We start from the raw sequence: 141,409 nt of genomic DNA, 5'->3' as shown, positions 1-141,409 counted from the left end.
TATGAGGGTGGACCCAAGGTCAGAAAAAAAGAAACATTGTATCTCAAGCTATGCAGATCACAGGTGATGGAGCATGTATGTATCCATATCACCCAAAAGACAGAGGGGTCCCAGCTCCTTGTGCTGTCTATGGACCAGCCTCCTTGTCCCTCTGGGGTAAGGCTACAGGGAAGATCTTTGCAGAAGAGGAACAAAGCCCACCCCGACCCCAAACTTCCCTTCTCTCCAGGATCTAAGGTACCCCAGGTTGGCCTTGAACTGGTTTTGTAGCCAAGGCTGACCTTTAACTTCTGATCCTCCTGCCTCTACCTCCTGAATGCTAGGATTATAAGCGTGTCCTACCATGCCCAGTTTTATGCAGTGCTGGGGACCAAGATTTCATGCAGAGCAAGTGCTCTTCTGCTAACTCAGGCACAGCCCAAAGAGCCTGCTTGATGAAGGCTAGGAGCCCCCTGGTGTGGTTTTGTGGATCATAAAGCTTCCAGCTCCCCTACTTCTCCATTTTGACCATAGTTTTCTCATCTATGAAGAGGGGAAGAAGGAAAGATCAGTGACTCCAGAGGCCCATCCAGCTCAGCCTTTAGCACTGACGGCCCATTTCATGTGTCATGGCTGCAGTCTCCTCCTCCTCTTCTAGACAATGTCTTATGTAGCCCAGGCTCACTTTGAACTTGATATTCAGCTAAACTTAACCATGAACTTCTGTCCTTCCTGCCTCCACCTCCCATGTGGTGGAGGTTCAGGCATGCACCACCATGCCCAATTTTATGTGGTGCTGGGTAGGTATCTAATCCAGAGTTTCTTACATGCTAGGCAAGCACTCTACCAACTGACCTACACCCTCAGCCCTCCTGCCAGGCTTATTACGGCTGCTGGTTACATTTTGTTGGTGATCTTGTTACTGTCCTTTCCTGGAAATTGAATCCCCAAGAGCTGTAATACCACCAGCTCTTCTCCTCCTGAACATAAATGGTACAGAGATAGGCAGAGAAGAGCAGAGCACTCTAGAGGGACAAGAACCGGCTTTATAAACTTGTCACAGATGTCCAATAACATTGGGCTTGAAGGTAAACATTCAGGCTCAACCCAGTGAACTACATAGGCTATTCTAATCTTACCTGTATTAATGTCTTTGTCAATGCCCAGCCTGGGTTTGTCTACTGAATTATTAGTGCTGTGGTGAATAAGAAATTAATGAATATCAGGAAGGATGGATGGATAGAAGGACTGATGGACAGATAGTCTTCCCTTTTGTCTAGGATGGAAGTGACTTCGTGAGCATTCACCCTCATGAGGATCCTGTGCTGAGAAAAGCCCACACTTAGCGTAATACCCTCAAAACAACATTTTGAAGCTCCAACCGACTTTTAAAAATTATCCCTCCTTCTCACTTCACACCTGCCCTGCAAATTATACAGCTGCATCTGCTGGGGACTTTGGTCTGGGTTTGACATGGCCTCATTCTGGAAACTAGAACCTCTGACTGTCCTTATGCCAACTCACAACCTCCATGTCACTCTCCTGTGTGCCACATCCCCACCCATGCTTACCATGATGGCATTATCAGTAGCTAGCCATTCACCATCACTGTTAAACCCCTGGAAGTCCATATGTTGATATATGCAGGGCAAAGCCCAAATCCGCACCCAGTACCCCAGGCCTTTCCAGTGGCTTGCCCTCTTTCCCTGCCTGTCACCTACCACTTTGCTGACAAACCTCAGCTCTAGTCTAACAGATCTGTCACTGCCCTGTCCCCCAGATGCCTTTCCACTTGCCAAAGGTAGCTCATAAAAGAGCTCTGTGGAGTGACCTGCCCTGGCATCATCTGTCTCAGAGCCTCACTGAATCATAGTTGCTGCAGTTTACTGACTGGGAGAGCATGCCACAGGCTCTTCATCATCCGAACATAGCATCATCTTCACCATAGCAACAGCAGAGGCTCTCATGCCACTCTTCCGGACACACACTCAGACAAGCTAAATGCACAGTGGCCACACAGCTGCCAGATGTGAGGGCTGGGGTTTGGGTGCGGGTTAAATGGTTTTGAGATGGAAAAGCTCTCCCAGCCCACCTGAGCTCGCATGCCATTTCCCTGTTCTGGGTGGCAAAGGGGACATTAGGATACCATAAGTCTATCTGTTCTGCCCCCACCAGCTGCCTGTTCTATCACCTCTGTCAAGAGGCAAAGAGTCACCCTTGTCTGCCCAACCCAGACCCCAACTTAGAGAACAGTGTCACGAGGGGACAGCTGAGGACAAAGCCTTAGGGATGGAAGGGCTCTCTCCACATAGCCATTCTATCCTGTGCTGTGTAAGCCTCAATGGAGCACCTACTATAGACTCTGCCCTGTATTGGGGAATTGGAGAGATCCCACATAATCATTTGGCATGTCCTCTGAGCTCTGGCAAATCAAATTGGAGGGACAGAGAAGACTTAGCTGATAGCCATGGACTGGGAGACATCATCAGATTAAGCTTATTCCTAGGCTGGCCACTTGGTAGCCAAATGAACTCCTCACTGAACCTGGGGGTAGCACAGGGGAGAGGTGCTGCTTGCTGCCAGTTTCATACTATGCCCTGGCAGCGCCCACTTCCCAGGGAGCCCTTCTCTGGATCTTCCTGTGGCATCTGTTATAGCAGCTGCATCCTCTCCCTGACCAAGCTAGTCTGCCAGGTGTCAGTTATGCATCGGAGGCTGACCGAACAAGTGACTTCTCCCGTGGGTGGACAGGGACGGAGGAGGTGGTCTCTGACTTCCTATGGGGGTACCAGGCCCTCCTCCAAGCATCTGCTTGTATGAACTTCATCCAAAGCTCCAATGACTCAGTGCAAAGGCCTTCTATAGCCTGGAGAATGAACGTGAAGACAGGAGCTAGGGGGTGAGCCTGCAGGAAGGCATAGGGAAGAGATGCTGAGAAAGTTCAGGGGTGAAGGAGACGTGCACATTTTTCTTCCCAATTCACTGTCCAGGAGGGCTCTGAGGGGAATCTCAATGTTCTATAATTGGCACGGATCAGTGGCGGGCTTTCTCCGTAACCAGCGGCCTCTGCCTGATCTGCAGGCTATGGGCTGGTAGAAGAAGGCCATGGGCTGGTGGGTTAGTAGGAGTGGGATTTGAGGCCTGCCTGCCCCCTGCCCACTTGGCTCTGAGAACACATTCTCCCTGAGGCGCCCCCCACCCCCCATCCAGCCCACGCCTGGTCCCGATGGTAGCAGCCAGGGAAACAGAAGGTTTGCTTGTTTGTGCCTGCTGTACCCTTCCCAGCCCCAGCCTGGGACCCCTCTCAGGGGCTCCTTTAGCTGCCAGGGCCTGGTGCTCTCAGTTGCCATGACATCAGCCCGAGATGAGGCTCTAGAGAGTGGGGCAGGGAGGGCAGCCTGGAGAGGTGGAGGCTGGAACTCTAGCTTCCCAGGCTCTGGTAACTATACTAGGGGTGCTGGGCCGCTAGAGGCAGGGCCATAGGCCTGAGGCAGAGCTAGAAACACACTGAGCCAGACTGCCTGGATGTTCTGTCTCAGAGGCCTTAGTGACAAGACCAAACTGGGGTTTTTCTCTGCAAGAATCTCTCTCTGATTTTTAGACAGTCTTACTATATAGTCTTTGCCAGCCTAGAACTTGTAATGTCATAGAGATCTTCCTGCCTCTGCGTCCCTAGTGCTGCTGGGCTTAAAGGCATGTGCTAGCCACCATGCTGGGGCTAGGGTTCCCTCTCCTGGGTTCTACAGTGAAGTCTCAAAAGGCTCTGACTTCTGTCTCTACTATGTCTTTTTATGAGCATGCTGGGTGAACATGAGGGTGCAGGTTCCCCATACATTGCCCTCAGTGAGGATGGGGCAGGGCCCTGACCTTGGAGGATCCTCCTGTCCCCAAGAGCTCCAGGTAGGACCAGTTTCCTATGGACAGAGTTGCTCTTAGTTGGGAGATCAACTATCTTTCTCAGTGGTTAAGAAAACAGGCTTTGGACCCAAACCAGACCAGGTTTGCATACTGTCCTAGATCCTCTGATGATTGGCCATGTGACCTTGGACAAGTCACCAAACCTCCATGAGACTGAGTGTTCTCCTCTGTGAAATGGGTATAATGAGCACATTTCCCCTCAAACAACTGTTCTGTGGATATATCAAAATTCCTAGGTCACTTCATTGAGCAGAATGTCTGGCTCCCAATTAGTTAGGGCTTTTATTTGTTTTCACATCGGAACAGTGAGTGAGAAGAAAGGTGGATGCCGGCAAGCTGGTAGACAGAAGCAGGACCAACCAAGAGGCAGGGGACACAGTGAGACAGGCTGTGTTGGTGTAATAAAACCACTGTGGTAGTCTGGCCTCTGAGGGTCCTGGGCTGCTGGGCATAAAGGGCCCCAGGGGACGTGGTGAGATTCCTGTCACAGACTGTGCCATGTGCAATTGCAGAGAAGGTGAGGGATATGGCATGTGTGGCTCTTACTGTCCCTAAGACTGTAGAACCCATGACTGTCAACTTCGGTTTGCCCTAGCCCAAAAGACAGTGTGGAGAAGTCCAAAAACAGGAATGAACAGGCAGCAGACTTGTGAGCAGTGTGTGGCTGGTGCTGCCCAGGCTCCCACTGTCCTTTCTGTAGGCTTGTAGCTGTTAGTCCTGCAAGAAGGTGAGTGAGTGGGTGAGTTGAGTGAGTGGGTGGGTAACTGAGTGAGTGGGTGAGTGAGTGAGTGGGAGTTGGGTCTATGTGCTGGTAGGGGCAGGGGCAGTATGCCAAGGATTTTGCACCGTAGCCACAGCCAGGCAGATAACCTGTGTCCTTTCTACACCTCAGTTTCCTTGTCAGTGAGACAGGAACGCAGCTGGACATAATGGACTTGGCTGGGAACCTGACAGGACCACTCTTAGGAGCACCTTGGCCCTGGTGGCAGGTGAGGCCTTAAACAGGCTCCCTGTGACCATGCAAAGGGTGCTGGGCCCATAGAGGATGGTCTGAGTTAGAGCTGCTGCTGTCCTAGAACTCTCCAAGGCCATTTCTTCCCCATTTCTTCTGCAATAACTGACAAAGGAGGCCGGGGACCAGGGTGGGGTGGGGTGGGATCCTGAAAGCCAGGGGTCCCAGGGCATCTGCAGAACCAGGCTATATGGCCTGGAATGAAGCAGTGGGGGTTGAGCCTGAGGCCAGCGAGGCGCCTGAGGCAGGGGGCAGGAAGTGCTTGCTCTGCAGGCGGCTGGGCTGTGGGCAGAGGCATGACTGAGCCTCCCATCCTCCTCTCTGACCTTCTTCCCAGGCTGGTCCCTCCCTGGGGCCCCTAACACACACTGAGCACTTTCCCACAGGCTGTTCCATCACCACCCAACCCCCAGCACACACACTCTGGGGGTGGGGGGTGCTGTTGCGGGGGTGGGGGGACTGGTTCATTCTTTATCTGCCTGGCTCCCTTCCAGACAGATGTTTCATTTTATTTTGGACTTCCAGAAAATAGGCCATTTCTTTTCCGTTGTGTCCCAGGGGAGGCCTCCTGGGGAGAAGATGAGCGTGGGGCCCTGGGGAGCCAAGTGGACAGTGACCTTCCTTCCTCAGCAGTGAGGAGCAATGGTGGAGCCTGAATGTGAAGGATGGTTCCTACAGCCATGGCTCAGAAGCCACCTCTACCTGAGTGCCACGGAGAGCCATAGGCAGGTCAGGAATGTCAGGGTAGGATGAATACTGCAGAGAGAGGGGATGAGGACAGGTGAGAGGGAAAGGGAAACTGAGGGGACAAGGACACAGAGACAGCCAGAGACTGTCCAGATGGCTGGTCTGCCATCCTTAGTCCTAAGTGATACTCCGAAACTCCTGGAGAGTCACTGTTGAGTGGTGGTAGCACAGTAAGACTTCTCCAATAAAGCGTGTCAAAGGATGGAGGGGATGGGCTCTATTCCTTCCCAGGTTTCTCTTCTCACTTCCAGGCCCTTCTCTAGCTCCCAGGATGGGGCTTTCTGACTGGTACTATAAGACCACACCCACACCAGCTGGCTCTGGGAAGGCTAGAAGTGCCAAACTCTGTCAGGTCCAGACTAGGCTGTTGTCACTTGCTCACTGTCCAGCTGCTAGCCAAGAGTCTGTCCTTGGCTGCAGATTCCTCTTGCCCCCACTCACTCCCAGCCTAGAGCTGGCTGCCTCTTCTGAGCTGAGTCATGGCATCCCAGTCAGGGTTAGGGAGACTTACTCCACCCTCACCCCTATCCCAGCATTCCAAGTCCACAGGGCAAGGGTCCGGAGAGCCACAGGGTCAGCCTGGAAAGTTCTTCTATTCTCTTGTACTGAAGCTCAGAGAGAAAATAATAACCAGGTTCCTTTCCTCCCATCTTGCTGTCTATCCAGGACCTGTGAAGGGCCCCTGATTTGGAAGACAGAACAAGGCCAGGAAACAAGTTTGCTGGCAATTTAGCAGGTCACACCTCTGAATCTGTCACGGGTCTCCCCACGTCTGGCACAGGTTAAGGAAAGTGACTGTTCCATGGAGAAGCAGAGCTGTGTGTAGCTAGATTCTAGATGGTGAGCAGGTGCTGGGCATGGGACCCTGGCAGGTGAGCATGTAACCTATTGGAGTCCATCCTGCTGAGACTCAGTGGAATTCGAATTTCTCTGGCCTCACGCCTTAGTTTCCCCACCTGTACAGTGAGCCTCAGGAAGGGATCAGTTAGATGTTTCCTGGCTGTAGGGCATCGACATTCCAAGATTCTGACCTTGTGACCCCAGGACTGGGCCTCCTACTTGGGTATCTTGTTTATTCGGAACTTGGTGGGACTGGAGCTGGTAATACCAAGTGCACCAAGTGCCCCTTTGAACCGCAGCTGGCTTTCTCCCCTTCCATATCGTTGCATTTCTGCCTGGCCTGCCCTCTGCCTCCACTCCATGCTATCAGAACCTTCCACATTTGAAACCAGCTCGGTGGCAGCCCTTAAGCCTGCACATGGTCTCATTCTCATTCTTACAACGTGGTTTTATCTTCCTGCCATTTGTACTCCTGCCCTCCGAAGTTTGTCTCTGAAACTTGCCCCTTCGGCCCCTCCAACATGCAGTCACCAAGTCCCATTGACTTTCAGCTACATTAATCTCAAAGCCATCTGTTTCATCAGCCCCTACCAACTGCCCTCTGTCCAGCCTGCAGGGGTGGCAGGCAGTGGAGAGGCCATGCTGCCTCATTTCAGTCTCTATTTCCTTTTGTTTGGTCTGCATTTCATGACAATATACCAAAGCAGACTCCTCCTCAGTTTCCTTAGCTATAAAATGGGGATAATCATTCTCTACTCACAAGCTGTCAGAGGATGAAGGGAGACAATGAATGCCAAATGCCACACAACAAATGAGGCTTTTAGCTCGACTTTTGGTGACTGTGGTCCTGTGTACACACGTTCTCTATAAGTCCTATGTGGAGGGGGGGTGGGTACATGGGTGACTGTTATACATGAGTGCATTTCTGGTGGACACATGGTAAAGAACCCAGCCATCCGTCTGTGCAGTGTGCACGTGTCCTGGGCACTGAGGGAGCTGTGTGCACGTGTGTCTTCTGTGGGCATGCATATGGTTCGTGCTTGCCTGAGGGCTGGGCACACACCCGAATAGCTACACATGTGTATGTTGTAGAAGAGCGTGTGAGAGAGAGCGTAGGCAGCATCTGGGCTGTGTGCATGTGTTCACCGTGTGCAGGCCTCCCTCTGGCAGCAATGCAGCCCCCCCCCCCACTTCCCAGACTGCTTGTGTCGTGGGAGCCACGGGACCCCGAGGGAGGAAAGCTGATGCTGGCGGATGTGGCCAAGATGGGCTGGATTTATTTAGATTAAGTTGGTGGGAAAGGAGTGGGGACTTGTATGTGCTTGTGAGCGGGAAGGCTGGGGCTCTGAGGATGACTCCCAGGCATGCTTGCTCCCTTGGGCATAGGGCCTCACTGTGATTCCCTAAGGAGTGCTTCAGACTGTTGTGAGAAGCTGAGCCACCCCCCTCTCTGAACCTGGCCTGAACAGGGGCAATGCCGTCAGGACAAGTCATCTGGCTGCCTGGTCCTTCCTGGGGTTGCTCAGAATATAGAAGCTCCTGGAAGCACAAAATGTTCCATAAGGCACTGAATGGAAAGCTAGGTCCAGAGCCATTGAGATAGCCAGGAGGTAATGCTGGGTACCTGATCCCCACTCTGATGAGTCCTTGGCCTGTAGCTTGCTTTCCATGCTACCCCAGAAACACCCCAGGTTCATTTGGTGGGAAGTCACCTGAAAAACCATCTAACTCCCGGTGGTACAGTGGAGGAAAATGAGGCCATTTAGACAATGTGTCCGAATCTATACACTAGGTCAGTGGGATGAGATGTGTCATGGATTCCCAGGTACTATGGCCTCAAACATGCCATCTGCATTCCTGATCAGTCATTACATCTGCAGGTCACACCATTGAGAATGATGGTGGCCAGAACCTTCTCTTTGAGGAGTCAAAAAGGTAGAATTTTTGAATAGTGGCAACTCTTTGAGATGACCATCACAGAGCCAGGTGGAGGTGGTGGTGGTGGTGGTGCATACCTTTAATCACAGCATTGGAGAAACAGAGGCAGGTAGACATCTGAGTTCAAGGCCAGCCTGGTCTACAGAGCTAGTTCCAGAACAGCCAGGGCTATACAGAGAGACTCTGTAAAAAACAAACACACACACACACACACACACACACACACACACACACACAAAAAAAAAAAAAAAAAAAACACAAACAAACAAAAAAAACCCACCATCACAACCTCTCTGTGAATGGCTATGCAAATGAGTCCCGGAGCAGACAGGAGATCCAGTTATTGTCACAGTGGCTTCAAAGATCTGAAGAGGGATGGTTTCAGAGAATCAAGCCAGTCTGATGCAGGCATTGCCTTGCATTCTCCCTCTGGAAGCTCATTTGCTTAGTCTGTCCTGCCCGCAGCTGGAACCCACTTTTTGTCTATGTGGCCTGGTGGTGATGCTGGGCTTCACTGGGTCTCTTCTTCCCAGGGAAGAAGGCTTCTTCGCAGCTTAGAGTCTTTCTTTTAGCTCCCCCGAGGCATTTCCCTGCAGGAGAGGGCCTGAGAAGAGAAGACTGAGTGTTACAAAGTATCAGGGTTGAGGACTGCATGCCATGAGTTTCCAGCCTACATGGTCAGCACAGCTTACCAGAGCCAGACCAGCCTCCTTTCAGTGACCTCCCATCTCCTGGCCAGCAGGCCAAATTCCTCCTTTAGAATAATAAACAGTGTGGCCAGCCAGGGAGGCTGGGAGAGGAGGGGAAGAAGGCTAGGATGAACCCTCCCCAAGCCTGGGCTGCTAATGATTTTCTTTGGCCCACATCTCTGGCAGGAAGTGGGGAACCAGAGGGGCACCCATGGAGGGGAAGATGGGCTTCTGTAGGGCCTGTTGGCTCCGCCTAGGTGCCCGATGCTGTCTGTGCTGCCCAAGGCCTGGTGTCCAGCTGGAGGGGCCGGCACTGGAGGGATGTGAGGGGAAGGACTGAGAAGGAGACATCAGACCAGTAATAATTCAGAGAGGGGGGACTCGGGACCAGAGGCGGGGGTGGGGGTGGGGGGGTCAGGTAGGGTAAAGGAGGAAAAGCAGTCTGCAGAGTGAGTTTGTACAGATTGCTTATTAAGGCGTTGAACAGAGCTGGGGTGGGCCTTGTCTGTGTCTCATGCACCTTGTGTGACTATAGCCCTCACGGGTGATACACTCATCAGCGCTTTGCTGGCTGGAGGCTCTGTCCACAGACATGGCCCTGGCACAGGAGATGGCAATGGAGTTCATGAGACCTGACTCCTCAGCCTTGGGTAGGACACTAGAAAGGGCAACATGGTGGAGTGGAGACAAAGCCGGCAGCCCCACAGTCTCAGGACGCTCCTTGTTGCCTGTCACATGATTACCTCCTATGTTTCTCCATCCTTGACTCTGACTACACGTCGTCGCTATTGGTGATTGTTTGCTGGTGAAGGGAAGGACCAATCAAGGACTCACCCGTTACAGTGTGTCTGTCTGCACCCTGTTTCTCAAACCTCCTCTCTGTCTTCCTCCGCTCCCACCATTCAGCTCTCTGTTTCCCTCTCAAACAGCCTCTGTTAGGAACCTTGGGTAAATCTTCGATCCTCAGAGCCTCAGTTTCCCCATATGGACGTTGAAGGGTTGGCTTCAGTGCTCTCCAAGGACCTTCAAAACCTGATAAATTGAATGGGGCTGAGAACCTGGTTCCTCTCTCCTGGGTCTTCTGTGTAGCTCTGTGCTGAGTAGGGGGGCCAGCCCACTCACTCCCACATTCCATAGTCCTGACCCCCTCCCCCTCCCCACTTCCCCTCCCACAGACTCCCATTTCCTGTTGTGCTTGTGGAGGGAGCTGTGGGAGTTCTCCAGGCTCTGGCTCACCCCCTCCCACTCTTCCAGGCCTTTCATCACACTTTCCCAAATATTTGTACTGGCAGATAAGTGCCTGGTATTGGAACTGTCACCCAGAGGACAGGCTGTCAGAGCTGGCAGTCTCCTAGCTAGCCCAATTTCTCCACCCCCAGGGAAACTAAGGTCCATAGGCATAGGACTCAGCCAAGGCCACATGACAGTTGGAAACAGGAGAGGCTTGGGGACCTGGATGTCTTCTCAGCCTTGAGACGTGACGTTGGATACCCAAGCAGAACTAACTCAGCAGGAACCAGGTCTATCTATGGTGGGCCTGGCACTGCCTTTGCCACACTGGGCTCTGATCTCTGTTTAATTTTGCAGGACACAATGGGGCTTCCAGGTATGATGTCAGCTTCAGTCCTCAAAGGTAAGTAGGCTGGCCATAAGGATGAGGGCCCCAGGGATGGCCTAGGGAGTTGGTGGTGGTAATGCTTGGTAGCACTAAGGCTACCAAGAATCTGGAAGCTCCACAGTACGTTTGAGCCTCAGTTTCCCTGTATTTGGAGGTGGTCTGTGGAGGACTCCTGCAACTACCCACCTACTAGCTCTTTGTAGATCCACTCAGTAGATCCCCCCCTGCCCCTTCTTGTCCAGAACCACCAGTTCCTTATTTATCCCTCTGCACCCACAGCCCCCTCTGAGACACCCCAGGCTCCCATCCTTCTTCAGCCCAGTTGGATAGCTGCTGTAAGCTCTACAAGGTCTGGGCAAATACCCAGGCAATCAGTGATGGCCCTCCTGACTGGCTGCACCTGTCCTTATTTTCATCACCAGGGAATGTGAGGGTATGGTTTTAAAAACCCTCCCCGTGAACACTGATGTATAGTGCTACATAGCTGCTTCTCCCAGGCTTCCCTCAGGGGATGTCATGGGGGAAGTCACCAATCATCTGACATACGTATCTTAACCCCCCACCCCACACCATCCTTCAAGCTCCAGGGGCCTCAACATCTCATTGAACAGCTACCGAGCAGAGACCTAGGGAGTGACCTGGACGGCAATGCAGGAACTGGAGGCCTGGGGATTGCTTCCACAGGATTTCCTGCCCCCTTTTCCTGCTTGCTGCCTACATATAGCATTGCTCAAGAGCTTAGAGTCCGGAGTCAAATGAGGCAGGGACCTAGGACAGGAGCCTTTGGAGGCTTGACAGTGGTCTAACAGCCTGTGTTGAACGGGAAGATGTGCTCTTTAAGGACTTAGGAGCTACGCAGACAGGCCTCCAGGACAGCTCTGGGGAAGGGGCCATATTCTCTTTGCCCTGACATGTGACCCTTCCTGCCCCAAAGGCCAATTATTGTTGTTCCTGCTGTTGCTGCTGGGACCACAGACCTGCCAAGGCCTAGTCATCATGCCTCCTGGGCCAGAGTTCATCCTCAACATCTCCAGCACCTTTGTTCTGACCTGCTCGGGTTCAGCTCCAGTGATATGGGAACAGATGTCCCAGATGTCCTGGCAAGAAGCATCCATGAATCAGGATGGCACCTTCTCCAGTGTGCTGACACTGACTAATGTCACAGGGGGAGACACTGGAGAATACTTTTGTGCCTACAACAACTCCCTAGGGCCAGAGCTCAGTGAGCGGAAACGCATCTATATCTTCGTGCCAGGTAAGGACACTAGCTGTGTGCCTACTCCCTCACCCTCGTCTCCACAGCACATAGTACAAAGGGAAGCTTGAAGCCGGCCTCATGGACACCACAAGATGCAGCTATGTGACACAGGCAAAGAGCAGCATCCAGCCTGGCTCAGTCCAAGAGCCCGATCATTCCACCCGTGGTCTGCTCTCTCCTGGTCGCCTTTCACTTTTACCTCCCAAGAATTCTGCATTCTCAGCCGGTCCCAGTTTGTTCCTTTTGGCCCCCATATCCCACTGCCCTGTTCTCTGAGCTCCAGGTGCAGCTACTCTTTAGTTTCTGACTTTTCACCCCCTCACAACAACTCCAGTACTGTCAACATTAAATGAAGAGCAGAAAACCACCCTTGAGACCGTTGTCCTTAGTCCCCTTGTGCTACTGTAACCAAAGACCTGAGACTATAATGAACAAAATGGAGGCAGGGACTGAAGCAGAAACCATGGAGGAGTGCTGCTTACTAGCTTGTTCCTCATGGCTTGCTCAGCCTGCTTTCTTATACACCCAGGAGGGGCACCACCCACAGAGGGGCACCTTCCCATATCAATCGTTAATCAAGAGAAAGGCCCACAGATAATGTGATGGAGACATTCTCTCAACTGAGGTTCCTTCTTTCCAGGTGACTCTAGCTTATGTCAAGTTGGCAAATCACTAACCAGGACATTCATTCCTTGACTCTGCTCCTGACAGACCCCACCATGGGCTTCCTCCCCATGGACTCTGAGGATCTATTCATCTTTGTTACGGATGTGACTGAGACGACAATTCCATGCCGAGTGACAGACCCCCAGCTGGAGGTGACGCTGCATGAGAAGAAAGTGGATATCCCTCTACACGTACCCTATGACCACCAGCGTGGTTTCATTGGCACTTTTGAGGACAAGACTTACATCTGCAAAACCATCATTGGGGACAGGGAAGTGGACTCTGATACCTTCTATATCTACAGCCTCCAGGGTGAGCCCCCTTTCTGGCCCTTTACGGAGGAAACAGCCCCCCCCCCAGTTTACTAAGTACACAGCCTCATATCTCACTCAATTCTCCTATAGTTTTGGGAGGGAGCTAGTTAATGTTCTCTCCCTTTTTAACCCAAGGAAACTGAGGCTCAGAGAAACGATGGAGTTGGTCCACAGTCATAGTTCACTAAGGGCTGGTCTGGGCTTTGTAAGGTGGGGACAAAGGCACAGGCTTGGAACCAGCTGGGTTTGGATCCCAGCTTGGCCACTTCCCATTTAGACCACTCTGCACAAAATACCTGGTACCTGAGAACCGGATGCCCTCACCTCCCATAAGATGAAGGTGGCGATGACTGCCTTCCTCACAGATTTTGGGGAAGGTAAAATAAAAGAGATGCCCAGCATGTAGTAAGTGCTTGGTAAATGTCTCTGCACTTAGATTCCCAGAGAATTGTGGCTTCCAAGATGGCTATCCCATGGTCAGCTCCATGAAGAAAGACATTCTGTCTGTGATGTTCACTCCTCTAGCCACAGTGTCTAGAACAATGCTTGTATAGTATCTAATTATTATTCATAGACCCAGTGAATGACTCTTTCACAATAGCCAACCTGCTCCCATTCCCCAAGCCTAGTGCTGGTGGCTGGTGATGACCTCCTTGGTCCTAATCCAATCTTCTCGCCCCACTCCAGTGTCATCCATCAATGTCTCTGTGAATGCAGTACAGACAGTGGTCCGCCAGGGTGAGAGCATCACCATCCAGTGTATTGTAATGGGAAATGATGTGGTCAACTTCCAGTGGACATACCCCCGCATGAAGGTACTGCTGGGCAAGGCTTGGAAGGCAGGATAGACATCTCATCTCGCACTAGCTTCTGATTTGGGGACTTGTCCTTGCAGAGTGGGCGGCTGGTGGAGCCGGTGACAGACTACCTATTTGGGGTGTCCTCCCGAATTGGCTCCATCCTGTACATCCCCACTGCTGAGCTGAGTGACTCGGGGACCTATACTTGCAATGTGTCGGTGAGCGTGAATGACCATGGAGATGAAAAGGCCATCAACATCACTGTGATTGGTGGGTGCCTGGGATTCAACCCTCTACCCCACCCTGTGGCACAGACTCTGGGGTCTGTGTCAGTATTAGGCTCAAAGTGTAGCATCAGCCCCAGACTTAACTCTAAGTCCAACCTAGACTTCCTACCTAGCCAGACACCTAGTTCATTGTCAACCCCTCAGTGCAGGCCTTGGCAGCCCCATTGTCAAAGTCAACCTCTGTACTACTGAAGTTCCAGTGTACCCTGTGTGTAATATAGAGCCAGAACAAAAAGCTTCAATTCCACTCCCAACCTCAGCACCGACCCCAATACCACCAGCACCAAATTCTACCCCTGCTTCAGTTCCAGTCCAAGCTTGAACTCCTGCTCTGCTGCCTGAATAAGCCCTGCTCCTAGAAGGTGCTTCTCTGGCCTTTAGTTGGTACGGGCCTCCAGGAACACTCCACAACACGACCCACACCCTCATTGGTGTCTGGCATAGCCCCGCCCACAGGGCCCTCCCTTGACTGTTGTCTACCTTTACAGAGAATGGCTATGTGAGACTGCTAGGAACACTTGGTGATGTACAAATCGCTGAGTTGCACCGGAGCCGGACGTTGCAGGTGGTGTTCGAGGCTTATCCGCCACCAACTGTCCTGTGGCTCAAGGACAACCATACCTTGGGTGACTCCAGTGCCGGCGAGATGGTTCTGTCTACTCGAAATGTGTCTGAGACCCGGTGAGCACCAGATAGTCCACCTGTTTTGGAAACTTCAAAATTGCCAGGCATCTCAGGGCTTTCAGACTCCAACAAACCTAGGTCCTCTTTGTCTGAGAGTGCTGTGTGCTAGGCACACGCCAGCTGCCAGGGATGCTGCAGGACCAGAGCAAGCCACTCTGCCCCTCCTGGAGGGGGAAGCAGACACTGATGGGTTGGCCACTTAAAGGTTTTCAGTTATCTTTGTGATAAGTAGAGCTGTCAGGTGACAGCCAAAAGCAAAAAGACTGGATGGAAAGCGGGCATCCCTGAGGCTAGAGATCAGCAGAGTGACAAGACTGTGCCCCTCAGAAGGTGATGAGCTGTGGAGAGGGATACACTGGTCCTTCCCAAGCCTTCCTCTTAGCTTAGTGGAACAGCCTGTGGGTGGGGATTCAGGACACTGGGTGTGAATCATGGCTCTGCTGTAATCACCTACATGACCTTGGCAAGTGTATCCCTTTCCTCAGCATACCATAGGAAGGTGAGGATGCTTTAGGGGTTGCTGCAGTTCTGACTGAAGTCCCTGGCCTGACCTACTCCATAGGTACGTGTCAGAACTGACCTTGGTGCGTGTGAAGGTGGCAGAAGCTGGCTACTACACCATGCGGGCCTTCCATGAGGATGCAGAGGCCCAGCTCTCCTTCAGGCTGCAGGTCAATGGTAAAGCTTCACCTTCCTTTCCTGCTCTCTCCTCCTCCTTTCCCTCCCTCGCTCCCCATTCAGTCACCAAGGAGGCTGCATTCCAGACAGCTGATCTGGTGTGTACCCTCTCTGGGCCTCAGTCTCCCCAGCTGCAAAGGGTGACCATCAGATTGTATCAGTGTTCCCCCAAATCTGAGCCATTTATTCACCAACAACACAATTGTAATTCTCCTGTACAATCCATACTTTGCTGGGTAATTTCAATGTGGCAGCCTGTTCAGAGTTCTACCTTTTATAGTTTGCATCCTAGTGGGGGAAGACAAATAGCAAAGGAGGAATTCCCAGAAAAACCAAAAAAGGTTAGAAGACAACAAGTAACTGTAGGGGATGGGGAAGGAGGGAGAGACAGAACACACACACACACACACACACACACACACACACACACAGGAAAGAGCCTGGCATAGCAGGTGGTAAGGGTTGTAGTTTTCAGTATGGTGATAAGGGTTGGCCTCATTCTGGAGGTGACAATTGTGAGAAGACTCGAAGAAGCAGAGGACATTAGACAAGTAGATATTTGGAGAAGGGCACTCCAGATCATGCGTCTCCCCTTGTCACATTGCCAGAGAAATAGCAGGAAGGCGGGTGTGACCAGAACAGAGGGTGCTGGCATATATGGAGGGTGGGTCATGAGGTCAGGGCAGAAATGGAGGAAGGATGGAGGGGATAGTTGGGTGAGTGCTTTGTGGGCTTAGTACAGCTTTGGCTTCCATTGTGACTGAAATGAAGAGCCATGACAGGGACTTGAGCATAGAAATGACATGATAAAGACTTAATGCTTTGTCAATTAGCTTTCTAAAAATAAGTCTGTTTTGAAAGACAAAATTTAGCATCTCGTTGTAGATGGAAACTCAGTGTCATATGCCATAAATATAAAACAACCACTAAAATAAATTCAGAGAAAACAAAACAACGCTGTCAAAGTCTAGCCTTATGAACCTGGCTGCCCAGGACCCTGGGCTCCAGGCCTCTTCTCTCTTTGTTAAGGGAAAAGACAGTCTCAGAGTGATGTTAAAGACAGGCTCTGAGCCCTGCCCTTCGAAGTACTGAGAGGAACCTGTCATTTTTCACACTGTGACTCCTGGTGTCTGATGCTCCCCTGTAGTCCCTTGCCTAGGGGTTGGGGAGTGGGGGGACTCTGGAACATGTTCCCCTGAGGTCTTTTCCTACCACCCCACTTCCTTGCCCTGTACTCTGTTCAGTCCCTGTCCGTGTGCTGGAGCTGAGTGAGAGCCACCCTGCCAATGGGGAGCAGACAATCCGCTGTCGTGGTCGGGGCATGCCTCAGCCAAATGTCACGTGGTCTACTTGCCGAGACCTCAAAAGGTGAGCACACCTGAGCTCCAGCCTCCCAGAGTACCCACAGCTGCCTAGAATGACCCAGTGTAGGCTAACCTAGATCAACCTCTCCCCGCTGAGAGGCCCAGGCCACATCTTAGATCAGTCCTCTGCCTTCCTGAAGATACCATGCATAACCTAAATTGCTCCTTTTCTTACCCTGACCCTGAGCCATCCTCAACCCAGGAAGGTGCAGGGTTTGGCCCCCAGAGGGGTCTAATTCATCCAGTAGTTGTTCTATATCTCTGACCAGAGTTGAGTGTAGTAGATAGAGTTCAGGGTTTGCCTGACACACTGAGGGTCAAATGAGTGAATTTTGCCATTGAGGAGTCTCAGTTCTGGAGTAGGAGCTCCCCCTGCTGGTCCTTCTAGACAACACAGTAGGAACCTACTTAAGGACCAAGCAGTCATAGAAATTAAGACTTAGTTTCCCCAAATGCAGAGGGAGAACTAAGCGAGACTGTACGCCAATCTCCTTGTGTCTCCTGGCAGGTGTCCACGAAAGCTGTCACCCACACCCTTGGGGAACAGTTCCAAGGAGGAGAACCAGCTAGAGACTAATGTGACTTTCTGGGAAGAAGAACAGGAATATGAGGTGGTGAGCACACTGCGCCTGCGTCATGTGGATCAGCCATTGTCAGTACGCTGTATGCTGCAGAACTCAATGGGCAGAGATTCGCAGGAGGTCACCGTGGTACCACATTGTGAGTGCCCCAGCCTTGGGTGGCTCTGATGACCTCTCACTCCTTCCTTGATCCTGCTTTACCGTGCCTGCATGCCCAAAATGGATCAAGTGAGCATGCTCACAAGCCTATAGTAACATTACAAAACCCACCAGAGTATGTCCTTATGCACATACACAATATATGATGTGGACACCAGTGCACAAACATGAAAAGCATTGACTCAAGTGTGGAAAATGAACTGTTATGCATGATGCATGCTGTAAACTCTGAACATGAGTAGGCTGATCTTGGGACTCGGGTGTACACTCTTCATGTGCACATGCAATCTGTGCTGAGGATGCCTAATCCCCTGAGTACACTCGTGTTAGCATGTGCTCAAGCATGCACAACGCTGTCCATGTATATAAAACTGCAGGATATATTTTTGTGAGCTGTGTGTATAAGCCTGCCCAAACCCAAGACTTGCATGTAAATCTACAAAATGAATGTCTGTATGCATGTACAGGTGGGGAGCACAAACCCCCTACATGTGCATAAATCATGCATGCACAGTTCCTGTGCAAATGTGAACATTGGCATGGTTCATATTTGTACTCACACAATTGCAACATATAAAAACAAAAAAGCACTGAGCACAACTCTGTACACATACGCCTCCAGACAATGTACAAACATTAGCAGCTGCACATATATGTACAGTTATTGTGCAACATATGAACAGTGCTTGCCAGAGTCCAGATGTGTGTACATATCTCCCACTTACCCATGCCTTCACATGTATGCATGCTTCATCATCCACCTATTTCCTATTCAGTAAGTTATGGGGACCCAAACTCACTAGGGTACAGAGGCCAGTGGGTCAGTCCAGAGGGAGGAGGCAGACGAGGAGTGAGCCAGCCTACACTGGAACACTACTTCCAGGGAGCAGCCCTGAGACAGAAGGAGCCCTGTGCTAACCTTGGGATTGAGGAAATATCCCAGGAAAAAGAAGTTTTACATCAAATACCGAAAGATGACCAGGTGTTAGCCTGTGAAGGCATGGTGTCGCAGCCAAGGAGGCCTGTGCCAAAGCCTAGAGGTGGAGTGGGTTCTGAGAAGTTCAAGGAAACCAAACTGTCTGGAAGCAAACTATGTGGATTTGGGGCGGGGTGGGGGAGTAATAGGGAAGGAAGTGGTAAGGAGTGGGGCTATAGGATACAGAAGTCAGAGAAATCAGAGCTTCAAAAGACATTTTGTACATACACAGACACACACACACACACACACACACACACACACACACTCATACACACAGGCTGCCCCACACAGCCTTGTACATGTTTGTCTATGTACATACCTGTCACCTGCCCTTAGAAGATGAGTGAGCTTTTTAAATATCCTTACTGGGGCTGGAGAGACGCCTCAGAGCTTAAGTGAGCTTGCTTCTCTTCCAAAGGACCTGCGTTCCATTCCCAGCACCCATGTCAGGGGGCTCACGATCACCTGTAGCTCCAAATCCCATGGATTTAATGCTTTCTTCTGTCTTCCATCAGCATCCACACATGGCATTCAGGAATACAGTTGCACACATAAACACATACATAAAAATAAAATAAATATCTAAAATAAAATGCCCTCATTTCTCCCACACTCTCTTATAGGCACACATATCCCTGAGCAAGTGGGCACAACAAAATGTGCACAGCCTGCCATATAGAGACCCATTCTGGGCCTGAGTAAAGGCAGAATGAAAGTCATTGTGTGACATCTGGTCAGGACACCATGTACTATTACACAGAGACCTGGGATGACTCTGATGGGTCCCTGGAGGGTGCAGGCTCCCTTTGCAAGACCAGGATGTGGGGGCTGTTGTGAAGAGAGGACAAAGATGTCAGTCAGTGACCCTAAGAAGGAAAGAATGTGGAGTAAGCCAGAGGAAGACTCCCTGGGGAACAGAGGAGGGCAGGAAGAGGACATAGGAGGAAGACGAAAGTTCCCAGAAGACAGCAGCTATTGCTAATCGGGGAAGGACAGGGGCTGGGGCTTCATCCAGACTGACTGGGTAGCAGGGAGGCTGGAGCCTTGGGCCAGAGAAGACTCAGGGCTCAGGGAGCCCAGGGAGACCTGCATGTTCACCTCAGTGCCCTGGGCAGTGCCCTCTATGACTGCCCCACCAGACACACCAGCTGGTCCTCAAGGTCAGGCTGGAGGAACAGAAGCCTTTCTGATGTGGATTCATTAGGCCACTGAAGATCAGAGTCAGCTCCTTTGGGCAGCCACCCAGTGAGTGCCTCGGCCATTTTGTTAGACATGGCACTTAAATCTATGACCCAGGCATAACAGCCCAACAGGGCTTGGAAGAGAGGAGGGCATGGCCTGGTCCTCAGGGTGCTGAATGCTGTGAGAGGCACGGGCAATGCTCAGGAACAAGAAGAGGGTTTTCATAGCCTGGCAGGATGATGCAGAGGCCAGCCTGAGCCCAGCTGAGATCTGAGCAGGGAGTCATTGAGAGGCTCTGGGGCTTGCCGGTAAGGCCAGAGTGTGGGCCCTGAGGCCAGCTATCTAGGCAATAAGGGCTTATGTGTAGGCGGAACAAGTCCAATGGATCTGTGATGCCCACAATGAGATGGGGAGAGCAGCTGCCAGTCACTGTTTGCTTATGGCTGTTCTTTGCTCTGTGTTCAGCCCTGCCCTTCAAAGTGGTGGTGATCTCAGCCATCCTGGCCTTGGTGGTCCTCACCGTCATCTCTCTCATCATCCTTATCATGCTGTGGCAGAAGGTAAGCACCTGTAGCCTATAGGTGCAAAGTAGCACCCATATTTCCTCGTGGTCTCCACTGAAGAGCACACAATCTGGCATATCTGAAGGGCCCGACGTGGAGCTCACTTGGGAGCTGACTTAGAGCAACACTGGGTCCCCATCTCCCTCCATCCACAGCAGGCTTGGCTGACCTGGGCCTGGTGCCAGTAGTCCAGGACTCCTGGCCCCTGTTCTTTCCTCTGCCTAGGTCCTTCCTGTTCAACCCAGTCGTGAGACAAATGGTACTTTGTGGGTGGACTATCCTGGCCCCATGATTCTTCCAGCTCTTATCCACAGACTCCCATGAGTCACTGGAACGCAATCTGACCCCACAAATCTAAAGTTTCAATGTTCTATTCTGACATTTTCCCACTCTGTAGCTTCAAATGCTTACAATTTCTGAATTGGGACTTTAGTGCCCACCCCTTCATCCTGTCATTATAAGATTCCAGTCCTGTGACTCCTGCATCCTAAGATTTCCACATCCAAAGGCCACCTCCCTTTGAGACCCCACAGAGTCAGACTCGACATGGGGAGGGGCCACCACATTTGACATCTTTCCTACCGTACGTTGTCATTTCCTGGGTAACCTGCCCTTCCCATCTGAGGAGTAACTGGGGCCAGAGAGAAGCTGATGAAGCAGTTCCAGTGAGTGAGGACCACCCTGACAGCTGTTCTCCCGAGGCTTTGTCCTCAGAGTTTCTCAGCCACACCTTCCACCTGCTGAGGCCCCTTAGTGCCAGCTGCCTCTGAGGTCATGGTCTTGTCCTGCAGAAACCACGCTATGAGATCCGATGGAAGGTGATTGAGTCTGTGAGTTCTGATGGTCATGAGTACATCTACGTGGACCCTGTGCAGTTGCCTTATGACTCAACCTGGGAGCTGCCACGGGACCAGCTTGTGCTCGGTCAGTCCTAAGAGGTCTTCGGTGCCAGTGAGGACCCTGAGATCTGTTCCCAGCATGGTTGCTACTAGCTGAGTCCCAGCCAGAGCTGATATCTTGCCTTCACTGGCTTTCAGCATCCTTTCTATATGGTGAAGACAAGATGATCCCTGATAGCATGGAAGCCGTAGGAACCCAAGACTGATCTATGGGATCCCTCCAGGCCAAAGAGGAAGTACTGGAGATAGTCTGGGGAGTCTGAGGCAGGTGTGGAGGAGTTGTGATTCCCTGAGGAGACAAGAGGTCTTCCAGGGACTCCAGGAAGGCAGACAGCAGGCAGGAGCTAGATGAGACTCAAAGGATGGGAGCTTCCTGAGGGGGAGCACAGTGGGGTGGTAGGGGGGATGTGGACTATGACCTGAGAGAATAGTCCTCCATTCTGAGTGGGAAGATGAGGCGAGGCTTCTAGTTCCCGGGAGCTAAGGGTTTCTGTTCATCCTAGGACGCACTCTAGGCTCCGGGGCCTTCGGACAGGTGGTGGAGGCCACGGCTCATGGCCTGAGCCACTCACAGGCCACCATGAAAGTAGCCGTCAAGATGCTGAAATGTGAGTCTTGAAATGTGAGCCAGCCCACCCCTTCCTCACACCCAGGGCCCCACTCTGCCTCACCCTTCCCTGTACATCTGCTTTCTTCTGAAGGGCCTGGTCCTGAATTTGTGGGACAGAAAGGCCCCTTCCTCACTGTGACCTCTTCAGATTCCTCCTCCTTCTCTCCCCTCCTCCCACCTTCTCCCCGCTCCAATGAGGTCTTCACCACTCTAGGACACTAGTCCCACAAGAGGGAGGGACAGAGGAGCCAGAGTAGGCCCTGGTAGGGCCTCTATACTGCCTCAGTGGCCCACTCAGGCTGAGACCCTCTCCCTCCTCAGCGACAGCCCGAAGCAGTGAGAAGCAAGCCCTCATGTCAGAGTTGAAGATCATGAGTCACCTGGGACCCCACCTGAACGTTGTCAACCTGCTGGGAGCCTGTACCAAAGGAGGTACACAAACTATGCCCCAGGGGACTCTAGAGCTCTTCTTTTCTGTTCTCACTCAGTCCACCAACAAAGGACACCCTTTCTGGAGTGTCCACACATCTGCTGCCCAGCACTTTTACTTCGCCATCCCAGACGGGCTCAGTTTTAGAAGCTCAGAATCATGATACCTTCGTGGCAGAGAGATTCCTCGGGCCACTAGTTCCAGCAGCTTCCAAACCCAATTCTCTCTAGACATATTTTTTTTCTTTAGGTTCTTAAATTTTATGTGAGTGGGTATTTGCCTGTGTGTGTGTGTGTGTGTGTGTGTATGTGTGTGTGTGTGTGTGTGTGTATGTGTATGTGTGTGCGTGCGTGCCTGGTGCCCGAGGAGGTCAGAAGAGGGCATCAGATCCTCTGGAACTGGAGTTACAAATGGTTGTGAGCCATCGTGAAGGTGCTAGGTATGGAACCAGCATCTTCCGTGAGAGCAACAAGTACTCTTAACCGGTGGCTGCCTCTCCAACCTCCATTTTTGTATTTTCACAATACTCTTTGAAAACCGTGAGAAAGTAACAGCTTCTACAACTCAGAGACAGCTGAGCCCATCAGCGAGCTAACCAGGAGCCAGGTTTTGTTCACATGGGTATTGGAAGCCGCACTGCCCAACTGTGTTTATTTGAGGTTTTGGTTACCCATTGGGCTGCCGACGTAGTAATAATAGTGAAGTTATTGCCATTTGCAGCTGTCTGTTGTGAGATCTGGGATTTTCCTCGGTATTGTGTAATTGGTCTAAATACAGAAGTACATTGCACACAGACTGTTGTCCGTGTCTGCAATGAGCATATTTCAAAAGTGTTGTTTTCATCTGTTGGATGGCTTTAAGTGCGTTGAACTCAAATGTAACTGGCAAATTGTGCTGACAGTCACGTTTACCTGCTTTATGTAGACCAGAATCCAAGAGTCTGAAAACAGCCGCAGCAACTGATGTCCTAGGCTTGACACATGCTGAGCCCTCAAAGGCATCACCTCAGGGGTCTTCATGTCAACCCCAAGGGTGGGTGTTGTTTGCCCCTGGCTAGATGGGCAAAGAAAGGCCCTGTGAGCCTAGCAGCTTGGGGGCACAGAGGACAGGGAGAGGACCTGGGTTTGTAAGGCACCCAGCCTCTTTGCTGTCTTGCCATCTATGTCTCCCAAGACTCTTTAGTGGCCTTGTGGCCATACTGGGAAGAATGAGGCTTCCCCCAGAGTCTGTCCCTAAGCCTGTCTTTCTGCAGGGCCCATCTACCTTATCACCGAATACTGCCGCTATGGTGACCTGGTGGACTACCTGCACCGCAACAAGCACACCTTCTTGCAGCGCCACTCCAACAAGCCCTGCCCACCCAGTGCTGAGCTCTACAGTAATGCCCTGCCAGTAGGGCTCCCCGTGCCCAGGTATGAGGGAGGCAGCACCCAACTAGTACCTGCCGAGCATATGGGCACTCCTTGTCCAGAAACCCAAAGATGTGGGTATGTGCACTGGGGCAGAGTCGCTTTTCTGGAGCCAAGGCCATAGCCAGACAGTCAATAGTGATGCTAGAGACAGAGGACAGCTGTCACTTCCGTGTGATCTCAGTGACACAGGCTCCATCCTAAGCCTTTTGTAGATGTGACTCCTTGAACCCACATGTCATCCTTGTGTCATGAGTGTCATGCCTTAGGAACATAATGGCAGAGACAGCGATGACCTGAGAGCTAGGCTTTAAGATGCTAAGAACTATGCTCCCAGCCTTAGCTCCCTGACCTCCACAAGCCAGCCTCCCGAGGCCCCAACAGGTGACTCAACTCCTGTTTCTGATTATTTCAAAAAGAACATTTCTTATTTTCTGTCTGTCTGTTTGTTGTTTCTAATTTTTTTATTTTTATTTTATTGGTGTTTTGCACGCATGTGTGTCTGTGTGAGGGTGTTGGGTTCTGGAGTTATAGACAACTGTGAGCTGCCATGTGGGTGCTAGGAATTGAACCCGGGTCCTCTGGAAGAGCAGTCAGTGCTCTTAACTGCTGAGCCATCTCTCTGGCCCCTCTTATTTTGATTTTCGTTGTTGTTATTTGTTGATTGAAAAAGCAAAAAGAAGAGTAACTTTTTTTTGGAAAGTATACACAAGGATGTGAAAATCCTCTCTAACACTCTGACCCATTTCCTTGCATATGTGTGCTTGGTTCCACTACTCCCTGGGGAGCTGGGGCTGCACCTGAGGGGTCCAGTGGAGGCCTTGTTACCACCACAGACTATGCATCTCCCAGCTCTGCAGGCAGGGAAGGTGCTGGAAAGGCCCAGAAAGGGGCTTCTCTAGACCCCGGTACGACCCTGGTCCTGGCTGCTGTAATCACTCCCAGGAGTGAACTCTGAGAACACATGTTGGGCCTTATATGATCTGGCAACCCCAGGGCCCAGGTCAGAGCCACACAGGCTAGTTGAAAGGGTTTGAGTCAGTCATTTGTATTGTGGCAGACTGTAGGGCAGTGGGTATAGTGGCTGAGGAAATCCACAGATGACAAAGCCCCATGGACTCAAGCTGAGCAAGGGTCAGGAGGAGGAGGGAAGAAAAATCCATGGCTTTGCCTGACTTCATCCTCTCGCCTACAGCCACTTGTCCCTGACTGGGGAGAGCGATGGTGGCTACATGGACATGAGCAAGGATGAATCTGTGGACTACGTGCCTATGCTGGCCATGAAAGGAGATGTCAAGTATGCAGACATTGAGTCCTCCAACTACATGGCCCCTTACGACAACTATGTCCCATCTGGTAAGTGGATGCAGTCACACATGTGTAGGCTCACCCCATATGCACAGTGATGCTTTCCTTTCAAAGTTCTTAATGACCTCAGTCTTGTAGCAATCCTGGGAGGAAGATAGCTCATTTCATACATGTGGAAGCTGAGGCTAGCTGCCTGCCCAGTGCTGCCGTGCAATGGAGCCCTGACCCGAATCCTGTTGGTTCCAGAAGCACGTGCACTGCTGGTAAGAAGGGGAGAGCCAGATGAAGGTGGCCTCCTAGGGCCTGAGGGAGAGAGATGTGCTCTGAGTTGGCCCCATGATCATCTAATGTCCTGAGAAACAGGCAGGCAAGCCTTAGCTAGTGGCCTCGGAGCTAAGGCTTTTCTTGCCAGTGAAAGCAGAAAAGGTTTAGGTTGGACACTTAAGAACTCATTCTCCTAAGGGAACACTTGGAATATCTATAGCCACTTGTACTGAAGACCCTAAAGGCAGGGTCTTTTAGGCCTATGGTATACACAAAGTAACCCATAACCCTCTGTGCTCTCTAGCCCCTGAAAGGACATATAGGGTCACCTTGATCAATGAGTCACCAGTGCTTAGCTACACAGACCTCGTGGGCTTCAGCTACCAGGTGGCCAATGGCATGGAGTTCTTGGCCTCTAAGAACGTAAGTGTGGTCTTAATGGGGGAAGGCAGAATTGTGGCTTGAGGGGTCATCTAGCCCTGTGAGATTTATGGCCCTGTGAGACAGCTCCCTACCCTCTGGTGGGCAAGACACTGAGAAACCTCACACCTGGACAGGCACATGTTTTTCCTAAAGCCCCGGCCCAGAGGGTCTTCCCCCACAGTTGCCCCTTAGCCTCAGCTCCCCTCTTCTCTGACCCAGTGTGTTCATCGAGACTTGGCAGCCAGGAATGTGCTTATCTGTGAAGGCAAGCTGGTCAAGATCTGTGACTTTGGCCTGGCTCGAGATATCATGCGGGACTCCAACTACATCTCCAAAGGCAGTGTGAGTACCTTCACCCTCCATGGGGTTGCCCCCGGGTGCCTCTGACCCTGGGTACAGATTTCCCCTGATCCATGTGGTTACAGCTCAGTATTGGGCCACTGGTGGCTTATCCTATCAGCAGAGATGTCAATGCTGCCTAGCTATGAGCAGGGACAGGACAAGGAAGCTAGCTTTGTGCACAGTGATGAGAGACGGGGAGAGGGTCAGGACCACTGTCACAGCAGGGGCAGATGAACCAGCTACAGTGGGTTTGGGGTAAATGGGAAGGGAGTATAAACAGCCCTGTTTTAAGAGATGTGAGGTAGAGGAGCAGAGGAAGGAACCCAGAAGATGTGGTAAGATAGGTAAGATAGGGATAGAAGGGCTGCGGACACCAGCGATCAAAGAGAGCTCCTGGACATGTCCATGGCTGCTCACTTCTATGGACAGCACACCCTAGGGGCTTCCCCCAGGAACACGGCTGCCGTGTCTCTAGCTCGTGAGTTAGGAAACACCTTCCCAGCACTCTGGCCAGGAATGTGCTTAGAGCCTTGGAGCGGAGTGAGATGGAATTGGTATGGGAGCTGCTGGGTCTCCTGATTCCCAGGTGTGGTGGGGCTGAGAGATTGGCCAGTAAGGCCCTCTCCATGCACTCAGTGCCTGTCTTGCCTCTGCAGACCTTCCTGCCTCTGAAGTGGATGGCCCCAGAGAGCATCTTCAACAGCCTCTACACCACCTTGAGCGATGTGTGGTCTTTCGGGATCCTGCTCTGGGAGATCTTCACACTGGGTGAGCCGCTTCTTCCCTCAGCCCCAAACTATACACCAGACCATCTACCCTCTTGCTTCTACCTCCCTCCTGATTGCTCCTGGGGCTCGAAGCAGGGACTGTGGGACAGACACTGAAACATGAGCAGGGACTCAGGAGCAAGTCCAGGCTCTGCCACTCTTTCCACTGTATGGCTTTGGCAAGTCCTTTGCTGACTCTGGGTCTCTGTCTTCCCATCCAAGCATCAAAGAGGTTAGACATATCGAAAATCATGCTTAAAGCCAGCTATAATAATGAAAATCTGTAATCCCAGTACTTGGAAGTCAGGAAGATGGAAAGTTCGAGGCCAGCTTGGACCACACAAAGACTCCATCTTTGGCAAACAAAACAACATAGACACAAACCCTGCTTGTGTATCTATTGTTTCTCTATTCCCATCTCTACTTCCAATGCCAAGGGCATTGCATTCTCATACACTCCAGGTCAGTTGCCTGAGAAGACACCCTGCCACTTCCCACACCCTGAGACAATAATGTCCCTGTCTCTGTTCCATGACAGGTGGTACCCCTTACCCAGAGCTGCCCATGAATGACCAGTTCTACAATGCCATCAAGAGAGGCTACCGCATGGCCCAGCCTGCTCATGCCTCTGATGAGATGTGAGTGGAACCTTGTATACATGGGAGGAATTTGAGGGTTCAGAGGGCATGCAGCTCTAGCTCAGAGGTTAGACAAGTCCTGCTAGAACTGGATCAAGGTGTTTAAGACGGTGCCATCCGGAAGTTCTGTCCCAGTCAAGGTTTTCACTTTCTCAATGCTGGTTTCAAATCCAAGCCTGTCCTGCTCATGTGGCTGCTGTTAGCACCACCCTGACATCTTAGTGCTTGCATTACTCCAGCCAAAGACCCAGAGCTGACCTTTTAAAAATTTTAAGTGTATGAGTGTTTTGCCTGCATGACTGTGTGTGCATCACATTCATGTCTGATGCCCTCAGAGATCAGAAAAGGGTGTCAGATCCTTTGGAACTAGAGGTACAGACAGCTGTGAGCCAGCATGTGCATGCTGGGAATTGAATCCAACTATTCTGCAAAAGCAACAAGTGCTCTTAATCATTGAACCATCTCTCCAGCCCCACCCAGAACTAAACTTTAAGGGCTCAGTTTGTCACATGCCATCAAAACCAGGCCTGCTCTGGGAGGATGGAAGTCCCTATTGACCAAATTCAGGTCACATGCTCACCGTGGTGTTTTGGGCCACACAGAATCATGTGGGTGAGGGAAGCTGGAAAGACTTCCCAAGGGATCGGTGAGAAACAATGATGGTGTTAACAAGGCCCCAGGGCGCTCCTCCCCAGCATCTCCCCCTTCACTTTACTCTGAGCCCTACTATATGTCTCTAAGGTAGAGACTCTGACCCTCTCTCTGCCTCCCTCAGCTATGAGATCATGCAGAAATGCTGGGAAGAGAAGTTTGAGACTCGACCCCCTTTCTCCCAGCTGGTGCTGCTCTTGGAGAGGCTGCTGGGTGAGGGTTATAAAAAGGTATGTGGAGACAGACAAGGCGGGGTGGGAGACAGTTCTGGTCCAAACGCTGTGCACTGGACTTGCAGTGATGTGCTGGTATTTGGGAGGAAATACTCTTCCCACGTGCTGGGCCTCAGTTTCCTTGCTGGTACTAGAAAGAGTCAGGCCAGAGCTATGAATTTATTTTAATAGAACCAAGATGTGGAAGCTGATGAATTTGACCAAGGGAGGTACAGTCAGTCGGTCGATAACCCTATTGTCAATCCTGTGCACCATGACAACACTGGGGCTGCTCAGAAGTGTGAGCAACCCCAGGCTCTCCTCAACCCTGGCAGCAACTACACTTAAACCTTGTCCCAGGTTCACGCGAGGCCAATGGATCAAGTCTGTCCTGAGCTCAGCTTCTTGCTTCTTCCTATCTGGGGGTGGTGCTAGGGAGATCAATGCAGAATGAAGTCACCACTATTTCACAGCAAGGGACACTGACCCAGTCTCCCAGCAGAAGGCTGTGGGAGACTACAATGGGATAAAGGCCCATATCTGTCTACTCTGAAGTGGGGTAGGAGTTAGGGTCATGGTGCTGGCTGGCTACCTGCCCTTCCCTAGGCGACTCTGAGCATTTATTTGCCTTGTCTTGGGATACCAGGTAGGAAGGCAACTCACTGGTGCAGCTTCAAATAGAACCCCTGTCTCTGTGTACTAGCTGGGGTAGAGGGTCTCTAAGATGTTGCCCATCTCACACCCATGTTTTTCCTTTACTCCCTGCCCTATGGAGCAGAAGTACCAGCAGGTAGATGAGGAGTTTCTGAGAAGTGACCACCCAGCCATCCTGAGGTCTCAAGCTCGCTTGCCAGGGTTCCATAGCCTCCGAGCTCCCCTGGACACTAGCTCTGTCCTCTACACTGCTGTGCAACCCAATGAGGGTGACAATGACTACATCATCCCCTTGCCTGACCCCAAGCCTGACGCTGCCGATGAGGGCCTCCTAGAGGGTTCCCCCAGCCTTGCCAGGTAATCACCCTAACCCTTTGGTCCCAGGCACTCATGTGTATAGTGCATGTGTTTGTGAGTGTGTTTGTGGGTATGTGCTGGACTTGCTACAGAAAGAGTGACATCTAGCTAGAGTGAGGACAAACTCTTTCCAGTGGCCAGCAGAGGCTGGAGTTTATTCAGCTCTTGAAGCTGCAGGCAGGAAGGGCAGATTGGAATGAAACAAGATGATTGGGAACCCATTTGCAAGATAGCTCTTCCTTTTAAGGGTGTAGCCACAAGACCCTTTGCAGGTACTGTGTTAGTCCCTAGGACAGAGAGGAAACATTTAACATTCCCCAGCTGTTAGTGTGGGTCATGGCTGCCATGCCCAGAGCGCTCCAGGGAGCACTGCTTGTAGGAGGTGGAGGTGCTGCAAATTCAGTTTAGAACTCAGACAGGGGAAGAGGCACATGGTCTGCCTTGGGTTGTGGCAAGTCCATTGTGGGGTGGGCTCTAGGGGAGCCTTATTGCTTCCTAGTTGTCAGGCTGGAGTGGGGGCTCCCCCAAATCAAGATTCAACCCACGGAGGAGTGGCAGGAGACATGCTGGTTTCCATTTCTAGCCTGTCATTGTGAAACATGGACAGGGCTTGCCTCTGTGAGCCTCAGTTTCTCCATAGGAACTAGCAGTACATGCAGGCCTTCACAGGCCCTGAAGGCAAGTGGAGATGAGAAAGAAACTCAAGAGCCTGATGGCCCTGCTCTCAAGTTCTAGCTTCCATGCTCCCTTGCTGTGTGTTATGGAGCAATGACATAACTCTCTAAGCTGTGCTCGCCTGTGGTGCAGGCCTCTCAGTATGGAAAGTTGATACACAGAAAACCTTAGACAAGGCTGTTATTATCTTCCTGGGGTCTCCCCAGTTCCTTTCTGACTGTGTCCTTCCTCTAGCTCCACCTTGAATGAAGTCAACACCTCCTCAACCATCTCCTGCGACAGCCCCCTGGATCTCCAAGAAGAACCACAGGCAGAGCCTGAGGCAGAGCCTGAGGCAGAGCTGGAGCAGCCACAGTGCTCAGGTTGCCAGGGACCTCTGGCTGAAGCAGAGGACAGCTTCCTGTAGGGTCTGCCCCCACCCCACCCAACCTGAAACTCTCATTTGCCTCCTAGCACCCAACCCTCCTGGCCTAGCCTGGCCTGGCCTGGCCTGGCCTGGCCTTCCAGCTGCTGCACTGCCACCAGCTGTCCCCTTGAAGAAGGCCCCTGGTGTGTGGCACTCAAGGTCCAGGGACCAATTTAGCTTAGGAGGCAAGAGAACTGTGGGAACTGAGCCTCTGCTTCTGGAAAGCCATGAGACTCTGAGCCAGGGCTCCTCCAGGGGACTCCGTTTCCCCAGATGTAAGAGGAAGAGTTGGGCTTGGCCTGGACAGGTATGGAACCTAGATTCCTGGAGAGAGTCCTGGGTGTAAAGTGGTGTGTTCACGTCCTCCTGTGTAGCCAGTTGCCCCTCAGCTGGATCACTCCACTTTGATCTTCCCAAGAACTTGGCAAGAACCTGGTGCCTGACTCCTGGCCAAACAGAGGCCAGCCTTGGACAAGGCCATTTCATTAGAACCCTCCTCCCCTGGTGCCAGTCTTAGCTTTCCCAGGCCCGAGCTGGTCTGGGGCCAGCCATGCTTCATGAACACTCTTAGGGGAGAAGGCAGAGCTGAGTACAGGATGCTCTGGCCTGCAGCCCACAGGACACACCTGGCCACAAGAGGTACCCACGCCTTTCATCTTCATCACTCTCCGTTGACCTGCCCACCAGAGTCTGCAGGCCCATAGTCCATGCCTTCATATGCTAAACGCCTTCCTGAAGGCACCAGTAGGAGCCCTGACTCTGCACTGGACCTGCTATGAGACCTTGGAAGACTCCCTTGTTCTCTCTGGGTACCAGTTTTCTTTCCCCTTTGAAAAGTAAGCAAGCTGGACTCATTGACACTGTGTACCCTGTCAATACTACGAGTCTAGAGTGTTCCAGGAGCTTGGACTTATCCTGGCAGACTGGGGTCAAGTCCCTAAGCCACATTTCTGGCTGAACTCTGGGAAGATTCCAGATACCACATCTGGGGATTCAGGAACTGAGCCTCTCCTTCAGGTCCCCAAGTGCAATTGCACAGACCTTGACTTGGCATAACAGTCAGTGTCCCAGGAAAACCCCCTACAGCTGTCTTGAGGACACAGAAGGACCACGAGACCCTTTTCATACCATGATAAAATCTGGAGCCAGCAAGAGTGGCAGAGAAAGGCAAGCTAGGTCACCCCAGGCCACTGTCATCAGGAGTGTGGACATGATGAACCAGAGTGAAGGCAGATGTGTCCTGTGTAGGACAAGAAGCTTGAGGTGGGCATGAGACGCAGACGCCATGGGGATTGCCATCTCAATTGGCTGCTGTCCCTTGTCCTCAGGCAGCACTGTACAGGGATGTTTTTGTCACTGCCCAAATCCAGCAGTGGCTCTTTACCAACCCTGAACCAATGGGCATTGGAGGATCCTGGGGAGTGAGGAGTGGGCTGGAATAGGGAAGGAGAAGCCAGCCCCTCTGGGAGCTCTCCCATGCTGGCTTGCTGGCCGGCAGTTCCCTTGCCTGGGGCAGCAGAGGTTGCTGGAGGATGGGGAGAGCTGCTCACAACGGTACCAAAGATGTAATCACCTAGGTTTACAAGTACTCATAGGACTCACGATAACCCACTTAGACACCAGAAGTGCTATTTTATATGCTGTTAAGCTTCCTATCTGTACTTTTTTTAAAGGGAAAAATTTTAATATTAAACTTGGTGCTTCTCACTAAAAGACCATCTCTTAGGTTTGGGTCTGTGTGTCCAAGAATGTGGAGACAGTTTGTTCCAGACAGGTCCTTGCCTTCTGCTCCAACTCTCACATACCAAAAAAAAAAAAAAAAAAAAAAAAAAAAAGCCAGTTTCATTTCCTCCCATCCTGGGAAGTGGTGGGGTGACCACCTAGGCCTTGTGCTTGGGTTTCCAGATGTGAAGCGAGGCTTTTCTTGCTGTGGTATTTGGAAGGAGAGCATGGGCTTACAGAGATGGTCCATACCCCCATCCCCACCCCTGCCTGCCTTGCCATGTGCTCTGGCTTTAGCCGCTAAGCTGAGTCACCCTCCTTGCCCCACTTCTTGCTGCCTACAGCCAGACTTGAGCTGGGTTGGCTTGTGGAGAGGAGCCCACCAGAGTCCGAATCTTAGATCCTTGAGAGTCGTCACTGGGGATCCAGGTAGGAGCAGGGCAGACTGAATACCCAAGAGGGCCAGAGAGCAAGAGAAAGTAAGGAAGGAGAAAGGGTGGAGCAGAGAGGAAGAACAGAGGATGCAGTGTGATGGAGAGGAGCAACCTGAGGGGAGGAACCATGCTATGGCTGAGGACAGAGGGGTGCAGACCCAGGTAGCTTCAGAATCCCAGAGACTGTGGGGCCAGCATGAGATAAGTATGCTGGCTCCTGCTGGGTCCGGGCTATGGGCTCCTCTGCTGATCCCAGTGTACAGCACATTGGTCTGTGGGGCACTGACAGCAACTTAGAACCGGGGGCATTAGAACTTTTGATACAGGTCATGGGGAAAGGTTTCTATCTCAGGCAGGGGTTTCCAGACCCTCCCACCTCAGCTGTTTGGCGGGGTCACTTGAGATGAAAGCAGGTTTTGGCCTGAGACCTCTCATGTCAGCCCTTGCTGTATGTCTTTGGGCCTTCCCTTGCTCTGTGTGAGCTGAGGGGAGCGCATCTCTGGAGGTATGTGAAGGACATCTCATTTTGGAGCTTCAGGCTGTCTCCCAGTGTGAGTAAGAGTGGGGTTATGGGATAGCCCTGACTCACGGGGCAAGCTGCTGACTCAGAGGCATCTGAGACAGCAGGGAAAGCCACCTGACTAGAGAACCTAGCTACACGCTACTACCTCTCAGGAGTCCTGGCTTTAGAGGACACCCCAAACTGGTGACACCCTTCTCTCCTGGCTGTGGCAGGCATGGAATGAAAAAAATATCCTAATCTTCCCAAGAGAACAAAATTCACATTCCAGACAAGACTTTCTGTGTCCGAGATTGCCTTTACCCTGGTCTTGGAGGACAGGAGCCCCAACTCCCCATTTCAGCATGCTTCTTAAGGACTTTGGGTGTATGACACCCCCTCAGACCTCAGTTTCTCCATGGTGAATGGGACTGTCAAGGCCACCAAGAGTAAAGCCACCTGGTAGAGCCGTGGCTGCCATTTACCCAACAGTTGGTATGCCAAGGCTGACTGTAGCATGAACATTTTCTTCTCGTCCCATCTCAGTCCAGGTGAGACAAGAATTCCAAGCGACTTTCCCAGTGTGGTCACTGTGCTAGACTGACAAGGAAGTATGATCTGGTTGCTTTCCATATCAGCTTCCGCGGTAGCTGGAAACCCAATTCTTATCTCCTGAATCCAGGCCTTTCAGGATCTGTGTCCCCTAAAGAATGAGTTAAAAGTGCTGGGTAGAAGGGGGAGCTAAATGACCCATAGTGTCACTAGCATCAAAGGGGGTACACAGCTAAGCACAGCCCGAGGAGTGCCCATCAGAGCCCCAGGACCTCTATGCAGAAGGGATTCTTGACTTCCATAGAACAACAAGTTTCAGGACAAGTCAAAGTGCAACAAAGTCAGGGAGTTCACTGACAAGGCCAAAGAACTTGAAGAGAGTCGTGTGAGCACCAAAAGAACACACATGAAGGGTTCAGCAGCAGCTATGGAGTTACACTGTTTAAGGTAGGCAATTCATAACTGAGGCTGAGGGAGAAGAAAAATGTGTTGGCCTATTCACATCTGAAAGCATTTTTATATTAGTGAATCGAGTCACAGGATGATTCATGAGGCTACTTCCTCGGACATACACTCAAGGAAAAACTTCAGCTCAGACAAAAATCTTAGATAATTTCCCCCCAACAGAGACAGGTTTCTTTGTTTAACAGTCCCGGCTGTCCTGGAACTCACTTTGTAGATCATGCTGGCCTTGAACTCACAGAGATCCACCTGCTTCTGCCTCTGCTGGGATTAAAAAAAACTTTTTAAAGATTTATGTGTACAGCATGTGCGTGCGTGCGTGCGTGCGTGCGTGCGTGCGTGCGTGCGTGTGTGTGTGTGTGTGTGTGTGTGTGTGTGTATTATTTGCATGCAATACCCACAGAGGCCAGAAGATGGCATCAGGCTCCCCTCCCCATAACTGGAGTAATGGGCCATCTTGAGCTGTTCTATGGATGCTGGGAACGAGCAGAAATTCTCTCTCTCTCTCTCTCTCTCTCTCTCTCTCTCTCTCTCTCTCTCTCTCTCTCTCTTTCTCTCTCTTTCTCTCTCTCTCATCTACCTTTGCTCCCAGGAGTGACCTAACTGGGGCAGCAAGGGAATGAAGAAAAGGCAGACACACAAAACTAGCTGGGATTGGTGGTCTAAGCTGATTTCAGTGGGAGCAGTCTCTGTAGGGAACTGTCTTTAGGTGGTAAACATCCATGGAAGAATAATGGACGTTTTCTGCACATGTGGTCAACATCCACACTAGAACTGGAGGAACTAGAGGAAGGCCTCACCAGGTCTAAAGCTGTTGGGCCTTTGACATGGCCGTGCGCATGTCAACAACACACATTCACTCAGGCTTTCATACACCCAGGGCTTCCTCTGCTCTCACAAATGATGTTTTCATTTTATGTGTTATGGGTGTTTTGTGCATGCAGTGCCTGCAGAGGGCAGAAGAGGGTGTTAGATCCCCTGGAACAGATGGTTGTGGGTTGCCATGTGGGTGCTGGGAATTGAACTTGGGTCTTCTGCAAGAGCAGCTAATGCTCCTAACCACTCCCTCCAGCCCCGCAGATCGAATCTTAGAAATTAAAGTAGTTTTGCTTTACACAGGCTCCACCAAGAGATTAAAACATGTGTTTTTATCCCAAACATGTCTTTCCAGCTGTGTTTATAACCTTGTTTGTGGTATTCTTAGGAAGGGCCTATAGTTCTGCATACGGTTTCTGTGTAGGGAAGTTTCCAGTCTGTATGCAGAAACTCCTGACTCAGGCTGCAAGAGGTCAAGTGGGGGTGGGGGTGACTCTTCCTTGTATGTGCCTAGCCTTTTTCCATATTTCTATCCAGTCTCATTGGGGTTGGGTAAGAATAATGAAAAATATTTGGAGACCGGCTTGAATCTCCAAGGACTATTTGGGCCCCTGCTTCTCAGCCTCACCACACAGGAAAAATAAGTGAGCTGGAATTTTCCTCCCAGACACATGAGCCACTTGGACCATTCAGTTCTTCCACAGTTCACTCTCAGCCAGGGGTCCCTTTTCCTGGAAAAAGAAGGAAATACTGAAGAACACTGTTTCTGTGGGGCCCCTTCATGCCCTGATAAAGTGTTCCCAGCCCCTATCAACACCCTTTCTCTGGATTAGGGCCCTTGTTTTTCTGAGTATATTGTTCAGGTTTGCATCAACTAATTCCTTTTGTGAAAGTGTTTTAAGTTTATAATTATTAGAGACTTTACACCACCACAATCGATCCCTCATATGTTTTTATGGTTTAAATTTGCTAACAGTTTAAACACTTACTCTCTCTGCTTAGTTACTCTGTGGATAGGAAATTATCTTATGGAAATTCTTTTTCCTCATTGCAAAGTTTAGTTACATTTATCTAGGATTTTTCCTTCTTTGTATTTACATTAACAATTTTGCTTTGCACATAATTAAGCTATAATCATTGTTGAAGCTACCACTAGCATTTTGCACCTTTTTTGTTTTTCTTTACAGTGTTGTAATTCAGGGGAACATACAGACATAAATCATCCATCCTGAGAGCCACATGTGGTTTAAAGCATCCCCAGGCTCTCAGGTAGTGACTGATGAACACATACATGTTTCCAACTTCCCAGTTATAAATCATGCTTGAACAATGACTTGAAACATGCTTATGTTTACACATTTGTGTGTTTGTTTCCTTAGGATATATCTCCATCCATAATTACTAATAGAGAGGATAACTATTTAAAAATATAAGAGAGGAGGCACACACCAATAATCCCAGAACTCACGAAGTGGAGGTAGGAGGGGCCATTGTAGCAAGACCATGTCTCTGTCTCTCTCTGTCTCTCTCTGTCTCTCTGGTAACTGGCATTGGATATGGTAGCCTTACACCTGTAATCCCAGCACTCAAGAAGTGAAAGCAGGAGGGTAGCAAATTCTGTACTAGTTGGAGCTTCATAGAGAGACTCTGTCTTCTAGCAAACAATAACATCAAAAAGTTACTGGAACTTGAAATCTGTGCTCTTAGCACCTGGGCTTTTGAGATAAGGTCTCGTGCAGCTCTTGCTGGCCTACAACTTTCAATGTAGCTGAGAATGACCTTGAACTTCTGATCCTTCTGCCACACGAAGTGCCACACTCCACTGAACGTTCCCTTTAAAGTACACGAGGTTAGAGCTAAAGGAATGGCTCTGTAGTTAAGAGACCTTGTTGCTCTTACAGAGGATCCAGGTTTGGCTCCCAGGTTTGGCCCACATGGTGGCTCACAGCCATGCATCATAACTCCGGGTCCAGGGGACTCAATGGCTCCCATGGAGCACTGCCATGCACATGGTGCACAGACACACACGCAGACAAAACACCCATATATGTAAAATGAAAAACAAATACACCTTTTTAAAAGAAAAAGAATTACAATGCACAAAGTCATAGTGCTACTAGGAAACTGAAGGTAAAAATCTGATGGGCATGGTGGCATACACCTTTAATCCCAGCATTTGGTAAGTAGAGGCAGGTGGATTTCTGTGAGTCTGAGGCCAGCCTAGTCTATAAAGCTAATTCCAGGACAGCCAGGGCTGTTACATAGAGAAACCCTATCTCGAAAAACCAATAAATAAATAAATAAAAATTCCGACATGGGAATGAGAAGAACAATACTGGGTTCTGGCAAGGTGCCCTGGCCTTACCTTCAAGTCTGGTACCTGTCAGGTTTATTGTAAACAGCCATATGCCAGCAGGGGAAAGTGATCAAAATCTCGCTGACCAAAGCCCCAGGACCCCTGACCAGGCCAATGGGCCTATGCTGCATCTGATGCTCCTCAGGTTGGGCCTCCTTGTCAGCTTCAGGGGGCACCCCACTTCACACTTTAAAGTTCTAGAGACTACACAGTCCCCACCATGAGCTGAGGAGGGAAGCCAAGGAAAGGTGCTCAGATGAAGCGGACCCTCAGAGCCTGGGTGGGTTGCCCAGGGTCTTTGTCATTGCCTTCCTGGCACAGGCCAGACCCTGGATGCCTCAAAGACAGAGGGTGGAGCCTAGGGTTTCGGCACTGACTGACTGCTGAGATGAAGCTGGGGTGGGGGGCTCCTCTGTGAGATGAGGTTCTCAGCCCACTTTGGGCTGTGTGTGTGTGTGTGTGTGTGTGTGTGTGTGTGTGTGTGTGTGTGTGTGTGTATTAACCGCTGGTTGATTCAGATCCTGATAAGGAGTCCCCTACTCTGAGCAGGGCCTTAGGGGGATGCCAATTAGAAGCCATGCAATCTTCCAGTGTCATTTCCCTGTCTTGTGTCTGATGGCATGCAGGTCTGTACCCTCCAGCTCCCCTGTGCCCACCTGAGGGCCTGTGGTTTTCCCGGCAGTCCTGGAGCAGGCTGCCCCTTGCTAACTTCTCTGGCCCTGTCTTAATATCGCCACAGATTCTGGGGTTGGGTTTTGTGAGCAGTCATTGCAAGACATCAGAAAAGTCACACATAGGGGAGTAGCAAAGCTTGTGGAAGATCCCTAGCTTGTCAAAGTGCCGTCCCCTACTCAGAGAAGCCAGAGGGAGTCCTTGGGGCTGTGTTTCTCTGCTTCCTTGTTATTTACCTGTGAGACAGTGGTAACACCTGCTCTCCTTCCTCAGATACCTTCAGTGGCTCCTCACAGCCCAACCCAGTTGGCATGTGGTGTCCAAGGCCCACCCTGGCCATGAACCTAACCCCTACTGTTTCCTCTCCCACCTCTATTCTTCAAAGTCTGTCTTCACTGTGTGGTGTGAGACACATGCTTGCTGACCTCTGCATGTGGCCTACCGCCTAGCATTCCTAGCCCTCTGTGGTAAAGGGTCATCTTGCTAAGTCCTAAGGCATCGTGGGCCACCTCTTCCACGAACTTTCCTGTCTCCTGCTTGGGACTATCTTGGTGTTCAGTGCAGATCTCTTGAGGACTGTTTTTGTCATTGGTGGTTTGGTTTGGTTTTTGTTTTGTTTTTCAGTAACTTTGACCTCTCGTGTCCTCTGCACTCTTACTACCAAACCTCTGTCACGCTTTTTCTCTTTGCTAGAACATTCCATGCTCCTGCTCACTCCCAACACCCACCCAGTCTTGATTAACCCTTCCTCCACTCACTTTCAGGTATTCTCAGGACCTCCTGCAACACACCCACGCCTCCATTCCAGTTCCACAATAGGCTGTGAGTTCTAGAAGGCAGAGACCAAATGAGCTCAGCTGAGACTGGCACCAAGAGTGTTTGTAGTCTCAGAGCTCCCCCTCTTCCTGCATCTGCGCAATGTTGGGGTCACCATTTTGGTCCCCACGATCTTCATTTAGCTAAGATGCCTCTGTCTCTAGCTGTGTCTACACATAGAGAGAGTCCAGCCATCTGCTCCCCATTTGGTTCTTGGAACCTCCAGACTCCATGGCAGGGACTCGTAGTCTTACTTGTCTATTTTTAGATGCTTAGTGGTACCAGCTTATTGTCATAACTGCCCCACTTAGCCACTTGCTCTTCCATCTCCCAAGCTGGTGAAGCAGCTGGTGCAGGGACCAGTGCTGGGCCCTGGGCTCCTCATTTTCAGTAACCAATTCACTTGATGAATATATGTTAGGCCTTGTTCTACCTGGCTTGTTCACCCTTGATGCATTTACTTGTGCCTTGGTGGGTGACTGAGTTCTCCTCTGACAGGCATGGCCAAATTGAAAAGCTGTAAGGGTCACAGGTCCGACCAGGGAGCTCCTGCTGGGCAGGTGTGTGCATCAGTAACCACCCTCCCAACTGTGCTCATGCTGGGCAAGAATTCTGTAAAGCCAAAGGGCCGTGGGGGAGTCAAAGATGGATACAGAGCTAGCAGAGGGAGAGAGAGGGGTATCTGCAGTCAAGGCAGAGGCAGAAGGAAGGCACAGCGGCACATGAAGGAAGGAGCTGAAAGTACAGTGTGCAGTGCTGTGTGGAGGAGGGATGGAGAGGAGGAGCCCATTCAGCAGTGGGTAGAGAGTAAAGGTGCATGCATACACAGTCCTTTCTGATGGACTTGGAAGATGGAAGAGTTACTCCCTTACCCTCAGTGGAACCCACTTAACTCTCACCCCCCAGAGGCAGCTGTACTCGGCCCTCTCTGGGCTGGAGCTGATATAGAACCAGCTGCCAAGGCCAAGCCACCATGATGCTGGTTGTCTGGTTCCTGGTCCAGAGGGTTCCAGAGCATAGAGCTGGGTGACATCTAGAGGTTCCAGGAGCCAAACAGAGAGATGAAAGCTGGTCTCTTATGTGTGCAGAAGCACAATGTGGCCCATTCACTCACGGCAGGATTTTCCTAATCCTTGAACTCAGATTCGAACTCTACTCCAAGTTTCTCTGCTGTGTGTGCCTGTGACTTTTGGATACGTGTTCCCACATTGCTCTTGGAGCACACACCTCTAGAAACCTCTGGGCCACTGAGAGCCATCACCTACATGATTAACCCTGAAAGCCTAGCTGGGTCAGAAGGCTTTGAACATGAACCTCATCTTCCTCTTACTCCCACATCCTCCAGCTCCTCCTACTCTGCCTAGCCTCTGCCTAGCGCTGTTCCTTCTCTGAGATAGTCTTATCTCTGGAACACAAGGCTCCATTCCTCCTTAAGGCTAGCTCCAGCACTGCTGCTCTGGGAACCTTCATAGAATCTCCTGTGTCTGTCACAGCCACACTAGCTGATCCCCAAGCATGCCAGGCCCAATAAGTGATTGTGGCATTGATGAGCCAGCATATTGCTGGAGATTTGATGAGGGGTGAGGAGATCCTGTACCAGGAAGGTGGCCAGAGGGTCTGAAGACACAGCCGGGGTAGCCACAGGGTCTGTCTCTCCAACACTGCAGGGCTGTCCCAGGGCAGGAAGCAGGATTTCTGGGGATCCACAGGATAACAGCAGGACAGGTGGGTGCCCTGGGGAGGTAGTGTATCCTCAGTAAGGAACTGCAGACAAACAGCTCTCCAGCAGCAGATGTCATGTAGGAGAAATGTACCAGCTAACTTACCTAGATAGCCAGGACAACAACTCCTTACCTGGGCCTGAGACCCAATTCTGTCCCCCAAGTCTTTCCAAAGCAGCTGGGAGGCCCCAGATAAGCCACTTGCCCTCCAGTCTTTCCTCCCCTTATCTATACAGTGGAGATAATATGCAGCACACTGATTCCTGGTGACCCCAGCCTGCATGGGAAAATGAAAGTGTTTTTGTCAACTATGCAAGCTCAGCACAGATGAAAAGATGGGAGGATTGGCCACAGACAGAGTGGCTCTGTGTGCGTGATAAACATCAAAAGAACACGAAAAGAAACATGGCAGACTGCTAAGAGAACATTTGTGGCAGTAGGGTTAACAGTACAGCTTGCAAATTGTCCCAACAAATTAATAAAAGACAAAAAGAAAAGTGAACAAAAGCTATGTATAGAAGGATGGATGGATGATAAACACATGAAAACAAGTGTTTATTTCATCACAAATTCAGGAAGAAAATATTGAAACATTAGTAAATTAATGTTTGTTTCTAGGAGATTGGCGTGTGTGTGTGTGTGTGTGTGTGTGTGTGTGTGTGTGTGTGTGTGTGTGTGTGTGTACCTGAGTGTGTATAGTGTTGGGGATGGAACCTAGAATCTCACATGTACTAGGAAAACTCTCTAACACAGATTAGCACCCCCAGCCCTGGGAAAAAAATGTAAAGAGCAGTAATATTCAGTGTCAGCAGGAACACAGTGATGCTGGTTTTCCCACACGGCTGTGGAAGTGTACAAGCATACTGCCTCTTTCAGAGAACAGAATTTCCACATTTCAAGTATCGACACTGACCAGACATCACTTTTCTAGAAATGGGTCCAGCTCAGATGATTGCATTTGTGTGGTTGGTTGTTTTGACTCTTTGGCTCTTTTTATTCTTTGGACTCTTTTCTTTCCTCTTTTGGAGGGCCTGCCACCCAGCTTCCAAATTAATCATACAGGGAGGCTTATTATTTCTTATGAATGCCTGGTCTTAGCTTAGCTTGTTTCTAGACAGCTTTTCTTAACTTAAATTATCCTTTATATCTTTTGCCTCTGGACTTTTATCTTTTTATATTTCTCTATACCTTTCTTTACTTCTTATTCCATGGCTGGCTGAGTAGCTGGGTGGCTGGCCCCTTCTTTTCACACTCCTCGGTCCTCTCTTCCCAGAATCCCCCTCCTATTTATTCTCTCTGCTTGCCAGCCCCACCTATCCTTTCTCCTGCCTTGCTATTGGCCATTCAGCTCTTTATTAGACCAATCAAGTGTTTTAGACACACAAAGGAACACAGCTTCACAGAGTTAAGCAAATGCAACATAAAAGAATGCAACACATCTTTGCATTATTAAAACAAATGTTCCACAGCATAAATAAATGCCACAAATCTTAAAATAATATTCCACAACACATTTGTGCTGAAAGGTTCATGTGTTCAGTGTGGTATTGTTTACAATAGAGAAAAACCAGAAGGAATGAACGTGCCCTTTGGCTAGAAGACTGGGGAGAGATCTCAAATGCAGCAATGTGAAGACACTAGAGTAACCTGGGAGTGTGGTGATGTGTTTCCATAATTCCAGCATGCTGGAGGCTGAGGCAGAATAATCATGGGTTTCACCAACCTGACTATCTAGCAAAACCTCAAGGAATAAAACACAAACCAAGGCAATAAGAACAGCAAGGTAAAGCTTTGTACTTTTAAGAAATAGGTCTGGAGTCTCACGAGAATGACCGCAACATCTAGAGTATTTTGGCAAAGCAAAAACGTTTTACTTCTGCAGGAGGTTGTCCATCTGTGCCAAATCAAGTAGGCAAGAGGGTCCCTCTGAGTTTTTATTCCTAATGCAAAGGGGACCTGTGCATGATTCACTGATTCAAAGTGTGACCATTGGCAAACAGAATACAATTCCGAGCACTGAGTGTAACCTTAAGTCCATACTTTGATTTCAAGTACTGCTAGTTGACATTTGCTAGACTCGACACAAGCTAGAGGGAACCTCAGTGGAGAAAACCTCCCTGCCAGATTGCCCTGTGGTGCGTTTTCTTGATTAAGAATCAATGTGAGAAAGCCCCGCTCACTGTGGGTGGTGCCACCCTGGGCTGGTGGTCCTGAGTGCTGAGCAAGCCATGAGGAACAAGTCAGTAAGAAGCACCCTCCATGGCCTCTGCATCTCCAGGTTCCTGACTTGAGTTCCTTCCCTGACTGGCAATGTAAGCAAGATTAAAAAAAACAAAGAACGAATCAAAACAAAAACTCGTCCCCCTCAAGTTGCCTTTGGTCATGGTGTCTTGCCACAGCAACAGAAGCCCAAGACACTGACCCTGGAAGAATTTGAATTTCTGCCTCACATATTTTTTACAATCACTTTTTAAATGAAGCTTTGTCTTGGTTTAACCCTTTGATAGAAAAGACAGTACATTTCCTCCACGTTTCCCACATAATGACATGGAAAGATTTCTAAGATGTGTTGTTGGTTGTTGTGTGTGTGTCTGGTTCTGAATTCCGTCATGCTGAGTTGCCACACGTGTCTGTCTCTTCCTTCGGCAGTGCTACAGGACAGCTTTCTGGCAGTCTATAAACAGGATGATATTGAGGCAAGATAGAAAGATAGGAAAGGTGAGGAGGCATGGAGAATAAAAGAGCCCCTCCCACCCTCACCCCCCATATGGACCTGGCTTACTTCTCCATGCTAGAGTCAGGAGTTTCTACATGCTGATTGGCTGGAAACTGCCCTAGACAGAACCCATACGCATATACTTACTCCCTAAGACTACCACAAGCAAGGTTGTCAAGGTGACCAGAGTAGACAAAACAGTTACATGTTACCTCTCTAAACAATGTAACTCCTGAATAACTTACACAGCTGCAGGTGAAGCACTTAGGTGTGCTCTGACATTCACACTCGACTCTCTGCAAGTGTCTCTGTCCTTTCTCCTAATCAATAAACCCATTGTTCGTGCTCCATTTTGCCTTGTCCCAAAATTCTTTTCTGCTTCAGTGTAAATCATGCACCACAGCAAATCAAGTTGATTTCCACTGCTGGTGACAGTACGACAGTACTGTTCCAACTTGTTTGGTTTCTTCTTGGCTTATCTGTTCTTGTTCCTTCATTTTCTTTTCTCTTCTCTTCTCCCATTTTTTTTTCACCTTGAGACAGGTTTGTGTGTGATGGGAGGCCTTGGTTGTCTTGGAACTAGTTCTGTAGACCAGACTGGCCTCAAACTCACAGAGATCTGCCTGCTTCTGCCTCCTGAGTGCTGGGATTAAAGGAGTGCACCACCACTGCCCAGTTATCTTTCTTTCTTTTTTTTTAAATGTGTCTGTGTGTGTGGTGTGAGTATGCACATGTTTGTGTGTTCACATGTGTATGGGTGTAGGTGTGTGTGTGAGAGAGAGGAGAGGACAGGAGAGGACAGGAGAGGAAAAAGAGAGAAATTAAGTTAACATCAGGGCTTTTCTAGATCACTCTGTACCTTATACACTGAGGAAGGGTCTCTTCACATGACCCCAGATTGCTGATATACGGATATCTAAATCTATCTAGCAGGGATATCTCATCTCCACCTTGCATGTACTGAATTTACAGATGAGCTACCATGCCTAGCCAGCATCTATGTGAGCACTAGAAAACTGAACTCTGATGCTCACACCTACACAGCTAGCCCTTCACCTGCTGAGTCATTTCCCCAGCCCTCTTCCATGTCTATATAAATTTTAGGAGCAACTTGACAGTTTCTGCAAATGTTTCTGTAGAAAAATTTAGATTTTTCTGCTGCAATCTTTATTGGATTTTCTTTTTTGAATCTCTGGCTACAGGTAGGATTGAACTGACATGCTTAACAAAACTAAACTTGCTAGCCCATGGACATGGAGTCTATCTCAGTGTTTAGTTACATCTTCTTCAGTGTTCTGTATTCTGTACACAGATTTTACACGTAGTTAAGTTTGAATCTGCTTCGTGTTTTTTCCAGCACTGTTAGAAATGGTGGCTTTGGACGAGTGGTGATGGCGCACGCCTTTAATACCAGCACTCGGGCAGCAGTGTCAGGTGGATCTATGTGAGTTCAAGGACCAGCCTGGTCTACAAGAGCTAGTTCCAGGACGGCCTCCAAAGCCACAGAGAAACCCTGTCTCGAAAAACCAAGAAAAAAAAAGAAAGAAAGAAATGATGGCTTTGGCTGGAGGTAGGTGCTCTTGTCACTTTCCCTTGCCGTGCACTCAGCAAACTTATTTAGTTTCTAAAAATAAATGAATATATTCATATGTAAGTAAAAACAGTATTTTTTAAAAATAGATGCCAGGGGTTTTATTTTTTTTTCTGTCTATATATCCCCTGTTGGCCTTGTTCTTGCTATACCAGGGTGTTTTAATATAACTGATTTTTGTATATTGGTTTTGTTTTTGTGCCCTTAATTTTATTAACCTTTCTTATTAGTTTGAGTAGGTTTTTTTTTTTTTAGGTTACATTTTTTTTTGTATATAGACACTCATTTTATCTCCTCATAGAGATATTTCATTTCTTCTTTTTTAAATGTGTGTGCCTTTTATTTATTTTTCTGCCTCACTGCAGTGTCTGAGTTCTTTATACAGTGTTTAAAAGGAAAATAGACATTCTTACCTTGTTTCTTATTTTAGGAGGAAAGTATTCATTCTGTTACTATTTGGTTTGATTTTTTTTTTCAGATTTTGTGTGTGTGTGTGTGTGTGTGTGTGTGTGTGTGTGTGTGTGTGTGTAGCAGTTTGTAGCTGGCCTTGAATTCATTATACTCTTCCTGCCTTAGCCTCTCAAGTGCTGGGATTAGAGGTGTGAGCCACCATGTCTAGCTTGCAGGAGTTTTTAAAGATCAGAAATGGGGGCTGGAGAGATGGCTCAGAGGTTAAGAGTGCCAACTGCTCTTCCAGAGGTCCTGAGTTCAATTCCCAGCAACCACATGGTGGCTCACAACCATCCATTATGAGATCTGGTGCCTTCTTCTGGTGTGCAGATATACATGGAAGCAGAATTTTGCATACATAATAAATAAATAAAATCTTTAAAAATACTTTAAAAAATCAGAAATGAATATTGGCTGTTGTCTTTTTGTGTTTGAACTAATGAGTGTAATTAGGGTTGTTTACAGGAGCATGAGCAACAGCCCTGAAGAAAAGTATCTCTAAAATGGATTTCCTGTAGACAAAAAACAGTTTGATTTTTATTTTCTTACCCAAAGAGCATCTTTGCCTTTGGATTAATATGTTTAAACTACTTACATTTGCAGTGATAAGTAGTATAATGGATTTAAATCTGCCACCTTGTCAGATCTTTCTGTTGGCTCCCTCTGATCCTCTTTTTCTCCCTGTCTTCTTTTGTATTAGCTGTGTTTTAGTTTAGCCTCACTATTGGCTTACAACATTGACGGTTTTCAGTGGTTATCTTAGGTTTAACAAGTATATGGCTTTAGTTCAGAAACATCTACCTAAATAATATTATGCTGAATTAAACACAGCACCAGTGGTACTCAGCAGCATGCTCCTTACACCCTTTGTGAGGCTGTTGTTACTTGTTTCCCTTTTGCCTGTGCGTAATGCACAAAACCATGATTGCTGTTTTTGCTCTAACCAGACATCGGCACACAGTGGCCTTTGGACCAAATGGAGACTGCTTCCTGTTTTTTTGTTTTTGTTTTGTTTTGTTTTGTTTTGTTTTCAAAACAGTTGGCAGTTACTCTCAATGGTTTACATATCATCTGTACCACACAAGGGCCACAGTGGCCACCTTGTAGCTGCTACAAGGTTCAGATGGCCAGGAGACCTAAAATGCTCCAAAGTTTGCTTAGAAAATTATGTTTTCAGTAGTTAAATGATAGTTGTGCTTTTAGCTGCTTTTATTCCATTCTTAGCATTCTCTTGTTTCATTTATATTTTTAGGTAGATAACCAAGTTGCTGGTTTGTATCCTGTTCTTTTACTTACCTCCCTCCCCCCCACCGCCCCCTCCCCCACCAATTGAAGATGCCACCAACCACGTGCTTGTTTCCTTGGCAATAATCACAGTCAGTTTTGTTCACTTTGTTTCTAAGTGGTCACTTTAGGTCTGGTGTTTCCACATGGTTCCAAAGTCTTTTTGTCCCTTACAGCAACTCAGTGACCGATGCCCATAGAGCAATCCCATCCTGTTACTCCCTTCAGCCCCTGGCAACCACTAGTTGGCTGCCTGTTTCTATGGACTTACTTATTCTGACTGTTTCAGATAAATGGGGTTTTGTAATATGCTGAATTTTGTGCCTGGCTTCTTTTACTCAGCTCTGTATTTCAGTATTTACTCATCAATTTTAAAGGTATTTATTGAGAGAGGATGTGACAGACAGGACATTTGAGTGTGTAGGGATCAAAGGAGTCTGTTCTCTCCTTCCACCATGTGGGTCCTGGGGAGCCAACTCACATATTCAGACTTTGTGGAAAGTGCCTTTACCAGGTGAGCTATCTTGCCAGCCTGGGAGTCATTCATCTTGAACTATTGGTACTTCATTCCTTCTATAACTGAGCAATATTCCATGCATGGCTGTACCACATTCTGTGATGTATTTGTTAGCTGATTTCACCTTTTGGCTATTGGATATAGTGCTGAGTTGAACATCCATGTGCAAGCATTGCTTTGAGTTCCTATTTTCAGTTCTGTTGATTATACCTAGGGGTACAATTGCTGAGTGTATTAGTCAGGGTTCTCTAGAGGAACAAAGCAACATAAATATATATGTTCATTTATATGTGATTTATTAATATATATGGTTTATTAAATAAGCTTATGTTAAAATAGTAACAACAATTGAATCACACCTGAGAGCTGAGAGCCCTCATTGCTCAGGCCCTGAGGCTGGGATCCTCAGCAGTCACAATAGTCCCACAGTAACTGTCTCTCACTACAGAGGTGGACAACCTGGTAGTTGCTCAGTCCACAAGGCTGGTTCCTCAGCATCCCCTATCAGGTGCCTAGAAGGTTCCTGGAGAGCTTCTGGTCCTTAGTCCACAATGAAAGCCTGGACACACTGGTTCTGACAACATTGAAGAACTTGAGAGCAGCAGCAACACAATAAGCAACTTGACAGTGAGGAGAAGGACAAGGGAGCAAAAGGCAAGCGATCTTCCTTCAGTCATGCTCCTTTATCTGAACTGCTACCAGAAAGTGCCACCCATAGTCAGGGCACATCAGTTAAGGCAACTGGGACAGTTCTTCTGGTGAGGCTGTCTACTTTGGTGATTCTTATTTGGGGCAAGTTGACATTAAAACCAATCATAATACTTGATCATATGGTGTTATGCCCAGTTCCCTGGACCCCAGAAAGTCCAACACCAGGGAGGCAACTCACCAAATGTAAAAACAAAGGTTTCTTTGTTTTGTTTTGGTTTTTTTTTTTTTGCAGATTTTTTGTTTGAATTAGAAACAAGATTGTTTTACATGACAATCCCAGTTCCCTCTCCCTCCCGTCCTCCCCTACCACCCCCCCCCCAACTAAAACCCTAACCTATCACATATCCTTTCTGCTCCCCTGGATGGTGAGGCCTTCCATAGGGTGTCACCAGAGTCCATCGAATCCTTTGGGATAGGGCCTAGGCCCACCCCCCGTGTGTCTTGGCTCAGGTAGTATTCCTCTGTGTGGAATGGGCTCCCAAAGTCCACACCTATACTAGGGATAAGTACTGAACTACTACAAGAGGCCCCGTAGATTTCCAAGGTTTCCTCACTGAAACCCATGTTCCTGGGGTCTGGATCAGTCCCATGCTGGTATCCAGCTATCAGTCTGGGGAGCAAGAGTTCCCCGATGTTCAGGTCAGCTGTTTCTGTGGGTTTCACCAGCCTGGTCTGTACCCTTTTTATAGAATCTTTTTTTGTTGTTGTTTTTGTTTTTGTTTTTCGAGACAGAGTTTCTCTGTGGCTTTGGAGTCTGGCCTGGAATTATCTCTTGTAGACCAGGCTGGTCTTGAACTCACAGAGATCTGCCTGCCTCTGCCTCCCGAGTGCTGCTGGGACTAAAGGCGTACACTGCCACTGCCCCAAAGGTTTCTTTATTTGCTGCAATGAGGATTCTACCTGCTCAGGAGCAAGTGGAATACCGCTTACAGCTAAGGGGGATTTTTAAAGGGGAAGACCATGAGGTTGAAAGTCTCAAGATTACAAGTTTTCGTGGTAAAGGAATAACCATATGTTTAAGTGAGATACAGTTGAGCAGAATATGACAGGGGATATAAGTTTGTTCATTATCTCCTGGACCAGGAATTTCGACAACCACGAGTTGATGGCTATCTGGTTTCCTTTAGGACAAAGGAATGTTGACACAGTTGGGTGTGTATTAACTGGACTTTGAGCCTCTGGTCACATCTTCAGTTCTTTGCTTAGCCTCTCCTTTGTGCTGTCTTAGGGAGTTTAGAAATTTTCTCTTTCCAGTATGGGATTTGTGGTCTAAGTTTTTAGACTTTTATTAAAATTTCCTATTTCAATGTTGTTACTACTTCTTCCTCTTTTGGGGGGGCTATTTATTTATTTTGGTTTTTGAGACAAGGTTTCTCTGTATAGCTCTGGCTGTCCTGGCACTTGCTTTGTAGACCAGGCTGGCCTCAAACTCACAGAGATCCACCTGCTCCTGCCTCCCAACTGCTGGTATTAAAGGCATGTACCACCATGCCTGTCTTTGTGTTGCTAACTTTTTGAGGAACTAGCAAATTAATTTCCACATTACGTTTCCACTAGTAATGTGGGGGAGTTCTGATTTTTCTGTATCTGCATCAATACTTGTTAGCTTCTGGGGGGTTTTGTTTTGTTTTCTGAGACAAGGTTTTACCATGTAGCCCTGGCTGACCTGAAGCTCATAGAGACCTGTCTGCCTCTGCCTCCCTAGGGTTGTAAACACGTGTGCCAATGCTTTCTGAATTTTTTAAAATGATGACCAATGTAGTAAGTATGACACATCATCTCATTGTGGTTTTGGCCTATACTTCCTTAGTGACTTATGTGACTGAGTATCTTTCCATGTGAAGTGTTGGCCATTTGTGTATATTCTTGAAGAAATGTCTTAGTTTTTTTTTTTTCCCATTTAAAGATTGAGTTGTTTGTCCTTTTGTTACTGAGCTGGAGATTACAGTTTTCATTCATATACGTGTGTGTGTGTGTGTGTGTGTGTGTGTGTGTGTGAGAGAGAGAGAGAGAGAGAGAGAGAGAGAGAGAGAGAGAGAGAGACAGAGAGAGAGAGAGAGAGAGACAGAGAGAGAGAGAGACAGAGAGTTCCCATTCTGCACATAGCCTTGTTTGGCATATGATTGGCAAGCATTTTCTACTGTTCCCACATCACCTTTTCATTCTCTTGACCTTGTCCTTTGGTGCCTTAAAATATCCAGTTTTGACAAAGTCCAGTTTATCTAATTTTTCTTAGTTTGCCTGTGTTTTGAGTGCTAGGGCTAAAAAGTCATCTTTTAGTTAGGCAATAAACATTGTCCTGAACTTTATTCTTTTCTTTATACTTTATGTATGAGTGCTCTGCATGTATGCCTGTAGGCCAGAAGAGGGCATCAGATCTCACTATAGATGGTTGTGAGCCACCATGTGGTTGCAGGGAATTGAACTCAGGTCCTCTGGAAGAGCAGCCAGTGCTCTTAATCTCAGCCATCTCTCCAGCCCCCCGAACTTTATCCTAAGAGTTTTATCATTTCCCTTTGATTTGTTTCATCTTTGGTTAATTTTTGCGTATGGGTGAAGCAAGGGTCCACATTTGTTCTTTGAGCCACAGATACCCAGTTTGCTTTGTAGATTTGTTGAAAGAAATACTCTTTTCCCCCATTGAATGGTCTTGCCCCTCTTGTAAGGGTTTTCATCTCAATTCCTGGTTTTGTTCTATTGATCTGTGCCTACGCTTAGGCCAGCGCCATACTGCTTTGATTCCATTAGGTTTGTAATAAGTTTTAAAAGTGAGACATGTGACTCCTCCAACTTAGTTTTTTTCAAAACACTTTAATTATTTCATGTCCCTTAAAGTTCTTTGTGAATTTCAGTCAGCCTTTCTATTTCAGTAGAAACATGACTGTTAGGCTTTGGGTGGGATGCACAGTTTGCCATCTTGACAATATGATTGTCTTCCAATGAAATCTTCTCATTACATTTATTCCCAACAATTAGTTACATTTATTTATTTACGTATGTACGTGTGTGTGTGTGTGTGTGTGTGTGTGTGTGTGTGTGTGTGTGTATGTATGTGTGTGTAAGTTAAAGGACAGCTTCCAAGAGTCAGTTCTCTCTGTCCATTGTATAGGACATAGGAATCAAACACAGGTCATCAAGCTTGGTGGCAAGCAGATTTATCCAACGGACCATTTTACCAGACCCACTTGAAGTTAGTTTTTGATGCTATTATAAACCAGATAAAACTGTGTGCTAGAGAGATAGATGGCTCCATGGTTAAGAGAGCATTGCAATGGACTGGAACTCAGTTCCTAGCAGCCATGTCAGGTGGATCACAACCACCTGTGAGATCCGATGCCTCTGGCCTCTGTGGGCACCTGACTCATGTACACAGGTCTATACATGTGTACATAACTAAAAATAAAATAAATAAATTGTTCTGTTTTTCTTTTTTGATCATTGCTAGTATATAGACATATAACTTAGTTTTGAATGCTGATCTTGTATTCTGTGACTGTTGAATTCATTAATTCATTGTATCTAATAGTTTATTTTGTGGCTTCTTTGGAATATATATATATATATATATATATATATTATATTTATATTTCATGTTATCTACAAATAGAGATGATTTTACTTCCTCCTTTTTCTGCCTAGATACTCTGGCTAAGATTTCCCACACAGTTGAATACAAGGAGGAAGAGGAGGCAGCCATGATCTAATAAGGGGAGGAATTTCTATCTGGCCACAGAACAAGCTATGCCTTTCCATAAAAGCCCCAACTCACACTGAAGCTGTTCTCTTTTGCTCATCTTTGCTAAAATTTTTAAAAATCTTGAATGCACCACATTGGATTTTGTCAAGGATTCTTTTTCTGCACCCCTGGAGATGCGCATGTGGGATTGTATGTTCGCTCCATCAACGTGGTACACTACACTGAGTATCCACATTCTGAGTGAGCTCTGTATTTTGGTACAAATTCCACTTAGCCATGGCATGGTTTGTGTGGTATATACTTGGCATTGAACTACAAGTATTTGTTATAGGATTTGATTTGTTAGTATTTTCTTGATGATTTTTGCATCTATATTCTGCATACACACTGCATATATAAATTTGCATTCCCCCCTTTCCCTCTTCCTCTTGGCTCTTTTTTTCTTTTTCTTTTTTGAGATAGGGTCTCATTATGTAGCCCAGGCTGGCACTGCAATTGTGACAATCCTGCTGCTTTGGCATCATAGGCATAAGCCTCAACACTCAAGTTGTATTTTTATTTTCTTGCAAATTTTTTGGCTAATATTTTCCTGGAAAAAGTATACAGCTTATAAATACACATCTAATTATAAAGGAACAATGATCATTTTCTTGGGTCAATGTTATATTGAGATTATTTTCAGTTTCAAGATACAAGTTTATAACCATATTACTCAGAGATAAGATGGAAACTGTAAAAGAATAAACTAAAAACACACAAACTGATGGTCTTTAAAAAGTGAGGAGTGTCCACAGAGCCTGGACAGTGAAGTGAAGCAGCCAGATACTCAATGATGTGGCTAGCACCCCAGCTTTCTCAGGTCCCCCAAAGATGAATGATGCCCTGTAGGTCAGCAGGAAGTAGTCTTGAGAACATGGCATTCTCATCCCTGCCTCACCTGCTACCCCTTTCTAACTCCTCATCTTTTTATAATAAATAAAAAGGGAGGAATGTTAGTGTTCCGGCATCTGTACTGGCCTGTCTTTGGCGTTCTGACAAGATATGCCCTCATCTGCTGCCCCTAAGAGCACCACCTGTGTCTATTCAATATGTTCCCTTTTAAAAGGGTCCTGCCCACCTCTCATCCCTCTCTTTCTCTCCCTCTGTCTATCCCCCTCTCCTATCCCCCTCCTCTCTTTCCTCTTTCCCACTGCTCCTGTCCCCAGAGGCCAGTCTCCCCTCTCCCTTTCCCCCTTTTTATGATCCCTTTCCCTTAACAAAAGCCCCCTCTGCTTGAACTCTGTTGCATGGCGTCTTTTTCTCTTGAGCTGCTTTGTTTTGTTTTGTTTTGTTTTGTTTGTTTACAACACTAGGTAACCAGGACAAATTTCAACAAACCAGGGCCTGACCACTTGCCCTAGAAATCAAATAGGACCAGTGATGGCTAAAGGTAGTAAAGGAATTTGAGCATTTGTGGGCCTGTCCTCTGGGGAAGAGTCCAGGTTTAAACACAAGAAGACCTGGTGCAGGGGGCAAGAGGTCCTGCTAGTGGCATAGTGCTGTCAGATCCATGATGTCTCTGTTTTTGTTCTACCAGGTCGGCTCCCAAGGAGTCATTCCTGGCTTCCACAGCTTGAGAGGGCAATTTGGTTCCTACTTAGGAGTAACCTCATTTCTTCTCATGGGGTTAGCACTCGCACTAAGTGGTGGGACACAATCTCATCATGGGGTGATCTGGCTGCAAGGCTTGCTATTTCTAGAACCCAGGATGACTTTGGTTTAGGACAATTAATGGAAGCTTCCAGTTGCTTCTGCAGAGATGGATACCATCAAACCCCAATTCCTTAGTTACCCTTATCTTGATGCCTTCAACCTGGAAGGCAGATGAGAAAGGTCAGAAGAATTTAGGGCCAATCAACCTAATGTGTCTCAGGCAGTCTCACTGGTCATCTGAGAGATTTCTACTTGTGCTACTGATTTCTACTTGTGCTACTGGCTGCTGCTCTTGAGCATTAGAGGTGGTTTCTTAAATCCCTCAAACTTTTAACATTCCCTGTAGGATCTGTCCAGCCCAGCTGCAGATTCTGTCTCATTCTGCCTCTGCAGATGATGCTTTGTTTTCTTCTAGAGACCTAATATTTCCAAACTCTGTAGTTCCCTTTCAGCCCAGCTTCTTAAAAAAAGGGGAAGAGGAGCAGGCCAACGAGGAGGAGGAAGAGGAAAACAAGAGTGACGACAGCCAGTGCAGCAGACAAGAGTGTGTTCAGCTAGCTGTCCTTGTCCTCATAGAACTAGCAGCTGGGAGGCCTGTGCTCAGCCGACCCTCCAACCTGCATCAGCCCACGCTGCCCCGGGGAGACTATGGAGTTGGGGGCTCCGTTGATCCTGCTGCTGGCCACAGCTTGGCATGGTAAGGGCAGAAAGGGGGATGTTCATGGGGTTGTTACAGAGAGGTTCCATGAAAGGACTCTGAGTGTCACTGCCCCATGCTAGATGCTCCCACTTTCTGCTTCTTGTTCTCTAGCACAAGATTTCGGATTTGTTTATCTGGAGAGAAGAGGTCAGAGTGGAGTAGAACTAGTCTGGCCGGTGCTGTAACATAGCTAAGCTTTAACGTAGTCAAAGGCTAAGGCCTTTGACCCACAGTGTGTTCTGAGTGTGTCCCTGACGCTTTGGGGGCCACCATCCACACTACTCATTGGCAGGGGGGAGAGTGGGGATGGAGGAAACTCGAGGGCAGTGCTTGCAGATGTTTCCTGTGTCTACAGGAAATTACCTGGGAATCTCCTTCAAAGCAGATTCTGAGGTCTTGGGAAGGACTGATATTTGCATATCTGAGAAAATCTTAGGAGTCCAGGATGCTCAAGCTGCCTTTGCAGCTCTTCTTGAGTGATCCTGCAGGCTGGACTGCCCAGGTGGCCATGGTTAGGCAGGAGCTGACTCAGAAAGACCCTTTCTTAGAAGGGGTGTGTAAAGGGTCAGGGTTCAAGGGTGGGGAGTTTGGAAGGGGTTGGAAGAGAACACCCCTGAGTGAGAAAGCATGTGAATAAACAAGCAAAAATGCTAAAGAGGGACCCAGGGAAGACCAGCCATTGTCTTCCTAGACACCCCCCACACCTGCCAACTTCTGGGGCAGCAGAAGCTGCTTCAAAATTACCATCTTGAAGGGTGTCAGGCTAAGGGTGAGGACTGGCATAAATGGCCCAGAGTGACCCAACCATCTAGGCTCCACCTGGCCTAGCATACATGTTTTATATCATGCCACATGCTTATTTGGAAGGAGAATGGAACTTGGTGGGGAAGGACGGTCTCACTCCTTGGGGAATTGATACTACTGGCCCCTGGCGATATGACAATCCACTGAAGGCTCTTTGCTGGCTCAGGCAGTCTCGCTGGCTTGTGTACTAGCACTTTCCTATTAGAATGTGATTGTATACGTTAGGAAGCACACATTCTTATTCATAAGACTCTTTCTGTCACCCCAGAAAGTCCTGTGGATTTGAGTCACTGCTCTTTCAGTCCTTATCTAGAGGACTGCTTGTGGGGCTGTGTGTGTGTGTGTGTGTGTGTGTGTGTGTGTGTGTGTGTGTGTGTGTGTTCCATGTCCAGCTCCAGAAGGAAGAGGAGGTGAGAGACATCTGTGGGAAGCCTAAGGTTTTAACCTAACAGGTTACTGGTGGGACCATGGGGGCTCCTGAAGTGGATAGGAATTGTGTTGAAGCATTAGAGGCAGAGAGAGACTGGTCTCTTCTCTTTGGTGGTCATGAGTGTAAGAGGTTGGCGGGGGGTGGGGGGGGTGGGGGGGTGGGGGGGTGTTATGCCTCCTGGAGCTGATGGTGTGAGTCTAGTATGTAGGTACAAAAAGGAGGTTTGGGTCATGGGGAGGATTTGAGAGGGGACATGTGAGATGAAGAATGGACAGGCACAGAGGGGTCAGTGGTCAACAAGTGCTCGTCCAAGGGAAGGTAGAGATGATGAGTGGGCTTCTTTCCTGCCAACCATGCCATCAGGAAGTGAGAGAGTGGTGCGGTAAATCTGGAGTGCGTCAAACCTCTTCTGCGTAAGCATCCAGGGCAACAGGCGGGGAAGACATAGGGCAGAAGCCTCTCCCTAAACACATCTGGAGGTCAAGACAGCAGACCAAGATAAGCAGAGCAGAGTAGCTTTGGGAGGGGGAGGGGGAGGAGAAGGGGAGGGAAAATGTCTGGAAGATAAGGCGCAAGCCGGGTCATAGAACCCAAGGTCTTATCCTGTGACCTTAAGGGGTATACTCCTTAGTTACCACCTGGAAAGTTCAAGAGGAACATTTGCACAGGAGCAGGAGGCCAGGGCAGGAGACCTTATATGATCTACTGCCATAGGTGGACATTGGAATTGTTCCCACCAGACAGAAGAGAGTGTGAAACCCCAAGGGTCAACAACTTCTTCATCTAGCAATGACTGACAAGGTCCCTAGCCCTAGTCAATGTGAGCCCAGGCCAGGATGAAATATTTTGTCCCTCTTCCTGCTAGTCACACTGCACAAGAAAGCCACAACCCTATACCAGCTGTGGCAGTATTCACTCTATTCTACATCTGGCTGATTGGAAGCTGGAGCAGATAGGATTTGAAATCAGAGCAGACATTAAACCAGGCTGAAATCGTTTGAGAGATGAGACTTTCCATTTCTGGCTGGAGTTTCTGTGTGTGTGTGTGTGTGTGTGTGTGTGTGTGTGTGTGTGTGTGTGTGATACCTCCTGAGGAGTGGTGGTGGGAAATACTGGAGTACTCTGAGGGCCTGATGCCCTTGGGGCTGTCTTGTCACTGTGTCTATATCATCAGCTGGGGTAGGAAGGGTTGACTTGTGGAAGTCAGCAAACAGGACAGTGACACAGGCAGGCATCTTTGCATGGAGTGTTCTGAGACCCAGCATACTGTCCCCCTCTCCAAGAGTCCCTTACTGTGTGGAGAAGGGCAATGGCCAGGAGGGCAGGGAAGCAGAAGTGAGAATGGCAGTCTAGAAGGGCCACAGGCTGGGCGGAAACCAGGGCCAGCCGGGTGCCAGCAATGTGTTTCCGCCCACACAGGCGGATGGTGCCTGCCGGCCTCTCACAGCCGTGAATCAGTTTTCACTTCCCCCCTTCACCCCTATTTCAGGCCTGGGAAAATTGCTGACACTACAGAGGCAACTAGCCTCCTTCCTTAAGACCTGACAAGTGTTTTAAGTTCTCCTTTCTCCTTCAAGCAAATTTTCCTTAAAAGAGATTGGCTACTGAGAAACCCGGCAGGTGCAGAGAAGTGAGAGCAGAGTGGGTAGCTCAGCAGTTTTGTTCATAAACGCGAGTCCTGGGTCTTTACTTGGCAGCAGGTGATGCTGCTAAGACTTCCTGGTATCTGGACAGTCTAAGTGCTGGGAAGGTGTAATCACTATCTGCATTTGCAGGGGAGGAGGAGACAAAGTGAGAAGGATGGATGACTTCTGGCCATGCCACAGGGCATGGACCTGATGTCCAGTGGTAGGAGCAGGCACAGCAGGAGAGACATTTGGAGCCTCTCTCTCTACTCTGCTAAGAACTCACATCTTGTCTTTTTTCCCAAGTGAGGGAAGTCAGGACTTGGCCATCTGTTTTTCCACTTGCTTGTTTGAAACTTGTCTTGCTTGGATGGGGCCCTCTGCAGTCACAGCCTGCTTTGTACATGGGATTAATGAGGTCCTCTCCTGGGGTGAGAAATAAGCAGAAAGATGGGCCCCTGTGGCTCTGTGGGGAAACATACACATGAGGCTAAGGAGGGCCTCTCCTCTGAGACTGGCAGATGTCAACAGATTTGGGAGTGAAGGGGCAGGTGATACAGACGCACCAAGTACTAGAGCTCTCCCTGCCAGAGCATGGTCCAACTTAGCTGGGGGACAGCAGGGCTACACGCCAGGCCTCACCTCTGTCTGCCACCTCCTTCAGGTCAGGGGGCCCCCATCATTGAGCCCAGTGGCCCAGAGCTGGTTGTAGAGCCGGGTACAACAGTGACACTGCGATGTGTGGGCAATGGAAGCGTGGTGTGGGACAGCCCTCTCTCTCCCCACTGGACCCTGGACTCTCAGTCTCGTGGGAGCATCCTGACCACAAGAAATGCCACTTTCAAAGACACTGGGACCTATCGTTGCACTGAGCATGAAGACTCCCTGCGGAGCAGTGCCACCATCCACTTGTATGTCAAAGGTGAGGACTCCAAATTCCCTGTATTGGGCAGGAGGGCTAGCTTCTGGCATTAGCATGCATAGTAAGCCAGATCCAAAATTGTGAGTTTGAGCATTGGCCATGAACAAGCACCTATACAGTGTAACCCTGTGAGGTAGATGCTATGATTACCCCCATTTTCTAGAGGTTCACAGGGGTTGAATCTTTTTCTGAGGTCACATGCAACAAGTGCCCTGGGTACAGAAGCCAACCTGGAATGCTCTCTGAATGGCCCCTGTACAGTGTGACTTTGGGCACATATTCAGCCTTCTGAGCCTCCCTGTCACTAATGTTCAGTTGTCACCTTGAACCCTCCTCTGTCCAGATCCAGTCCGGCCCTGGAATTTGCTAGCAGAGAAGGTGACAGTGTTTGAGGGCCAGGAAGCTGTGCTGCCCTGCCTGATCACCGACCCCGCACTGCAGTCCAGTGTCTCACTAGTGCGAGTCAGGGGCAAGATGTTACCACGCAGAATAACCTACTCCTTCTCACCACAGCAAGGCTTCATTATCCATAATGTTAAGTTCATTGACAGCAATGACTACCAGTGCAAAGCTATGGTGAACGGTGAGGAATTCCTTTCCCTTGGCATCCGGCTTAAAGTGGAGAAAGGTATGTATAATGGGTAAAGCCTGGCCAGGCATGGAGGTGGGAAGGAGAGCTTGTAATTTAAGAAGAGATGCTATGCAACAGAGCTCACATGGAGGTTTTTTATTAGGAGAAATGGATTGTGAAAAGGGGGAAGAGGAGGGGGAGACTGGCAGGAGCAGCAGAAAAGAGAAACGTAGAAGGGAGGACATGGAGACAGAGACAGGCAGGGAAGCAGAGAGAAGGGGGGAGGTGGGCAAGGCCCACCCTTTAAAAGGGAACGTAGTGAATGCACAGGTGGTGCTCTTACTACCTGCAGCTGAGAAAGTATCCCATCAGGACCTCGAGGGCAGGCCAGCACAGATGAGTGAATACTAACAAAGCTGGCAGCTGGGGGTATGAGAAAGACAGAAACAATCCTCTTTGTTCAACTACTCATTTCTCTCTAGGGCAAGTGGGGTGAGGTGTGCTGGGTGGGACTCTGGCCATGAGACCAACTTTGATAAACTAACCAGGGTAATTGACCCCATGGTGTTGGGCACAGTGCCAATAAGCCTAGGCGTTTATAGGTTGCATTTCTGGCCTCAGTTCTCCCAGGGCCCCCAAATGTGCTATTGGAGCCTACCGAGCTGGTGCGGATTCAAGGGGAGGCTGCCAAGATCGTGTGCTCTGCCACTAATGTGGACCCCAAATTCAATGTTTTCCTCAAACGTGGAGACACCAAGGTCAGTCCCCAGGGGAAAGAGATGACATGGTGAAGTTTGCCCGCCTTCTCAGCACAGAGGCATCCTCACCTCAGACTAGCTTTCTGGGCTGGAGACATGGCTGTGGCCCAGAGGACAGAGTGGAGGGCCTGAGACCCTCTGCCAGCAGCTAGGTCTTGGGGATGGGGATGGGGGTGACAATCTAATCCCTTTCAGGGATCACCCTGTACCTTTGCTACAGCTCGGAGAGCACTCACTTCTGGCAGAATAAAGATTCCTAGTCTCCCTTAGAAGGGGCAGGTTGGCTATGTCAGAAAAACTTCAGCAGGAGGGAAATTGAGGGTCACTAGAAAGGAATGGAAAGGCTGCCTCTTAGGTTCCTCACCCCATGTGCACCATGTGTGAGGTGCAACCAAATCTGTCCACTCTCATTTTAACCCAGGATCAGGGGACCAGTTTTCATCCCATTTTATAGATGAAGCAATTGAGACTCAGCATTTAGTCCCTTGCCAAGCATGTGCAGATCATCATTTTAAATGTGGAGGATTTGAATTCAGAGCCTAAACAAGTTTGTATGTCATCTCTATTCCTTCTATCTACAGCTTGAAATCCCCCTATACAGTGACTTCCAAAATGACCATTATAAAAAAGTCCGGACCCTCAGCCTCAATTCCGTGGACTTCCGAGATGCTGGCAACTATTCCTGTGTGGGCAGCAATGATGCTGGCACACACACGACCTCCATGAACTTCCAGGTGGTAGGTGAGCATCAGATGGCAGGGGAGGCCTGTGGCTGTTAGATAGGATGGCTTGGTCCTGGGACCCCATCTTAGTAGACTTCCTAGATCCTCGACTTCCCTCCAAGCCCTTGCAGAGCATGGGGAGTGGTTCACTGTAACATGTTGGGACTGTGTTGGGACTGGAGCCCAGCAGCTCCCTACTGCAATTCATGATGGCTCATTCATTCCCAAGAGCATGGGGTATCAGTGTCATGTGGACACACAAACCGTGCTTCTCTGATGTGATTGTGAGGGAAGCATTGTGTCTCTAAACGCCAATGGTCCATCTAACTGGGGCCTTCCAGCTGGGGCAGGAGGAGTATGAGTGGAGTTTTTGGGCCTCAGTGAAAGTGCACATGCTGCTCGGAGCAGCATGTGCAAGCTTGGGAAAAGAGCCCAAGCATCTCGGAGACACCAAAAGTAGATGAGAACATCAGATGTGGAAAGGTGTGAGTGAGGACTGTGGGGGAAGAGAGATGAGACAGGAGCCCGGTGGCAAGGGAGCCTTAACAGAGTGGGTGGAGAATTTGCATCCCACCCTTTTGAGAGGTCATGAAGATTATAAGGGGGCGGGTGAACTGAGGTCTCCACATGGCTCAGCTTGCACAGAGGGGACTGGGAATCAGAAGCACCTGCTTCCAGGAGTCATCAAACCTTGCTCTGTCAAATATTATGTTGACCAACCTGTTTGTGCCTCAATTCTTTTACCTGAAAGAAATTGAGGATATTGATAGTAGATGCCTGTCTTTAAAAAGCCTAGAAGATACCCTATGAGATCCATACTGCTGGAGCGTGCGAGCAAATACCACAATAGAAGACTCACCCTGGTGGTGGGTGGAGGGAAGCTAAGTGCGGCCACAGGAGAGGATGTAGGGCAAGCTGGAGAAAGGTGGTGAGGGCGCCAACCATGGGGATGAAGAATGATAGATGTAAGATGCCCTCCCATTGGCTGGCGATTGAGGGAAGCAGTGGCACTCCACAGACTGAGAACCCCACAACCAAACAGTTCTACCGTGTGGGAAGAGGCTCTGAGTGTGGTCTATCAGTGAGGCCTGTTAATGGTCCAAGTGTTGAGAGTCTGAGGAGGGAAGCATGAATCACTGGCCTCAGAGCACACACAAGGAACCCCTCAGAACTCTGCAAGGTAAAGGAAAGAGAGGTGGACACACGCAATGCCATCCCTCTGTTAGAGCTCTAGCCAATTTGCTTCCTTGCTTGGGTATGCCATAGTTACTCAATAAATACACAAGATGCATGCTCTTTCAACTTTTGGCCAGAAGTGTGCTTAAGTTAGCTTGAAGTTGGCAGAGGGCAAGCTCCGACACTTTGGAGCAAGAGAGCTCCAATTTGTAGGGCAGCTGTTGTGCCATTAAGATAGGTCTGTTTATCAGATTCAAGGAATGAGTTTGCCAGTGGGGCTGGGGCAGCATGAACAAGAGGTACCATATGAGGTCATAGAGGTAAGTTGGGCAGGTAGTTGGTCCAATAGCTCTGAGATCCCGTGTAAGGACCTAGGTCTTTTTTCTTGGAGGAGGTGAGAAACAGGTTTGAGCAAAGCAGCATCATGGTCAGACTTGGGTATGGCAGATTAGCGGGGCTTTCTGGTGCTCCGTAGAGGTCTGCCTACAGAGAGAGAAAGGGGAGGAAGTCAATTAGGAGGCTATCCCAGTGGTCAAAGCTCAAGTGGTTCAAGGCTTTAACTCTAGACTTGATTGGTAATGGAGGTTTGAACAGATGAATGGATGAATGGATGATGGCGGAAAGATAGGTGACAGAGGTAAGTCCTGGCTGGGACTGGAGACTGTGAGCCTGGAGCATAGATGTGCTCAGATCCTGGGTTAAGGGGTAGATGGTCCAGTGAACAGAAAAAGGAGGCCATCTCCCCACTAACACCAGATCTCCTGTGTTGATTTCCAGCGAGTGCCTACTTAAACTTGACCTCTGAGCAGAGCCTCTTGCAGGAGATGATTGTGGGTGAGAGCCTCTCCCTCACTGTCAATGTAGATGCCTACCCTGACCTACAGAGTTATAACTGGACCTACCTAGGGCCATTCTTTGAAGACCAGAACAATCCTGACTTTACCATCCAAAGGACTACCAAATACAGGTACTTCCTATCAGTTCATGGACTCTGTGTGTGCTTGTGTGTGTGTGTGTGTGTGTGTGTGTGTGTGTGTGTGTGTGTGGTGTGGTGTGGTGTGGTGTGTGGAGGGTATTCAGCCAGAAATTAGGATGCTTGTGTCCTGTCCCATCTGTGCTGCTCCACTTTGAGTGGATTCCCCCACTTCCTTTTTTATCTCACTTTCCCTGATTATGCAAATATTAGTCCTCTGTGTCAATCCCCCTGCTCCATGTCTCTGGGGAGCCCAGCACACTCCTCTATTGTTTCATCTGAGCCCAGTGGTTGCCCAAAATAACACACAGAGATTAATATTAGGTACAATGCTGCTGACCAATGACTAGGATTTCTTATCTGCAAGATCAGTCTTAATTATCAACCACAACTATTAATCTATATATTTATAAGACTTATAGAGGACGCTGGCCTTGCATCCTGTCTTCCTGGTGGTCACATGGTGGCTCCGTCTCTCCTACATTTGCCAGAATCCTCCTTGACTCCTAGTCCTGCCTAACTTGCTTCCCTATTGGCCAACAGTACTTTATTTGTCAACCAATAAGACAAACATATACACAGAAGGACCTCCCCATAATCTCCTCTTTTCTGTCTAAATAAAAAGAAGGGTTTTACTATTAACATAGTAAAACATATAACAAAATAGTTATCAAGTAAGAACTATAGTTACAATATATAGTCCATTAACATTTAGCAAGATTTAAAGAAAATATTCTATCATCTATCCAATCTTTGTGAGTCTAAGGTCTTATATGTAACTTATCTTTTATAATAACTAAAGAAAACTATAACCATAACTATCTGTCTTCAACTCCATCAAAAACTACAGAGGGATAATATATAAACTCTAGAATTGACAGAGAAATCTCACTACCTGGACAATCACCCAAAGTTCCTCTGTAACTTAGAGGCATCCATCTTCAGCCTATAGGCCACAGTGTGTCTGGAAGACTTCTCCATGAAGCAGGCACCCTTCAGGACTGTCCATCCTGCTTTGCAAGTTCAGCAGTCACTTTCCTGTGGGTCTTGCATGTCCAGTTTATCAAACAGTCCAGGCAAGAGCGGTTTCTTGCCCAAATGGCTAATCTTGCCATGTTGAAACCAAACTCCATAACGAGTTTCTTCGATGCCCATCTTCCTCTCAGACATAATTGGTGTGCCAGGAGCAGTTGTGTCTCACTGCCAAGAAAAACCCTAAACCATTTAAATGCCATATATTATGAAGGTCTTTGAAAGGTTTGAAGAATATCCTTGTCAAATACATTTCTGTATATCTAGAAAACCTAGATAACATAATTATAAGTTCTGACTAATATAGGTGACTATATAATCTGTATTTAATTATGCATTACATTTAAAAGATCAGTATAAACATAATACCTAAACAAAAGGCGACATATTCATATCACAAAGTTGTATCAATAAGTGAAAATCCATACCAATGCAAAGTATTAATTTCTATATCCTATTTCCCTATTTTCCTTTAAAAAGAGATTTACTGTGGTCATTACCATTTATAAGCAATCCCATTTAAATGAAAACAAACATTTACAAACAATATTTGGGAATTTGGGCATTGTTCATTCCAAACTGCTTTATGCTGGTTAGGGGCGATGTCCATACCATGGGGATGATAATAATAAAACACAGAAATTCTGGCTGTAGTCATCTATGACTGCATCATCTCAGCTGTTTGGGATGTAGGATCAGTTGGGCCACTTCTTCAGGGGGTCTTGCTTGATCAAACCATATTAGTCTGGAAGGAATCCACAGCTTTTCATTTTCTGTGTAAACAAAAGCAGAAATTCTTTTTCCAAGTAGCCTGTCCTTAGACTTAAATTTTGAAGTCAAAGCATTTTTAAAATATTAAGTTGGACTAATTTAGCAGCACTTATAATCAAATGTCTTTTAGCAGCTTTTCTGGGCAATCAAACAATTTAAAGACAACACTATATCATATAGTATCCAGACTTTCTGTGTATTTTCCATCTTTACATGGCTTATTTATTATTCTATTTCTTTTACTTCCTTCTTTTTTCTTTTTCCTGAGACAGGGTTTCTCTGAGGAAATCCTCCTACCTCTGCTTCCTTCAGCAAATCCTACTGGCATGCACCACCACCACTGGCTTCTCCTTCTTTCTTTCTTTCTTTCTTTCTTTCTTTCTTTCTTTCTTTCTTTCTTCCTTTCTTTCTTTCTTTCTATTAGTTTATCCTGTTTCTTTTCTATCACAAGCCTACATATATTTTAAACACAGTGATGGGGAGGTCCTTCTGTGTATATGTTTGTCTTATTGGTTGACAAAGTACTGTTAGCCAATAGGGAAGCAAGTTAGGCAGGACTAGGAGTCAAGGAGGATTCTGGGAAATGTTGGAGAGATGGAGTCGCCATGTGACCGCCCGGAAGACAGGACGCAAGGCTGGCGTCCTCTATAAGATAAGTCTTATAAATATATAGATTAATAGTTGTGGTTGATAATTAAGACTGATCTTGCAGATAAGAAATCCTAGTCATTGGTCAGCAGCATTGTACCTAATATTAATCTCTGTGTGTTATTTTGGGCAACCACGTGGTGACAGGGCTCGGGTTGCTTGGCGGAAAGATTTATCGTTACAGATTCCCAGTAGCTGCTCTACAGTTTCTGGGAGTGCATGTTCTCAAGGTCATCTCCTTTCCTTTTTATGGGCAATGCCAATGTAGGAAATGACTGTGATTTCCACCCCAAGATGTATTTGAGATAACTACCACACAAGTCACCTGCCACATTCACATGGGGACAGAGCAGGGGGATATAAACATTCATTTGCTAAAGGATTAACCATCCTGAAAACCTCCCTAGGCTCTGAGATGATTTCGGGGCACATGTTCCCTCCATACCCATTGTGCTGGCACCATTCTACTCTCAAAGCTTGGGCTGGCCATGTGTCTACCACAGTAGAGATACTCTGCCTATCTCTGAATGGAGCATGTCCATGAGGTTCTTATTCTCCTGACCCAGAGCCTGAAGCTTATTAACTGAGTGCTCTACCACAGAGTCAAACCCCAACCTGAGGCAAGTTTTCAATAAGTGAATCATTGGCTGTAGACCTTGTTCAAGCAAGAATTGGTACATTGCTATCATTAGTGCTGGACAGATGCCTCAGTGGTTAAAAAGCACTTGCTGTTCTTGAAGAGGACCCAGGTTCCATTTCTAGCATCTATAAGCCTTAACTATCTGTAATGCAAGTTCCAACAGATCTGTTGCCCTCTTCTGGCCTCCATGGGCAGCAGACACACATGTGGTACACATACATACAAGTGGGCAAAAAACATTTATACACATAAAATAAAATACAAAATTTAATCTTGAAAATGTATTTTAAACATTCATTTTATTTGATGTGTATATTGTGTGTGTGTGTGTGTGTGTGTGTGTGTGTGTGTGTGTGTGCGTGCGTGTGTCTTATGCCTGAAGAAGAGGGTGCCAAATCTTCTAGAACTGGAGAGTTATAGATTGTTGTGAGTTGCCATGTTAGTGCTGGGAACCAAACCTGGGTCCTCTGCAAGAACACAGTGTTCTAAACCAGTGAACCATTTCTCTAGCCCCATTTAAAAATGTGTTTGTCGGGGCTGGAGTGATGGCTCAGAGGTTAAGAGCACCAAATGCTCTTCCAGAGATCCTTGAGTTCAATTCCCAGCAACCACATGGTGGCTCACAACCATCCGTTAAGAGATCTGGTGCCCTCTTCTGATGAGCAGATAGATATGGAAGCAAAATGTTGTATAAATAATAAATAAAATCTTAAAAAATGTGTTTGTCACCTAAATATTACATTCATTAGCTGGGCATAGGGGCAGATGGCTACTATCTCAGTGCTTGGGCAACAAAGGTAGAGGGACCAGGGGTTCAAGGCCAGCTCTAGAGGCTACACAGCAATTTTGAGGCCAGCCTGGTCTATATCGGACCTTGTCTCAAACAACAGCAACAAACACACTCATAATGGACAAATTATCCATTAGAGACTAAGAAAATTACCTGGAATCAGCCAAAGGTGACTTTTTGCCTCAGCATTTGTTTTTAGACTTTTCTATAATAAAGAACACCATTAAATTAAATGCCTATAATGAGTCAGATACTTGGCTAGCATTCTAAATGCACATCCCTTCAACTCTCAAACCAATCCTGTGAATTAAAAAAACAAAAAACAAAAAACAAAAACAAAAACAAACCATCAGAATCACCCTGAGCCAAAGAAGACCGTATCAGTTGAATGTCTGTCTAAAGCCACACAGTCAATCATTATAGCATTGGGATTTGGACTCTGGTTTCTGTAGCTACATAGCTCAGAATCAGCCCTGTCTCTTGTCCCTGTCACCATTCCCTGGGACCAGGTAGCACATGAGGGATTTTTTAGTAGGGGTTGTGGTGCTTGTGAATGCTTAGTACAGTGGTAAGAAGGAAGGAACTTGTGATATAGCTCCCAGGACCTTGCGGACATCATCTCTAATAACCCTTTGGGGAAACAAAGAATACTCTTAAAATGAGAGGACTGTCAAGGACCTGGGGTAGGTAGTTTCTCCTGTCTCAACGGCACACTCCTGAGAATCTGAATCAGACAAGGCCTCTGTGCCCTGAAACTTTAACAGAAGATGAGCCCTTCTCCTTCATAGGATGCCGGCTCATAACAGTACTATCTCTTCTTGACTGTCTTGCAGGTATACATCCAAGCTCACCCTAAACCGCGTAAAGCCCATGGAGGCTGGCCAGTACTCCTTAATGTTCCAAAACAAGGCAGGCTGGAAAAATCTAACCTTTGGGATCACCCTGCAATGTGAGTGACAAGGACGGGCTGCCCAGAGTTGGGTGTACTAGGAGGAGTGAAGGTAGCAGGCTCAGGGGAGATGGTCAAGAGACAGAGACCTCATCCCCAAGGCTGATCCTACCCTCCTCCAACCTCCTCTCCTCCTCAGATCTCCCAGAGGTCAGTGTTATATGGATGTCTGTGAATGGCTCTGATGCCCTGTTCTGTTATGTCTCCGGGTACCCTCAGCCCAATGTGACATGGATGCAGTGTAGGGGCCACACCGACAGGTCAGTGGGCTTGGCTTCCCTCCCTAGGCTGAGCATCTGGGTGGGGCACCCGTGAGTGAGAGGGGCATGCTGATGTGGAAGGCCTCAATCAAAAATCTGTTCTTTCCAGGTGTGATGAGGCCCAGGCCTTGCAGGTTTGGAGAGATGCCCCTTTTGAAGTCCTGAGTCAGGAGCCCTTCCACAGAGTGACCATTCAGAGCCAGCTGCTCATTGGGACCTTGAAGCACAACATGACTTATGTTTGCAGGGCCCACAATAATGTGGGGAACAGCTCCCAGCCCTTCAGGGCCACCTCTGTAGGTAATCCATCCTTCTCAGACAGAATGGGCATCAGATATCTGGAGACTGTCCCTGAAATAGGAAAAATTAATAAAAGTCTAAAAACTTAGACTATAGAGCCCATACTAGAAAAAGTTTCTAAGCTCTTTTGAGCTCCCTAAGGCAGCACAAAAGATTAATGCTAAATAAAGGACTGAGGATGTGACCAGAGGCCTAAGACCAGATAACACACCACCAGCTGTGTCAACATTTCTTTGTCCTAAATAAAACCAGATTCGCAGTTGTAAAAATCCCTGGCCCAGGAGATAATTAACTCAATGCCCCTTACAATATCCTATTCAGTTGTATCCTGCTTAAACATACAGTTATTGTTTTATCCTATGTAACCACGGAAGCTTTCAGCCTTATGGTCTATCCCCTTAAACCCTCCCCCACCCCTTAGCTATAAGCCACATTCCACTTGCTCCTGAGTGAGTGGGATCCAGGCCATGGCTTGAATAAAGGAAACCTTTGCTTTTGCATTGGGTGAGTTGCCTCCATGGTAGTAGTCTTTTTGGGGTTCCATGAACTGGACATAACAGTCCCCTCACCTCCAACCCAGGAATTTCTACTTGGAGGATGTCTCAGTCATGCCGAGTGCCACTTCTGGGTCACCCTGGCTAGTCCTGAGCCACAGAACTCCAGGGATAGCTATATGGAGAGGTTCAGAGTCCCTCACTGGGGACTGAAGTGGAAAGGGCAAGATCAGGGAGTGGGAAAAAAGAATGAGACAGAGACACCCAGACAGAGACTGAGAGGACCAAGAGAGACTGAGTGATACAGAGAGAGAGACCAGTAAGGTAGTCCACTAGTCTTTGGCCCCTGCTTCTCTCTGCATTCAAACTTATATGAGGGAGAAAGGAGTTGAATGAAGAAATACAGCTTATCCCAAGTCCACAGCTAGAAGGGATGCTTCCTCTATCCCTCTCCAAATCCCCCTTGTTTCCTGCCCCTGCCTGATCCTGAGACACAGTCCTCAAGGGGTTTCCAAGTGCTGATATGGAGCCTGCATATGGGCCTAGTCTCATGCAAAAGCCCACAGTCTCCCCAGGCCATTAAACTGCTAGGATTTGGTACCTACTGTGTCAGGGTCTGGGTGAAGCTCTCAATTCAGACTGATCAGGGCAAGCTCTTGGCTTCTGCTTGGCTCAGGGATCATGTCACTTATGTCCTCCAGTCACTAACATGGAGCAGGTGTTGGCAGACCTGTTGCCCCTGTTGTCTGTGAATGCTGTGTCACTGATGGTGGTGGCAGTTTTAAGTAGTGAAGCCCCACTGTGATGAATGCTAGCATTGTACCAGGCATCGTCTCCATGACCCCTCACCCATTAGCAGTAAAATCCCTCCTTCATGGTTGTAAAAATCCCTGGCCCAGGTATGGAAGGATGACACACCTGAAATGTTTAGAGAAGGCCTACTTTGATATCACTCATCTACTAAGGGGCTCTTGGCTGAACATGGAAATGAACTGTGTCCTTCATACCACATTAACATAACTAGGATTAGAGGTCAGGAAGGGGAGACTAGCTAGTACTCAGACTCAGTAAGTTGCTGAGCTCCTAAGGCCACACAAGAAAGCTGCAGGAAAGCTGAGGAAGGTGTGGGTAAACCCTCCACCCCCCCGGGCCTCTCTGCCCACAGGTGCAAATGATAAAGCCCCACCACTGGGGTTTTGTACAAGCAGTGGCTGGGCACTGAGCCAATCTGCTAGAGAATTTTCATGCCCTGGCAGAGGGATGGGACTGAGTACACATCACCCCACCTGCTCATTCCTCTGTCTCCCTCTTCCAGGAAGAGTCGAGCAGCTCCCTGATGAGTCCCTGTTCACTCCAGTGGTGGTGGCCTGTATGTCTATCATGTTTCTACTGCTGTTACTGCTGCTGCTGCTCCTGTACAAGTACAAACAGGTGAGCTGGGCATTGGAGCTGGGTCAGGGACCCCCCCACACACAAGGGAGCCAGATGTTGGTGACTGCTGCTCATACTAGCTCATTCTGATAGACTGACTTGTAACTAGAGCTCTTCATTAGGTGTCTACTGTGTGTCAACATGGCCTAGCACCAAGGAGCTCCTGGTGCAGTAATTTTGGGCTTTACTGTTGGGGGCAGGAGAAGGTATACAAATAAGGATGTGCCTAAAAGGTACCTAGCTCTGCCTGGCTCTGCAGAAGAGACGGCAGGAAAGTGGGTATGTTGAAGCTCCTTTCTCTGTCTATAAATTGGGGTTCGTGATGCCACTTTCCTTTGCAGTTGAAGCTTGAGAGGGTTGGTGGGATGTCTGGCAACTCCCCAGGTGTCCCCCTTGTAGTACTTGGGGGTGGTAAAGGGATCTGCCAGTCTGGCATGGGGGGTAGTGGACCCAGGTGACAATGCCATTCACCTTTAGGGCAGTTGGTGTTGCCATCAGGCCTACATAAGGCCTTTCCCATCTCAGTTCCAGGGTCTGGTGGTGTTGGTTTCTACCTACAAGGACCCAGTTTCCTGGGTGGAACCTGTGGAGTTCAGGGGAAGCAGCAGCTTCATAGATAGCCCCAAGCTAGAGCCATACTTGTTTGTGAGTCAGCTGTAAGGTGTGGATAGACTGGAAGAAGTCTCGGCAGTCCAGTTCGGCCGAGAGTTCAGATTGGAGGTTGGAGATAATAGAAGGAGGTACCCCAAACATGATCTCAAAGGGAGTGAGGTCTATCTGGTAGGGAAAGTTCTGTACCCTATAGAGGGCAAAGGGAAGGAGAGCCACCCAGTCTGTGCCAGTCTCTAAGGTCAATTTAGTTAAGTTCTCTCTCTCTCTCTCTCTCTCTCTCTCTCTCTCTCTCTCTCTCTCTCTCTCTCTCTTTGGCTTTTCGAGACAGGGTTTCTCTGTGAAGCTTTGGAGCCTATTATCCTGGCACTCGCTCTGGAGACCAGGCTAGCCTCGAGCTCCTACACTTGCCTCTGCCTCCCGAGTGCTGGGATTAAATGCGTGTGCCACCAACGCCCGGCCAGTTAAGGTCTCTTTTAAAGTTCTGTTCATTCTTTCTACCTGTCCTGAACTCTGGGGTATATATGGGCAATATAATTTCCAATCTGACCCCAGTGCAGTGGCTATTCCCTGACTTACCTGAGAGGTGGAAGCTAGTTCATTGTCTGGCCCCAACAATGCAGGAAAACCATACCTGGATAGGATGTCATTAAGAAGCTTCTTTGTGAGCCACTTCATGCCTGACCAGAAAAGCTTCTCTACCCCTCCTGAGTGAAGATGCTGTCGTTGGTGAACCAAGTCTCTTTGGCACTGGGTAGAGGGGTGTCTCTTAGGTCCAGTTGGATGACCATGAGGCTGAAAGCCCGAGATTACACATTTCTGTGGTAAAGCAAATACCATATGTTTAAGTTAAGATACAAATGAGCAGCCGGGTGCTGGTGGCGCACGCCTTTAATCCCAGCACTTGGGAGGCAGAGGCAGGCAGATCTCTATGAGTTCTAGACTAGCCTGGTCTATAAGAGCTAGTTCCAGGACAGCCTCCAAAGCCACAGAGAAACCCTGTTTCGAAAAAACAAAAACAAAACAAAATGAAACAAGATACAAATGAGCAGGATATGGCAGGGAATATAAGTTTGTTAACCTGGGCCAGGGATTTTTACAACTGCAAGTTGATGGCTATCTGGTTTCCTTTAGGACAAAGGAATGTTGACACAGCTGGGTATGTGCTAACTGGACTTTGGCCTCTAGCACATCTTCAGTTCTTTGTTTAGTCTCTCCTTTGTGCTGTCTTAGGGAGCTTAGAAATTTTCTTTTTCCTATATGGGCTTTGTAGTCTACGGTTTTTAGAATTTATTAATTTTTCCTATTTCAGTAGCACTCAGTGGTGGAGCCTGTGACTCCATGCAAGAAGGAAGTTGGCTGCAGACCCAGTTAGCTTATGCATGTTGGGATGGGAGCATGGCTGAAGTTGGTATCTTCTTGACCACACACCAAAGTGGTTGGTTGCTGGGTGCTACTTGCCACCCAGACAGGCTTAGTCACTGTCTTGGCTACCTGGTTCTCGGAGATACACAAAATCCTTATTTGAATATACAAACTTTCTCTGGTACCCCATGAGCATCGGGATCCTACAGGCCTTTCTGCCTTGGTTGACTGGTCTAGAGCACTTCAACTCTCTCTATAGAGCCATTTTTTGAATAGTTTGCTTTCATTTCCCATCCAGAAAATGTAACTGCCTCTTAAGCAATCCAAGGCCAGGAGACCTGCAGCCTCAGGCTGCCCTGTTCCCCATGCCCTTTGAAGTTCCCTGGCTGAGGTACCCCTGAGGGAAAGACCTGAAAGAGTCAGGGCAGGGCAGGCAGGAAGAGGCAGGACAGCCTCTTCCCAGATGACCTCGACCCCACCTGTCTATTCCCCACCTGTCTATTGGCCAGATATGGGTGAGAAGGGGCCTGTGGAAGGGTTCTTTCTGCTCAGGGCTGAGTCATCACAAGAAACCACAACAGTAGGGGAAGGCACAGGGGAAGAGGAAAGGGTAGGAGTCAGCTGGCCCTGGGGACAGGGACAAGGGAAGGGAGAACGATGGGTGCAGAGAAGGGAAGGGCAGAATCAGAAAGAAGCTATTGGAGAGATTCTGGGCCCAGGCCTAAACTGTAGCAGGAGGGTCTGTAGAGCTTGTAGTGAGAGGTGTCCAGGTCTCCACCTTCCCCAGGCTCAATACCTGTCCCACAGAGCCAGAGGCCTGATGAGGAGGGGGGGGCAAGATCTGATGTTTCCATGCTCTCTTCAATCCATGTCAGGAAATCAAGGGGGGACCTGGACTTAGGGATACCGTGAGCAACTGGTGAACTGATACATAGTGAGGATTTAGCCAGGCCTGGCTTCCAGGAAAGGCTCAGGGAGTCCCTGCAGCTGGTATTCCAGTCACCACCCCTGATAAGAAGAAACCTTGCAGGCCATCCACTTTGACAAGGATAGCCCCCAAAGACCCTGGGGATAGCGAGAATTCCTCAGGTTGGCAGGGGTCCAGCCATACCTCCCTCCCCCGCCTTCCCCCTTCTCCCTTCATCTCTTCCCGCATTGCCGTGGGAGGGCTGAGTCAGCCCAGCTGCAGAAAAACAGGGAAGCAGAAGTGGGGAAAAACAATCCTAGCCACAGAGACTCCTAGAGATGCAAGACAGGAGTGACAGGAGGGGTCACCCAGCCTGAGGGAGTTCCTTCCCAAATCTCATTTCAGCCACTTTCCTCAGCCATAACATGCAAACACTTTGTTACTGCTGCTGCGACTACTGGTGGTGTCTGTGTGTGTGTTTAGGTTTTTTGTTTGAGGACTGGGTCTTTATAGCTTTGAGGATGGCCTCAAACTCTTGTAGCTTAGGCTGGCCTCGAACACCCCACCCTCCTGCTTCCATCTCCCAAGTGTTAAGACTACAGTATGTGCTGTCATGACCAACTGGGTGTTCTTTATGTCTAACTATGGTCTTTTCTCTCAAATGTCCAACTGGAAGTTCTTCCTTGTAGTTATGGAAAAATCTCTTCAGCTTGTAAGGCTTAGTGACAGGCTACCTCTCCCCAACACTCATTCACATGTTCTTTAGCACCTCTCACTGAAGCACCCAATCGGTCTGTTGACCCAGTGTCCTCCACCATCCCAGCCCAGCCCAGCTTCCACTTTCCCCTAAATGGGACCTTCCCTCAGCACTTCTCGGGGCAGATCATGGTGTGACACCCTCATCTGCTGCCCCAGGGGCAGGGAAAGGTGAAGCAATCACTGCTTCTATCAAGACCCCAAGCTTAGCTGTGTCGGAAGGGCACAGAGAACCCGAGAGGGAACCGGAGGCAGCATAAAGTGCAGCCACCCCCTTTTGCCACAGGGCTCTGCCTCAGCACCTCTTTCCTCTTCCTAGAGTTAGGAGATAGCCCACTTTGTTGGGGGGGAGTTAAAGTTAGGAGATAGCCCACTTTGTGGGGGGGGAGTTAAAGTTAAGAGATAGCTCACTTTGTGGGGGATGGTTCAAGACAGTTTTCTCTGTGTAGCTCTGGCTGTCCTGGAACTCGCTCTGGAGACCAGGCTGGGCTGGAACTCACAGAGATCCCCCTGCCTCTGCTGCCCGAGTGCTGGCATTAAAGGCGTGTGCCACCACCGCCTGGTGACAGTCCACTTCTTACAGCCCTCCTGACCCTCCTGCATGGAAGCTCCCCTCTCATTCCCTAAGCCACACTGGTCACTTGCCTGAGTTTGTAAGGATCTTACCCTGTTCAAGCTGTTCGGCATTTGCGTGCTCTGTCCCTGGACAACTCTGACTGGTTGGCTCCTCATAGGCTCTCCTTGCTCATCTCATATCACTCTCTGTCCCATCACCCTGCGTTGCTGACTTCATGGTGGTATTTTTAAAATGTTTCAAAACATTTGTTAGGCCAGGTAGTGGTGACGCACACTTTTAATCCCAGCACTCGGGAGGTAAAGGCAGGCAGATCTCTGTGAGGTTGAGGAAAGTTGGTCTACAGAGTGAGTTCCAGGACAGCCTGGTCTACAGGTTTCACAGAGAAACCTTGTCTAGAAAAACAAAAACAAAAAAATTGTTATTATCTATTCCTTATATAATAATGGGTTTCAGTATGACATTTTCAAGCATGTACATAATGTATCTTTTTTTGTACATAATATATCTTGATGAAGTTAATCACATTCACCCTTCATTACCTACTCTTGTTACCCCTTCCCTTTCTTTCTCCAAACTCTTTCAACTTAATTTTTTTTTTTTTTTTTTTGTGTGTGTGTGTGTGTGTGTGTGTGTGTGTGTGTACATGTGTACGGATGTGTATGTGTATTTGTGTGTGCATATTTGTGTATGTGTGTACACAAGTACAGATGTATATGTATATTTGTGTGTATATGTTCCAATATGTTTCGTTAGGGTTGCTTACAGAAGTATAGGTGAGAAGTTACTTATACAACTGAGGAAAACCTCTCTCCCACCCCAGGAATCATTAACTGCTTAAAGTTCTTCAGGGAGGGCACTTGTGAGCCTCTCCGTCCTCCGTGACAGGCTGTTGATAGGCCCTGTCTGTCCAGGTCTTACACAGGTACTCACAGCTGGTATGAAGTCGAGAATACAATACCTGTGTCATGCCTGAAAGACCGTATTCATACACTCCACCCCACCCCAGCTCTTACGTTCTTTCCTATGGAGCCCCACCCCAAGACTTGGAGGAATACAGATGTCTCATTTGTGGCTGAGCATTCAACAGACTGAGCATCTTGACTAGTCACAAGTCTCTGCAGTTACTGCTGAAGGTTGCAAACAGCTTCTCTGATCTTTGGTCAGCTTCTCTGACCAAAGCTAAGAACAGCATTGATCTACGGGGATAAACAGAATTGTTTAGAAGGTTAATTGACAGTCATACCCTATCCATTTAGCAAAATAGCAGCTGTAGGTTCCCCACTAGGGTTAATAACCTCCCTAACCAGGAACTTTTGACCAAGATGACAGTACCAGATGTGGATTCCTTCCTGTAGCCTCAGTTCTGATCAGAACGTGGCTGGCTACCCCATAACAAACTTGACACTATTTACACCAATGGGTGCATCTGTCACGGCATTATTTGAAGGTTTCCTATCTACATGTTTAAATTGAATGCCTCTCTTAGCCATGCAAATGCTAGTCTGGGAACCTCCTTAGCACCCAGAGCAGTAAAATTATTAGAGACAGAGTAGAGTCATGTCTTCCAGTGGCTAGAAAGGAGGTGAGGGGGTGGGGAGTTGCTATTTATTCCCTGGGTACCGAGCTTGTTTTATAAGATCAAAGGAGTTCTGGAAATTCAGTGTGAATGTACTTAATACTATTGAGGTGTACACTTGAAAATGTGTGGGATGGCACATTTTCTGTTCTGTATATTTGCCTACAATTGAAAATAAAAGTAGGGCTGGGGGATAGCTTAGTTGTCCAGTATGTACTTATGCATATATAAGGCCCTCATCCAGTCCCTAGCACCCCAAACAAAATCATCAACACAAACTACTTGGATGAGAGAATGGACAGGTTTGTGAATGGATGGATAATTCTCAACTTTTACCTTCTACCTTGGCCTGGAATTATCAAACTCAGAGGCATCAAGGCCTCCAGAAATGATCTTATCCAAGTCTTTGGATGAACAGCTAAGGAAACTGAGGGTTGGAGAAGGGAAGGTCACACAGTAAGAGCAGGATCAAGCACGGATTAACTTTAGATGCTCTGCCCACAAGATGCCATGCTGCCTCTCAGCTCATAGCAGGCTGGGAGCTTCTGCATTGTCCTCTCCTGCTCTTGGGAGGTGAGATGCAAGGCCTGCCCATCAGCCCCATGCCTCCCTTTCCTTCTGCAGAAGCCCAAGTATCAGGTGCGCTGGAAGATCATTGAGAGCTATGAGGGGAACAGCTACACCTTCATCGACCCCACCCAGCTGCCCTACAATGAGAAGTGGGAGTTCCCCCGGAACAACCTGCAGTTTGGTGAGAGGGGGTCTCAGTGCTCTGTGATCTCCCATCATAGGGCTGATGGGGGCTACAGGGACCCCGGTGGGCCTCAGGACCCTAAGGAACCCATGTGTGTGTGACAGGTAAGACTCTTGGAGCTGGTGCCTTTGGGAAGGTGGTGGAGGCCACGGCCTTTGGTCTGGGCAAAGAAGATGCGGTGCTGAAGGTGGCTGTGAAGATGCTCAAGTGTGAGTTGGCGGAGGTGCAGCACGGGGGACGCTGGGACCTGGGGATGGTGTCTACTGGGAGTAGGCTGGCTCTGCTGCCACAGGAAGTACCTGCCACACTCTAAACCTTTTGGGACCTGGGAGATTTTAAGTTGGGACTTGACTTCCCAGCTGAGCTCCAGGCTCCTTGTGACCCCTGGTTCTGAGGGTCTTTGTCCCCCTTTGAGGAGGAATTGGCCTTCTGACTGAGCCCAAGGGAGGTTAGGGTGAACAGAAGCCACCCAGGGGAATGACCCTGTCACACCTTGGCTTCCTTCACCCCAGGTTAGCTCAATAGCAGGCATATCCTTCCTCTCCTTCCCCATCTGTCTTCCTGTCTTTCTCTCTCCCTCCCCTCTGTCTGTCTGCATTTCTCCTCCCTCTTTTGGATTCTGATCCCTCTGGGTGTCTGGGTGCTCCATTTCCCAGCCACGGCGCATGCTGATGAGAAGGAGGCCCTAATGTCAGAACTGAAGATCATGAGTCACCTGGGACAGCATGAGAATATAGTCAACCTCTTGGGAGCCTGCACTCATGGAGGTGAGAACTGGGAAGGAATGGGGGACTCATGGTCTTAGGTATCAAAGGGACCCTGGATATCTGGCTGCAAGTTTCCCTTCTCATCTGCTCTAAGTGTCTATAGCATCCCTGCCTCCAAATCTCTGATATTCATGGACTCACAGACAGCAGGAGCTGCTCACGGGTGGGTGATGCAGGTAGCTGAGTTCACTTATGGGGCATTTAACATGAAGCCCCAAATCTACCTTTCTCCCTGCCCCTGCCTCCCCCCCTCCCCTGTGTGTGCTTAAGACAGGGTTTTTCTGTGTAGCCCTGGCTGTCCTGGAACTCACTTTGTAGACTAGACTGGCCTCAAACTCACAGAGATCCACCTAGGTGCTAGGATTAAAGGTGTGCCATGCCTGACTTAGATCTACCTTTTAAGAAGCTCCTACCCCCAGATGTGCATGCCCCAAGACTCCAAGTTACCCCTCTCCTCTTCATTATAGCAGCTTCGTCCTATATTGAACTGCCATTCTCCTCTGAATAAAGAATTTTAGGCTAAATTTTTTTTACCCTTTTTTGAGACAGTCTCATTTTAACCCAGGCTGGTTTGGAATTTCCTATGTAGCACAAGCTGGCCTTAAACTCACAATCTTCTTGTCTTAGCCTTCCGAGGGCTGGGATTACAAGCAAGCATCACCACACTAGGCTAGGCTAGATTCTTTGAGAGTTTAAGTTTCCATAATGCTTAACACAGATAGGGTTATTAAAGCACTGAGAAGCCTGCTGTCAGAGGCAGGATTAGAACTTGGAGACCAGCCAGGCGGTGGTGGCACACATCTTTAGTCCCAGCACTCAGGAGGCAGAGGCACGCAGATCTCTGTGAGTTTGAGACCAGCCTGGTCTGTAGAGCTAGTTCCAAGACAGCCTCCAAAGCCACAGAAAAACCCTGTCTCAAAAAAAGAACTCGGAGGCCCCTGTTCACACAGGGAATGGACCCTTGGGGGTGCATCTCTCTCACTCCCACTTCTGGCTGCCTTAGGGCCTGTCCTGGTCATCACTGAATACTGCTGCTATGGCGACCTACTCAACTTCCTGCGAAGGAAAGCTGAGGCCATGCTGGGACCCAGCCTGAATCCTGGTCAGGATTCTGAGGGGCACTCCAGCTACAAGAACATCCACCTGGAGAAGAAATATGTTCGAAGGTAGCTCCTGGCAAAGGGCAGGGCAGAAAGGAGGCCATGATGGGAAGGGGATCCCACACATCCTGTGTGTCATGAGGAACACCTAACCCAGGCTCTAAGGCAACTCTGCTTTCTTACAACACATTCCCATAGTTTAACAACTATCTGAACACTTACCATGTTCCAGGAATCTGGAAGGCGATGGGTTCATGAACACATCACCTTCAAGTGTGGAAAGATTCTCCCAGGCCCACACGTGGAGGCCTGACCAGAGATGGGAGGACTTGGTGGAAATGCGTGCTCCTGTTTGTCCCACAGCATGTCTGCGGGAGCTGCAGGACACATAGTCCACTCAGGAGTGGCCAACATGTCTGGCCTGTGGTGAGGTTTCTGGTTCACTCAGGCCACAGTTTCCCTGGGTGAGCCAACAGTCTGTTGAACTTCTCAGGGTCTTGTGCTGGTTTTGGATTCCTGGAAGCCACCAGAGACTATGGACAGAGCCACATGTGGAAGCAGAGAGAGGAAGAAATAAGTTTCATGTTGCCCATGAATGGGAGAGGGGGGCGGAACATGGGCTAAGCCTGCTATATTTTAAGTTGGAGTCTCTGTTTTGGGTCATGGTGGGTGCAATCCTTGTGCTAGACTACCAGGAACAGGCCCACACTCAGAATGAGGGGAAAGTACACTGTCTTATATTGAAGGCACTGGCTGCTGCTGAGCCCGGGGGAGCCAAAGGAGAAAGAGGTTCCCTAGCTTCCTTCAAGTGTACAGACAATCAAAACATCGCTAATATAGGACATCTCAGGAACAAGTGACATTTAAATCAGTCCTACTTATGGGCCCCAAGTTGTGCTATTGTAGAACTATGGGTTCCTGAACAAGGAGAGATGGTGGCTGTGCCATAGATGGATCCTAGCGGTGACCCTAGTTTCTTTCCGGAAGCCTGAGGGTATGGGTAAAAACTGAGGGGCTGAGCAGCTTGCTGGCAAACCAGATCTGGCTGGCTGCTCAGCATCAGCAGTGGCTGTTCAGGGTAGGGCTGTGCTACAGGTGGCTTACCACCTACAGCAAGTGCCTGGGTATCCAAACCTACAGAGATACAATCTTCACTGAAAGAGACTCCCTGGGGCTCAGATGCCCTAAGTCAGTTTAATCTCTGCTTTAGACCTGGGCAAGTTTAATGCGATGAGTGGCTGCTTGGAGCATGGGGAATTTAAAACTTCTCCAAGCAGTTGGTTTTAAAGTGTATGTATGCGCATGAGTCTCTGTGTGTGAGTACCACATGTGTTTCTGGTGCCCACAGCAGCCAAGATGGTGTCAGATACCTTGGAACTGGGGGAATGGGCAGTTGTGAGCCACCATGGGTCACAAACCAAGCCCAGATCCCTTGAGTGAGCAGCAAGTGCTCTTAGAGGCTGAGCCATCCTTCCAGACCCCTTCCTGTGTGATCTTTAATTTTCTGTCTTCATATATATTTACTTGTAATGTAGATGTATGAGCTGGGTCTCTCTCCATGATATGGGTTGCTGGGATTGGGCTCAGGAAGTAAGTGCCTTTACCCCAAGCCATAGTACAACCCTCATGGAGTGACTTTTAATGAGAAGCCAGCTGGTAAGATGCTGCTTGGAGAGCTCAGAGAAGGGGCCTGGAATGTACTCCTATTCCACCATTGTTGCTAGCATCTTGAGGATGGATATGGAAATCCCAGCGGCATGTTGGTTTAGGAGCAACAAAGACCTTGAATAAGGGGCTGGAGAGATGACTCAGAGGTTAAGAGCACTGCCTGCTCTTCCAGAGATCCTAAGTTCAATTCCCAGCAACCACATGGTGGCTCACAACCATCCGTTATGAAATCTGGTGCCCTCTTCTGGTGTGCAGATATACATGGAAGCAGAATACTGTATGCATAATAAATAAAATCTTTAAAAAAAAAAAAGACCTTGAATAGGCAGAGCTGCCAATGACAGAATGGGGTGTCTCTGGGACTGGGTATGGCTAAGAAGGGCACAATGATTGCTTAAGTAGAATGTGGCATGGGGCCTTCCTTATCAGAGAGGGACAATAAAGCTGAACTTTAGGTTCCTTCCCCTCTGCTAAGTGACTAAGGGAGTCCACGGGGCAGCTGGAGGACAATGCCTGGGCTTGGCTACACATTGATCACTTCCCAATTGTCTTTCCTATCCAGGGACAGTGGCTTCTCCAGTCAGGGTGTAGACACCTATGTGGAGATGAGGCCTGTGTCTACTTCTTCAAATGACTCCTTTGAACAAGGTTCGGAGGGACCAGGATGAGGGGAGAGAAGGGTGGATGGGCCTAGGGACTGGGGACGGGGAACTGGGGCTGAGGAGGAGCAGGGTGTGACAGGGTTGCCTTTATGCCTTTTCCTAGATCTGGACAAAGAGGCCAGCCGGCCATTGGAGCTCTGGGACCTGCTCCACTTCTCCAGTCAAGTGGCTCAGGGCATGGCTTTCCTTGCTTCTAAAAATGTGAGTCTAGGTGAGGGGAGGCTGAATTCCTACTGGTTGCAGGGATGAAGAATGGGAGGGGAGGGGAGCCCGTGAGAAGCAGTGGAGGAGTGGGAGTGGGAGAGAGGAAGTGGGCAATGTACAGAGAGCCTCAGAAGGCAGTGGGAGGAACAGTGCTCCAGGGGGCTCCTCCTGGAGGCCTGGCCCTGGCCTTTGCATGCCGGTTTCCCTATGTGGCCACAAACAAGCTTGACAACTATCTTCCATAGCAGTGAGTGGAGTGAATGAGACAACAGTTGTTTCTCCTCATGAAGCAATCTTGCTGGTTCAGAACTCAAGGGCTCAGACCGCCACCCTCAGAACAGGGGCAAAGGTTTGCCCACTGGTTCTGCTCTTTGCTGTGACAGTTCAGATTCTGTAAGCCTCAGGATCTGGGTCTACGAAAATGGGCATTCTCACGAATTGTGTAGAGGGTCTAATAGGTTATGTATGCAAATGCTTGGAGAAGCACCTGGTGTTGTATGCTCAGAGGTGGCAGCTGCTCAGAGAGCTTCTGAGGCTGCAGCAGCCGGGCAGTTACTGATGCTCAGAAGACAAGAGGGGTGCAGCAGACAGGGCTGTGGGGATTTCTAAAGGCTCAATTGGCCACATTAAATTCTCTCAGACCTCAGACCTGCACAAGTTTGGACAGGAGTAGACTACCAAAGCCTGTATCTACTCCCTCATCAGGAACCCAAGACCTCATGCTCCCTGTCCTGGGCCTGGGAGAGATAAACGGACTAATCTTGTGTTTTCCTCAGTGCATCCACCGGGATGTAGCAGCTCGAAACGTGCTGTTGACCAGCGGACATGTGGCCAAGATTGGGGACTTTGGGCTGGCTAGGGACATCATGAATGACTCCAACTATGTCGTCAAGGGCAATGTGAGTGCTGAGTGGGACTTGTTGGGCAGGCTGTGGAAAGCCAGAGCCCCAAGTGACATGGGACTGTCTTGTCAGGCCCGCCTGCCTGTGAAGTGGATGGCCCCAGAGAGCATCTTCGATTGTGTCTACACAGTTCAGAGTGACGTGTGGTCCTACGGAATCCTCCTCTGGGAGATTTTCTCACTTGGTGAGCTGTTAAGCCTGTTTCAGGCACAGCTTGAGCTGACCTGTCTTTGGCTACTCCACTAGTGTCTTGAACCTCATGACCAAAATCTATTCAAAGATGCCTGGTGTCCAAGACAGAGCAAGGGCCAAGGGATGGAGACGGCTCTTGAATCAGCACAGCACCTGAGTGTGATTCAGACCCTCCAGACAATGAACATTTCTTGAGTCTTTCCCTCACTTGCCTTTGCTTGGCAGGAGCTGTTATCTAGACCGCTACCTGACAAATGCCATTGAAGATGCCACTAGACACCTTCTGGCTCCCATTTACTGGGGAGTAGGAGGCCCACGGCCCTTGCGCCAAGTCATTAATTGCACTACCAAGCAATCTGGTGTCACCTCTTTACTGATTCACAATCCAGGCTTTGTTCTGTCTACTTCCAAAGCCTGTGCTGGACTCTCTGTGGTTGGTAATGAGGGGCTGACAGCTGTGGGCTCCCAAAGCCTAAGCGTACTCACTACTTAGTGCCTCGCCTAGGGAGTCCTGGGCATATGAGTAGTTTCTACTCTAGGGCTACAGATGGGATGGGACCTTTACACTCTGAGATGCACATGGGTGGAGAAGGGGAAAGCAAGTGTGGTCTCTTATATGCTCCTGGTCTTTGCAGGTTTGAATCCCTACCCAGGCATCCTGGTGAACAGCAAGTTCTACAAACTGGTGAAGGATGGATACCAAATGGCCCAGCCTGTTTTTGCACCAAAGAACATGTATGCAAAGGGATCCAGAGAGGCGAAAGGATCTCTAGGGTTAGGGTGGTTGTTAGAGAAGCACGTAGCCCTGGTCTTTGTCTAGAAGGTTCCCGGCTTCCATCTGCAGTGTATTAAGGTTCTACACTAAACTTTGAATCCAGGAGCATCAAGCATGCTAATAGGTGCTGTACCACTAGGCCATACCTCCAACCCCTAACTTACTTCTGACTAGTTTTGGGTCCTAACTAGGAAGATCCTCCCTAGTGATGTGCCCTGAGGAGCTTGACCTGGGCAAACTGTTCTGTCTCCAGATACAGCATTATGCAGTCCTGCTGGGACCTGGAGCCTACCAAGAGACCCACCTTCCAGCAGATCTGCTTCCTCCTTCAGGAGCAGGCCCAACAGGACAAGAAAGAGCAGGTGAGAAGGCTGGAATGGCTGTCTGGCGGGCTAGCACAGGCTGGCCCAGGCCTGAAAAGCCTCAGCCGTCTCTGGCTTCTTCCCCACTCAGGACTATGCTAACCTGCCAAGCAGCAGCAGCAGCAGTGACAGTGGTGGTGGCGGCGGCGGCAGCAGCAGTGAGCCAGAGGAGGAGAGCTCCAGTGAGAACCTGGCCTGCTGTGAACAGGGGGACATTGCCCAGCCCCTGTTGCAGCCCAACAATTACCAGTTCTGCTGAAGTGGGACAGCATGCTGCTGCTCCCCACCTCCCAGCTCTACCTCCTCCATGGACAGGTGACATGGGGAGAACATGTGAACTTTATCCTCAGCTTGGCCCAGCTCTGAAACTTCAGAACATGAGGGGGTCTGGGGAGGTCAGAGACCCCCATTCCCAGAGCCTGGGCCATCACTGCCAATGGGGTTTTCACAGTGCTTGCCTGTATTACTATGCCAATTCGAGCACCCCTAGTTCACTATCTTCATCCTGTTTGTTCCTACTTGGAAGAACCTCTGTTCCTAAATGTTTTGTGTTTCAACGGAAAGACTGATTTTTGTGTCTCAGAAAAAGGACAAGGCTCCCAAGGCTGTAGGTAAGCAGAGGCTTGCCTTCCTCCCTCCCTGCCATGCTCACAGACTACAGGCTTCTTGGGGCAGGGTGGCTCCTTCCTAAGAAGCTCACAGGACTGGTCTCCACTCTTGACCTCCATCCTATAGTCTCACCTTATCCTGGATCTTGTACTGCAAGAATGAGCCAAGTGGCAGCTAATAGTGAGGGCTGTTCTATCCAGTACCCTGTCATTCTAAGCTGGAAGGCATGGGACCTTAGTGCAAGGCTGGCCACACCAAGCAAATACTGCATGCTCCTCTCCAAGTGATTTGTCCTCATTAACAGTCAGTATTAAACTAACAGCATTAACACAGCCAGTAGTGCCTGATTCTTTGCACCACACAAGCGTCTACAAGTTCCCTAGGACCTCCTTCCATGCACTCCTCATGAGAAGTGAACAGCAAGCGCCCACTTCCAGAGCGAAAGGATACAATGAGCAGGGACCTGGCTCTTGCTTAATCAAAACCAGATAATTTAATAAACTTTATTCTTGTTGGGGGAAGAACGAGAGGGAAAGCCACCTATCCCACCCTCTCAATAAATTAAATAGCACTCGGCCAATTCCCGGGCCCTGAGCAAACCACAGGCACCTGAGCCTGTGTTGCTGTTTGCTTACAGCCCTATCTGCTTCCCCTTCACAGAAGGGAGTTTTCCTACTGCTTGCCAGCTATGTCACAACTATGGGCCACATCCCCTCTGTGGTGAGGGTCTGAGGGCCCGGAGGATGTAGGGTACAGTTAGCAGTGGCCAGAGAAAGGAGGAAGGATTCTTTTCCCCAAAACCCAGGGCAGAGGACGGTCCTGGAGGGAGCTAGAACTGATTGTTCCTCCCTCCTCAGCTGCTCTAAGTTGTGGGAACAGAGAAAGCTGGAGGAAAAAAGAATGTACCCCTGCTTTAGGATGAAGAGCCCAAAGGGACCCCAAGAATGAATAAGCCATTAAGGCCCCTAGTCAAAGGCAACAGGCTAGGAAGCCTGTATGACTAGAGTCAGAGCTCCTCCCCCTGGGACAGCTTAGCTCAATGGTTCCCCACCTGGTGCAGGGACCACAGGTGTTGGTGGGCCTGAGCAACCAGCTCCCAGGCGTTCCCTAAAAATAGCAAGCCCTCCACATGCTCTCTCGGATTCAGCAGAGGTTCCCCAGCACCTCTCTTGAGCCCAGAGGTTGAGGGCCCCACTGTGCTCATGAAATGGAAGCTCTTTGGTCAGTTCCAGCAGTCAGAGGCCCTCCCTACAGGGGACTACAGGTCCCCTCAATAGGTCTGCCTTGGGCAAGGGCCATATTATGGCTTGAGAGAGATGGTGCAGGCCCTGTACATGACAACCTGGCTTATTCTGCCACCGAGGCTCCCTCTTCCTCCCCATCCTCCTGTGCCTCAGTCTTGATCTGAGCAACCCCAAGGCGATAGAGGTTATCACGGATGACCACCTCTCCAGGCTGGCAGCTCTGTACAACGTCATGGATCTGCCGGTTGACAATTTCTCGGCTGGTGAGGAAGTCCATGAGGCGGTTGTAGAGGTAATAGTGGGTGGCATTGTCAAAGGCAATGGGCCGCTGGCGGACACTGGTGAGTTTGCAGTCCACGATGGAGGCATAGGGTGCCAACTCAGGGCACAGTGATAAGGAATGGTGGCCAGCACTAGGGTCACTGGGATCAGGCTTCGTGTTTGCATGGACAATACGCCGTGCGGTAGTCTTGGTGACTGGATGCTGGACAGAGTTCTCAGCCTCTGGCACATCCACAGAATAATGCTGGTCCAAGAGTTCAGGGCAGGACACACTCTGGAAGAGAGAAGAGACGCTGCTTTGTAGCAGGGAATGACTGAGGGAACCCTGTGAGAAAGCAGGAGCCGAGGAGTCAGGCAGCCTGTTTAAATCCTCGAGCCCTTGCACAGCCTCCCGTGTGAGCCTCCATTTCTTCTGGTAGGAATGAGAATAGGAAACCGGTCATTCCAGCACAGACACTGCATTGCTTCAGAGGCTGTCATCATTGCACTTGGACAATTCAGGCACCAGAGCAATGGGAGACAGTAGCTCTGAGGAACACTTCAGACAACTTTTGGGGTCTCTACAACAAGTTCTCAGAGCCTAAGAGCTCCAGAGAATGAGGAGAATAATGTCTGCTCCAAAGCAAGCCAGAAGCCTTCACCTCCCATCTTGGGCAGAGGCACTCATTCCCCCTGTGATTCTTCATTCTTACCTAGTATCAGCTCTAATGCCTCTTCGAGGCCAAAGGCAGACCATGCCCAAGATACAAAGGCACATGCCCCTCAGCAGAACTATCTCCCGGTACAATGCACCAAGATACAAACACAAGGACTCAGCCACTGATCTGCTGTATGACCCTGATCAAGTCCAACTCCCTCTCTGGGCCTTAGTTTCCCTTTTTAATCAAAGAAGAGCGTCAGAAGATTGGTGCTGAGTGCTGAACCTCAGACCCCACCTCTCTTAAAAATCTTTAAAAAACACAAAATAGATTTAGCTTGTAATTCTGGATGCAAAGTGAGTATTTTCCAAGACCACTGTATCCATACCTCAACAGTCATGCCCTACAGCACATTCACGGTTGAATCTAAGTCTCGGGAATTAAACAGTTCCCCAAGGTAGTGGTCTTTTTTTCTTGTTTCTCTGGAAAGCAAGCTCTTTTCACATGTCTGTGTTTAGAACATTCCAAGCACACCAAACAACACACTATGGCCTCACACTGGTCAGTCAGTAAAGGTGCATCGGGATAAAATATTGGTGGAGAATAAGAATGTTAGAGATAGTTCCGAGGCAGGCTCTCCTGATAACTGGAATTATCCCCAGGAATTTACGCCAGTTCTTAGGAGGGGACTCACCACAACTGGCTCTGTAGGGCTAGAGAAACAGCCCTGGTTCTTCCCCCACATCTGACTAGTCAGCTCTGGGTAGCAGAGGTCAGCACATAGCGCCACTGGTGTGGCCATATCTACCACATAGATAGGTGGCCAATGGCGGGAAGAGGCAAGCAGATCCACATGGTCACGGGCACTTTCACCTCGAACAAGATATTTGGAACCGCAGACCACCTGTGGGAGATGAAGGGTACAGTTCAGAGTTCAGGGGCCAGCAAACAGGCACTGGAGTAGGCACTCACTGGCTTGAAGATCAGCCTCATGACTGAGGCCAGGGACTGTTGACATTTGGTCCCTCTCTTCCTCTATTATTGTGTACAGGCTTGTGCAGCATGCCACAGTACACAGGAAAGCAGGACGACTCTTCACGAGTCGGTTCTCTCCTTCCACAGTGGATTCGGGGGTGAATTCAGGTTGCTGGATTTGCCTGGCAAGCGCCTTTAGCCACTGAGTCATTGTGTTGGCCCTCCCCTCCTACTTCTATCTCTATAGAAAGTCACCAGCTCATCCTTGTCCTGAGAACAGCTAGGACTTGGATTAGGCTGAAAGGTGCCCCAGAACATCTCAACCCTACTCCATCCATATCACACCACCAGGCATCCTGGCAATGTAAACACAGGCTTAGGGCCTCTGGACTGAAGCACCAGTATTCTGAGCAAGGTTCCCATTAGTCCTCAACAGGCTGCCCACACAACAGCCTTTGCTGGTGCCTAGTAAGCACTTCTACCAACACTCTCCAGTCACTCCACGGCTGGACAGACAGATCTGAGTACACTGGAGAGCTCTGCCTTCACACTCACCTGTCTGTCACTTCCACATGAAATGCTCCCTATTGTAGTCCAAGACAGCACCTGAATTCCTCTACTGTCCACTGTATCTCAGATGACGAGGGGCACATCTGGACACACTCTCTGAGCAGATGCTGAACTGCCAGAGAGTAGACCTCTAAGGCCCCTGTCCCCAGCTTTGTTCCAGTGACTGGCTGCCTCACCCTCCTATTATGGCCAGCTCAGCCTGACTCTCATCGCTGTGAACTGACTCTGTTGACAACGCCCATTCAGTCTTAGGTGCTCCATTCTGGTATCTTCCCAGGCCAATTCTGCCATACACAACCTATCCTGTAGCCTTCTCTGTCTACCCTATCCATCCCCTTCTACAAAGCATCTGGAGTGATTTCACCACTCCATTTCCTATTCAACACCATCCTAAAGGCCTCTGACCACTTCTCTGGCTCTCCTCTGGGCTTTTCCTTTATCCCCAGGTCTCGGCCTTCTCTGGATGCCTAGAGATTGTAGGTTCACCCCTGTTTTCTACCTCAGTTCTTTGGTTCCTCCAGAACTAGCGTCACAAACTATGGTAACCTTCTTTCTATATGACAACAGGTCAACTATAGAACAGCATCTCTGTCTTTTACCACTGTTGTACAAGTGGGCAGCTCAGGGCCAGCATTAGTAAGGTGTTTAATAAATACTACCAAACGACCCAAGCTCCCACTCTAGCCCCCAAAATGGCAATGGTCCCTGGTTTCACAGTGATGCAAGTCCTAGTTCCAAAGGGAACGATCAGATTCCCTGTGGGCAGTTTGACATTAGCAAGCTCACCCTATGCTCCACTCATGCCACTTTCTCACCTGATGGGGGCACACTTTGTAGATTTTACCCCCTGTGAAATGAGTTGGGGGCGGTCTGGCTCTGGCTCCATTCTGTACAGATTCATAGAGGGCCAATAAGGAGAAGCAGAGCTGATCCTGGAGAGAAGAAAAGTCTAAAACTCAGGCACAAATGCTAAGGTACTCAGTATCAAACATCTCTCCCCACCCACAGCAAAGGGATCAACTGCTAGGCCTTAGAGCCTTGAGCCCCTCCTGGAGGTATAGGTAAACTTCCGGAAGCTCCAAAGGAAGCTGCCAGCCAGGTGCCTTGTCAGAGAAACATTCAAAGAGGAGGGACAATTTGAATCTGAATTTGAATGAAGCACAGTTTCAACAGCACAGAAAGGGAGTAAGGTATGGCTAAATTCCATACATAGCATACAGTCTACATTCACAGCAGTCATTTTTATGAGCCTAAAATCAGTCTCTGTGTGAAGTGTTCTTTACAAGAGCCTTGTGAATTTTCAATTGTTTTGATTTGTAAATGGGGTTAATCAAATTTAAATCACCATACAGAGTGAGAGGAGTCAGGATTAAAAACCCGAGTCTAGGCAAGGCATCACGTACATGCCACTATGTTGTGATATTTTGTTTGTATTCTGACAAATAAAACTTGCTTGGAGATCAGAGGGTGGAGCTAGACACTATTTAACCATAGAGGTCTGGAGGTCTGTACAGAGAGGAAACAGGAAGTGATAACACAGGGAGGAGAGAAGAAGTGATAAGACAGGGCATAGACAGGATCTCATCCCTTTTGTTCAGAGGATTCAGAGAGGTTAAGAGGTGACTGTGGCTGCTTCTTTGCTTCTCTGATCTCTAGGCAAGCTTTGTCAGAACACAAACAAAATATCACAACACAACCATCTGGCTGCTGCTATTTCTTTGGTTTCTCACTTCTAGAACCCTCTGCCCAGCTCAAGTGCCCAATCATATGGGGTTTATAACCTGTATAGAACAGAGATTAGCATTCTTGCTCCCAAAGCCCCAGTCTTCACAGCTATTCCCAACACTCACCCTGGAGTCTTCTGGGCCATAGGGGATGCCACACTGCTCCAATAGGTACTGTAGTTCCTCCCCACCATAGGAGCTAAGTTCCTCAAGCTTGCAGGTACCCTCCTGCAGCAGCCTCACCAAGGCGCTGCCATTGCCTGCAACACATAATAAAGCTGATGGGAGGTGCTGCTGACAGCCAAGGAGTGGAAGCCAACTCTACCCACAGCACTCCTCAGGGTGTTGGGAGAGGTGGGGTAGTAGGCAGGCCTACAGTTTCACTGATGTTTGAATGCTCTCAGAAATGGACCATGCCCCTGAAACACCTACCTTTGACAACAGAAATAGAGACACGATCAAGAACCCTGAAACAGGTCACCCTTTAACCAACAGATTCTGTTTTCTTAACCAAGAGCAGCGAGAGAAACACGAGCTATTACATTAAATTTCTTCTATTTCTGAGTGCGTGCATGTACTTATGTATACCATGTATGTGCCTGATGCCTATGGAGGTCAGAAAAGGGCATCAGACCCCTTGGAACTGGAGTCACCAATGACTTAAGCTACCATGTGGGGGCTGGGAACTGAACCTGGTTTTCTCTGCAAGAGCAACAAGTGTTCTTAACCACTGAGCCCAAGGCAAGAAGTGTCATTGAAAAAATGCTCTCTATATACTATGCTCTTGACCTAACTTAAAGGGGGCAGAGCTCAGAGGTCAAAGTGGCTTAAGTGAGAGAGGGAGAGCCCCTTTCTCTAATGTTAAAAAACACTGTTTGTAACCAGGGTGTCACACAGAACACAGACAAAATTAATACTTCATTTCCAGGATTTTAAAAATCAAAACAAAAATAAGATGTATTATACTTGGCATAGGAAAATTACTGTTCTTTGCAAGTTTCTAACTATAGATGTGACATGTGCCAGAGTGTGGGTATCATTTTGGGTCATAATTCAAAATGTATCTTTCTTTCTTGTTTTTGGGAGACAGGGATCATTATATAGTACTGGATGGCTGGCCTTGAACTCAGAGATTCAGCTGCCTCTGCCTTCCGAGTGCTGGGATTAAAGGTTTTACCACTATGTCCAGCCACAGCTATGTATTTTTAGACAGTCCTTGAGAGCGGCCCGGCCCTCTCTACCTCCACTCTCTGTCTTGCCAAGGCCAATGTTCAAGACTTCTGACTGAGCCATTCTCTTAATAGCAAATGGAAACCAAATGGTCTTACCAGGTACTGGCTGCACATCTAGGTTTTTGTCTTTCTCAGTGTTGACGACCACAGTTCCTCTCATGAGTGGTGGGAAGAAGGGAGCGATAACGGAGGCATCAAATTTGGTGATGGGGATGCTTGTAGGGAATGCAACCTGCTCAATCACTTCTGTCTCCATTGTCGTCCAAAAGTCCTCCACGTTCACCTCACTGGAGCCCAAGAATTCCGGCCAGGTAAACTACAATGTGGTCAAGATAAAAAAGGCAAAGAAAAAGCAAGCCAATAAAGATAAAATTAGGCCAAAGTGTATGAGCCACAGATTAGGAACAATATAGTGTGTACCCTTTATTATGCACCAGAAAAGCAGGACTCTGGGGGAGACCAAGAGTCTGACAGCCAGGATACTCCTGAATTTGACAATTCAATACCAAGCCTCCCTCCCTTCCTCTCACACTATAGTACTCTCCCAGACCAAATAATAATAAGCATCCTTGCTTCTACAGCTCTGCCCATGTCATGGTCTGTGGTTAAAAGCAATTGTTGCTCTTCCGGAGGACCAAACCTGGTTCCCAGCACTAATATCAGGTGGCTCACAACCACCTGTAACTCCAGTTCCAGGGACTCCAATGCCTCAGGTTTCCATAGGCATGTGCACTCACCTACACAAAATAAACTTCCACATAATTAAAGAAGAAAGAATGCCGATGTGGTGATATATTGTTTATGATCAAATAAAGTTACTGGAGACCAGAATGCAAAGCCAGTCACACTAGTTAGCTTATAGAAGCTGGGCAGTGGTGGCACACACCTTTAATTCCAGGACTCAGGAGACAGAGACAGATGGATCCCTTTGAGTCCAAGACCACTCTGGGCTACATGAGAGTAAATCAGTCTAAAAGAGGTCATGCCTTTAATCCCAGCACTAAAAAGTATGTAAGGATCTCAATGCAGTCTCGGAGAGCAGTCTGGGATTCTGAGATGGGTGGAGAACATTGCAGTCTGGAGGTGCAATCTGAGATCCAGTGGATTGGTCCCTTCGGTCTAAGCATTGGAAGAGGTGTTAACTCTCTAGTGACTGGCTGCTTTGCTTCTCTGATCTTCAGCTTGGTTTTTATTATTTGTACTACATGTTGACTTAAGTTTAGTTCTCAAACTGAAGCCTCAATTTCTTTAACTAGCTGGCAAGAATAATCAGAACTCTGCTTAGTAGAATTCTACCCACCTTTCTTCAGGCTCTCCAGCCCTTGACAGCACTGCTACCACCTCTCCCTCAGGGAGCAAAGACTTAACTATTACAGGCACCCAACATTTATGGTAACCAACTTCATTTTCTTTTCTTGCAGTGGTGGAGATCAACTTTAAGGCCTCACACAACAGACAAACATTCTACCATTGAGTTTCATTCCTGCACTTCTTTTCTTATAAGCAGTTTATTATTTATTTATTTATTTATTAAAAAATATTGACTGCTTTATAAATTGGCATGTCACTCTTGTGCAAGGGGCCATGCTAATCTCTGTATCATCCCAATTTTAAAACAAGTGCAGCTGGATGAAGTGAGCACCTTATACAGTCCTTAGAGTGCGATTCTGCCCTTACTACTCTGATTGGCGCCAGCGCCTTACTCACTAGGAATGCAGGGGCAGGGTGCTGCCTGGTGGTAAAGTACTTGCTCAGCATATACAAAGCCCTGGATTTGATCTCTAGCACTGAAATGTAAATACTAGGCCATTTTTCAACCCATATGAAGCTTGCTCTCAAACTGTGAGCTGAAACTGACCCTTCCTTCCTTAAGCTGTTGTCATGCATTTTGTTGAAGCAATGAAACAAGCAGTACAAACACCACCCTTTGAACACAGACCAGCACACGATAAAGAGTATGTGAAAGTGTGTACTACCCCCATCCCAAGAAGGCTAAGACAGGAATATGAACAGACAAAACAAAAACAAAATGCTTACTATCCACACCAAAACACTAGGGCTATTCACTAGAGCTGCTCCAGGTCCTTTCATCAGCCAGTCATCTAGTTACTATGGTAGAATTATTACAGTTCAAGATAATACTAGTGTGTTAGTTAATTTTCTTGTTGCTGTGACAAAAGCAGCTTAAAAAATGAAGGGATTATGTTGTTCCACAGTTTCAGAGTCTGTGTGGCAGAGACCTGTGGCAGCTGGTCACACGCACCTGCAGTGAGGAAGCAGATGACCACTGGTGCTCATGTTCCCCTCCCCTTTTTAGTCAATCCAAGACCCTGACCTATGAACAGTGGCATGGCCCAGTTAGGGTGGATGTTTCTACCCCAATAAGTCTACCTAGAAAGCTCCTTACAGATGTGCCCTGAGGTTTGTTTCCACGGTGATTCTAAATTCTATTAAGTAACCAGCACAAACAGCATATCTGCTTGCTGAAATCAAGTGAAATACCATCACAGGGTCATTATTTTGGTTTTCTGAGACAGGGTCTCATGGAGCCAAAGCTAGACTTTAATTCTGAATCCTTCTATCCCTAGTTCCCAAATTATGGGATTAATTATAGGCGTGTTCCAACCACTATACCCAGCTGGGAAGTTTCCTAAATATTTTCATTTTGAAAGTTTCACCACTAAGTATGTGTTAAATCATAGTGAAAGCCTTTTATTTCCATAGCAAATGAAATACAATCAAGTGAGTTTTTAGTGAATTAATTTTTTTTTAAAGATTTTATTTTTTTATGTGTACAACATTCTGCTTCCATGTATATCTGCACACCAGAAGAGGGCACCAGATCTCATAACGGATGGTTGTGAGCCACCATGTGGTTGCTGGGAAGAGCAGTCAGTGCTCTTAACCTCTGAGCCATAAATTTTTTATCTAATTTATTTAGTGTACACACACACACACACACACACACACACACACACACACACACACACACACACACACACAGGATTACTTATGGTAGTGGTTTTCTCCTTCCATTATTTTGTACCATCCCAGGGATGAAACTCAGGTCATCAAGCTTGGCAGCAAGTGCTTTTGTCCACTGAGCCATCTCACCAGCACAAACAGTGATATATTTTTAACATTTTAAATAACCCTGCTTTGGGGTGCAGAACTAAATAGAGAATTCTCAACAGAGGAATCTGAAATGGCTGAAAGACACTTAAGAAAGTGCTCAAAATCCTTGGCTATCAGAGAAATGCAACTCAAAATAACTCTGAGATACCACCTCACACCTGTCCTAATGGCTAAAATCAAAAACACCAATGACAACCTATGCTGGAGAGGATGTGGAGAAAAAGAACAGTCCCCACTGCTGGTGGGAGTGCAAACTTGTAAGACCACTTTGGAAATCAGTATGGCAGTTGCTCAGAAAAATGGGTATCAGTCTACCTCAAGATCCAGCAATTCCTCTCTTGGGCAAATACCCAAATAATGTACATGCATACAACAAGGACATGTGTTCAACCATGTTCATAGCAGCATTGTTTGTAATAGCCAGAACCTGGAAGCAACCTAGATGCCCCTCAACTGAAGAATGGATAGAGAAAATGTGGTACATTTATACAATGGAGTACTACTCAGCAGAAAAAAGCAATAGAATCTTGAAATTCGAAGGCAAATGGATGGAACTAGAAGAAACCATCCTGAGTGAGGTAACCCAGTCACAAAAAGACAAACATGGTGTGTACTCACTCATATATGAATTTTAGACATAGAGCAAAGGATTACCAGCTTGCAATCCTCTTCAAAGAAACTAGGAAATAAGAAGCCTCTAAGGGAAAATGCATGGACCCCAGGAATGGGAAGGGGCAGAACTCCTGAGCTAATTGGGAGCATGAAAGTAGGGGAGAGGGACCTGCCAGAATGAGAGGAGAAGAGGAGAGGAGAGGAGGAAATGGAGGAGTAGAAATATTGAGTTGGGGGAACAATAAAGAAGAACAGGATGAGAGCGATCATAACAGAGGGAGCCATTATAAGTCCAAGGAGAGATCTGGCACTAGGGAGATTTCCAGAGACCTACAAGGATGACACGAACTAACAATCTAGGCAATGATGGAGAGGATAACCTAAACGCCCTTCCCCTATAATGAGACTTATGACTACTTTTTATGCCATACTTTTTATGCCTTCCTCATCCAGTGGCTGATGGAAGCAGAGGCAGACTCCCACAGATATACACTGAACCAAACTCTGGAACTTAGTTGCAGAGAGGGAGGAATGAAGATCAAAGGGATCGGTACCAGGCTTGGTTAAACCCACAGAAACAGCTGGCCTGAACAAGGGAGAGCACATCAACCCCAGACTGCTGTTTGGGAGGCCAGCATGGGACTGATCCAGACCCCTGAACATGGATGTCAATGAGGAGGCCTCTGCACTCTAGGAGGCCACTGGTAGTGGATTAGTATTTTTCCCCGCTGTAAGAAGGGACTTTGAGAGCCCATCCCACGTGAACAGATGCACTCTTGATCTGGATACATGTGGGAGGGCCTAGGCCTGGCCCAGGATGATGTGGTGGACTTTGGGGAGCCCTACCCGTCGAGAGCCCTACCCTGCATGGGGAGTGGAGAGAGAGGGAGGGAGAAGGGATTGACATGTGAAACAAGCTTGTTCCTAATTTGAATAAAAAAAAAACCAAAACCAAACAAACAAAAACCCTGCTTCTTAATAGTAAATTTGGCCATGGTATATTATTACTTCATTTGCTGCTAGACCTGATATACTACTATTTTATTCAAGACTTAGGCATCTATATTTGCATGTATGATCAGCTCCAATTTCTTATATTAATTAATTAATTTGAGACAGGGTTTTTTCCGTGACTTTGGAGGCTGTCCTGGAACTAGCTCTTGTAGACCAGGCTGGTCTTGAACTCACAGAGATCCGCCTGCCTCTGCCTCCTGAGCGCTGGGATTAAAGGCGTGTGCTACCACTGCCCAGAAAGATGTATTTATTTTTGTGTGTGCATTTATGCAAGTGCCTCAGAGACCAGAAGATATTAGAGCCCTTGGAATTGGAGTTATAGTGATTGAAAGCTGCCTGATGTGGGTGCTTGGGAATAAACCCATGTTCTCTGCAAGAACAGCAAGTCCTTTTAACTGTGGAATCACTTCTCCAACCCTGATTTTGTTCTGAAAGGAGACAGCGACTGCTTTTGCTGTTCTTCTCTTATGACAAGGATCATATAGATCTTGGACTTTTATCATAATTAACCTATAAAGCCATCTGAATTTAGTGAAAATTATAGTTCAGAACCAAAGTCAGCTCATGTTACTTATCTAGTACCTTCAGTAGTTCTCCATTCCATTCTGCACATGTCCTTAAAATGGCTATACGGCCCTATGTAAGGTCCAGCTCCACTCCCCTGCCACCTGTAAATCTCACCCATTTTGTACTCCCTCATCACGATGACCTGCCACCTCCCTTCCTGGCTGTACTTCCATCATGCCCAGCAAACTGTCTCAGAGCCTGCTCTTGATGCTCCTTCTGTCTAGAATGCTCTCCCCCAAAGTGACATAGTCTTCAGACCTCTACTCAAATGTCATTATCAGACCTTCCCTGACTTCCCTTTCTCACCACACTACCCCATTACTTCTGAACACAATCTCTTCCCTACCCATCCTTCCCAAAGCAGCAAATAAGTGCTCCATGAGGACAGAAGTTGGGGTTCATTTTTAAACTATTTTCTAGAAACCTAAAAAGTGCGTGTAACAGCTAGGATTGTAGCTCGGCTACAGAGCACAGTTCCTGGTTCAGTTCTTAGTAAAGGAAATAAACCAGAAACGGGGGTGTAATTTTCCTGGCAGCGTGTTTGCCTAGCATACATGAGGCTCTCGATTTGATCTCCAGCATCATTAAAAGAAAGAGGGGAGAAAGGAATAAAAGAGGAAAACAAACAAACCCTGTTTCTTTCTGACCTTTCTCAAATGAAATACTAGCTGTAGGAGGAAAAAGCCACTGGCCTCACTTACACAGGACTGGAGCCATGTATCCTTAGGAACAGCATGAATGAGGGAAGCTGCCCAAGTGACAAGACTATGAAAGTGGCTATGGTGGCTGAGAGGGACTCACCTCCACACTCTTCAGTGCCAGCACATTCTCTTCATTCCTCTGAGCCATTTCCACTTTGGGGGCCACACCGCAGATCCCACAGATCATGTCATTGTAGTCACGAACAGTGAGACACTCAAAAGCCCAATAGCCATTGCACAACAGCTCCTGTAGCTGGCTCAGCTCCTCTGAGGTCAGTGTCTTCTCTGGAAGGACAGCAAGAGGTCACAGAACAAGACCCCAAAGTCACCAGCATGAGCCAGAAGACAGCAAGAACAGCAATCTGCAAATGTTCTGGTGGCAACCCAGTGGGCAACTCCAATCAGAGGACAGCTGCCTTGAACTAATACCTTGAACTAGAAGCTAGTCTGAGGACTTTGATTATACTATCTAGACTAATTCTTACATGACTTTAATTCTTATGAACCAGGAGCTATTACTGTCTTCTTTTATGACCAGATAAAGAGAACAAGTTGCTCAAAATCACACTGCTACTAGCCAAGCCTCAAATAGGAGCCTACATGGCTGTCTGTCCCATGGCAGCAGACAAGGCACAGAACTGGGGCTTACAGAAACAGGATAGGTGGTGAACAGGCAGAAGGAAAGCACACAGGCCAAGAATTTCTAGGTAGGAAAATGTGGTTCTATGCCTGGGTCTCCACATGAGCCGTGGAACTGGTGGACATCTAGGAGTGCTGTACTTAGAAAGCCTAACATACTACAAAGCCAAAACTACATATGACCAAAGGATATGAATCTAAAAGTCAGTTGTGATTTCTTGCTAAAGGCCCTGTACGCATGAAAATGTTTTCCAAAGTCAGTTTGGCATGTATAAAATTCTGAAGGAAGAATATATTATTAGGAAGTCAGAGATATCTCCTTTCCAAAATACCAGACTCTCACTCCAAATGATTCAACTAAAGCCTATCACTGGAAATTCAGTTCAGTTCTCAGGACTGAACTTGGAAAAGAGGGCAATACCTTACCTGTCTGTTCCTGCACAGACTTCAGCACAACACTGACAGACATTTTGGGGTCCTCTCCCATTTTAATCTGGTTCCGGATCGCAAAAAGTAAATCCAGGCTTACTAGCAACTTATTCCCCACATTAAAAAGACCTGCAGGTTAAAAACAGGCAAAGGGGTCACTATAGAATTAACAGTGCAAACAAACTGTCTACTATAGGGGAGTAAGTTACAGTCAAAAAACAGAACAACACATTTTAAAAGAGGGAAGTTGACCTAACTGTCTGAAGTTGTCTATAAGGTACTGTTGAATGAAGTACTATTTATAGCACGTTTTTGTTTTATCCTAATTAAAACAAGAAGAATTTCTCTATCTCTGGCTCAGTGTTCAGGTCCGGAGGTGCCATTCTCTCAGCTCTCACACAACTGCACCATGGATATCAGCGGACCCCTTAGCACAGGGATGTGGTGAGTCTAACACAGGCTATAACATCTCCCCAGGGATAAAAAAGGTCAGGTGAGTACAGTCAAAACCAGTCAAATCAGAGTGTTTCCTTCATTTATACGTAACATAAACACCAATGTGACAAAAACAAATTCTGGAACGCGTGCTCCTGGGCCTTTCTAGACATGTCAGTAAAGGCTGAAAACATATCAAAGCTCTGGCCATCCAAAAATTAAAAAGAAAAAACAAATAGGGCTGGAGTGGCTGCTCTTCTAGAGGTCCTGAGTTTAATTGCCAGCAACCACATGGTGGCTCACAACCATCTGTAAGGAGATCTGGTGCCCTCTTCTGGTCTGCAAGCATACATGCAGACAGAATACTGCATATATAATAAATAAATATTAGAAACAAAACAAAACAAATAAAACCCTTCACGTCCCTCAAATCATCAAACACAAACTTAAAAGATAATAAATTAAGAGAAAACTTGCAAAAATAAAAAAGCCAAGAAAATGGAAACAGTCACAAATATAATTCACAATAGATACTGTAAAAGACCTCTAATCTCTTGATTAATCAAAGAAATAAGACAATTAATAAATAATATACCAGCTTTATCTAAGTGGCAAACTTTAAAAAGGCAGCCCCCAAAGTTCCCAGAGCTGATAACTGAGTTTGGTGACACTGAAAGAGTCAACAGATAAACTCAAGTGTCTCTACTGACAACAAACAGTTGGACTGAACTGTTTAGCACTGAAAACAAAACAAATGCAGGTGAAAGTCTAACAAAATATAGGACCTATATAAATGCTGAAATCATTAATGATAAAAGTATTTAATAGCAAAAAGACCTCAAAAGTCTACAAACCAAATTAAAACAAAATTTAATAAAAATGTTAAAAAAAATGTAAAGGCCATATTTGATTGGAAGATCCAGTATTTTTAAACATTATTCCTCACATTGCTCTATAAACTCAACAAAATTTCCACGAACTTCCTAGTGAGGGCTGTACACAGTGATAAACAGACTATACAAAACAACTCATGAAGAACAAGGTTGCAGGACTCTTGTTGCCTGACAGGACTTATTCTGCAGCTACAGTGGTAAGCACAGTGTGCACCAGGGCCCAGCATGGGAGAGCTTTGGGAAGAGTAAGGAAGCCCAAAGTACCAGAGAAGGCAAGCTAAGAAAAGAGAAAAGCTGTATACTGTCTAATACTGTTCAATAAAGGGAAAGAAAAAAAGTGCAGCAATTCCACTTTTGAGAATTTGTCCAGAAGAAATAAAGACACACATAACTATTTAATTATAAGCAAGACTGTAAAATGGAGCACCAAACATCCTTTTTAAAGGTTATTTCTCTACTTACTAGCAGAGGAAGATGCTGATGATACAGTGCTAAATTAAAATAGCATGTTCCACAATACTCAGAATGCTCCACCTCTGTTAAAAAAAAAAAACCCTAGAAAGTTACTAACACTTCTCTAGCTCTTAATTTTATGTAGACAATGAACATGTCTGGGGATCACTCTTTCCTAACTTGTCTGTACTTTGTCTACAACCAAGATCTTTTTTTTTTTTTAAAGATATATTTATTTTATGTATGTGAGTGCTCTATCTGCAGGTTAACCTACACACCAGAAGAGAGCATCCAATCTCACTACAGATGGTTGTGAGCCACCATGTGGTCTATGGGAATTGAACTCAGGACCTCTGGAAGAGCAGCCAGTGCTCTTAATCTCTGAGCCGTCTCTCCAGTCCCCACGGGTTTTGTGTTGAGACAGGGTCTCACTATGTAGATGTGGCTGGCCGAGAACTCACTCTGTAGACCAGGCTGGCTCCAAACTCACAGAGCTCCACTTGTCTGCCTGAGTGCTGGAGTTAAAAGTATGTTGAGAGCTGTTACTTTTAAAGTGACTAAAGACTCCAGAGAAGGTTCACACTTGAGGAACTGTGGCTGGGGGGGAGGCACTCAGGACAAAGACCATTTCTTCAGAAGTGCTAAGAATAGGCACAGTGCAGAGGAGCAAAGCGACAACCAATATGGTGGCTCCCAAAGCTGTTCTGTGGTGTCGAGGACAGAGAAGGTTAGCACCTACCTGTGTAGATGTCCATGAAGCTGTGCAGAGCCAAACAATGAGGGTTCAGACACATTTTCACCTGGGCAGTCACCACCTGCAGCCGGTTAGCTGTCAGAAGCCAGCATTCCTGAGGCCCGGCCAGAGAGCTAGTACCCAGAACAAAAGCCAGGCAGGAAGTCAGTCTCTTTCTGCAAGCTACAGGCTTGTGGTCAGAAGCAAAATTCTCCAGACTTTATTGCAACCAGCAAAAGGTGCTAAAGCTGTTTTTCCAAGATTGTCTAGCTGAATGTCTCCATTTCACTGAGATCTGGGCTATGATATTGTATTTACAAAGTAACCTAACTCTCATTATTACAAGACTTAAGAGATTCTACTGAAAACTCCAAGGTTATCCTGGGCAGGCCAGATGTAATCTAAACCCTAGGCTAGTGATAGCAAGCTTCAGGCATCTCTAAAATTTGATTGCTAATTTAAGAAAAAAGGGTAAAACAAAACAAAAAAACCCCTTATTTATTTACTTATCTTATGTGGTATGTTTTGCCTGCATGTACATATGCGTATCATGTGTGTGCTGTCTGATACCCATGGAGGTCAGAAAAGGGCATGAGATCCTTTGGAACTGGAGTTATGGACAGTTATGAGCTACCATGTGGGTGCTGGGAATTGAACCCGGGTCCTTTACAATAGCAAAAATTGTTCTTAACCTTTGAGCAAAATCTCCAGTCCCTGACTGCTAATTATTTTACCATTAGCAATTGAGGAAGGTATAGGAAACCTAGGGAAAGCACAGGTTATAACCATAAAGCTGTCTGAAGAAAAAGGCAATGTGAGCCAAGTGGGACAGGGCAGCTAGGGCCAGGGTAAAGTGGTGCTTACTTTTGTCCCCCCTTGAATAATGGGCTGCTACAGAGAAGGCACTGCGTGGATGGAGACTCATAATAATTCGACCAAGAGGTCTGCTCGATGGTGACTGTCTCCTCACTCACGTTGGACAGGATAAGTCGAGAGCTGTTTAGTTCATGAATTAAGGCGAAGACCTCAGCCAGCTCCGACTCGTTCTCAGGAATCTGCAGGACTTTACGCAGCAGCTGCAGTGTGGACTGACGCTGGATCTCCCTCTGGGCTGTGTTCAGGGGTTCTGTGGTACTTGGCATATCTGGGTGTGATGAGTTCACCTCCTGAGAAAGGAGTGGATCAAATCATTAAGCAGAGGACAGACAGAGCCTCGGGCCAAAGTCATCAGTCTGCAAAGAGCAGGGGATGGGCCCATACCTGGGTGGGAAGAGAAGTTCCTGTCAGTTAAGTTCAGCTAATAACTCCCCATACCTCTAATAGCTCTCTGGAACTCAATTTTTCTATCAATAAAACACATCTCTTGGCAACAGATTTAGTTGCTAGCTCCCACTCATCGGGAGGATAACAGACCTGGTTTCAGTTCTGGAGATGGCACTAGTGGCTGTACATGTGGGACCCCAAGGCAGTTTATTTGATTTTTCTGAGACTTAATATCTTTATCTGTGAAACAAAGGACAAAAATGCAGGTAATCTCGGGAGGCTTGAGAAGGGATGGGAGAGATGAGGACAGTTCTCTAGAAGCTCCCGCCCCAACCCAAGTGTCTGAATTCTTTCCCTCTCTGCTCGATCCTGCCAGGCACAGAAAACAGTGTCACACCACTGGCACTGCAGCATGCAGGCAAAATTTACGAAAGGGCCATCAGGACTGTAGACTGTAAAGCTGGATGGCAGCCAAACACCTACCTTCCAGAGGAGGTTAAGTGAACTGAATGGGGGAGTTCTGTGACCCCCACCTCGTTGCTATCTTGAGGTTTTGGGGCCGCTTTCTCTACTGTGGTGAGGAAGTTTCCACCCCTCCTACAGGAATGCTCAAAGTAGATTTTGTTCATGCACTTTCTTGGTTGAGTATTTTTTCTTTGTGCTATGATCTCAAAGTATCTATCTATCTATCTATCTATCTATCTATCTATCTATCTATCTATCTATCTATTCTGCACTGTTCTGCCTCCATGTAAGAAGAGGGCACCAGATCTCATTATAGATGGTTGTGAGCTACCATGTGGTTGCTGGGAATTAATATCATGACCTCTGGAAGAGCAGTCAGTGCTCCTAACCTCTGAATCATCTCTAAGCCTAAGTCTCCTTTCTTAAATAGCCTCCCTCTAGGCCTTTCCCTGGCTGACAGACTCTTGGTGAACCAGTCCCAATGTTTTTCCTATCAGACCCTGCCACCCTACAAAACCTTCTCTAGTCAATGGAAAACTCTTCACTTCCAATGCTGGCCATTGGCAATCAACAGCTCCTGCTTGACCTCTGGGAAGCTCTGGGTTTGATTTCCACCATGATAAGAAAAACAAAACAATAACAAACAAACAAAAAAAAAACAACCCCAAACCTAAGATACTTGTTTTTGACTATGCCTTCTCTGGCCATCAAATTCTGTCCTTCTTTAGACACCCAATTTAGACCTGGAGGGACCATATTTTGTCTTTAATTCTTAACCTGTTCTAAGTGACACTCCCATTTCCCTCACTTGTCCTGGGGCTAGCAGCTGAATGACCCCTATAATAGACTCTCATATTTGAATGCTTGTTTGGCAGTTGGTGGAACTATTTGGGAAGGATTGGGAGGTGTGGTCTTGTTGGAAGAAGTGTGTCACTGGGAGTGGGCTCTGAGGTTTCAAAAGCACACGCCATTCCCAGTTAGCTCTCTCTGCCTTATGGTTGCTCTCTTAACACTTAAGCTATGCTTACATGTTACCATGCTACCATGCTCCCTGCTATGATGGTTATGTATTAACCCTCTGAAACTATAAGCAAGCCACCAATTACATGCTTTCTTTTTTAAGTTGCCTTGGTGATGGTGCTTTGTCACATCAATAGAACCATACCTATGACAGCCTCTCATGCTCATCTGTGGAAGGCCTTCCTGTGCCATTCTTTTCAGTGACTGAACTCTTGGATCTCAATGGTCAATGTGTAGCCCCAAAGTGCATGTATTAGATAATCTTCAGAGTCATATACTAATAGAACTTGAAAGGGTCTGATGAAGTTACCAATGGATTAACCCATGAATGGATTAATGGTGACTTTGTTATGAAGCAAGCTCTCTCTGGGTCATTTTGTCTTAGGCGCCTCTACTACATTACGATACAGTTAGAAGGCCCTCATCACATGCTAGGCAAATACCAGTCAGCACCATGTTCTCAACTTCTTGGCTTTCAAATTGGTAAAGTACACAATCTACTTCTTTATTAAGTTATCCATCTAGGATATTTTGTTATAGAAGCAGAAAATGGAGTAGGACATGGATCAACCCCCACTTTGGCACTGAAGACAAGGCCCAGAGAGAAGGTATTTCATTAAGTTCAGAACCTACAACCTGGTCCCAGTCCTGACTCTAACCACTAATCAGGTACTAAAATCCAAAGCACAATTTAAGTCTAAGGCAAGTATTTGGGGAAGGAACTCACAGTCTTCATGGTTTTCTCAGTCCTGTCTTTGGCAAGGTTAAAACCACAGCTGGGACAAATCCGAGGTTTATGCCGGTTGGTGTAGACATAGCTACAAGAGGGATTTTTGCACTTTCCCCGTCCTCTTGATGTAGCCAGGCCCAAATCCTAAAAAAGGAAGACCCATGTTTAAACTCTACAAAAATTAACAGAATAAAAACCAGGATTGCCAGATAATAGTTTAAAGGAAGTGACAATAAAATCAGATTTTTTTTTTCTTTCTTTCTTTTTTTTTTTTCCTTTTTTGGGTTTTTTGAGACGGTTTCTCTGTGGCTTTGGAGGCTGTCCTGGAACTACCTCTTGTAGACCAGGTTGGTCTTGAACTCACAGAGATCCGCCTGCCTCTGCCTCCCAAGTGCTGGGACTAAAGGTGTGCGCCACCACCGCCCGGCTTAGCCTAATTTCTAAAGATTTTTGAAGCAAGACTCCTTTTCTATGGCCATCCTCTTTCACTTTTAATAGAGGATGCAAGGCTAGTCCTTCTCTATCCGTAAAACTTGTGAGTTGACTCCCATGGTTCAGAAACTCCAGTGCCTGGGTATGTGGTACACATCTGTAGTCCAGCTCTTGGGAATGAGGGGGAGAAGATCAGGAGCCCTGGGCTGGCCTCAGTGACTCCACAGAGAGCTCTAGGCCACCCTGAGCTACACAAGACCCTGCCTCAAAAAAAGGGAGGGACAGATGGTTTAGCTGTGAAGGCATTTGCAAGCAAAATGACCAAAGTTCAGAACCCCAGCATCCAAATAAATGTCAGGTAAACACAGCAGATCCCTTGTAATTCCAACAATGAAAGGCAGAGGTAAGGTTCCCAGAATAAGCTCACTAGCCAAGGGAACGCTGTATTTGACTGAAAACCTACCTCAAGAAAAGTAAGGCAGAAAGCAATCAAGGGAAAGTCTTAACATCAATCTTGGGCAGTGGTATGTGCTCTGTCTCTCTCCCTCTCCTCTCTTCTCCCTTCCCTCTCTCTTTCATGGTTGATTAGGCTAGGGCTACAGAGTGAGTCCAAGGCCAGGCTAAAAAGCTTAGTGAGACCTTGTCGCAAAATCATTTAAAAAGGACTGGGGATGTAGCTCAGTAGTGGAGTGCCTGCCTAGCACGTGAGGCTATGGACTCAATGCCCACTTCTGTAAATAGTACAGAAATGGAGGGTAAGGAAACCCTTGTGGGGAATGTTACATGAGTCAAATGAGCTGCTTTGCAAGCACATTTCTCAAATCCATGAAGATGATTTTTGTTTTACGTTTGTGCCTTAGAGAAGAAAGAGCATTACTGCCTAAACTTATCTGTGGAACATTTGTTCTTTTTAAATTTTATTTAATTCTATGTGTGTGGGTATTTTGCCTGCACGTCTGTGTGTGTTCCACCACATATGTGACTGGTGCCTACAGAGGCCAGAAGGTGTCAAGTTTCCTGGGACTGGAGTTACTAAGAGCTGTGAGCTGCCATGTGGGTGTTGAGAACTGACTGGAAGAGAAGTCAGTGCTCTTAACTGCTGAGCCATCTCTCCAGCTTCAGAATCCACTTTCTAGGCTAACATACTAACTCTAAACTGGACTCTGACCTCTAATTAGTTTTAATAAAAATGTCCTGGCCCATATTTTTTAATCTACCTGAAACAAACAAACAAACCAATATAACTCAGCAGACTCACCCCAGCAACCATCATTTGCATCACTGATGGGTGCCTGACCCTGCTGAGCTCACTCTCTGCTACTGTTCCTGGCTCCCCAGCCTCCTACAAACAACTTCCCACCACTAAGGTGTACACTTACCAATGTGACAGTGCAGCTGTATTTATATGGAGGAAACATATCCGGCTTGACCTCCACAACTTTCACCTGAGGTGTCCTGTTGCTTGGGCAATTTGATAGCTGTGGATTAGAACAAATCAGTATTGGTTCTACACCTGAGGCAAAATCCTCAGGTCTCCGTCCTAAAATAACTTGAAATAATTTCTAGGAAAACTATAGACCTATGCTCCAAACGCATCCTCAGGAATGCTCACTGGCATCACCAGCACAAAGACTGAACGTCAGATTCAAGTCTATGTAAATGGTTGCCACACTTCAGATCACATTTACAACTGCTTTGAGGCAATAAAATTTGAAATAGTTATCCACATTCACAACTGAATACTGTTAGCACAGAAGGAAGTCTGGAAGTCTTTCTGCTAAGTTGCCATGGAATGAAAGGAAGATTAATTATTGCTGTTTTCCCCTTTACCAAAATCTATAAATATTCTATAAGAAATACATATGTAATACTTATGTAATAAAAATATATAGCATCTAAATTAAGATTTTTCTGTATCAGTGAATTTAAGTTGGTAATTGGTTAAGGGATACAAAAGAGCTGTGACTTTTAAAACTGAACTTTGCTGCTGAACAAAATGAACTGTTTACAAAGAAGACTGCAGAATTTGTTCAAGTGACAGAATGTACATGAAGAGACTGCAGGAGCTGGAATTTCACTGGACATCTTCTTTCTACCCAAGATCACATACATAAGACTTAGCTTGTGGGCAACAGAACAGAACAGCCATATTATCAAGACAAATCCAGAGCAGTCAAAGAGAAAGTTACCCAACAAAGAGCACATGGCAAGGAAGATGGCAGATGGATTTTCCTATTTCAGCCTAGATTGTGATGTTTTTAAGCTACAGGCCACAATCCATTGATAGGTAAAATAAGGTAGAAGACAACACTTTGTGAATACGAATGGGAGCTACCAAAGTGAGTACACAGAAGTGCAAGCCTTCATTAACTGTTTCATATGTGTACTGACTGGGCTATAATATAAAAACACATTTGTTACTGAGGGCCATAGCAACATCTGAAAAATGTTGACTTAGGGAATTTTAAAAAACCTACAGTAGATATATGGGGAAAAAAGCTAAGCACAGTGGCACATGTCTGTAATTCCAATACCTGGGAGAGGCCAGCCTGGATTATATAGCAAAATCCTGTCTTAAAAAAACAAACAAAAATCAAGTACATGGAATTATGAAATAGGGGAAATCTTTATTATCACCAAACTGAATAAAAGTTACAGGCTACCAATTAATAAACAGGAAAAACCATGCTTATGATTTACAGAAATTATATTAGGAACACAGCTTACTGGAGAGAGCTCAATGTTTAAGAGCACTGACTGCTCTAGCAGAGGACCAGTTTCAATTCCCAGCACTCACATGGAGCCTCACATTGTAACTCCCATCTCTTCTGGCCTTCATGGGCACTAGGCACCCACGTGGTACAGACATAGGCAAAACACTCATAAACAGTTTTGTTTCTTGCTGGTTTGCTTCCTTTTAAAAAGAACAACATAAAGAAACTGCACTGAAATTCAGCCTACCAGCTGGTTAGTTCTAGAGGGAGGGTCACAATGGAATTTATTTTCTTTTTTCTTTACCTAAAATTTTCTGTACTCCCTTCCCCCATTTTATAAATGTATTTTTTCATATTAAACATAAGGTCTCATTCACTCTCCACTACAATTCCTTTTTTCTTCCTTTGAGACAGGGTCTTGCTATGTACCCCAGATTGGCCTCTACTCATTATATACAGTCCTGGATGGCCGTGAACTTTCAATCCTCCTACCTCAGGCTGCCAAGTACTAAGATTACTGTGCCACCATATCCACCTGGATTTTCCATAAAACCAGGCATTCATTTTTAAAGGAAGCTAAATAGCCATAAAAATCAAAGCAATGGACTGATTCCAGATTAGATCTTATATGGGATGGAGAACATGCATGGGTAAGACAGACAAAATTGGAATACGAAGTCTAAAACAGAACACTAACATTTAGCAAAAGAATATACCTATCCTTAAGAAATACACAAAGAAGTGTTAAGGAATAAAGTTTATGCACAGATAGAGCAAACGGAGCTCATAAAATTAAAATTGTTTTTAATTACATTTGGGGACAGGGCTGGATATATGGCTCAGTAGTTAAAAAGAAAGTCAGGACAGCAAGTGCCACTCTTGAAGAGGACCTCAGTTAGGTTCCTAATACCCATATCAGACAGCTCACAACTGTCTGTAGGCCTCTGGCCTCCAAGGGCACCTGTACTCACAGGTTTACAAACCCATACATAGACACAGACATTAATACACACACACACACACACACACACACACACACACACACACACACACACACACACACACACACAGAGTCTCTTCAAGATTACATATGTGCACACATGGCAGAAGCATGCATGTTGAGGCTGGAGAAGAACCTTTGTGAGTTGATGCCCTCCTTCTACCATGTGTGTCCTGGGGATTGAATTCAAGTCTTCAGATCTAACAGCAAGTGTCTTTACCTGTTGAGCCAGATTAGCTGGCACTGGGTCACATGTTAACAGGTGATTCTGGGTAAAGATTTTATGGGTGCTCATTATGTTGCTGTTATTGTTGTATATTTAAAAACTATATCTAAATAAAAGGCTTAAAAACATGCATTTTATAAAATGAAATTTCAATTTATTAATATCCCCTAGAGGCCTACCACTGTAGAAACTAGTGTCTGTCTTTTGCCTATGCCCTGTGACTCTAAGCATTAAACACAGTGACCAGGTTTCCACACAGTGCTCCTCTTGGGACTGGGTCTTACCTTTACTTCACCAGTGCTAGCCGGCTGTTGCATGGGTTGGCCCAGCTGTTTCAGAGTGCTTGGCTTCAGGCCACAAGTCCTCACAGGAGGAGTCTTATCTGAGAGAACCAGAAGTCAACCTGGTGACTGAAGGCAGTTTGGCTTCCCCAGCTCTTCCCTTCCCATTCTCCACCAGCACCCCTGGCTCCTGACCATCAGACAGTCCCTCCCACCTGGTCTCAACTAGCTCTTACCCAGGGGGAAAGCCTGTCTGGCCCTGGGCAGTCCAACACTTGTTGGGGCTGGCAGTATTGCTCTCATAGGTCTTGCTGCAGCCAGTAATGAGGGCTTGCCTCGTGCTCTGCCTTTAAGCTCTGGGCCTTTGGGTCCAGCGGTAAACAGGTCAACTCTGGAGAGAGAAAGAAAAAAAAAAAAAAAAAAAAAAAAAACCACCACCATGAAGAAAAGTCAGAAAATTTGGACAAAGGAAGGAAATCAAAGTGTAATAACCAAATAATACTTTTTTAGAGGCTTTAGATAAACTGAATTCAAATTTAGCCTTTATAAATCTGTAGGGCCCTAGGCAAGTAATTTCACTCCTGTTAACCTAAAGTTATTAAACACAAAATGGGAAGTAAATATCTACATCACAACTTGAGTACTGTGGTGTACCACTATAAATAACCCTAGAAGGAAGGTAAGGGGATTCAACTCATCCTCAGCTACACAGTGAGCACAAGGCTAATCTAGTCTACATGGACCTCTACAGAGAAGTATCTACAGTATGTCATAGCAACAGGCATTACAGTTATAACATCTCATTTGCCGATAATTAGAATTGTGCTATTGGCTAATAAACTTCACCTGTTCTATTTGCAGTGCCACTGTTAAGCACAAGGGCTGAGGCCTCAAGAATCAGCTCCTAAAGTGGTTCATGTCCCAAATCCCAGTCTAAAGTCCACAGCTTCATGCTTTAGCATAGTAAACTATGTCCAAAGTATATTGCTTTAAGGGGTCTTTCCTTTATACTAAGGGGTGGATTTAGAAGTACACTCATCATGCTAGCATTTGTGTAAAAAATGTAGGAAAGGGGCTGAGGAGATTCAGTAGTTAGCATTTGCTGCTCTTGCAGAGGACCCAGGTTCTATCCCCAGTATCCACATGATGGCTCACAACTGTCAGTAACTCCAGTTCCAGAGACCCAATGCCCTCTTCTGGTGTCTGTGGGCACCAGGTACACACATGGTTCACAGACTAACATGCAGGCAAAAGAACCATACACATAAAATAAAAATAAATCTTTTTTTTTTTAAAAAAAGTAACTAGGAAACACAGAAACACTTTGGTTTATAATTAACTCTTGACACAGGAATCCTCCCATAGGATACCAACCTAAGTCCTCTTTCTAATCCTGTGTTTTTCTTTTAACTCTGCCCACACCCTGTACCAAGCTCCTGACAACTGCTTTAGGAAGACTGACAAGAAAAAGACGTGCAAGGAATGTAATGGCAACGTATGGATGGCATAGTGTTAGGGAAAAGTAAATCACACCATGTCACACCTGGCGTCTCTCTGGGCTTTGTTGCCTCTCTTAGGACTGCTATAATGACATTCACAAAGCAAACATGGGGCTCTTGCTTAGCTGTTGTAAACACAGTTTGCAGTAATATATAATTACACTGGCATACCCTGGAGACTTTTTCTGAGCTGGGAGTAAACTGGAGGTGCTGGTCCCCTCTGCTGCTGATGCTATGTCTGGTCCAGGACTGCCATTCTCAGTTGTCCCCAGAGTGACCTCAGCCTGTATACCACTCTTGACAATCGGTGTCTTAGTTACTGTTGTAGCACAATTCCCAGGAACTTCCTTGACAAAAAGATGATCATCGGAGACAATCACTTCCTCCCACTCATTCTCCTCACCCACTTCTCTTGGAGGAGCTACAGTTAAGAGCTGGCTTACAGCCTCTGAGTTTTCCAGAGTCAGTTTTGAGGCATTTTCTGTACAGGGATTTTTCTCAGTGATGACAGGCTGCTGACCTCGTTTGATCACAGAACCTTTGGAGGGGACACCCGGAGTCAGCTCCACTTTGACTTTGCCTGCCTTTTCCTAGAAAGAACAAGAAGAACTTATATGCATAAAGGCATCTTACAGATGACAATGGCATTCAAAGTATTCTCTCATTTGATCCCCTTAAAAAAAGTGTGAGTACTAAATAAGGAAACTAAGTCTACAGAGAAGAGTTAAGATCCAAAGTATGAAACTCAGTTTAAGGTTCCTACTCACTAGAATGCTGGACACCTCAAGAGCTGATCTATAAATACTTTCCTGGCATGCCCCTTTTTCATCATGCTTTGGCTCTGACGGTTTCAAGTTCACTTCTCCCCATCTAGAATGAAGCTGATGGCTTGTGCTATCTTGGAATCCTAAGTGGTCTGTCTACCTTGGTAGCCCTATGAGATTCGGTTCATCCCAGTGTGCTCAGCTTCACATTGTTTCCATTCCCTTGGAGAAAACCTTCAGTCCCAGATTCTTTCAGGTAGGTCACATATGAATGACTTACACATAAGACACACACTCCCCAAAAGTCAAGTTAATCCACACACATTAATTATGTTACGAGTTAGACAGGGTCTCACTGTCTAGTCTGAGCCACCCTAAAACTAGCTATACAGATCCATATACTAGACTGGCCTCAAACTCTTAGAGATCAGCCTGCCTCTGCATTCAGAATGAGATTAGAGACATTTGAAGTCATTCCTGCCTATCAGAGCTACTTTTAAAGTTCTTGGTACCTTAGCTTTTATTTAGTAAGCACTGCTGTGAAAATAATAGCAAGTATACAAACACACATATATTACTTTTTTTTTTTTTAAACCAGTGGTTGTCTCTGGGTTAGGCTTTATGAAAGGTACCCAGAACTGAGAGAAAACTAAGGTTGGGCTCCACTCCTAATTATATGTATGATCTAGATAATATTGATAATAAGATGTTGGTACTATTATCTTCAATTTACATAAGAAAGGAACCTAAATCACAGGATAGAAATATAAAATGACTTGTCCATGGTTACTGTGGTGGTTGAAAGAAAATGGGCCCCCAAAGAAGTGGCACTATTAGGAGATGTGGCCTTGCTGGAGGAAGTGTGTCACTGTGGGGGCACTTTGAGGTCTCTTTTGCTCAAGCTTCCCACAGTTGCCTCTGAGTCAAGATGCAGGACTCTCAGCTCCAGCACTACATATGCCTTCATGCTGCCATGCTTCCCGCCATTATGATAATGGACTGAACCCCTGAAACTGTAAGTGAGCCATCCCAATTATGTTTTCTTTATAAGTATTGCCATGGTCATGGTGTCTCTTCACAACAATAAAAACCCTAAGACAGTTACATAACTAAAAACTTGGGAAACAGAGGTTTGAACTCTAGGTGTAAACTCTAGAACTACGTTTTGGGATTATTTGGATTATTGGGATTATTTATCAGGTGTCTCCCTATCAGGAAGTGGTAGAACCCTACCTACTAGCTGGGGCCTATGGGAAGTTTTAGGACACTAGAAGCATGCTGTTGAAGGGGATTGTGGAATCCCATGCCAGTCCTTTCTCTCTTGCTTCCTGACCATGAGACAAATGGTTCTCAAATCCTCTTTTTCTACCTACAAAATGGCATTAATTCTTCTTTAAAAATCCTTCCTGGGGCTGGAGAGATAGCTAAGTTGTTAAGGGCCTTGGCAGTTTTCCAGAGGTCCTGGGTCCAATTCCCAGCAACTACATGGTGGCTCACAGCCATCTATGGTGGGATCTGATGCCTTCTTCTGGTGTGCAGGTGTACATGAAGATAGAGCACTCATACACATAAAATAAGTAAATCTTAAAACAAAATAAACCCCAAATCCTTTATTTTATTCTAGTCCTTCTAAGAGTCTTTTCTCTCCAAACTGATGAGACATGACTATCTACTCCATTCACTTTGACTCTAAAAATGTATAATCTCATGTAAAAAACAGGGTAAATACATGTTTTATTCAATCAGTGTTGACTGAATGGTAAGTCAACCCACAGTATGATGCTCATTTACCATGCACTTGCCTGGAAGTCCAACTGCAGGTGATCAAACACCCTGTTATGACCTCTAAGGGCACAAACTCACACACAAACACATACACATAATTTAAAGATAATAAAAGAGGGCTAGAGAGATGGCTCAGCAGTTAAGGCACTGGCTGCTGTTCCAGAGGAAGAGGGTTTGATTCCTAGCACCCAGTGATGGCTCACAATTGTCTGTAAACTCCAGTTCCCTCTTCTGGCCTCTTTCCACACTGCATACATGTAGTGTACATACATTCATACAGGCAAAACACTCATACAGATAAAAATAATTTTTTTTCCTTTCTTTCTTTCTTTCTTTTTTTTTTTTTTTTTGGTTTTTCAAGTGGCTTTGGAGGCTGTCCTGAAACTAGCTCTTGAACTCACAGAGATTCGCCTGCCTCTGCCTCTTAGTATTGGGATTAAAGTCGGTGCGCCACCAGCACCCGGCCCTTTTTTTTTTTTCTTTCTTTTAAATGGTGATAACTATTAAATAAATGTGTTAAGCACCTACAGAGACAGTCATTTGTTCTTCCCTCCGGACATCAGGGTGCTTCATGAGAGACTCACATTTACAATGAGCAATCACTCATCATTTTGCATTCATTTAAAATATACAAAACCCAATGGGGTTTGGCTATAGAGACAAACAGACAGGAAGAAGAATGGATGGTGGGGAAGGGTGGACACTCTAAAGTCAGAATGTCTGGATTTGACTACAGGAAATGTGGACTAGTGAGTAAGTGCTGAGGCTATAATCAGTTGTCAGAGTGCCTATCTGGCATATGCAAGGCCCTGGATGTGAGCCCCAGCACCATACACACTGAGAATGACGGTGAACAGCTGTAATCTCAGCACTTGAGGCAGAAGTAGAAAGTTTAGAAGTTCACCAGTTTGAGGCCAACCTGAGATACATTAGAGTCTGTCTTAAAAAATGAAAAAGGAAAAAAAAAAAAGAAGAAGAACAAGAAGAAAAAGAAGAAAGGGAGAGCGGGAGGGAGAGTGCACACAACCAGAATGAACTTTGAACATCAGGTTAAGGACTTTCATTTTCAATAGCAGCTATTGGGGCTGGAGAGATGGCTCAGGGGTTAAGAGCACTGGTTGCTCTTCCAAAGGATCCTGATTCAATTCCCAGCAAGTGCATGGCTCACAACTGTTAACTCAGGGAGATTTGATGCCTTCTGGAGTCTGCAGGCACTGAATGCACATGCTGCACAGACATACATGCAGACAAAACACCCACACACATAAAAAAGAAATATAGCAGCTATTAAAAAATGATCTTGAGCTGGACAGTGGTGGTTCATGCCTTTAACCCAGGACTCAGGGAGACAGAAGCAGACAAAGCTCTGTGAGTTCAAGGCCAGACTGGTCTACAGAGTGAGTTCCAGGACAGCCAGAACTACACAGAGAACCCCCCAAAATATCTTGAGCTAAAGAATGAAAAGATACAGCGACCATCAGACAGAACTATGCAGCTAGTATAAAATATTAAAATTCAACATTAATTGGAAGTGAATAAATTACCACATTGTAGTCTCTTGTGGAAAAAGATTGTAGCAATTATGTAGTTCAGGCAGCCCTGAACTCACTATGTAGCCCAAAGTGGTTTTAAACTTCCAATCCTGCCTGTCTCCCTAGTGCTAGGATTACAGGTGTGCACTACTATATCTAGCTAAAGATTACTTGGGTTTTTTTGTTTTGTTTGTTTGAGACAGGGTTTCTCTGTGTAGCTTTTGTAGACCAGGCTGGCCTTGAACTCAAGGAGATCCGCCTGCCTCTGCCTCCCGAGTGCTGGAATTAAAGGCATGCATCACCACTGCCTGACTATTGTTTTAGGAATACTTAATGATGGACCAAGAAGATTGCTTAGAAAGCTACTTGTCACCAAGTTTGATGAATTTGATCCACTGGATATACATGGTGAAAGCAGAGAACCAACTTCCAGAAGTTGTCTTCTTACCTCCATGTGTGTACAGTGAGTGGCAGAGGCCCACACATTTAGACATAAGATAAATAAATGTGCTTTAAACACACACACACACACACACACACACACACACACACACACACACACACGAACATCACATACACTTTAAAAAGATTAAAACAAGCCAAACAAAAACAAACAAAAGTTAAAAACACTAACTTAAAAACAAACAAAAATACCGAATAGACCTTACCTTTGGTATCCACTTCCCTCCTAGGAAGTTACCACAAGTTGGGCACTTAGGTGGCTTGTGCCTGGTGACATAGGTAAAGGAACAACCCGGGCTCGTGCATGTCCCATGGCCTCGGCGGGTATATGTAGTGGTCTATAAAGCAAGCAGGCAAGCAAACAAACAAGAATAAGACCAAGAATCCAGCCCAAGATTTTGCTGACTATTATAGCCACAACATCCAGAGGACAACAGCTTAAGCACCACAACACCACAGAAGATCAGTTAGAATGATCCTTTGGTACAAACTCACCAGGGCTACACAGGTACCAGCAGTGATGGCTGTTACTGAATGTGGTAGCACACAGTGCTCAACACTATCAGAATCTCATTTAATCCTCTCAGTGATGCTTGCTACTGTGGCTAATACTGTTGAAATGTTTTGCCTCAAATCATATGTGGGTTTGGAGTGACGGCGTGGTGATTAAGAGCACTAGCTGGTCCACCATGGACCCAGATTTGATTTCCAGCACCCACATGGTGGATTACAACGGTCTGTAACTCCAATTCCAAAGGATCTGAGACCCTCTTCTGGATTCCTTGGGCACTAGGTACAGATGTGGTACACAAGACACGCATGCGCGCGCGCGCACACGCGCACACACACACACACACACACACACACACACACACACACACACACACACACTTAGTTGGGTGTAGTGGCACGTATCTTTAAACCTTTAATCCTAGCACATGGAAGATAGAGGAGGCAGACTGAGTTTAAGGCCAGCCTGTTCTACATGGTGAAATGTTTATTAAACTGTTAGGTTAATCCCTAACTTCTCTACATGACCATGTGGGCCTTTAGGCCTGGTTCACACAAGAAATCAAGAAATTTGGACCTATGGGCAAAAAAGCCCTAGAATCTTGTAAGCAGAGCTCACTGCACAATTCTGGATGAAGTTCAGAAGAACAGTACACCAACAGAAATGCAGGAGTGATGGCCTGGCTTATCAGGCTTCAGACAAGACCAAGGACTATTGAGAACTGGGCTAGAGTCCCACTATATTATATTCAGAAAATACATCTGCAGTCTGCCTGTGTCCTGGTAACTTGAGTAAGGCTGGATCAAACGTAACAAGCCATTTCTTTAGCAGAGGAAATCTCAAGAGACCATAGTATTCAGACTGAGGCATAGCTACTGCCCATGGCTCTTACTCAGATCTGAATATACAAATAGAGGAAATGAGCAAGGCAGGAGTAGAGAAAGTAGCTGTAACTGTTACAGAGAAACCTTTAGCTCTAACTGGGACACAGACAAGATGGTCTGAAAGCAAGACCCCACCTCAAAGGCTCCAACTCTTGAAAATGCAAATTCAGGAGATAGTCTGGACTGGAAGAGAGGTTGAAAGTTCTCTACTTAAAAACAATCACCTGGAGAAGTTTTTCCTGTTGCAGCTGCCAAGGCACGCAGAGGCCACTAAAGCTTTGACCTATGTAGGCAGGACCACATCTTGAGTGAGCAAGAGAATGTAGCAGCACTTTCTACATGGTTTTGTAGATATGCAAAATGAGTTATGGGGTCATAGAGGTCTGCACCAAGGTTCCAGAACACCTCTGAGGCCAGGTAATATGTAGCAAGATCAGAGTCCCTTCAAAGACCAGAAACTCCTGTGTGATGGAAAAAGCATGGAAACTAACTAGTTGCTAACAGTAACTAATAAAACCAAATCTAAAGAACAGAGTAGACTTCAGAGCAAAGAACATTATTAAAGGTCATTTCATAATAACAAGGGGTCCAATTTATGCAGATGACATAACAGTCTTAATATTTATATAACCAAGAGTCCAAATGTACAGAATAAAAACTAACAGGCTGTAAGAAGAAATAGAAACATTCACAGTGACAATACGATGTCTTTCCCAATGCTGACAGAACAGACAAATCAAAGAGCAGCATGGATACAAAAGAGCTGAACAATATTATCAATCACCCTGACCTAATCTGATATGAATGCAACATTCTATTAAATAGCAGAATACACACTTATCAAGACAGACTATATTTTGGGCAGTAAACCATTTCACTGTAGGATTCAGGATCCCCCTGGAGTTGGGGTCCTACATCCAGCATGAGGGTTGGGAATGGCACTCAGGTCCTCTGCAAGAACATCAAGCACTCTTAACCACTGAGCCATCTCTCCAGTGCCTTGTTACCTTGTATACTTTACTTTTTCTTTTGTGGTCGTTTGAGACAGGATTTCTCTGTGTTAACAGCCCTGGCTGTCCTGAAACACCCTTTGTAGACCAGGCTGGCCTCGAACTCATAAAGATCTACCTGCTTCTGACTCCACTGTGCTGGGATTAAAGGTGTATGCCAGCACAACCTGGCTTTTACTATCATTTTTAAAAAGAAGGTAATAAGGGCATTTTATAAATATCTCCAAATCCAGCACTGGGAGACTGAGGTAGGATAGTGTTCAAAGCCAACCTGGGATTCTTGGCAATCCCAGGATTCTTGGCAAATTCTAGAATAGTCTAGGTTATAGAGAGAAATCTTATATGAATGAATGATTAAATACAATTAACCTAAATAATCAGAATTTTTCAGAAAGACAAAATACCAAAAAGTCATGAAAAAAACAACAAAAAAAGTAATACAATGGTGGGACACAAGTGACCCATAACTATAATCTTAGCACTCTCAAGGCTTAGGCAGAATTGCTGGTAATTCCAGGACAGCCTGAGCCACAAATAAGACCCTGTCTCAAAATACCCCCAAACAAGCAAATAAGTAACCTACTTCTTTGTATGTTTTAAAATTAAGACATAATTTCAGTCAACATACAAAGTTCCTGCCTGACTTGACTATTCTATTAAACAAATTTGGAAGAAAAGATGTGGCTCTAACACCAACTTTTCTAGGAAATATTATACTTCCCAGTCCATGAGGCAAGTATCACCTTAATAAGAACACAAGACAAACCAGACAAGAAAATTAGAGATCCATACCCCGATGAAGTTAAGACACAAAGTTTTAACACACATCCAAAACAAATATATAAGAGGGAAGACAGATCACTACAAGTGAGTTTACCCCAGAAATGCCAAGTTAGCATCAACATCTAATAAACAATGAAATCTACCACTTCAGCCAGGTGTGGCACATGCCTTTAATCCCAGCACTTGGGAGATAGAGACAGGTGGGTCTCTGTGAGTTCAGGCCATCCTGGTCTACAAAGTGAGTTCCAGAACAATTAGGGTTACAGTGAGACCTTGTCTCAAAATGAAACAAAATTAATTTCTAAAAAGCCCCCCCTTTACTAAATACTACCAGGGACACAGCACCAAAAAACATGAAGTATTTAGGAATACATCTCAGTCCAGAAGTTGCAGCATTTGATGGGCTGAATTCTGACTTGTTTACATCCTGGAGGATTTCAACTTCTCCTTCTCTAGGCTGTTTTCTCATCTGTGCAGTGATAACATTTAACTAGATCAGTGGCTCCACAGTGCTCTGAAACCTACCTCCGGGTGTTTTAAGAAGTCTATATACTTGGGGGAGTTCATAGGTACCTTCAGGGTTCCCGACCATCAACATGTGGCCCAGGGAATCCCAAAGCCCACTGCTGGTTCCCATGTCATAAGGCTGTAAGACCCTGGAAAACTACTTTTAATAGAAGAAAATGTCCATGGAGCGCTAATTCCCCACTACTGACCAGTTTGATGGAGGAGGGGTTCTCCACAACTGAGTAAGCAGGCAGAGGCAGCATGATGAACTGAGGGGTTGAAGCAGAGGAGCCATTCTCACTGGAATCCTGTGCACAATGGAGAGGATAGTTAAACAGTGGGCAGAAGAACACCCAAGGTCACCCACAACACTGGAAGACTGCATCAAGCACAAAACTCAGACAATGTGCTCATCCAGTATGCTCAACAAAAGAATAGTTATCTCAAAATAAGGAGATAACTTAGAAACAGAGAAAGTCACTACCAACAGAAGATGTGCTATGATCACTTCACAGGTGAGAAAACTAGAGCTGTAATGACTGAGATCTCCTAAGATCTCCTAAGCACTCACTAAGTGCATCTGATCCTATTAAGTGGTACTGGAGAGATGGCTCAGTGATAAAGAGAACCAGTTGCTCTTCCAGAGGACCTGGATTTGTTCCCAGCACCACACAGCAGCTCAAAATTGTTCTTAACTGCCCCCACCAGATCAGGGGCAATGATTTACTATCGCAACAAATAATAAAACAGATATACAGATAGAGTTCTTTGGGCTACCTGTTCTCTTTTACCCAGGTCATCAGGTATACTATAACACACTTATCCTGAAGAGGACTCCTATTCCTCTAGGATGCTATCCTATTCAGGGAGAAAGAGGAACACTATACTCAGGGCATTGGGGCAGCTCCCCGAAAATCAATGAGACTTTTGCTTTCAACCAAGAATCCCTTGGTACAGTAGAGAATGATTTGTTGTTGTTTTTTCTTTTTAATTAAGGTTTTTGGCAACAAGCACCTTTACCCACTGAGCCATCTCACTGACCCCAGATTTGTCTGTCTTTCTCAGGACTTAGTTCCATAACCTTGTCCTTGGAGAGAACTTTTCTTCCTATTCGCACGAATATCCACGAGTTTTTCAGGAATTCCCATGTATAGTTCAAGATGCCATTGTGTTTTTTGAAAGCGACTTCAGGACACAAAATCCTGATTGGCACTAATAGCATGAAGCTCTTGGCTTTAACTCACAGATAGCTTTAAAACCATTTCCAGCCCTCTTGCTCATGCACCTCACATAGTATCTTACGTGAGGAAAACTCTCACTGAGCTAGGCTGAGAGGTTAGGTAAGATGCCTGAGAAACTGAGAACTCTGGAGCAAGTCTAAGGCCTGGAAGTACCACACCTATTCCCGCCATTGTAAGAATACCAGACAAAGCAAAAGACATTGGTGTAAAGCCACTTACCCTCATGACTGTTAACACTGACAAGCTTTCTCCAACCTGAGAGTGTGGCACAGCCAGGCTGCCAGTGGGGACATCTGGTGAGCCATTTACTAAGGTCTCTTCAATTACCAGGCTTGTCTGGTAAGGATGGTGGCTCTCTCCTACCTCCAAGGATGCCTCCTCCAGGAGCATATCTTGGCTGAGGATCTCTGAGGTGGCAATCTCCTGCACAGCACCTGGCTGGGAAAGGGCTCCCACCTCCTCAGCCAGGGCCTCCACAGCGAGGCACTGCTCTGCCATGCCTGCATGGCTGGGTACTACATCCGGGGAAGCATGAGACACGAGAGTAGATCCTTTAGGAGACATCTGGTTCTGAGCCACACACAGCTCTAGCTGAGGGCAGCTCCTATCTTCCTGCAGGGTGCTCTTGGGAATGATGATGTAATCCGATCGGGGAAGGATTTTGCGGAAACCTGGGATGTCTGGAACCACAGCAGTCAGTGCAGAGAGCTTAGAGTTCTGAGAATGAGGAAGCCAAGAGGGAAATAAGCAGAGATGAATGGATGAAGAGCTCAGGAAGTCATTCATATTAGCTCTCTTTATTTTTTCTGCAAAAGGAAGCAGGCTCTACTGCCTGACCTAATTCAGAAAAGATCAGCACCTGTCAACAGCAATGTCATCTTCATTAGAATCAATGTACTTTACTTGGCTCAAGAAACTGTAGGATGGATTAGACTCTGCTGTTAGGTCTTTCCACAGTTGGGATTGAACTGGGGGATTTGAGCATCCTGGAAAAATGTTCTACATCTGTGGCACTGAAATTTGGGTACAACACAGATCCCGGCTTCCAAAACAGGGAGCTTGAACACTGGGTCTGCATAGTCTTGAGCAAATTTTTTCCCCTCTTGAAACCTCAGCAACCACTTGTTGGTTTTTCCTGTTTTCTTTTTGTTTTGTTTTTATGGAATCTGGCAATATGCAAGATCCTTTTAAGATTTGATACTCTTAAGTTATAGAGTAACAATTTAAATACCAAAACAAGTACTACTAGATTATCAAACAGTTTAAATAAAAACTCAAAAAAGCAAAATACAATTATACAGAAGATTAAGATGGAACTAAAGATGATACATCAGGATTTTGACCTCAGTAATTTTTCCAGACTTACACAGATGAACAGGTTACCAAGCTAAGAAAGCTTTGTGAGAGGAATTATGTATGGCAAGGACTATCTGGTAAGGCCCTGAATCTGTTAAGGGGGTGCAGGGAGGAGACCTAAGATCTTTTTTTTTTTTTAAAAGATTGTATTTATTATTTTGCCTCCACATAAGCCTGCACATCAGAAAAGGGCACCAGATCTCATTCCGGATGGTTGTGAGCCACCATGTGGTTGCTGGGAATTGAACTCAGGACCTCTGGAAGAGCAGCCAGTGCTCTTAACCATCTCACCAGCCCCAAGACCTAACATCTTAAAAGTCAGAAATTTGTTGAAACTTGTGATTTAATTTAATCAAAGGCAAAATTCATGAGGCTAGTAAAGTCCAAGACATAAAATTAGTAAAACATAAACAATGTGAACTCCAGTTCTTTTTAAAGATCAAGGCCAGGTACTACAAACAACCCTGCATAGCAAATCAGTATCCAAAAGAGGAATTTGTACTTGTTTTTTTTTTAACTTAAAAGTAAAAGTCATCCAATAGGAGAAATAGAACAAAGTGGATGGTTAAATAAAAACCCCAGTTTAGTGGAAAAAAGAATTTCAAAGCACCTTTTAAAGGCACACTGAAATCAATTACAAGAGCATCTTTAGAGAACTCAAAAGGGAGAGTCCATGGGACTACTTAAGGCTCAAAGGCAACACTCAAAGATAAGAGTTAAAAGACACAGAGATGAAATGTGAAGGTAGACAGAGCTGAGTCCTTTATGAACTGCAGAGGTAAAGGGAAATGGCATTTTCAAAATGCCCTCAGAAGATGATACATTAGGCAACGAGATTAAATGGTGGTTAAGTAAATAGAACTGTCTGGACTAGAACAAAGAGAACAGGACTAGGTGGCAAACTACAGACTTGAAGGAATAGCACAGGAACCACAATGAACAGGAAGGGCCATCAAAAAGAGACAGTCTGCAGGACTCCTAACAGTCTCAAGATGTAGTCTCATCCAAACACCAGGCGATCTAGAGACAACTCATCATAGAAGCTTTGCCAAGTTTTAGTGCCTTCCAGATGCCCATTAACCGGCATTTTTTTCTTTTTACACGGTACTGGATTTTTTCTGTTTGTTTCTTTGTTTTGTTTTTTGAGTCAAGGTTTCTCTGTGTAGCCCTGGCTGTCCTGGAACTTGCTCTGTAGAACAGGTTGGCCCTAAACTCAGAGATCTGCCTGACTTTACCTCCTGACTGCTGGGATTAAAGGTGTGTGCCACCACAGCCTCAATGGATCTTTAAAATTTTTTTAGGTTTAATTATTTTGTGTGTATGAGTGCTTTATAGGTATGTATGTATATACACCGTATGTATGCCTGGTGTCCAAGAAGGTCAGAAAAGGGCATCAGATTCCCTGGAAATGTGGTTGCAAGTTACCATTTGGGTGCTGGGAACCAAACCTGGATCCTCTGCAGGAACAGCCAGGTGTACTTAACCACTGAGTCATCATCATTCCAGCCCTACATTATATATTTTAAATATGATGATTGCCCACAAGATCCATTTTGCAGATGAGAAAACATGTAAATTCAAAAATTTAAATGATTCTTCCAAAATCTTGATGGTAGTGGTGGAAATGAGTGAAAACAAGCTCATTAATAAGGAAAGAAAACCACTGCAGATAACATAAAAAATTTAGTCTTGATAAAAATCTCAATCATGGAATGATTTGGTTATCAGACAAAAAGGTTGCTGCCTTTATTTGCTGTTTTGAGAGACTGGCTATAAGGATGAAACCCATGGTAATCATGCTAAGTATATGCACCGAAACTGAGTTAAATCCCCAACTCTCAAGATTGCATATTTTAGAATATGGGAGCCATATGAAATAGGCTTTCTTATATTTTCTTATATTTTCCCTCCTCAGCCTCACCTGTGTTGGGGTTATGTCCCAGGCTTGTTATAAACAAGTCAGCTAGCCATAGAAATATACACTAGCATCTTCTAGATAGTAGGTAACACAAAGCTACTGCAGAAGAGGAATATATAGACAGCAAGGACAAAATAATCTGACTGGCAGTGGTGAACGGCTGTTGGAATCTTTGCTCTTTACATTTCCAAAAAAAAAAAAAAAAAAAAGTTTGGGTTAAAAGGTTTTGGCCTGCAATCACTATAGAGTTCCCATGGGAATTTCAATTTTAAAAAACCCAGCTGGGGAGGCATACAGCTCAATGGCAGGGAGCTTGTCTACTATGAATGAAGCTGTGGGTTCTACCACCAAGTACCATCAAAACAAGTGTCTCTGTCACTGGAAGATAACTAGAGATAATAAATGGCAGATTTATTGCCATTTTAGACATCAGCCAGCCTAACGTCATCCTCACTAGTTCTTTAGTTAAGGGCTCAAAGCCCCAGTCACCACCATCAACCTTGGCTTTAACTTGTATTTTTCTTCTGGTATAGTTCAAAAGCACATGGTATCACACAAAGCAGCTTTACTGCTTTTCATACAAACCTAATTGCTAATGGTTATGCTAGTCAAAACAACAGATGGACTATACCATATTCAATTAGTAATATGAAAACATGGGATAGAAGAAATGCCTATATAAGGCTACTATATTAAGGAAAAAGATCATTACTATGAGGATAAGGAGCTTCAGTTATAGTAAAGATCAGAAAAGGAACCAAAGGCTTATTATAAAGAACTTGGAAAATGTCAGTTCTCTGTTCTTTTACAATGAAAAAGAATGCAGAGCATCATAGAAACAGACACAATACCAGACTCAAGAAAGGTAATTTTAAAAAGCTTTTCAAAAGTCATGAGAACAATGGGGGTTGGTTTCCCCAGGTCTTTATCCATTAAAACAATGTGGGGGTCGGGTGTGTGTGTGTGTGTGTGTGTGTGTGTGTGTGTGTGTGTGTGTGTGTGTGTGTGTGTGTGTGTGTGTGTGTTAGGAAAATAAATACTTACAGGATCCAAACCTTCTTTCTCTAGCTTGGCTTTCTCCAAGTAGTAACTTCTCTCGGCCACACTGAGAAGTCTCCAGCTCTCACTAATCTTCTTATTGATTTCGGACTGTGGGAGGTGGGGGAGCTCCTGCTGCACTTTCAAGTAGATGTCATAGTAGTATAGAAGGTAAGCAGACCTGCAGAAGAAAGAACTGCCCTTACTTCAACCAGCACTTGCTGAAATGGTAGGAGAGTTAGTCAAAAGCCGATAAAGCAAAGCAAAACGAAACCTCTCAATTCAAAGCACTGTCCCTAAACAAAGAACATCTGTAAAACCCCTAGTTATAAAATCAAATGTAGCCAAAAATGCAGGGGTCCACTCTCAGGTCAAGGTTACAGTACAGGTTGACTACCCAGGCTTGTTGCACACGTACATTACTCCTCTATTCTACCTTTGGTCATCTAACTACAAAAATATCTCTTCAAGACTGAGAGAAGCAAGTAATTATCAAAGGGATCCAGTGCTAGTTACATCAGTCAGAAATTTTCAGTTTTCAAAGTGAGGAGGGAAATTAAAGTAGATAATATCTACTTTAATATATCTTGAATAGTATCTACAAGAGTTCACAGATTCTAGCATTACATGGCACAACTTCCTTTAAAGGTCTGGAACAAGCAAAGTCTGTCCCTCCACACCCCCAGTCTCTCTCCTGCTCTGCGCCAATGCCCACTCAGACACTGACAACTGCACTCTAAATGAATCTTTATCTTTTTCAACACAGCCCTCCAGCAAACCTGCTGATAAATACCATCACAACCAAAGTATTAAAGCTAACCTGGGTTTCTTGGCCTTTTCTCCTTGTAGTTTATACTTTCTCTTCTTCTTAGGTGGCCCAGGGGAAGTGTAATAAGCTTCCTCAATCTCCTCCATCACGACAGTTACCTCAGCACCATCATACGGTGTATCCATGGCTAGAGAAGAGGCAAGTCAACAGACAGTTCTAAATATCCAAAGTGAAAGGAACAGCAGCCTCCACTCCAAGACGAGCAATCAACTGTTAGGGTCTTAAGATTTAGACATTTCCCAAATTCAAAAGATCCTAACAAGTACATGTGGTATTTGATTCTTAGGGATTTGAGGGCTCCAGTTATTTCTGCCCTGAATGAAAATCTCTAGACGGGAAGAAATCAAATGTCTCCAGTGAGTCTTTTCCATTTATATTTCTCAGGGAATGCAGTAGTCCCATATGATGAGACTTTCTTAAGAAGTCAGTCAGTCGTCCGTCTGTCCTGTCCGTCCCTCCATCCATCCTTCCTAGTACCAAGTACCTGGCCAAGAATTAGAAATCCTGGCCCTGCCCTTACAGTTTAATCACCTTAAATAACAGTTTCAATGATTCAACTAAATGTGTAATAAGGAACTTTATATGTAAGAGATTTACTTTGCCAGCTTTGTGAGTTGAGGCAGGTCTAACTACTTTAGATTCTGTTACGTCTTTCCTGTATGTTAAAAAAGTGGGTAGGGAGCTGGAAAGATAGCTCAGTGGTTAAGAGCACTTGTTTGGTTCCCAGCATCCACATGGTAGTTCACAAATCATCCACAACTTCATGTCCAAATGTCATGTCCTCTTCTGACCTCCACTACAGGCATTAGGCGTGCACAGATATACAGGCAGGCAAAACACTAATATAAATACAATAAACAAATCTAATAAAAAAAATTTAAAAGATGTCTCACCTTCCCACAGACTTGTGTATATGTGTTGGGGTTTTGTTACTTTGGGTACACGTATGTCTGAGGGTTCCTACTAAGGAATTTATTGATGTAATAAAACATCAATACCAGCTGGGCAGTGGTGGTGCATGCCTTTAATCCCAGCACTTGGGAGGCAGAGGCAGGTGGACCTCATTGAGTTCGAAGCCAGCCTGGTCTACACAGTGAGTTTCAGGATAGCCAGAACACAGCCAATTATACAGAGAAACCCTGTCTTGAAAAACCATAAAACAAAACAAAACAAGGATAACATCAATACCAAAAGCAACTTGGGGAGAAAAGAGTTTTATTTTAGCTTTCAGTTCTGCATCACAGTCCATCACAAAGGGAAGTCAGGGCAGGAACTGAAGTAGATCTGTCTGTCTGTCTCTGTGCGTGTGCGTGTGCGTGTGCGTGTGTGTGTGTGTGTGTTTGACAAGGGTTCTCTGGCTGTCTTGGAATTTATTCTGTAGACAAGGCTGGCCTCAAACACAGAGATTCACCTGCCTCTGCCTCCCGAGTGCTGGAATTAAAGGCATGTGCCACTACTGCCTGGTTACAGTCTGTTTTCCTGCCCACAATGAACTGGGCCCTCCACTCAATCATTAGTCAAGAAAATGCACCAATGCACTACAGGCTTGCTTGCAGCATGATCTGATGGGATATTTTCTCAACTAAGGTTCCCTCTCCCAAAATACTGACTCTAGCTTTTGTCAAGCTGACATAAACTAGACAGCAAGACATGCATGGGAGTAAGTGCAAGTGTGTGTATGCGGAGCTCCCCAAATTGTCTAGGCTGGCTAGCTCTGGACCCCAGGGATTGCCTGGCACTGAGATTACAGTGAGTCACTTTTTAAACTCAGATTCCTATGCTTACCTATAATAAACATTTCTTCAACTAGACCCATTCTCACAGATTTACATGGTAGAACCCAAAGGACTTAACTCACATAATTGCTGGAGAACATCCAGTACTGTACTTAAGAAAGAGTTCATTATTATCATCATTAAAGATTATCATCTGTGATAGCAGATGATGTGAGATAGCAACCTATCCAAATATCGAAAATCGGTTTGTTTTTTGTTTTTTTTTTCTTATGTATGTGTGGAGGGGTTCGAGACAGGGTTTCTCTGTGGCTTTGGAGGCTGTCCTGGAACTAGCTCTTGTAGACCAGGCTGGTCTCCAACTCAGAGATCCACCTGCCTCTGCCTCCCATGCGCCACCACCACCTGGCAAAAAAAAAAAAAAAAAAAAAAAAAATCAAGTCCCAGTTCTTTTCTTCGAAATGTTATGCTACCACCCAACTTGACTGGCAATTTTCTATTCGAGGACAAGTCAATAAACTCTGATGGAAACGTTCTCTATTAATGTTGCCCAATATAGTAGCCACTAGTCAAAGATGTTATTGGGTACTTGGAATAGGGCTAGTAGCCCAAAATGGACTAATTTTCAGCATAATGAACTGTAACTGTATAGCTATGACTATTGTGTAGGACAGTACAGATCTAAACAGTAACCTTGCTGGTGTGCTAGGGGATACTTGTAATCCCAGAATTTGGCATGCCGAGACAGCAGGATCAGGAGTTCAAGACCCGACCATGGTACATCAGATCCTGCCTCAAAAACCAAAGCCAAAAACTAAACAGTAATCTGACAAAACAACAAAGCTCTCTGGTGTTAGCCTAAAATAAAACAAACAAAAAACAAAACAGAAGATCAGTTTTGTCTAGGAAAAAGACAGGCCTAAAAATCAGAATGAACAGTCCAAGAAGAGCTAATTTATTTGTGGCCAAACATTAAGTTGGATTTCACCAACTCAATCCTTAGGAGAAAGCTCCAAGAATCACCTGAATTTATTGAGTTGAGAGGGAAACATAGTTGTTCTTGAAAATCTACTTAACAGATATTAGGAAATGGAGTTGTGGCGTAATCACCAAGGACCCACAGGTGTGGCACAAAGCCCACACACAAATTAAACCTCACAAATGATAACTGAGAAGAATGAAGAGAAAGGAGAATCCAAGAAACTTGGATGCAAGTCAAAATTCTTACCACTTGAACAGAGGCAAGTGTATTCCATATCCTAAATGTCAGCTATTTCTCATTAGAGATGAAGATGAATAAACTGTGGCTAAGCTTGAGAAAAGCCCCCCCCCCCTTTTTGGTCTTTTTCTTATTTTTAATGGATGTGTGTGTGCTGTGTGCATGCATGTTCATGTGTTGGTGGAAGATGCAATATGTGGAGACCCAAGATTAACGTCCAGAATCTTACCAGATCACTCTTTCTTTTCTTTGAGGCAGGGTCTCTCGACCAAAACCAGAGATGGACAACATGACTAGCATCCTGAGGCTATTATTATAGATAGGCCATCATACACACCCAACACACGTGAGGTTCCTCTCACTCTTACACGTGCTATCTTCCTAGCAGCCAAAAACTATTTCTGACAGATATAAAAACTAAAATGCCTCCTCTACTACACCCAAACACACAGCATTTCACCCCTATTTTAAAAAATTATTACGTGTATGGGTGTTTTGCCAGCATGTTATGTCTGTGCACTATATGTGTGCCCAGTTCCCACAAAGGCCAGATGACTTCATCAGGTCCCTTGGAAGTAGGGTTACATGGTGAGCTGCCATGTGGGTGCTGGGAAATGAACCTTGGGCCTCTAGAACAGCCAGCACTCTTAACTGCTGAGCCATTTCTCCAGCCCCAATCTTAAAGGTACACACAGGTTAAGAAGATATTCCTTAGGTGTTTTATAGTTGTGACTGACTTCTCTTCTGCCATCCTTCCCCAAAACCTTAGTGGTTGGTGGGTGGGTGGGTAGGGGGCCGGGTGCATGCTTCCTAACACTCAGTGAAATCTAATGAGACAGTCCACAATGTGGCCCTATGAGCAAAAGGGAAATTGGTGCAGGGCAGCTGCAGTTCACATCAAGGTCATACAGACATCGAACTTTTTGCCCTATATATAATTGACTCCCTGGCCCTTAAGAGCCTTATCAAGAAGGCAGTATTACTTCAGGAGCGCACCTGTAAAGAATGGGACATCATGTTTCAGCGGCCAGAAACAACCAAGTTAAGGGCCAGCCATTACACCTTGGGGCATGAAAGGATTATCTTAGGTTTCTATTTGTTTGATTACAGTGTCTTACACCTGGGTCCAAGCTTGTTTTCACATCCTAAGCCTCGGTGAAGCAAAACCAAGAGATGCAGACAAACATGAAGGTTAAAAATAACAGCTCTGGGCGCTGGGTGTGGTGGTGAATGCCTATAGGCCTAGGACTCAGGAGATGGACGCAGGAGGACAGGGAAGTAGATGAAAGTTAAAATCACCTACATAGTGAGCTGCAGGCCATCCTGGGGTGCATGAGACCCTGTCTCAAACACCAAAACAAGTGGGGGCGGGGCGGGGTTGAGGTGGATCTGAATGCTACGAGTGTGATTACAGATCCCTAAGGACTTGAGCATGCTACTGACCCTCTCTAAGCCTTAGTTTTCTTATCTGCAGAATAGAGGAGCAGCACATAAAATGAAGACACTTTCTCACTATCGTACCAAGCCTTCCATGGAACCTCAGATGATGGCTTCTGGCGACTCGGCCACGGGTTACCTTCTTTCCCTCTCTAGGCTGTCCCTAAGCTACAGACTAAAGGGGACGGTTCACCGTGCAGCACCGGGCAACAGAAGCTGCAGCCGCAGGAGCCGCACTCGGGTGGCTGGGCAGTTCGGCTCCGCGGTGTGAGCCTAGTGGGCGGGACTTACCCGGAGGAGTTTGTGAGCCTCGCGGCTCACATTCCCGGGGGTACCCGGCCACGGGACTCGACAAGGGTGCTGGTCGGTGCACTCGCGCTCCCCGCTGTAGGCGAGAGGCGGCTCCGGTCGTGACAGCGGTAAAGAGAAAGTGGAGGCGAGAGCTCGCGCACGCATCCCGGGGGCTGGAGGAGCCCCGGCCCCGCGGCCCCGCCCGGCGACACACGGCGCGGAGTCGCCAAAGCTCCTCTCGCTCTTCCTCCGAGTCGCGCTGCGGGGTCGTGAAGGGCGAGTGGAGTACCGCAGGTTCGCGCACAGGCTCGGCCAACGCCTGCCGAGGGCCCCGGGGGTCGGGCCCCGGGAAGCCCGAGGAAGACAGCAAGGACACGAGCGTCTACGCGGCACCGGCGCGCTGGTGGCAGCGGCGACAGCACAGCACGGATCGCCAGGGAGACCCGTCCCGGCGGCCCTCGCGGCGCACCGGAAGCGGCCGGCGCGCGTGATTGCGTGCGACCCCCGCGCAAGCGCAACCGACCGGTCCTCTGTTGGAACCGATTGGAGGCTTGGGGGCTGGATGGGGGCAGGGGATCCGCTAAAGCGGACGGACAGCTTCCGGCCAAACTTCCCGGAGCCGGAAGCTAGTGCTGAGGTTGCGAAACAAGGAGCCCAACCCGCTCAGGGCAGGAATTTGGGACAGTCAGGTAACAGGGGCGGAGCTCTACCGAGCTCGGCCTCGCCTTTCAGAACTTTCTGGCTCCTTCAGGTTGAGGTTGATACTTAATGCTGCTCCAGGCTCCCCTCCTCACTCCGGTTAGCAGAACAATAGTGACTTTCTGGAACGAATGGCTGCATTGGATTTTCCCCGTCATAGGCTGTGCCACATTTAAACAAGTTCCTGCAAGACTGCTTGCAAATGTAGTGCTAGTGTCCTATTTAACACCTACCACTGTCACCACCTTCCCAAGCTACCATCGTCTGCCTGAGCTCATGCAGTTCTTCCCACCTCCACTCTGATCTCTACAGTCAACACAGTAGATTGTTGGGTTTTTTTTTGGGGGGGGGGGTTGGTAAAGATTTCACTGTATAACAGACCTGGCTGTCCTGGAACTCGCTCTGTAGACCAGGCCGACCTCGAACTCACTGAGATCCACCTGCCTCTGCCTCCCAGGTGCTGGGATTAAAGGGGTGCGCTACACGGCCCAGCCAGGTTGATCCTTTTTGCATGGCTGAATCTGATTAGGTGTCTTGTCTTTGGGCCTAGGAATGTAGATCGGTGATAGACGGCTACTCTATCATGTGCTTAGCCTTGAGTTCAATCCCCAAGAAAAATTTTTTCAAGCATAATAGTTTGACCAACACAAAAGATACTAGTTTGTCTCTTCATCCTCCCACGTCTACTCTCAGTATCAGTAGTTTTCAAAACCATGACATTGGAATATAAACTGATATGACTCTTCCATGATATGAAGGTTTTAACTGTAGATATGAGAGGGAACAGCTGTGAAGAGACACCATGACCACAGCCCTGCTTTTGTTATTGTTGTTTATTTGGTTGGTTGGTTTTGAAGTGTGGTTGTATATACAAAGTCTTTCATACATGCTTGTCAGAATGGAAAATGGTACGTCCCCATTAGGACTTGGGCACTGTTAACAAGTTTCACATGTCAGTATTGCCCCAATGGTGTCCCAAATTCTATGACTTATGTGCCTGAGACCTTTTTTATCTCTACAGGAACACCTGTCTGATTTCCAGGATACCCTGTGAAGAGAGCAACATGAGGAAAAGGTGCATGTAATCTCCTGAACCGTGTGTGTGTGTGTGTGTGTGTGTGTGTGTGTGTGTGTGTGTGTGTGCGTGGATTTGGCCTGGTGTAGGTCCCTTGTGTCATGCTATCATTACATCTCATGTTGAATTACATGAACATTGCCAATTCCATAGTTCTGGGAAAGTCTTTAAATGTACTAACCTTGCCTTTGGGTTTCTATAGTTCCACTTCTGGCTAACTGTTATTGTTAGCTGAAGTATGTCAACCAAAAATAGGAATTTTGGCCCTTTCCGTGGACTCACCGCAGACCAGAGTCCTCATCCAGTGGCTGATGAGAGCAGAGACAGACATCCACAGAAATACACTGAGCTGAAATCTGGAACTCAGTTGAAGAGAGGGAGGAATGAAGAACGAAGGGGTCTGTACCTGGTTGGAGAAACCCACAGAAACAGTTGGCCTGAAAAAGGGAAAGCATATCGACCCCAGATGCTCTTTGGGAGGACAGTACAGGACTAATCCAGCCCCCTGATCATGGATGCCAATGGGGAGGCCCCTGCACTCCTGGGATTTTTAGACATAGAGCAAAGGTTTACCAGCCTATAATCCTCTACCCCAAGGAAACTAGAAATCATGAATGACTCCAGAGGGAGGTGGACTGGCGTTTTGCCCTGGTGGGTGGGAGGGACTTCGAGAGCCCATCCCACTTGAAGGGATTCGCTCTGTCTCTGAACACATGGGGAGGGGCCTAGGCCCAGCACAGGAAGATTTGGTGGACTTGGTGGAACCCTGGTTGGGGGCCCTACCCTGCCTGGGGAGTGGCGGGTGGATGGGGTGGGGGGTAGGTTGGAGGTGGGGGAGAAGGAATGGGGGTGGAGGAGGGAGAGGGAGAGGGAAAGTATATGTGAAAATATTAATAATTTAATAAAAAAAGAAAAAAAAATAGGAATTTTGTGCTTAAAAGCTCACCTGAACGCCCAGTGTAGTTGCTGACCATCTAATAAAGACTTTCTATGTCTGAGCGTCTTCTTTGGTGGATATCCCTCAACAATTTTCAAATATGCAATGTATCAAAATCACTTTGAGTTTTTAAAACTAAATATGTCCCCATGGAGTCATATTCTTCATATCAGATCTGATTTGCACTCCCTTGTTGAGTCTCAAGTCTTTTTGTTTACTTATTTGTTTTGAGATATGGTCTTTGTAACGTAGCTTTGTCTGGCCTTAAACTTTCAACAGTCCTCCTGCCTCAGCAACCCCAGTGCTGGGATTACAAGCGTGTACTATCATGCCTAACTTCATTTTAAAACAGGAAACAAGTCCAGAGAGGGGTTGTACTGTAACTCATCCATTTCTTTTGCCATTATCTCCTACCCAAACCATCAGTAATAGCATCCAAATATCTCAATCTATTTTCCCACAAAATAATAGGATTAATTTTGTTTTTGTTTGCTTATTTGTTTGGTCCTCAAGACAGGGTTTCTTTGTGTAGCCTTGACTGTCTTGGAACACCCTCTGTAGACCAGGCTGACTTCGAACTCAGAGATCCACCTGCCTCTACCTCCTGTGTTGGGATTAAAGACATGTGACACCACCACCCGTTGAAATTGATTTTTTTAAAAATGCAAAGCAGGCAGAGAATAGTGGTTCATGACTGGGATCCTAGCCCTGGGGGAGACTGAGAAGAGGCTCTCCAGGTCCAGGAGAGACAGAGACATACAGAATAAGAATGAAAATGGATGTGAATGACCTTTTCTCTACAAACTCCCTGGAAAACCTGAATAGTTTCCCAGTACACTCAGAGTCAAGTGACTGCTGCTTACCACAGCATCTGAACACACTGGTTTTCCACTTGGAGCCATGCAAATCCTTCAGAACACTTAAAACTCTTTCCTGCTTTTGAGATTTGGCGGATGCTGTATCCTTGGCTGCACCACTCCTCTCTGCTGCTCTTCGTGAGATCTCGGCTTACATACCATCTTCTCTGTAACTTTATAAACAGATTCCCCCCCCACACACACACCTCAACCCAAAGCCTTTGCAGTAATGAGGATTGAACCCTGGGCCTTGAGCATGCTAGGCAAATTTTCTACCACTGAGCTACATCCCCAGCCTTTAGAAAGTTTATTTGAGATGGTCTCATTCATTTGCTGAGGCTAGCAACCAGCTGACTTTGCTCCCCCAACCTCCTCTGTAGCTGGATTACAAGACTCACAACCCCATGTCAGATGGATCTTTTGCTTTTCTCCTCTACACTCATCTTTACTTTCTTCACAGCACTTACTGCACCCTGTAATTGCCTTATTAAATGTTCACTGAGTGAATTGTGACGCCAAAAACAGCTTCCTGTAGTAAAAATCTTTTTAAGATGATGGAGAGAGAATTTGAAGTTCTCATTTTGGCAGATTTTGAACAGGGCAATGGCATGCCAGGTACTCAGTAATATGAGTTAAGAAACCTTCATTGCCCTGGACCAGGCTCTTCCTTTAGCCTGTTTCTATATCTACAAAACAAGGTGTATAGCTCCTTGAATTTATAGTGTGTTGCTATTTGCAACCTATTTCAATCTATTGTCATAGCAGCCTAAGCAAAATACTATTCCCAGACTTGGAAAGTGTAAGTAAATAGATTTTTTTCAAGATCCTTTCTGTTTTAAATGTTGTGAGTCTGCCAATAGTCTAATACCAACACAAAGTCAGTGTCATGAATCCTATCTTCTATCGATTTTTTCCTACTAGAATTTTTAACACCCTAAACCCTCAGGTTTCTGCTATGTGCTCCAATTTATCTTCTTGTTTTCCCACACCTGTGGCAGAACAAGCTGGAAGGAGGAACAGACACAGCCCTCTTAGCTGTGGCCCAGCCCTCATTCCCTAGAAATGGTGAATAGGGGAACCAGAAACTTCAGCAGTGTCCTCCCTAGAGGAGATGAAAGTTTCAAAAGGCGTATTCCTCACTGCCACCCTGTCTACTCTGCCAAATGGTCACGCCAAATACAGAGAAAGTGCAAAAGGTATCTGTGGGACCCTAGAGGGGAAGGATGAGGGGCGCTCTCTATAATGGCACCTAGGCTCTAGTATGGTTTCAAGAAATTTGTGCCAAAAACATTCTCATCCCTGGCTCTGTTAATCAGAAAAAGGCACTGAACTTGGTCAACATGCTTGACTGTGACAATTTTCAAGCTAATGTGACCTGACTGAACAGATTTATAGATCTCCATGGAACTGCTTTGAAAGAATTCTGCAGAAAGGCAGGTGACATAATGAATACATAAGGTTAATGAGTGACATGATTGCTGACTTTAGTCCAGATGACACCTTTAATACTGATGAGACAGGAGTTGGCTTTTCCTTAGTTGCTTCCCCTGCACACACTTCTACTGAAGGGACTATGATGGTTGGCTTTTGTCAACTTGACATAAACCTTGATATATCTGAGAAGAGGGAATCAAAAAAAAAAGATTTTACTTATTATGTATACAACATTCTGCTTCCATGTATATCTGCATACCAGTAGAGGGCACCAGATCTCATAACGGATGGTTGTGAGCCACCATGTGGTTTCTGGGAATTGAACTCAGGACCTCTGGAAGAGTAGTCAGTGCTCTTAACCTCTGAGCCATCTCTCCAGCCCCTGAGAAGAGGGAATCTTAATTGAGAAAATGTCTCCCTAAGATTGGCCCTGTAGACAAGTGGGTAGGTGATATTTTCCTGATTAATAATTGATGTGGGAGGGTCCAGCCCATGGTGGGTGGTGCCAAGCCTGAGTCTTGAGATGTGTGAGTCATGGGGAACAAGCCAGTAGGCAGCACTGCTTCATAGCCTCTTCAGTTCCTACCTGAGTTTCTGCCTTGAGTGCCTACCATGATTTCTCTGGAGGATAGACTGACCGCAAGCTGTAAGTTGATTTTGGTTATGGTGTTTTATCACAGTAATAGAAACTCTAACTTAGACAAGGATCATTGTAAAGAGGGCAAGAAAGCAAAGTTGTGGTTGATAGCCTTCTTTTGTTGCAATACTTATAGGACAAAAAACATGAAACCACTGAGAGTTATTCAGTCAGCTAGGCCACAGTGTCTCAAAAATGTCTATCCCAGCTAGGCAATGATGGCACACACCTTTAATCCCAGCACCTGGCAGGCAGAGGCAGGGAGATCTCTGTGAGTTTGAGACCAGCCTGATCTACAGAGAAAGTTCCAGGACAGGCTTCAGAGCTACATAGAAACCATGTCTCAAAAAAGAAAAAGAAATAAAACACAAAAATACAATTTCAAGTTATAGACCCGAAGGTATGCTACTGGGCATACCTTAAAGTGTAGTTGCATATTCCTGCCACTAGAGAGAAAAGGTGGGGTACATAAGGGAGAAAGCTTGACTAACTTAAGAAACCTTAGATGCATCTTAGTTGCTCTGACTGATAAAGATATTGAGGGAAGGTAAGCAAAGAGGAGACACAGAGTGTGGGCCTCATTCCAATGACTAAAAATGGAACTAACTGTGCCTGAGACTATCTAACCTCCCCATTACATATCTCATTAAAGACTTTTTTTTAACCTTGGATATTATTGTCAATATAACTGCCTTGATAGGCATGTTCCAGAAATGAATTGTTGAAGAAATATTTATCCAACAAACATATCCATGGTTGCAATAATAATTAATTTTACTTTATAATATAGGTACAGCTGGCCTTCTGTACATGGGCTACCCTCAAGAAGCTCAGGTAGTAGAAGCTGAGGAAATGAACGATCACCATCATTTTGCTTACTATGCACAGACTACAAGGGAGTGCAGATATTGGAACCCAAAGAGCCCCCTGATTGAAAGAAGAGGAAATTTATGGAAAGTATTGTTAAAAGCAAAGGACAGTAGTAACATGCAGGGAAGGCAGAACAGGGAGTTGGCAGAAGACGCTGGAGGAAACTCAAGGTGCAACAGTATAAAGGCCTAGAGTGTCTACCGCTTCATTTGGGCACACCTAAGGTGATGGTTGGCATGCTAGCCAAAAAAAAAAATGTGTGGTAGAACACAGCTAGAGGTATAATCAAGGGCAGAGCTGGGGTTATTTTTTTTCCTCTCTCTTATGGAGAGACTATTTTTGGGTTTTCCTTTCAAGAAAGATTTTTGTCTTGCTATGTAACCCAGGCTGGCCTCATTTGGTAATCCTGCTTCACCATGCTAAATGCTAGAATGACAGGCATGCACTACAGTGCCCGGTTAAGGCCAGAGTTTTCTTTGTTTTTGAGACAGGGTTTCTCTGTGTAACCCTGGCTGTCCTGAAACTCACTCTGTAGACCAGACTGGTCTCAAACTCAGATCCACCTGCCTCTGCTTCCTGAGTGCTGGGATTAAAGACATATGTCATCACTGCCTGCTAAGGCCAGGGATTTTAAGGTCTTGTCAGCTAGGTCTCTAAGTTTTCAGCTTATCCTGAAAACACTGGAGAACTATTTTAAGTTGTAATTTTTTTTGTTGTCGTTGTTTTTGGTTTTTCGAGACAGGGTTTCTCTGGGTAGTTATGGAGCCTATCCTGGCACTCGCTCTGGAGACCAGGCTGGCCTTGAACTCACAGAGATCCACCTGCCTTTGCCTCCCAAGTGCTGGGATTAAAGGCATGTGCTACCAACTCCCGGCCTAAGTTGTAATTTTTTAAGTTAAATAATTAATAAGTAGAGTTGGAAATGTTGGTTTATACCTGTAATCCAAGCACTTAGGAGTGTAAAAAATGCAGTTACTGTTAAGGCTAGATAGCAGTCCTTTTTTAAAAATTTTGTATAAGATATATTTTTAATTATGTGTATGTGGGGGGGTGTGGGTGTGCATGAGCGCAGATGTCCAAGTCCAGAAGAGGACATTGGATGTCTTGGTGCTGGAGTCGCAGTCATTTGTGAGCTGCCTGATGTGGGTGCTGAGACCCAAACTCGGGCCCTCTGCAAGAGAAGCACATGCTCTTAAGCTGAGCCACTCTTTCACCCTCAAGAGAGATCTAATACACCCTTAGCAAGGGAAGTAAGGTGGCCGAAGCTGTAGGTGTCAATGTAAACACCTGGAGAGAGCATGCAGTGTTCAAGAAGATTCGTGAACCCACATTTGTTGAGATATGGTCTCATTATATAGTGACTCAGCTGGCCTTGAACTTGCAGTCTTCCAGCTTCGGCCTCCTAAGTGCTGGGATTACAAAACTTGCATCACTGTGCCTGACTTGAACCCACCGTATTATAATTGTGTTTATGCCTGCACATGCAAATATTTCACCAAGAGCTAGAGGTTCACTTTCTACTAGACTTGGTAATAAACATAAGCAATGGCTCTAAATGAAGAGGGCAGGAACACAAAGCATTAAAGGACATATGAGGGGACAGAGCCCTCTAAGGTGGCTGAATGAGACACCAAAGAATGACTGAGTGCTCTTCAAGGGGTCCAGGATGCTTGGTGCTGTGTACAGACACGGTGTACAGAATGGTTAGCTCCCTCACTCTGCTCACTGTGAATGAGATTGGGAACAAAATACCCAAGTTGCTACAAAAGGACTAGAAACTGGCCATAGATAGCCCTTTGAGAAGGCATAAGTCTCTCCTGGGAGAGACTACAGGATGGTACAGAAAGTGGTTGTACCAAGGGCCTTGCAGCCAGACATGATGGCACATGCCTCCAGTCCTGCCACTGAGGAGGCTGAGAAATCAGTAATACATGGTGAGGACCTGTGTCAGACGACCAGCAGAATGTCTAAATGTGCTCCAGTTAGGAATTTCACTAAGTTCTCTGTCACCCTAGGGTACACCTTGTGTCTCTTTTCTTATGTGAAGATGGAGTTTAAGCATCTCTTGCTCAAACAAACTGGATTTGGGCTTTCTGAGTCTAATATTGCTGGAGTCATGCATTGTCAGTACTGAGGGGTTTTGAAGCAATCTAATCCTCCTGTTGTCTTCATTAATGGAGAAACTGAGTCCCCAAAGGAAAAGCACTGAGCTTTGTCCACGATTGGATACTTCTGTGCAGTTGGGGAAAACTGAGTGACTCATTCTCCAAATATAACTTATTTATTGAGACAACCTTGATCTCCCTATCACCCTGCCCTTGCCTCTATCTCCTGAGTGCTGGGGAAGCAGGCCTGCACAACCATACTCACTAAGACAGCACTTTCCAATTCATTGGTACATGGGGCTGGAGAGATGGCTCAGTGGTTAAGAGCACTGGCTGCTCTTCCAGAGATCCAGGGTTCAGTACACATGGTGACTCACTACTATTTTTAAGTTCAGCTTGAGGGATCTGATGCCCTCTTCTGGCTCCTGTGGGCAGTGCATGCACACGTACAATGCAGGCAAAAACACCCCAAAACATAAAAGTTAAAATTTTTAATCAAATTCGGGTTAGAGAGATGGCTCAACCATTAAAGGCTAGGCTCAAAACCAAAAATTTCTAATCAAATTCACCAATATCTAGTTGTTTTAGTTAGAACCTCCAGCACTAAAGTAATTTAGACACAGTAATATTTTATTACAGTAAACAATTTATTAACAAAAGAAATGGCATCTTAGATCTCAAACACATAGAGGACATTACAAAATAAGCAATACAAACACATTCTTCCCCAAGAAAATGATTAACAACCCCCTCCCCACAACAGGAACTACCTCACTTTTGTCCTGAAGGACAGTTGAGCAATGATTTATGAGGAACACCATCAAGGCACTTACTTGAATTAAAAAAGCCTACTATAAAATATGTCCCTAATGGTAAAGGATGGTGATAGCCATACATTCTTTTGGTAAAGAATCAGAATTCAAGTGCATTCACCTGTCTCTATACTGTCCACACGATGCTACGAAGAAGGAAAGCAGGCTGTGCAGGTATTCACATCCACTTCTGAGAAATAGAAGCCATGGCAGCATCGGGACTCAGATCCCAATTTCCCAAATGATTTGCACTGAAGAGGAAAGAGCTATTTGATTCTGTGTTTCCTCCTAGGGATGAGGGGCGGAGTGCATGATCACCCCCAGAATAAGTCTATTCAAATGTCTAATGAAAACCCTTTATGACCCAGCAGCTATGAGACTTAAAATACAGTGTCCCCAATAAAAGCTCTGATGCCCTCACTGCCCAGTCTGCATCCTTCAATACATTCTTATTTGAAACTAAGTCATAAGGTACAAAATACACACTAAAACAAACCTACTAGTAGATGTTTATTTGACTTTCTAATGGTATTTAACAGGTTTACTTTAAAATTTCAGTTACAAAATACTTTTAGTAAAAAAAAATAGTTCTCACCATGATAAAAATTATCTTATTAAAAATGCCCCCTTCTATATCAAAGCCTCCATTTCTAAGTTACTAATTTTTTAGAAAAAAAACTTAAATTTTTACTTTTAACACACAAAGTAATTCAGTTGTATTTTACTTTATGATATAGTCTATAAAAAAGTCAGCTGGTGTACTATTTTATCCTGTTCATTATAATTTTCATGTTTAAACTTAGCACCCACATTTACTATCATCCATGATTATAATTTTTATACAAAAAAGGTTGGAGTACAAATGAGTCCAATTGCTAGCTAGTTTTGCTCTTTCTTCCTTTGGCAAGGTCTCACTGAGTATCTCAGACTGGCCTCAAAGACTCAATCCTCCTGCCTCAGCTTCCAAGTACTTTGAAGATCACCATGCCCACAAAGGGTCTAACAGCTTTAAAACCCAACTTCAAATTAAAGTATCACTAGAAGTAAGGAAAGATTCCAAGAGGGGAAGAACAAAAAGAACAAAAGACTGGGCAAAAAACATAATGTTTATCAACTGGAGAATTCCACTTTACTATAGACCCTTTCCTTATATGGGAGGCGGGGTGCAGGGCACTACCTCCAGCTGGGGCCTCTGCTCAGGCACTCTCCACATTCTCTTAAGTCCCCACTGGGACACCTGCCGCCCAGATATTTCGGGATATCTAAAGAAGCATGTATTTCCATGCAGAGAACCCTCAGTTCATCTGTCAGTACCTACAAGAAAAGCTTCAGTGAGGATATTAACAGGGGCCACAGAGCTCGAATCCATTAGTGTAAATGAAGAGACTCAACGTTAGTCCCCAAACCTACTGCATTTCTCTTTGTACTTTGCAGATCAGGGTTAACTGGCAATGTGTTCTTCAATGTCAAACTGCCAGGAACAGCCCTGCAGAGGATTGCTGTTTGTGCTAGAATGCAGCCAAGAGCATTAGTTTAATGTGTTCATCTAGCATCTCCATGTAGTCTCCAAGTTCACCATTTGCTGTGCTGGAAACTTTTATATAAATTATATCTGTCTCATTGATCCTGATTAAAATGAACTAGGCACCTGCCAGTCTTACCCTATCTGAGACAGACAGCACTACAGCCACTCGGCTCACAGGGAAGACAGTACTCCTGAGTAGGCCCGCCCAGACTCTGGCTACAACCTGAGATATGCTTCTTAGCTCTTTGGGGCTTTCGTGAGAATCTTCTAGAAACAGAGCCTATTTCCCACTTTGTTCTTAGACTTCTGAATCCTGATCTTACTGTGGGGTTTACCAGGACACAGACCCGATCCAGCCAGGTCTCTTCCTTTCTGGTCAGATGCAATTTACAGAGATCTATTCTTTTAATTCTCAGAGCTGTGTTCTTTGTGTGGCAGGTCTGTGTACACACTAGCATACTTCATCCCTATGCACCTGTCACTCCAGCACTTGGAAGTAGAGGCAGGAGGTCCAAAAGCTCACAATTACCCTCAGCTACTTAGCAAGTTTGAGGTTAGCCTGTGCTACATAAGGCCTTGTCATAAAATACACAGAGACAAAGGCACAGTCTGTATTTCAATTAAATGTTCACCATTTAGCAACATTCAGGGTTTTACATTTCTGTAAACAGAAAATATTTTATACTCTTAATGTTCTGAGTGAACAAGACAATTTACATGAATATGTTTAAAGCATCAAAAAGAAATGGAATTTTTTGATGTTTTTGTTGTTGCTACTGCTAGTGGTAGTAAATTAGGCTTTGGTTCTAGATTTGTTTCCTTCAATTATTAGCAACCAAATCAATTTTAATTTTTGATGTTAGGAAGATCTCAACCCAAAGATGATTACAACAGTTTCTAGTGCAATCATGTTTTTAAAATGGCTATTAAAAGCAGGATCCTGTTTGCTTTTGTGGGACAAACACAAACCATAACATAATTTGAGAATTTGCTCATGCATGTGTAGAACTCCAGAACCTATTAGAGCCACACTATAAACACATGTCAGGCAAAGGGCAGATATGTTCCAAACACTAAACTAAAATTCCTTTTCTATGCTGCTGATGTTGAATGGATTATAGAGTTATTTTAAACATGTACTTTAAAAAATGTGTGTGTGTGTGTGTGTGTGTGTGTGTGTGTGTGTGTGTGTGTGTGTGTCCCACAGGGGTCAGGAGGTTAGATACCTTGGAGCTGGAGTTACTTGGGTCCTCTGCAAGAGTAGCAAATACTTTTCTACTGAGCGATCTCTCCAGCTGCCACTAACATGTACCTACTAGTCTCTCACTGAGTATTAAACATCTGTAACAGTCTTAATTCCAACCTGGCTTGAGGAAAGGCCAGGAGGGATTTAAAAAAAAATTACTGAGATACAGTGATCTTACAATGCTGTGATCTTACAATTCATAAAGCCAGAGAGCCAAACAAAAGAACAAGCAAGCAGCAGTTAACATTTCTGAAATTCTAGAGCAGAGTTCATGAGGGATGTCAAACTCCATGGCAATGTGGTCTTTATCAACTTAACCAACCACCTAGAAGACAGAAAGCCAAAATTTCTACTCTGAAACTTCTTTTGGGATCACAGAAAGGTATTTCTCACATAAGAAAACATGAGTGCAATGCCAATAGAAAAGCAACGGGGGCAGTTTTTGAAGAGAGAGAGAGAGAGAGAGAGAGAGAGAGAGAGAGAGAGAGAGAAGAGAGAGAGAGTGTGTGTGTGTGTGTGTGTGTGTGTGTGTGTGTAAAATTGCCTCATGTTAAATTTCTCACAGGAGATTATACCCAAAAAGCACCCTGAATATAAGCCAGGCAATGATATTACAAGGCAATTATGGCATGGGGACTTGAATGACTTGGGTAAGTGTTTTAATCTCACATAGGTTAGTCCTCTATGCCTCACTTGGGTGAACTTTTCTCACCTGTCAAAGTGCTTTTCTGAAGAAAATACTCAATTCATAACCTGTGGCCAGCTACCGAGAATGACACACCAGCTAAACTAGGGTTCTGAGAAGGTTCAAAGTACTCCTGCACACAAGTTAAAACTGGTCACCAACATCAATATTTATGATATGCCAACAGTAAGCATCGGCACTGTTTTAATGATGTTGCAAAGCAATTATGGATGTTCTTTTGGAAGCACTCTATCACCTCTATAGTCTTCTACAAACAGCTACTTCGATTTAAAAAAGACTACCAATGCCCAGCAGGTCCTTGCTAAAATGCCACAGTGGTTGGTTGTTGCTGGTGGTGGCATTTCTTAAGGGAAACTGTCATTCATTCATTCATTCTTCTTTTGTTTTGCAATCTCTCCTTGAGAATGCACAAGTCCAATTACAGTGATGCAAGAAGCTGCTGAGCCAATATTTTGCTCTGCTTGACAAGACTGTTACTAATTCAGAAATACCAACTTAAGACAGATTCCA

The 141,409-nt window shown here is 46.5% G+C and overlaps 5 protein-coding genes and 1 non-coding gene across 8 annotated transcripts in view; 3 read left to right on the top strand and 3 right to left on the bottom strand.

Moving 5' to 3' along the window:
* Positions 1 to 32,019, top strand: part of Pdgfrb (platelet derived growth factor receptor beta) — a 36,352-nt gene extending 4,333 nt beyond the window's left edge. Inside the window, exons 2-23 of one of the 2 annotated variants that reach the window (XM_027402802.2) lie at positions 10,711 to 10,756; positions 11,676 to 11,996; positions 12,711 to 12,977; positions 13,667 to 13,794; positions 13,875 to 14,049; positions 14,555 to 14,747; positions 15,313 to 15,428; positions 16,673 to 16,796; positions 17,301 to 17,512; positions 20,159 to 20,253; positions 21,048 to 21,180; positions 21,659 to 21,763; positions 22,087 to 22,197; positions 23,448 to 23,607; positions 24,800 to 24,960; positions 25,481 to 25,599; positions 25,819 to 25,941; positions 26,598 to 26,709; positions 27,247 to 27,346; positions 28,122 to 28,227; positions 28,988 to 29,220; positions 30,130 to 32,019. In XM_027402802.2, coding sequence (XP_027258603.1) covers positions 10,717 to 10,756; positions 11,676 to 11,996; positions 12,711 to 12,977; positions 13,667 to 13,794; positions 13,875 to 14,049; positions 14,555 to 14,747; positions 15,313 to 15,428; positions 16,673 to 16,796; positions 17,301 to 17,512; positions 20,159 to 20,253; positions 21,048 to 21,180; positions 21,659 to 21,763; positions 22,087 to 22,197; positions 23,448 to 23,607; positions 24,800 to 24,960; positions 25,481 to 25,599; positions 25,819 to 25,941; positions 26,598 to 26,709; positions 27,247 to 27,346; positions 28,122 to 28,227; positions 28,988 to 29,220; positions 30,130 to 30,301 — 3,306 coding nt within the window. In that variant the 5' untranslated portion in view covers positions 10,711 to 10,716 and the 3' untranslated portion in view covers positions 30,302 to 32,019. Of the gene's footprint in view, positions 1 to 10,710; positions 10,757 to 11,675; positions 11,997 to 12,710; positions 13,007 to 13,661; positions 13,795 to 13,874; positions 14,050 to 14,554; positions 14,748 to 15,312; positions 15,429 to 16,672; positions 16,797 to 17,300; positions 17,513 to 20,158; positions 20,254 to 21,047; positions 21,181 to 21,658; positions 21,764 to 22,086; positions 22,198 to 23,447; positions 23,608 to 24,799; positions 24,961 to 25,480; positions 25,600 to 25,818; positions 25,942 to 26,597; positions 26,710 to 27,246; positions 27,347 to 28,121; positions 28,228 to 28,987; positions 29,221 to 30,129 lie in introns of those variants that run through there. The other variant, XM_027402803.1, reaches the window with a different exon arrangement.
* A 21,455-nt stretch (positions 32,020 to 53,474) lies between these two features.
* On the top strand, positions 53,475 to 83,163 carry Csf1r (colony stimulating factor 1 receptor). Its single transcript, XM_027402801.2, has 21 exons — positions 53,475 to 53,706; positions 57,233 to 57,490; positions 57,834 to 58,118; positions 58,683 to 58,819; positions 59,401 to 59,560; positions 61,495 to 61,684; positions 66,405 to 66,520; positions 66,660 to 66,780; positions 66,890 to 67,080; positions 68,890 to 69,005; positions 75,420 to 75,546; positions 75,654 to 75,758; positions 76,206 to 76,316; positions 77,320 to 77,482; positions 79,647 to 79,732; positions 79,850 to 79,947; positions 80,727 to 80,849; positions 80,925 to 81,036; positions 81,680 to 81,779; positions 82,073 to 82,181; positions 82,273 to 83,163. Exons 1-21 carry the CDS (start codon positions 53,658 to 53,660, stop codon positions 82,438 to 82,440), a joined length of 2,925 nt encoding a protein of 974 aa, XP_027258602.1. The 5' UTR covers positions 53,475 to 53,657; the 3' UTR covers positions 82,441 to 83,163.
* Positions 83,164 to 83,258: 95 nt separating this feature from the next.
* On the bottom strand, positions 83,259 to 128,471 carry Hmgxb3 (HMG-box containing 3). 2 transcript variants are annotated; one of them, XM_027402800.2, is made up of 21 exons: positions 127,997 to 128,129; positions 123,308 to 123,443; positions 122,494 to 122,668; positions 118,395 to 118,892; positions 117,144 to 117,242; positions 113,446 to 113,577; positions 109,140 to 109,286; positions 108,868 to 109,043; positions 107,434 to 107,588; positions 107,201 to 107,298; positions 104,356 to 104,454; positions 102,542 to 102,688; positions 99,931 to 100,232; positions 99,073 to 99,200; positions 96,550 to 96,681; positions 95,585 to 95,769; positions 89,552 to 89,771; positions 88,350 to 88,483; positions 87,315 to 87,431; positions 85,649 to 85,858; positions 83,259 to 84,590 (listed from the first exon to the last, which is right to left on the bottom strand). In XM_027402800.2, the coding sequence occupies exons 2-21, from the start codon at positions 123,439 to 123,441 to the stop codon at positions 84,138 to 84,140; spliced, it is 3,741 nt and encodes a 1,246-aa protein (XP_027258601.1). In that variant the 5' UTR covers positions 123,442 to 123,443; positions 127,997 to 128,129; the 3' UTR covers positions 83,259 to 84,137. The 2 variants fall into 2 exon arrangements, with proteins under 2 accessions (XP_027258601.1, XP_027258600.1); XM_027402799.2 differs by having other exon boundaries at positions 108,868 to 109,286; positions 127,997 to 128,471.
* LOC113834348 lies at positions 90,989 to 91,097 on the bottom strand. The gene has a single exon (XR_003482808.1). It is a non-coding gene; the product is annotated as a U6 spliceosomal RNA (small nuclear RNA).
* Positions 127,454 to 130,161, top strand: LOC113834342. Its single transcript, XM_035438723.1, has 5 exons — positions 127,454 to 127,486; positions 127,862 to 128,008; positions 128,097 to 128,794; positions 129,717 to 129,770; positions 129,973 to 130,161. The coding sequence occupies exons 1-3, from the start codon at positions 127,454 to 127,456 to the stop codon at positions 128,763 to 128,765; spliced, it is 849 nt and encodes a 282-aa protein (XP_035294614.1). The 3' UTR covers positions 128,766 to 128,794; positions 129,717 to 129,770; positions 129,973 to 130,161.
* Positions 130,162 to 140,817: 10,656 nt separating this feature from the next.
* Positions 140,818 to 141,409, bottom strand: part of Slc26a2 (solute carrier family 26 member 2) — a 14,947-nt gene continuing 14,355 nt past the window's right edge. Inside the window, exon 4 of the mRNA XM_027402798.2 lies at positions 140,818 to 141,409. This exon is cut by the window's right edge and continues 2,276 nt beyond it. The gene's annotated coding sequence lies outside the window, so the exon portion shown is untranslated.

This window comes from Cricetulus griseus, chromosome 2 (assembly GCF_003668045.3).
Source record: "Cricetulus griseus strain 17A/GY chromosome 2, alternate assembly CriGri-PICRH-1.0, whole genome shotgun sequence".
In the NCBI taxonomy this organism is placed as follows: domain Eukaryota; kingdom Metazoa; phylum Chordata; class Mammalia; order Rodentia; family Cricetidae; genus Cricetulus; species Cricetulus griseus.
This window is presented reverse-complemented; position numbering and strand designations above follow the sequence as displayed.

Bases quoted from the DNA above. Each gene is read 5' to 3' on its own strand.
- Csf1r (XM_027402801.2), top strand. From the start codon at position 53,658: ATGGAGTTGGGGGCTCCGTTGATCCTGCTGCTGGCCACAGCTTGGCAT. The intron at 69,006-75,419 runs GTGAGCTGGGCA...TTCCTTCTGCAG, and splicing joins TCCTGTACAAGTACAAACAG to AAGCCCAAGTATCAGGTGCG. The intron at 81,780-82,072 runs GTATGCAAAGGG...TTCTGTCTCCAG, and splicing joins GTTTTTGCACCAAAGAACAT to ATACAGCATTATGCAGTCCT.
- Hmgxb3 (XM_027402799.2), bottom strand. From the start codon at position 123,441: ATGGATACACCGTATGATGGTGCTGAGGTAACTGTCGTGATGGAGGAG. The intron at 117,243-118,394 runs GTAAGTGGCTTT...CATTGTGCACAG, and splicing joins CAGTGTTAACAGTCATGAGG to GATTCCAGTGAGAATGGCTC. The intron at 107,589-108,867 runs GTATGCCAGTGT...TTCTCTCTCCAG, and splicing joins GCTCAGAAAAAGTCTCCAGG to AGTTGACCTGTTTACCGCTG.
- LOC113834342 (XM_035438723.1), top strand. From the start codon at position 127,454: ATGAAGGTTAAAAATAACAGCTCTGGGCGCTGG. The intron at 127,487-127,861 runs GTGTGGTGGTGA...TTCCCTCTCTAG, and splicing joins ATAACAGCTCTGGGCGCTGG to GCTGTCCCTAAGCTACAGAC. The intron at 128,009-128,096 runs GTGAGCCTCGCG...TCCCCGCTGTAG, and splicing joins GGACTTACCCGGAGGAGTTT to GCGAGAGGCGGCTCCGGTCG.